The sequence below is a fragment of the Rhipicephalus sanguineus genome, chromosome 1 (genome assembly GCF_013339695.2).
Source record: "Rhipicephalus sanguineus isolate Rsan-2018 chromosome 1, BIME_Rsan_1.4, whole genome shotgun sequence".
Classification (NCBI taxonomy): domain Eukaryota; kingdom Metazoa; phylum Arthropoda; class Arachnida; order Ixodida; family Ixodidae; genus Rhipicephalus; species Rhipicephalus sanguineus.
This window is the reverse complement of record NC_051176.1, coordinates 75,584,995-75,706,890: the sequence shown is the minus strand read 5'-3', so window position 1 is coordinate 75,706,890 and position 121,896 is coordinate 75,584,995. Positions and strand designations below refer to the sequence as shown.

At 46.5% G+C, this 121,896-nt stretch overlaps 2 protein-coding genes across 2 annotated transcripts; one reads left to right on the top strand and one right to left on the bottom strand.

The window, feature by feature from the left end:
• Positions 1-403: 403 nt before the first annotated feature.
• LOC119400987 (uncharacterized) lies at positions 404-95,490 on the bottom strand. Its single transcript, XM_037667870.2, has 13 exons — positions 95,100-95,490; positions 74,597-74,667; positions 69,536-69,694; positions 64,150-64,234; positions 59,706-59,872; positions 55,621-55,953; positions 46,955-47,141; positions 36,894-37,048; positions 33,694-33,783; positions 27,831-27,935; positions 21,807-21,947; positions 9,604-9,685; positions 404-678 (listed from the first exon to the last, which is right to left on the bottom strand). The coding sequence occupies exons 2-13, from the start codon at positions 74,661-74,663 to the stop codon at positions 492-494; spliced, it is 1,758 nt and encodes a 585-aa protein (XP_037523798.2). The 5' UTR covers positions 74,664-74,667; positions 95,100-95,490; the 3' UTR covers positions 404-491.
• A 24,008-nt stretch (positions 95,491-119,498) lies between these two features.
• On the top strand, positions 119,499-120,436 carry LOC119400870 (uncharacterized). The gene is made up of 2 exons (XM_037667801.1): positions 119,499-119,648; positions 120,212-120,436. The coding sequence occupies exons 1-2, from the start codon at positions 119,499-119,501 to the stop codon at positions 120,434-120,436; spliced, it is 375 nt and encodes a 124-aa protein (XP_037523729.1).
• Positions 120,437-121,896: the final 1,460 nt, after the last annotated feature.

Below are 121,896 nucleotides of genomic sequence, written 5' to 3'. Positions count from 1 at the left end.
TGGAGAAAGAGCCGACACCCGCGCGGCGCAAAGTTTCACTTGCTGCCATGGCGGTACCGTTTATTCACGTTTTTTGCAATCTTCGAGTTGTCTCGGGATTTCAACACACCTGACCACGACGTTGTTTCTTGTCAGGACCGGAGCTAGCTGGCTGACCTCTGGCTGCCAGCGAGCGGTAATTTGTTCGGGCTGCCAGAGCCGCCACTATGATTTTTGATAAATAAAGTTTTTTTGCTCTTGTACCTCAATATGGGCTTGTGAGCCTCAATTTTTACCGGTATCAGATCGTACGTATTTCCGGATAGAACGTTTATTTTTCCTTTTTTTTCGAAAACTTATCAGCGAGGTTTTATTGTATAATACAAACATTTTATCTGAGGATGCTGAATCTTTCAGAGTGAATCTCTGAGCGAATGTCCAGCTTTTTAGTTCTTACATACCTCTCCTCTGTTCTTAAATTATATAAAAAGGCAATCTAGGGACGAAATTTTTCACGAGTACATACCACGAAAGAAAGAGCGTTGTCTAAACGCGCACCTTCCCTCCAGTGTATCAGAGCATGAGGTTTGCATGATAGTTTCCTCTGCTGATTGAAGCTGGTGCTGGACTGGGCTGACAATGAAGCAGCTGTCTCCTCCCAAGCCTACGGGCAAGACTATTGGTGGCAGCAACTCCGACCTGCAGGATGACAAAAGAAATACCCATTACATATGGTCGGTACATTTTAAATGCGAAGCATTTCTTAGCGAACCTCTGGCACTTTGAGCGTTTCTATCTACGTATCTATCTATCTATCTAGCCGCCTACGTCTGGGTGCTCTCATGATGACCTCCTTAACTTGGTGTAGACCAAAATTTGCATGGGAGGGTAAGAGGATTTCACGAATATGATTGCCGGGTCGTGACATGAATAACGTTAAAATCTTGCCGCGTACGTCGTCAAACCCTTTCCACTAGACACGTGTGGCACATACCCGTTTACCACGGGCCGCGGTGTACGGGTATGCGCCACAGGTGATTGACAGTTTAGGTCTACCCAGGAACGTCGAGAACAGACATTGGTAACTTAAATGCTAGAGCGTTAAGGAAAAACAACACCGGCAGAGTTGACTCAACGAATGGAAAGAATGAAAATTAGGATCCCAGCAGGAATCGAACCCAAGCACTCTGCGTGGCAATCAGGTATTCTACCACTGAGCCACGCCAGGTCTATAAACTGGTTTGGAAAAACAGCCTACGCAGGCGTAATATTGGTGCAACATCAATTGTGGTTGTGGTGCTGGCTATGTAATTTTACAAGAAAGCAATAAACACTACATGATACTGCTACGATGTGTACTCCTACGATACAGGCGTCATATGAGATTAACATCTGTAGTTCCAGTGTTGGCTCAGCTTTTATAGCAGTTTAATAAACATTCGTTTGTATTCCTATGATTCAGCAAGCTATATTGAAGCATTGCTCGACCCCGGAGGAATACATTAACGAAAGTTAAGTTACATATGATATCCACATCGCCGCGCCGTAAGCTGCACTTCGTCCACCAGAACGATGCAGTGTCCTCTTCATTTCTTACGAGGCTGAGCGATGGCTTCATGCTGACCGAGAATGATGCCAGATTGATTGACAGCCGCTTTGTAGACTAGGCTACGTAGGCTACATACGCCAAGGTAGTCTACGAATACGACAAACACCATCCACTGATGTTGGTCTATGTAGCACTATCCAGGCCTATCAGCATCGACGGCCTATACCTCACCAACGTGAAGGGTGACTTCAGATTCCGACATCTCGCCGGCTCTGTCGACAGACATTTTGTCGACGAAATGACCGAGGCATCCACGAATTCCAACAGCTCTACTATACGACATACTTCACTACACGTGGACCCCTCGTCACCACGATCACGACCGGATCCTATAGGAAGTCATGACCAGCTCCTGGTGCTCACTGATCACGGTGATGGTGCCCTTGTTCAAGAACTGTCAAGAACTTCTTGCACACATGCACTCGGGTTTGTGAAACGTGCATGCGTTCTCGGGACACGAATAACCACTACATATCAACTTACCGCTTCTGGTGTTGCTAATACCCACGTTGCCATTGGCAGCGTTACCCAACCGTAAACAGCTGGTTATGTAACACATATGCGGCTCTTCAACATATATATGTGTGCGTATAAAATTTATACATATCTTTAACGTCATTTTGTAACGTGTCGCTCAGTAAAAAAAAAAAAGATACGCCACAGTCACCTACCCGCCGCATGCTTCGCATAACATCGACTCCCACGGTACGTCGGATCTGCCGAATTTTTTTTAAAGAAATTCCACGTGAACAAAAACTAGAATGGAAATGGAGAACTCTGCCGGATGACTTTTATGCAAACATGTTTGAGAAATGACAAGGGAAAAATGAAATATTTTATCATAGTCTGTTTCTGATGTTTCACATGTCGATTCTGCAGTCGGCATAGAAGGTTTGACGTGACCCACCAATGTCGCTTTGAAGATGATAGATATGACGCCCCGTTTGTTCCGTTTGTTCCAGTCAGGTTTAATTTTTTTTTCTACAATTGCCTGCGCTTCTCCAACCCAAAAAGACAACCCTTTTCCTTACCCCCCTACCCGTCATGTGTAACAAATTGCACTGATCACACGTTCTTGGCCTATCATCACTGCGACTTCTGCATGAGCTATACATTGTCTCAGTAGCTCAGTTGCGTTAACTGTGGAGTAGAGCTGCAGTATATATTGTGAAATGGATAGCAGATCTCTTCAATATTTTTAAGAGCATGCCTAGCGGGAAGAGGTCAAAGGCAATGTAAACCATTGCAGGGGCATCAGCTCTCTGTCGTAGAAAATTACAAAAGATGTTGCCACTTGTCATAGTTAAAGAGAGCTGAATTGAATCCTAGTAACATATCTAGCGGAATAAGATATTACATTCTTGTTCAAGCACACAAATATGCAATCCCATTTCGTTTTATTCATATCAAAAAAATGGTGCATAGTACTTAACAGTAGAAAGTTTCACATTAAATTGTGCTGGAGCCATAACTTTTACTCAAAATATTCATGAGAAAACGTGGAAACTCGGAACACAACTTAATTATTAGTCACAGAAGACAGCTTTTATAATACAATTTATAACAATAAGCAACACAGTGAGAATGAACACGTTTCGTATTAACACCCTTTCAGATGCCCCCTGCTGGATTCTCTTCCAAGTACATGCCATACAGCATACTCTGTGCAGCTCAGTGCAATCCCTGCAAGGTCACCCAGCAGCCCTTTTAATACATGCCGAAAGGTCAGCTCTCTTTGGTGCACTGGTTCACAAAAACATAAACAATATACAAGCAGATGTATAGGTGTACAAAGAAAGTAATCATTTATGTAGCCGTCTCTCACAAAGAGCAAAGTAAACACTCTTTCAAACAATTCCCTTGTTTTTTTTTTGAACGAAAAAAATGCCAAAGCTTGCAGTAAGCCGCACATGGCTTGACACAGCAAAACTGGATGATTCTAAAAACCAATCTGGTTGCTTCTACGCAGGGGCGTAGCCAGAAATATTTTTCGGGGGGGGGGGAGGTTCAACCATACTTTATGTATGTTCGTGCGTGCGTTTGTATGTGTGCGTGTATATATGCGCAAGCAAAATTGAAAAATTTCGGGAGGGGTTTGAACCCCCCCCCCCTTGGCTACGCCCCTGCTTCTACGTTGTTTTTAGGCCTTGCTAGGTGATGAGGGTTGTTTCTATGTTTCTTCTAGGTCGTTGCTAGGCTTTAGCTAGGTGATGCTCGGTTGTTTCTATGTTCATTCTCAGCGCAGAGAGGTTGAAGTTAAACCAGAAGAGTCACAGACACGACACGGATGTCCATACTCCAGAGACGGAAACGCGCTCAAACCAAGCGCTCGCACCCCTTATAGATCAACGGGCAGGTCGTCGTTGGCGCTGGCGTTCCATCGCTTCGGGTTTTTCACGCAGCCGCCGTTGCTTTTCCCGTTCCCTAGAGCTGAGCTAAATGTTGCCTTCTTCCTTTTTCGTGGACCAGTGGTGAGTAGTGGGATTTAGCCAACTTCTTTGGCACATACCCGTTTATGATGATGATAGTTTGCTGATAGGCTGCACAAAGTTCTGTGACACATGCCCATACCCAAGTGTTGGGCTAACTGTTGCCTTCTTTTTTAGTGGACCAGTGGTGAGTAGTTGGATTTACCCAATTTCTGTACCACACACCGTTTTATGATGATGATAGTTTGGTGATGCGAAATACAAGGAACCGGTTGCAAAGCGGCTTCACCGTTAATATATTCCCTTCCGATTATTACCCTTTTGTACTCTTTCTTACCTAAAAAAACTAATGGTTTATGAATACTAAGGCAGCTGATGACATCCCTGCCAAACTTAGTTGTGTTTGGGGGCTCTTGCTTCTTTGCTCTCTAAGCTGCACAGTAATTAATACTGCTAGACACCTCACTGTGGAACGTGTCCGCAAATAAACGCTGCTCATGACCGAAGTATTCATATGGTGTGCTTGCAACCATCCGCACATAACATAACGATTTACGCTTAAACTTCTAGTGCCACCACTATAATGATTTTCATATATGCATAATATTATTTACATTAACTGTGTAAGCTTGTTACATGAATTAAACTAACTTTAAGCAAGCAAAAAGTAGTAGAAATGTATTTTTAACCAGGTTGGCATGCACTGCTGTACAGTATATGTTGACTGCGAAGGAGCCCAGGAAAACGCTCCCTGCAGTTTGGCAACACCACTTGTCCAGAACAGCTACTCAGAGAACAGGGGTGCTATGCAGGATGGCCCGAGCCTCTCGGGCACACGAGTTTGCTCCGAGCTTGCATTACGGTGGTCATGACAGGAAGACAGTGCGGAGCACGCGATAGCAGCGTTGATAAAAACGGCTACAAGAACGAGAATGGCGTCACAAGCGCATATGCGGCATTTGCGGCGGTTTTCAAAGGAACACCGCGTGCGAACGCGTCAGCGCTGCCACTCAGTCAACATTTTGATAGTGCAGCGACGTCAGCGTGATTGTCGCGCTATCTTTTTTCCGACTGATCATCGCGCCTCCCACGGGCGTGTTCGTGGGTGTTTGTCCTCTTTCGAAAAATTCTTTCGTTCCACCTGCAGCATGGAAATTTCCACTCTCGAAGGCAACAAGGGCGCACGCGCAGCACTCTGGTGCAGCTCGTTTCGCTTCTCTGGAATATTACAGATAAATAAACGGACAGGTTACTGCTATACTACCCATTACACGTCTGAAGATTTTTCTGTAGTAGCGAATCGGTAGAAACAATGCCTCCACAAAAAAGTAAACAGTAAAAAAGTAAATAGTTCTCGCCGAAAATCCCACCAGGGGCGCTTGCTTCATAGCTGTGAGTGGTACGTCGTGAGAGCGGTGAAAGTGAATGCGAGACATCGTAGCCACGTGATGATATAACCTTTAGTTCTTCGTGCGTGTGTGCATAGTCTGTGCGATTAGGCTCATAGATGAATCGTGCCGCTCGCTGGCGTTACGTCGTGAGCACTGTTCCTAGGCAAGAGGAAACGCGGTGGGCGGACCCGCTCTTCGCCGCGGGCGTCTGTCAATCACATTGATTGATGCGCGAACTCGGGCACAAACTCGTTGGTTCTGAAAAGGCCCCAGTTCAACTCGTAACTGTTATAGTGCCGGTGTGCTTGTCAAGTGTTTTATGCGGTGGACGCTACTCAGCAGCTTCTTTGCATATAAAATAATTTGGCCAGCTTGCACTACTTGCGCGAAGGGTGGAGCCATCGGAGGAGCTTGTGATCACCCAGCTTCTTCCAGCTTATTACGTGGCTCGTCTACTCAGTATGCTTGGTCTGCTTCGGAGTAATGACCGTGTCAGTTCCGTTTTAATATTGGTGCTATTGATTAGGAAGGTCCTAACTAACATGATATTGAATGTCCGTTCTTAATTGTTAATGTTTTAATTACCACGACATTAATTACCCAGGTTTAACTCGCAAGGTCCTGAATAGAACGGATGTAATTAAAATAATTAGCACGATTCTAATTACCACGACTTCAGTGAGTAAGGTCTTCATTATTTTGGTTTTAAGTACACGCTCCTAATTAGCGTCATGTTAATTAGCACTAATTGTCGATGTTTTAATTGCAGTGGCTATAATGACTCAGGTTTATTTCGCAAGGTCCTGAATAGTACAGAGGTCGTTAGCAAAATTATAATGAGCACGACACTAATTAAGACGATCTCGGTTAGTACGGTCCTCATTATCTTGGTTTTAATTACACGCTCCTAATTAGCGTCGTGTTAGTTAGCATGATCTCAATTACCTTGTTCCTAGCTTTACACGACTTCATTAGCATGGTCTTAGTAAGACGTGGTTTAGTTAGCTCGGCCTTCGCATGATTTGGCCTAATCAGCTTCGTTATAGCACGTCCTGACTCAGCTAGGTATACCGCCCAGCCAATTAGCTAATCAGCCGGGCGCACGTGCTCTGGGAGCTAGCAGACGATGAAGAAGAGAACAACGAGGGCGCGCGCCGGCCGAGCAACGCGCTAGAATGTACAGGCCGACCATGGTGATTATACACGTGGCCTCGGCGATTAGCTCTAGCCGCCGTGTTATAAGGCGCTCGGTCGGAACTAATCTCAGAGGACACGGGGCTGATTATCCTAAAAGATACTTAGTGCAGACAATAAACGCTTGAAAATGAATTCAAACGGCCCGCGCACACATAAAAAATGTAGTTAGTACAGCTTTCTGCCACTTTTCTTGCATGGGTGCACTTCTGCACTCAGTGGAACGACAAACAAATGAAAAAAGTTTGACGACACCACCCAACCTTCTGACCGCCTTTGACGTGACGCCGCGTGCCATCGTAACCAATGGAACGGAGCGCGCGCTGAGGGATGGATTTCACCTTCTCGTACTATTAGCTCGTTCAAAAGGGGGTGTCACAAGAGCTCGGAAAGATCCCGAGTTTCGCCAAACTCGGGCCATCCTGCATAGCACCCCAGAGTGGATAAAAATTTCTTGTTTGCTTCAAAACGTAAGACAGAATGAAATGTTTACATCAATCTGGAGATGTTTTGTCTTCTTTAACAATTACTAGAGACCGGATTTCAGGCAAATTCCTATTTTGTTCCTTGCGCTCCTATCGTGCCACTTTGATATATGAGCATGAATTAGAGGTTAAGAAGTGCTTTTATAGTGTTTTTATAGTGCCTATAAATGCCTGTTTTTGGCGTTTGTGCCTAAATGCTTACAAATGTCTATAAATACCTATTTTCGAAATTGGCGCTTACATGAACTCTATTTAGCTTCAAGTTGCGCTCACGGGTGCAGTTTGAGACCGTTATTTATGTTACCGCGCAACACTGACTGTTTGGAACTATGGAGTTCAACCTAGTCCTCAAGATCAACCAACTCCCGGAAACAACCGCTAGAAGCAGTGAAGTGGGACACGCCGGCGCGCACTCGCCGCACTGACATGGCGCGAGCGGTTGACCAATGTGAGACCGCGGAGAGCCTTCAGTTGAAAGGAGAGGGAAGAGCAAAAAAACAAGAAAGAAAATGGGATGTGCACACGGCTTTTGTTTTGTTTCCAATTGACTTTGTCAGGTGTTCATTGCAGTAGCGTAGGCAGAAATGTTTCTTGGAGGGGGGGGGGGGTGGTTCAACCATACATTATATATGTTCGTGCGTTCGTTTGTATGTGGAGAAATTGGGGAGAAATTGGCTCCACGCGATTCGACCCGGCCAATAGGAGGAATCCCTGCCTACTGGTCCTCTAGGAATCTGGCTTTCTGCTCCTGCTCTGCCCTGCCCAATCATGTCGAAAAGACACCCGGGAGTGCGTTGATTCAACAGTGGACACTTGACACACACTTCAGAACACAGGAGAGACCGTGTTCTGCGAACCGCGCGGGACAAAGCACAATTGCACGGCTATGTTCAACTGTTGGCGCCTTTGTGCCATCTTAAGCAATAATAATTTTGTTTTCTTGTCGTAGACACAGGTCGCGCACGTCTTCGTTTGAAATTATTCGCATTTATGCGAAAGTTTATTGTGCCTATATTTTCGATATTGGAGGCCTAAAACGTTCTTTTGCCTGCCTATTTTTGGCGCCTAATACGAGCTTTTTTATAGCCTAAAAATCCGGCCTCTAATAATTACATATATTGTTTCGGGGAAGGGCAATTTTAAGGGCTCGTTTTTCTTTGCGACACACAACATTAATTAGAACTAACAGACAAGAAAGCTAAGGAAAGTATAGGAGATGTTAGTTTGTAGTACATATGATATAAACGTGAACAAAGTGAAGTGGACGAAAAGCTACCCTGGCGCGGGCAGGGATTGAACCTGCGACCTTCGAATAACGCGTTCGATGCTCTACCAACTGAGCTACAGCGGCGGTCATCCCCCCGTCCACTTTATGGGGTATATATGCGCATTTTCAACTTGGGAATGTTAGTCATCGCCGCTAGTAGCCATGACGGCGAGTGTTTGAACACTCCCTTTCCGCCTGCTGGCGTCACGAAGCACGCGATTTTTTAACGAGCTGTCAGCTACCCAATAATCCTTCGTATACTACCTTAAAGCAACCAGTCTGCCAGAACGAGGCCCTCCCTATGCATAAAGAGAATTTTTAAGGCTCATTCACACCGGCGACTAGCAACGGTCGCGCGACTAAGTTGGTCGCAAAGCGACTGGTCGCAAACGGTCGCAAATGGCCGTTTTGGTCGCAAAGCGACTGCTTTGGCTCAGTCGCTCGCTGCTCGATTTTTCAGTCGCGCGACTGCAGTCGCAAACCTCTGAACCAATCAGATGGGCAGGAACAGGACGTCAGCCTATTTTACGGGGCAACGGCAATGCGAGCTGTATACGAGCAGACGTGAATTCTGTATGGCGACGGTTACAGGTCGCACGCAGGTGTGAACACCGGTCGCTTTGAGTCGCTTTTTGACCGCCAGTCGCAAACGGTCGCGCGACCGTTGCTAGTCGTCGGTGTGAACCAGCCTTTAGGCTCGTTTTTCTTTGCTAGACACATCATTAATTAGAACTAATCTTGCTTTACATATACGCACCCTTAAATGGCTTTGCAGCCCCAGAGAACACTTCCAGAGAATGGCGTTCAGTGGTTCCTGCATATTCATTTTTCTTTTTGCCGTAAAACAACACTGACATTCCAAAAATGGTAAGCGAAGCTTTACCATATTTATATACACGGAAACGCTTGTGTCATTGTGCCGTCGATTTGCCTGCAAAACTGAGAAATCAGTTGCGTGTTAAAAACGTGACAGCCTGTTTTCCCGACGCATGTCACGCGATGAATTCTTCTCTATCTCTGCATAGATGCTGTGTTTTTGTTGGTCTTCTGAGCAAACCTTCTGTATATATTGCATATTCCAGCAATACAGTGGTTGTTAGTTCAGCGTCCTCTCTGTAGTTCTTTCACCGTCCCCATCTAGCGTTGTTTGTTCCCATGTTAATCATGTCTCAACCAGCCTAGCTAGGTGCACTCCTGCAGCGACATTTCGTGCTTGTGATGAAATGCGACAAAGGATCTCAGTACCTACATTTGTAATGCTTCCAGAACCTCAGGATGTGCAGCACTGTCCGACTGAAGATGTCCGTGCTTCCTGACGATGTCAGTCCAGCCTGAAAAAAATTGTTCACTTTGAATGGTTTTTCTGGAAAATCAAGTGGGCTGAATTTTTTTCGCAAATATCGTGGAAAATGAAAGATTTGGGGCAAGAGGAGGTACTGAATTTGTGTTCCGCCCCAAAGTACTGTTTGTTCTCACATATGATCCGCACAAAATATACGGGAAACTCGGAGCTAAAGTTGGGGTGCGGGTTATACGCAAATTTCAGCACGTCAGTTGGCTTCATGGTGATGCAAGGAAGCTGGCTTCAAGGTAATACGCAGGTATCATTTTAATTGTTATTTTTCTGCGACTTTAGGTGGGGGAGCGGCGAGGTGACGCGCAGGGGCAGATTATAGACGAGAAAATACAGTAAGGGCAGAGTTGGTGGATGAAGGCGTCGTAAAGTATGCAAGCGTCTTGGTTTACACATACCTATCTGTGGTGATTGCACTTTCGAAGGCAAAGTAATTTCCCAATGATTAAAGCTAATTGACATTTCCTTACATTCTTTTAAGGTAAGCATCACATAAAGTAGGGCCCTTAGATACTTTTCTTCTCGTCGTGAAACTCACGCCGGAGTTTCACACAGGGACAAAAGCCCCCGCCAGAGGTGCCGTCGTGAGTACCAGGTGGGCTTGTCAGCCTGATTTTTTACCGGATTCAGGTCGAATGTTTTCCCGGATAGTACGTTATAGCGCCTAATCTGTAGTGCTAGTAAGGGCAGCCGTGTTTTCGCGTAGCTGTTTTCCATGAAAACTATGTTAGTTAGCAAACTGTGTTTGCTAACTGGCATAGCAGTGATGAGTGTTGCCCAAGTATAATAGCATGCCCGTTGTTTACTAGCGCAAGTCATTAATCGTTAGCAATGGTTCAACCAAGAGTGGCCACCAAGTGACGCAATTTCGCTTGCACTCATACATATACCGAGACTTCTTGATCCCAGTGTAGCTGTTTAAAGTCGTGCTGAAAATGTGAAGTACACCACGAATATGTCTAGCTGACCTGCAGATTAACGCCGCTTACACAATATGTTATGGTGGACCCTGTCGCCAACTGGCGGCCCACAATGCTTATTCTCCTGCTAACTACCAATTTATTCCGAGGCATCACGAGGCTGGTAATGTGAATTTCGATTTCGCGTGAGGAGCAAGCAAATCTGAACCTGAAGTCATCTAGGCACTAATTGCAGAAGCAGCTGTCAACTACACATGTTCTGTAGAAAATATACGAATCTAGGCAATGGTTACGGTTTCCAAGGGAAATATCTTGCATTTACGCTGACCAGTTTTATAAAACTGACAGCTTCATACCCGCACGACTGTCGTTTTTATGTGTACATTCATATTTAGTGGCGCAGTGAACATCAGTTCAAGGTTGGCGTTCTAATGTCTCCTGCATCAAAATGTTTCTCACATGTGCGAGCGTATTTCAATTCAAACAAAACTTGACAGTATAATATTGAAGGATGGCTCTCCTCCACATGTCGTATAGCTCCGCGTCGCCTGGTAAAAAAATTAATCAGGCCTTTTTGTTGAAGCCCCTATATCCGGAGCGGCAGTCTCGCACTGATCAACTGTTAGGCATCGCTGCTATGGAAAATTACTAAACGTCGATGCCACCACGTCTAGACTTGGTGCGGTGAAACAAGTACAAGGATGCACAACAACACGCCACGCTGACGCTGCACTAATGGCGAACACACCTTGGGTAGCCGTAGCCGCCTTTCTTGTTGCCCAAATAAACGGATGGATGCTATCAGCGTCCACTTTATAATGTCCATAGCGTTAATTATAGAGCATATTGCAGCGTATAAAATAGCGACTGTAACGTGTAGAACACGTATAGCATAGCCTTCTGCGACGCAGTGCCGCAGCGCAAGAACCACAGGCGCTATATGACGCTGTCCCATAGAGTTGCACAAGAGTATCATGACAACAAGGAAAGTATTGAAGGGCATTGCTTAAAATTAATCGACATTTCCCAATGGCTGGCAGGCGTTGTTTAAAAAAGTGATTTATTAGCATTTGGTGGAATGGGAATGCGTTAGTAGAAGTTTTCTGTGAATATGGGGGACCATATTTTCTAGAGCATAGAGCAGAGTGGCAATAAAAAATTATTTCAAGTCTACATTATCATTATTTCATAAGACGTTTTACATAAACAAGAACACTATATGCCTTCAGAAGTACCAATGAAGTAACCAAGGCAAATGACAGGACCTTCTGTGATGATGTGTGCTAAATTAATCACCTTCCAGCATATATAGAACTGCACTTCTGCTACGGCGGAAAAGTCCACTGCAGTGCAAGCGGGCAGTGCCGCAGCGCCCCCCTCGCACTGCAGCTGTACGAGCGAAGGCCACAGACATTCATTGCATGGGGTGCCACCTAGGAGGCTGCGGTCGGCACATTATCTAGTGTAACCTAGGCACTACAGTCATAGAGAAAGGGAAGAGCCAAGAGTGGCCACAAAGCGATAGGCATCACGAAAGTATATCCACGTACTCTCCATACGGCTTCCTGGCATTACCTGTCTCCATCGATAGACGGTGCATGTGCCACAAGTAAAGACAAAAAAAGAGGCGGCAAAAAATAATTGTTACGTCCGTTTGTTTGTATTTTTAAGATCCTTGTCTGCTAAATGCTAAGGCATTTCCTTACAACTGAAGTTGTACATTCATGCACAAACGTTCTGCGAGTTCGCCTGCACTGCCGCCCAGCCAGCCAGACCAGCTATCGAAGGAAAGCTGTTTGCACGCGTGAGTGGCGGAGGCATAGGTTTATGCGTGATCGTTCGTAGTAGTAGTCTTGAGCGTTTTGCTTGGTGTCACAGTGGTGATCTTGAACACAGCACTGTGTTTTTGTCTGCTGCAGTTGATGGCAGCAAGGTGAGAAATGTACTTTTGTGTGCCTCGGTGTACTTGTAGTGGTGGGTTCCTGTTGTGTGCCACGTAGTTAGGCCTAGGGCACGTCGATTGCTCTAACCTCGCGATACTTAACAATCAGGCTCGTCGTCGAAAACTTGAGAAAGGTTTGTGACGCTTTTCATGACCCCAGCAACATATACCTTCTCTCAGAACTCGCATTATAGTTGGCTGCGGTACGGTGAAAACAAGTGGACAAGCTTATGAAAAATGCAACGACCATTAAACAATTTGGTTTATGGGGTTTAACATCCCAAAGGGACTCAGACTATATTTCACTTATGTTATATGTCACCAGTGAAGGGCTCCAGCTAATTTCGACAATATGGGGCTCTTTACCGACAACTGAAATTGCATATTTCACGGGCCTATAGAATTTCGCCTCAATTGAAACGTGACCGCCGCGGTAAGAATTGAACCCGTGGCTTTCAGGTCAGCCACCGACCACCGTAACCACAGTGCCACCACGGCACCAAGCATTTGATGTGATTGAGCGATGCACTCAATCGTTTTGAACCCAGCTATTGCTTATGCTTTTAAAACGCCTGGCGAAAGATAACCGACACACGTGTGAGAACAAGTACCTTCCACCTAGAAAAAAAAACCACTTCTGCGCAACGGATTTCTACCTGCGGCATTTATTCAGCGCAGTCTTAGTGTGGGAGGGCAGCAAGATCCCGGAGGCAGCCAGAGGAATATGGTCAAGCTTCAGGCAACGACTGCCCGCTGTCCCGGCGAGCGTCAGCACGCCACGCCCAAGCAGGCTCTTCGCTGTCCGTTTCTTCGTGGCAGCCACAAGCGCCAGCGCCCCCCCCCCCCCGCCCCCCTCGTATCCTCTTCACCTACGATGACAGGGGTGGGCATGCGTCACAGGGGTGAGTTTGGCTTCCCAGTAGTGATGGATGCCGGCGCCGTTACCCACTAGCGCTCAACCAGGCGGGGCACATACCGCCAACGCGACCCAACCCACGACGGTGGTCTATTGATTATGGTGCTGGACTGCTGACCCGAAGGTCGCGGGATCGAATCCCGGCCGCGGTGGCCGCATTTTCGATGGAGGCAATAATGCTTGGGAACCGTGTACTTTGATTTAGGTGCATGTTAAAGAACCCGAGGAGATCGAAATTTCCGGAACATTACCGCCAACGCGCACACTCGGAGCACTCCGTCGCCTACTCCACTTCGGCTGTGGCTTCCTCGGCGTCATCCTTGTCGTCTTCATCAACAACACTTCGTTTGTTGTTGGTGTCCATATCTGAAAGTGTAACGTAAAGACACTCGAAAGCTACAGCGGCATTGTATTTGCCAGTAACCAACGCCTACGCATCTAAAAAGTCCGCAAGGGCAGACATGAAGCCTCCCATGGGCTATGACGTTAGGACAGCCACATGAAGCCATGTCAAGGGAGAACGAACGCGGTCATTGTACAAACAGGCTGAGCAAGGAAGTTGCGAGAAAACGATCAGTGCCATCTGTCGCATAAATCATTAAACAACGAAACCAATCAGCATAGTGTTCCTGCGAGAGCATTTCCAGGTACAGTACACCACTGCCGCCCCAAGCGCCATTCGCCTGCGGAGTCCGTTGACGGTTCCAGCTTTCACGGACGGAGAGTTGAAGTACTGACGAATAGGTCTTCTGTACAGCATCCATCTCTTGAGCCAGGGGTGGGGTATCCTGTGGGTCCAGGACAGCCCGGCTGACATGCTCGCAGGCAGCGGCATCAGTTCCTTCATTTTCCTGTAGACCCTCGTGTCCTGGCGTCCATATTATGCAGCTGTATAAGAGTGGAGTGCTTCGCCGTTTTTTGATGTTAAGTGCATCGGCTGAGATGCGGCCCTTCACATAATTCCTGCAAGCTGCTTGCGAGTCCGTGAAGATCACCGCGGCATCTGTACACGTGGTTGTGGCGACAGCGATTGCCGCTTCTTCCGCTGCTTCTGAGTTGCGTGCCTTGACCGTGGCCGACGCTAACCCTCGGCCTCGAGAGCCTACGACACTGACAGCGTACGTGTTTCTACGCGGATACTTGGCCGCGTCGGTGTAGCGGGCGTCCGGATCATGCTTGAACTTTCGTTTAATAGCGTAAGTTCTAGCCTTTCGCCTACTTTTGTGGAATGTCGGATGCATGTTGCGCGAGATAGGCGCGATGGACAGGGACTCTTTAACGTCCAGCGGGATGTCTTTTTTTCCGGTCCGCATCGGCGATGTATGTCTCCCTGTAGTTGAGGTACCGGAGCACCGACCTCCCGGTGGGAGTGAACTTGAGTCGTTCCAGCTGGCTGTTCTTGCGAGCTTCGGCAAGCTCTTGCCACGTGTTGTGGACGCCTATTTTAAGAAGACGTGTAGTAGAAGCCATGGGGGGTAGTCCCAGGGTGACTTTGTTGCCTTTCGTATCATAATATTCAGTTTTAAATGCGAAGCATTTCTTAGCGAACCTTTGGCACTTTGAGCGTTTCTATCTATCTATCTATCTATCTATCTATCTATCTATCTATCTATCTATCTATCTATCTATCTATCTATCTATCTATCTATCTATCTATCTATCTATCTATCTATCTATCTATCTATCTATCTATCTATCTATCTATCTATCTATCTATCTATCTATCTATCTATCTATCTAGCCGCGTACGTCTGGGGGCTCTCATGATCGCCTCCCTAACTTGGTGTAGACCAAAATTGGCATGGGAGTGTAAGAGGACTTGACGAATATGACTGTCGGGTCATCACATGAATAACGTGAAAATCCTGTCGCGTACGTCGTCAAACCCTTTCCTCCAGACACGTGTGACACATACCCGTTTACGACGGACGGCGGTGCACGGGTATGCGTCACAGGTGATTGACAGTTTATACCTAACCCGGAACGGGGAGAACAGACATTAAAAGCGAGAGTGTTAATAAAAACCGACATCGGCAGCGTTGACCCGACGAATGGAAATAATGAAAATTAGGATCCCAGCAGGAATGAAACCCAAGCATTCTGCGTGGCAATGAGGTATTCTACCACACAGCCACGCCAGGTCTATAAACTGGTTTGCAAAAACAGCCTATGCAGGCGTAATTTGGGTGCAACGCCAGTTGTGGTTGTGGTGCTTGCTATCTAATTTTACAAGAAAGCAATAAGCACTATGTGTGCACTCCTACGATACAGGCATCATATCAGATTAACATCTGCGGTTCCAGTGTTGGCTCTGCTTTTACAGCAGTCTAATAAACATTACGTTTGTATTCCTATGGTTCAGCAGGCTATATTGAAGCATTGCTCGACCCCGGAGGAATACATTAACGAAAGTTACATATGATATCCACATCAGCGCACCGTAAAGTGCACTTCGTCCGCCAGAACGACGCAGTGTCCTCTTCATTTCTTACGAGGCTGGGCAATGGCCTCATGCTGACCGATGATGATGCCAGATCGATTGACAGCCGTTTTGTATACTAGGCTACGTAGGCCACATACGCCCAAGTAGTCTACGAATACTACAAGCGCCATACACTGACGTTGGTCTACGTAGCACTATCCAGGCCTACCAGCCACGATGGCCTATACTTCACTAACGCGAATGGGGATTTCAGATTCCGACATGTCGCCGGCTCTATCGACAGACAATTTGTCGACGAAATGACCGAGGCGTGCACGATTTACAACAGCTGTACTATACCTCATACTTCACTACACATGGACCCCTCGTCACCGCGATCACGACCTGATCCGATGACAAGTCATGACCAGCGGCTGGTGCTCACTGATTACAGGGATGATGACCTTGTTCAAGAACTATCAAGGACTTCTTCCACACATGCACACGGGTTCGTGAAACGTTCGTGCATTCTCCATCATAAGGGACAAGTATAAGCACTACATATCATGTTACCGCTTCTGGTGTTGGTATAATACCCACGTGGCCGTCGGCATCGTTACTCAACTGTAAAGAACTGGTTATACAACACATATGCTGCTCTTCAACATACATGTGTGCGTATAAAACTTAAACAAACCTTTAGCGTCATTTTGTAACGTTTCGCTCAGTAAAAAAAATTGGGGGACCCTTAAGCTTCGCCTTTAAAGGCCAACTCCGGCGATTTTTCGAGGTCGATGGATCTCAATGAAATTCGCTCGGTACGTTCCTTTGCACGTTTCCGTCATTTATGCCAAATTACAGGCTTGAGACATGTGCAGATTGTTTGCAAATGAATTTTAAAGATTGTCTGCAAACGCCCTCCTGGCTTCCCACAATTATTGGCAACATTGCGTCTGTGACGTCTGTATTGGTAAGGCAGCGGAAGTGACGCAGCCGAGGGCACCGCTAACTTCGGCGCTTCGGCCGCTACAGCGAGCGTCTGCTGTGCACAAGGCGACAGACAGCGTTGGTTTGGCCGGCGCTTCGCTGGTCGTCCCGACTGTCACAGTTTTCATACTCCGCGCCGGCGTGACCGGCCTGCCTTGCACGACTTCCGGTTCGTTCGTAACAACGTCTACGTCATACGTAGACAGTACACTTGGTTGGGTTTCGGTTTCGGTGTTGCGCTTTTTTGCTTATTTAAAATTATTCTCCAATTTGCCGAGTATTTCTGCTATCGGGCCCGTAACAGGAGCGTCTCAGGAACATAAAAGCACCATTACTTTGACATGGCCAAAAAATCGCCGGAGTTGGCCTTTAAGAGTTGAACGCCATAGCGAAATCCAGCCCCCAGTGCGCACTTCAACCACGAAGTGCATACTTATTAATGTGTATTGTTACACACACGCGCGCACGCGCGCGAATTGTACAGGCTTTCGATCTAAAGCAAGAGTCGCATGGCCTCCAAGATATACGCCGCGCGCCCGCCCTCTCGGATGCCATGAAAAGTCGAGACATATTCTCACAATGCCTCACAGATGGCAGCACATTATCTAGCGTTTGCTGCGTTGGCTTGATATGTTGTCCGCTAGATGGACATAGTTGTCCGTTTTTAGAGCTGTCTGAAAGTTCGTGTGTGTATTTAGCGGCGATGGTTGCACTATCCCGGCCTTTTTCGACGTAGTTTGATGGCCTCGCGAGTGCGCCTACAAATCCCCGTATGGGCTCGTTTTCGTCGTGACACCTGCCGAACAAAATGCGTTGAGACTCCTTTCACTACATGAGATTTATGTAGTGTTTTTTTCCGAAGCAGCTGCAAGTAACATCGTGGCTTTGTTCAATAAAGAAAAAAAAAAACATCGTGGCTTTGTGGTAAGACACCTGCCTGCCACGCGAACGGCCCGGGTTCGATTCTCATTGGGACCGAAGATTATATCGTTTATTTTATTTGCTACTTTCTCGATTTCTCGCTCACGGATGATTTTTCGCTCACAACCAACGGTGCCGACGCCGACACCGCAATTTCGGCGACACGAGCTCTCTAACGCTATCGCGTTAAAATTACGCCACAATCACCTTCCCGCCGCATGCTTCGCATAACATCGCTCGCACGCTACGTGGGATCTGCCGAATTTTTGTATTTCCGCGGTTTTTAACCCATATATGTCCAAACTCAGAAAAAATGACAAAACAAATATTTTTATTACAAAAAGTGTACTAGCCTCAAAAGAAAGCACAACTTTTTTATTTACTGCCACGTAAACGCAACGCTGTTTTTCAAGCCGTCTTATAAATATGGGATGCTGGGCATTAGAGGTGCTTGGTGCGGGTGTGGTAAGCCTTGAAACATTTCACGTGCACACCGACATTGCACTTCCTCCTCTCCATCACGTATTTCATACAAAGCATGCGTTTGCCCGGAGAAATCGGTCGGCATTTCACGTGCACTTCTTCCTCTCCACGACGTCTTTCACACAAAGCACGCGCTTGCCCGGAGAAAGCGGTCGGCACGTGGCAGCATGAAAAACAAGCAATGTATAGGCTTGCACACGTTGAGAATGAGGCCTGCTTGATGTGCTGTAGGTGGCGCTAGTCATCAGCTAAAGAAATAGCGATGTTAGAGTGCATCAAAGAAGCGTCCTATATGTTGGACAGTGTTCATATATGGGTTAAAGTGAGGTACAGCGTGCCGTACGTGATGCGGCTGGTGAGCACAGCTTGCATTATTCGTAGGGTGTCGTGTTCGTTGAACCCATTTCATTGGTTTGCGATCCTCTTGACTAGGTGCGTGAGTTGCGAGAGTGTCCATTGGGCTCTCGGTAGGGTGGCCACTCCCGATCCATCCTTGTGCATGTGGAGTCCAAGCACTCGTAGCGTGTCAACTATTGGAAATATTGTCCTAATTAGGGTGACACTAGGGTCGGGCTCGTTGTATATGGGTGGCCTGCCTCTAGATCTTGTTTGAGGACAAAGTGCTCGGACTTCTCAGGGGCACAGTAGATGCCGCAGTTTCGGAGATACCTTTCGATGGTATCTACGGCATCTTGTAAGCAGCTCTCTTGTCTTCCGATGTTCGAAAACCTGGTCCAGAGCGTGATGCCATCAGCTTGCATCGCGTGCCGCACATCTGGCATTTTATCGAGAACTTTTGGCCGTTTGATCATGGCCACCTTGAACAGTAACGATGAGATTACAGATCCCTGCTGCCTGGCTCTTTTTGGTAATTGGAAGCTTTTTCTGTGGATGTTCTAGATGCCCACAGTTGCCATACGGTCCGTCAGAAAGTTTCTGACATACGTGTTGGTCCTAGCGCCGCAGCCGGCTGAAATGAAACAGCAGCCATCTGAAATGACAGGCTGAAATGAAAGCTATGTCTTTGTACTACTTGTATCTCCGGGCAATTTGCAGGTTTCCGTCTAGTTTGTTTTTAAATGGCCCGTTTTTGTCCTGAAGAACAAGGCGTCATTTCGGTAGGTTCCTTAGGTTCTCATTGTTTAAAGTTTACATGCCCCAAAATTTAAAGTTTTGTAGTTGCGATGTGTGGTACAGCTCCCAGAATATGCCTTTCTACGGTTTAGAATTTCTTTCTCTACGATGTTTATTGCCGAAAAATGAGCTTCTCCCATTGAAAACGGGGGAGCTTCAAGAAGTGGCCTCTGGAAGCGCTGATTATCCAGCATTCCTGAAAGCTGGATCTGTCCGCGCATGGGCGTGGCGTGCAGCCTTGTCAAAATAAAATTAGGGTCCCCACTAGCGTGAAGGGACGTTTTAACGCGATAGCGTTAGAGCACACGCTCGAAGAATAACTCGTCTGTGTCAGAACAGGAAAAAAAAAATCACCACTTTACTGGTTGATTTCGGCAAAAACTTCGTTAAATCGTGCTTGGTACTAAGTTATTTGTGTTAATTAAGCTTAATCGCAACATTGATTCCTACAGATGCCTGCCGGGGAATGTAAATTTCTTCGTTAGATAGGGACATTCCTAAATTCGAGTTGCGTAAGATCGAGGTTTAACTGCAGAAGACTTTCTAATTTCATGTGCAGTACGACTTTGTTGTAGGGAGCAGAACAATGGCGCTGCCATCACTTGACGTATGATTGGATGCTCGTGACTGGCAGCATGAAAGTTGTTAGCTGAGTAACCAGCGGTACCTGCCAACGAGTTAGAGAAATACCAGGAGCGTCTGACTGGCGAGGCTACAAAGGGGCTTCACGTAAAGACGTGCGTTCGGAAAACTTGTCCTATCTACTTTTTCTATTTATGAATGGTTGACAATGTCGAAATAAAGGTGTTTAGGCACCCTTGCACTCCCTGCTGTGAAAGCCCAACGTTTAGCGTAATGAACAGCTTGCGAGAAGGGCTGTTCGTATCGCTCTCACTTCTCAGTATTGCTGAAAGGGACTAACTTTTTTACTGGCTTCTCAGATCAAAACATTTCAATTTTAATTTCAATTTATTTCCATAAGAATGCAGGACATTCTGCTGACAAAGTATCGACGCGATTTCAAAATCAATCCCTGCAGCTTTAAACAATACCGAAGGGGAAGTTTTCGTTGCACCGTAAAAACTGGGTCGAAAGAAATCGTTTGTCAGTCCCCTTAAATGTAAAAGTGACACTTGTTTAAGATTTACATCTTTCAGCTCACACCAACCAGTAGAGCTGAGCATAGCAACAAGTGTGTACTTTGGTGGCACTACAGTACAGGAGGAGTGCTTGCGTTCATGAAGTAATGACTGTGTGGCTTAGTTCTTGTTTTCCTTAACGCGAGAAATAAGTAGTTCTTCAGTGGACAAGGAGTTTTCATTCTTTTTTACGGATTTTCACTGCAACTTTTAATAGGGCTTGTGGATAGTGCTAGCAATCCTGCATATTTTGACAATAAAAGAAAATTGCCTCCACGAAGCCATAGAAAAATTAAAACCACAGATTGCGCTGGCAGGTAGTGGTGGCAAAAAAAGACGCAAAAACGCAGCCCGGCTGTAGTAGCACACCCTTAATTTCAGACCGCACAGCCCCGAAACCGAAAGTTGCACAGTGTGCAATCTAAGTGCTTGTGCTACAGAGCATATTTTAGAAATTGAAGCCGAGACTTGGTTCCATGGCTATATGGCAGTGTCCTCTCTTTCAGTTTCTTCCCTTTCTTCAGGCAATAGTTGCAAGTTCCCACCGCGGGATGGCGCGACGTGCCGGCGCGCGTGCTCGCACTTAAAGTAAGCCGCGTGTTCGAAGAAAAGAGACGAATGTGCTCACGGCCATGACGCGCCCTGACGAACGGACGTATCTTCTTGCACCCTTGTTATCCCCCCCCCCCCTCCACCCGGGCAGCTTTCAGTGCACTTGCTGGTACGCAAGGAGAGAGAAACCGCTTAAAGCGCGCAACAAATCGATGTAACTTTGCTCGTACACGACAGATTCTAAAAAGAATTCGTGCAGTCGATTCGTGAGGCAATAAGCTCTTTAACTGAAGTCATTTGATGATTACTTAGAAAAATGTTGCACGCGGCCCCTTCAGGACGGAGGATATGTATTATTGATCACAAGGAGGAGAAATGGCAGCGGCTCGTCGCCTCCTCCCTCGAACAAATGTTCTGTCCACGACTGCCCAGCTGATCAATACTGCTAGAGCCGTTCATTATACGACATTGCATGCAATCATTCACTGTACTTAACCCTCCCCTCGTCCATATTTACATGACGCGATGAACAAAAAGATTCACAGAGAGGAGAGAGAAAACGGATCAAAATAAAACACAGAACAGAGTGGAGAGTGAACCATGTGGCGTACTATGCGAGAGTCAGAGGAGAGGAGTTATCGGATGGAATGGTGGGAAAAAAGAGAGAACCAATGTTGCTCACTTCCTGGACCAGCACTGGCGAGGTAGCCACCCATGTTCTTGCACTGCTGCGAGACCTCTAACCAGGTGCCATTCACATTCTTCGGCACACAGTGATGCGGACTGCACAGCAGGTGGTGTGTATCCGTGTGCACGTCGAACACTGCATTGACAAAAGAGTCAGTTTCAACGCAAGGGCGAGGCAATGAATGCGATAGCATCAAATTGTAGTGTTATAAGAAGTGAGGTTGGCAGCTAACTGTTTTGTATCCGATCTCACGTAACTACAAAACGGTGGTGTAAGAGAATACGGCCGCTCCAGGGAGAGCTGCTCTGCCCGCATAGTCATTTCGCGTTGAGAGCGCAGCACGTAGAAGGGCATACCAGCCGCCCGCTGTTATGGCTGTCGAGACAGAGCGCGCGCCAGCGATCGTGACCGCGCCCTTAGGTTCGAAGTTCAAAGTCGCTGCTCGCGCGACCCCCCCCCCCCCCCCGCGTCTTTTCATGCTCGTTAAAGATGGGTGGGTCGTTTCCTGTCTGCTTCGACGGCAGGCCTCGCGAGCAGAGTGATGTTATCACATGCACCCTACGAGGGACGGAAATGGGGCAGCTCGTTTGATCTCTGCTTCGGCCGCGTTCGTCGCCCCCGCTCGCTCGTTTTTACTCGCGGTAGAAGATACGATGCGCGGGGGAATCTTATCAATTTGGAGATCGTCTAGTCTGCCATGTAAATCCGTCTAGTCTGTCCATGTAAGTGCTATCACAACTAAAAAAAACACAGTTCAATTGCGCTCAAGCCATACAGCAGTATTTTTCTCACTGCCGCATTTCTTAGCATTATATTCCAAAAGGGCCATTATTCAGTCTGCAAACTCCCTGGCTAACTGCGTGGAGAATGATGCAAAACTAAAGTTAGAGCAGAGTAAAATATACAATGAACTGTTTTTGTTCATTGTTTGGTTTTTACATTTCAAGACCACGATATGTTTATCAGGGACATCGCAGTGAAGGGCTATGGAAATCTCGGCTACCTGGGGTGCACCTAAACCTAGGTGCATGAGCCTCTGGAAATTCACCTCCACCGAAATGCGGCCGCTGCAGTCGCGATTCGATACCGCGACCTACGGCTCGGCAGTCGAGCTCCATAAACCCTAAGTCACTGCGGTGGGTGAGTGAAATGCATAGAACGATCAATGTGTCTTGGGTAATTATTATTAATAGGGTTTAACAGTGCAACGGCTACAATGTCCATAGAGCGCCACGGCAAAGTAAAATGGATACGCATTGGCGTAATTAATGACTATGGCCAAGTTAAACGGTGCTGTAAGAGGGCCTAGAATCCTGAGAAGTAAACGTTTATAATATCAATATAAAGAATAAAATTAAGATAATGACATGAAATGTGTGGAACGAATTGCAAACGTACTTGTAAGAAGCGCCTACTATGGCTATAGGTACTATTGCTGCGTAAGTTTTTAAAAACGCTGTGGCATAAGTTATTTGCAGTCTTAGTGTATACAGTCAATTTACTTTTCGGGAGATGGTAGTGAGGATGTCATGAGCAGTGATGCTACTGTACCTCCACCCCCAAGAGTTTGCGGAACGCGAAATTTCCGAGAAAGCTATATTCCCGCTTTGTCTGACAACATAGCCTCCAGATAAATGCTCAAGCCTGTAGTAGTGCCTGCGACCTATACAGCTACCCGCTGGGTTAGAAGCGCCGTACACTAACAGAGCAGAAATTCGCATTTTCCGTGGAGCCCACGATCCGGAAACATTTGTGTGCGGTGTACATTACAAGTAAAAGAAAGCGGTGGCGTGTAGGACCACAGTAAGCCAAGGGCAACAAACGTATCCAGTAGCTTCGCACTAGGTGGCCCTACCGTTGTAGGGACTGATAAGCCACCGATACCACCAACGTGCAAGCTAGCCTTACCCTTAGCCTTGAGGGCCGGGCGGATACGTATGCATACATAATAGAAGTTGTAGTAAATGAACGTCAGTTAAGAAGTGTCATAGCTTGTTAAAAGAAAACATAGGGCTGTATGATAGGAAGAGTGATAAATGAAGTAGAATGTACCTTTTAAAAACATCGGGGAAGTGGCCTTTCCTCTCCATCTCCATTTGGGCGCATTCGGTTAGAACATCTAAAGCAGACTGGTTCCCTCCGCTTCTTTCACACGTAGGTGCGCTTTAGTGGTGAAGAGATGAGAAAGAGTGCCGCAGGTATGTCCTATTCGGAAGCGGCTTAAAACAACTTCTTTGTATCTATCACCGCATGGGAAAACTAAGTTTTTATCCGAGGTTGCAGTGTATGAAGCTTGTTGTTGATTTCAAGATCCCATTCCGTCTGCGACATTCCACGCCGGTCGTGGCGGACAAGTGCTTTCAGATCTTAGTATGGCACACTAATCTCGGCGGGGCTGCTTCTTTGTGCGGCTGCTGCTGCACAAGCGTCTGCTTTTTCGTTCCCATCAATTCCAACGTGACCCACCACCAAGCAAACTACAATATCGCAAGCGATTCTAAATGCCGTAATTAAGCGCTTTTAGAGGTCATTGAGCACTGCGTTTTTATGTGGTTTGCCAGTGTTTAACGTGCGCACAACGCTCAGTGAATCTGTAAATACGACTGATTTCTTAATATTTCGTCCGACAATGTGTTTTATGATAGTGAAAATAGCATACGCCTCTGCGATAAAAATACTAGAATGCGTAATGAGTCGTGGTGAAGAAGCAAAATCGGGCCCAATGGCAGCTGCTGCTACCGAGTGTCTAGTCTTCGATATGTCTGTAGGATTGGTGATATTTCAATAGGAGGGACAGAAAATGCTGTTCTATGCCTGCACTATGATGGTGGCGTTTATCTATATGTCAGAAAGACATATCGAATTTTATGTGGCTTTTCTCCCATGGTGGCAGCCACTCGAAAGAAGGAGCTTTAGCAACTTGGAGCAATATTTCTGCTTCAACAGTCATCGCGGTACAGGTTAGGAAAAGCGGCTTTGTGTGAGACAGTCGTTCTTCAAAAAGCTTTAGAGAAGAAGTTTCTGCCATGCGTTTTGTACATGGGTGTGTGGGGAGTGAACATAGCTAGAGCGTGTACATTAGGCTGCAGTATTCCCATTCATGTTCCATGGGCCACTGGTTTGCATAACGTACAAGCTCCTGACAGGACTAGTGCAGCAGGCGCCAGTAGCGAGACAGATACCTAAGTGATAAACCGGGTCCAGAGTCTTAACTGTTGTTTCTGAGGCCGACTGATACACTAAATAGCCATAGTCCAGCCGGCTTTAAACAAGGCTATTAAAGAGAGACATCAGACATTTTTTGTGAATTCCCCATGATTAATGTCACATCTTCAGCAAATTCATTGTTTTCAAGCATTTTAAGTTGAGTGCTTAGGTATGAGGAATAAAAGACAACCGACTACCCAAAATTATACCTAGAAATTTGTGTTGATCCTTGAGTGTAAGAGGACAGCTATGGATTGTGATAGAAGGCGAAGGCTACAGAGCCCATGATTTATGAAACAACACACATGTAGTTTTGTCAATGTTAAGTGCGCAACCGTTTTCCTCTGCCCTCTTAGAAAGCCGGTTAACGCCAAGTTGAACTTGCCGTTCGCAGATTCATGTTACAGGAACGAAAGCTTATCTCGATATCGTCTACATAAACTGAGAAGGATATTCTAGGTGGGAGTGCAGTTTGTAGGGAATTCACTTTTCCTATAAAAAGCGTACAGCTGAGCAAGCACTCCTCCCTGACAGACTCCCTTTTCTTGCACGTATATTTTGGACAGTGCAGTACCAACGCCCACTCGAAATTTTCTGTCACACAAGTAGCCGTGTAAAATGTTGTGCAAGCTACCGCATTTACCATAGCTGTAGAAGTCCCGCAATATACCGTAACATCAGGTGGTGTCGTATGCTTTTTCCAAATCAAAGAACATAGAAAGGCAATACTACTGGTGCACAAATGCTTCTCGAATATTTGACTGTAGCGAAAGGACGAAGAAGGGAACAGAACCCGGCCGTCTGGTTATATCGAAGGATTGGAACAACTGAACGGGCCAGCGCCCGTGGCTGTTGCTCTTGCTCCACGCCCCTTCGTCCTCTTTATTCGCAACAGCTCGTGCCCCACGCCCCTTCCTTCTCTGTTATTTGCAACAAACTCTAGCTATACTAAGTCGTCTGTCGTACATCGGCTTGCACGAAAACCAGACGCCCCTGCGGGGTTTTCGGGTAAAAAAAACCTGATTGATCATTTACATTGCGCACAGTTTTCGTGCCACTTTTTACATTCCATATTCTACGCCAACAAATATACATAGTATTTGTTGGTGGTAAATATGAAAACTGCGCCCTCCCGTTAGCAAAACATTTCAATCAAGCAAAGATAAATGTTAGCAACACATTTTCCATCCCTTGACTTTGCTTTGTCAGCCGTCTTTTCAGTTCAAACTGAAGTAATCTGCAGGACGATTGCATGCCAAGCTTTTTATGTAGATATGCTGTGCAGAAGAAATTCTCTTAGTGATTGTTTACTATGTAAAAGCCATAGTTATTTTCATTTTCTTATAGAATATACGAGGTCACATTTTTCTCCCAAGAAAAAGAAGGAATATGGGTGCTTTGAGCCCTTACTTTCTTGATGTTCAATTGTTTGCTTCACCCTTATTATTTTATTTCAATCCCACAGTTATCAAGCATATCTACTGCACATGCATCGCATGTATACCTTCTACACATCCCTCATTGTCTTCATTATCCACAAATTTACTTTGTCTACCGACACGTCTGTGCTTCATGCTATTCAAGATTCGAAGAATGCCGTACAGTACAATTCTCCCACGTGCAGGTTTACGTAAATGCTGATGGCAAACCCTGTGAAGCGTAGATTTCAGAGTGCTTAAGCCTGTGGCTTTGATCATTTGGGAGGTAGTGCAAGATTTTCACTCTTCTACACCTACACGTCAAAGATTTAGTGATTCGCTATGTAATTAGTATATTGCAGTAACACTTTATTTATGCTCGCTAGTGTAGAGAATATTAACCCAGACATAGCACCTCACATATCTGTCTCATCTCTTTCATTCTTGCGCTACTTGCGACACTTCAGCTGAACCTCATGGTTTTAATACTATGAACATCCCTACGGCCCTATGTATACAAAGTACTGCATCAAAGAACGAGGCACATTCGCCAAATTCTTCCAGTTTCGGTAATACCTACCGCAAAAGAGTTCATCTACACACACAGGCACGCACTACAAATAATGATGTTATTTACTTGAACATGCATGCTACCATATACGTAAAAATTGGCCCGAGTTTTATGCTTATGTGGCAGGTAAAGCTGGAATTGCAAAATAAAATTTCTTTGCGAGAAGTGAATTTCTATCTAATGAGAGTTTACAACCCAACAGCCCAAAAATACTTTCAAAAATCGTGATGTGGGTGATTGCAAAGTCTTGCCACCATAAGACATTCGATACACTCCTCGGTTGGCTTTCAACAAGCGCGAAGAGCATGAACTTCTGCCATTAATAAACGGTTTTATTACATAGGTCCAGCTCTATCAGCAATTGAAGGATTTACATAACAACAGTAGTGTCTGTTGTTAGTCCTAACATTGGCAAAAGAAACGGATAACATTAATACAGCACAAAATACTTTCCACGCTATAACGCTGAAACTAGAAGATTAAAAATGAAATAAACTAACATGTTATGTTGTTACTTCGCGAAACCAATAGAAAGGAAGAATGGGTTTCGGATTGAACTAGGTGCTCCTAGGACTGTTGTTCTGCTCCAGCCAGGCATGTAAATTAAACCCACAACCTTAAGGGCAAAATAAAAGCCTGGATACATAAGATACGCAACAATGTCTCATTATGTTATGCACATGTGCACTTCAGAAATGTGCTTTTGCTAGTTTTGCAAGGATTTTATTTGTATACCTAGTGGTAGTACCTGTATGCCTAGTGGTGAAGCTGTCAAACATCCCATGCCCCAAAAATGCCACATCAGCGCTCAGGAAATCTTACCTCGAGAATCTGTTCCCGCCTTGCACGTCGACTCGTTGAATGCACCCCAAGTCGGCTTCGACTCGAAATTAATATCGCAAGACCGAGAAACAAGTTTGTTGGATTCTGTAAGCATACAGTAAATGGCAAGGGCAGTATGAAGCTTCATAACAACTCATCATGGTATAATAGGCAATGTTGTGCATATGTTCAAGAGTTAGCGTATCTTTCCTAATTATAAAGACGAGCCGTACTTTCGTATTAATGAGCAGGAAAACCAATTACGCATAAGAAGTGATGCCCGCAGCCCATAAATAACACCCCACCATCTCTTGTGCTCCGCAATGAACAGTGCTATGAAATGACAACAGAAAGAATGATCTGTTAATGTTCTGCAACCAAGCTATCGCATTGAAAAAGAAAATACGAAAAAAAAACACTTGTTTATTTTCATCGTTTGTTATCAACTACCAGTTGCAATAAAAAGCTGCCAAAACCTGCTTTTGTCTTACAGGTTATTTATATCACTAAAATATTTTGAAGTGACCTACCAGAAGGTTTGTATGTAACTGCATTATTTTTTTCTTTGATGATCATGACCAATTAGTAATTGTATTATGAATGAGTCGTACTTTATCTATATTACCTTGGTTTTTAACTACGTTTCGGTAAAGGGACACTGAAGGCTAATAAATATTTGTGTCACAGTGAATGGTATATATTTGAGAATGCCTAAAACGCCAATACCATCAACAGCAGTGCTCTACTAATCGAGAAATTAACGTAAATGTTGGACATGATATGCGCCACCAGTGGGACATTTTGGAATGAGCCCGATGACGTCAAGAGTCCGGAGTACAATTAATCAACAGTACTCAATCTATTTATAATAAACAAATAACATTCCGAACATTACAAGACGTAAAAAATGCTGCTTGGGCGTTTCTGTTTCCTTCATAGAAAAAAAAAAACTTGGCGTTACGAAGAGAACGGCGCGGGTGGTTTAAAAGCTCCGTTTTCACGGTGCTGCTCGCCGCTTGCGCGGTAACGTCTCAGTGCTAATTTCGTGGTAGCGTACTGTTGGGTGTGTTTTGCACGCTCATGAACGTTACCGGATGTTGCCGGATGTCGCCGGATGCCTGAATGGTGTGCGCCACTTGAGCAACAGCAGCTGCAGCAAAGAAACCGACTTGACATTCCAATGGGTGCCACAAATAAATCCCTACGCCGAAGGGGCCGAGCGCCGTGCCTCTGCCACAGTGTGCTAAACAACCAAGAAATCTGCGTGTGTGCTCACTGCATTTTCGTGCAGAGGATTACGAGATCAACCGCAACATGGGTAAAGCTTGTAATGTGCCCTTCAGAGCCGACACCGCTGCGTCGCGTGCCAGGCAGTAAAAGCGGGCAACGTTGGGCGAGGCAAACGCTACGTCAGGAGACCCTATCCAGGCGGGAGACTTGAAGTGCACTAACGCTGTGCGGACCATTAAAACTGGTTTTCTTTCAAAATAAGCATTTCCTTGGCACGAAACAAGCACTACGAGGTTTCTGGAACGTTATGTCAGCGATCAGCGCCCACTTAACAATTGCCTTTAGTGTCCCTTTAAGTTCGTTTCTGTGACCTACCTGTTAACGTACCGGAAAATTAGATTTTGGCTATGGATTCAAATATTACACCTACATTTTCTTATCGGGTGTTAATGAAGTCCATTATTTATTTATTGAAAACCTGGTAGAGAGTGCATTACGCAAGTAATTATATAAAATGAAAAACTATACACTGAGAGATGACCATTGATTTCTTCTATAAGAATGTGATATAGCCAGACACCCATATTGCATCGAAAACTACAACGGCGTATCGTGTTTCAGGGTGCAGGTGCTTAATTATCTTCTACACGATATGATCACCACCTGGTGCTGACTTGTTGCAGGAATTAAGAGGGGCCTCAAGGGACTGCCTACCGTTCTTCGCCGCCTTTCTGTTTTGTGTCGCAATCGAAAGCGTACCGTCTGAAGTGGCCAAGCGTGCACCGGTTTCTCTCGGAAGCAAGAAGAAATGTTTAAAACAGAATTTTTCAATAAACTCTACCTCTTCATGAAATGATGTAGGGACGCCCGCAACACTGGTTGCTGCAAGCGATGACAATTGTTGTGGCGGTGAAGGTAAAAAATTCAAACCACATACGGTTCTTGCAGGATTAATCCATTTTTCTTTAACGACAGACCGATTACCGTAATAGTCGTTTAGTGAATGCAATCGGTGAAGTAAAGCACTATTACCATAGTGTTCCGAGTTTCATTTATTCGACGCGAAAAAAAAAATATGGCAGCTTCGCACTAGTGGCGCCAAGCCTGAAGGAAGAGCGCAGCTGGGTGGCCTTTCTTGATTCTCTTTATTTTTTCTTTCTCTCTGCTTCACTTTTTTGTATGTGTTTTTTTCTATTTCTTTCTTTCTCTATCTCTATTTATTTGTTTCTCTTTCTCTCTTGCTTTCTGTTTCTCTCTTGCTCTCTGTTTTTTTCTATCTCTTTCTTTCTCTGTCTGTTTTCTCTCTTTTTATGTTTTTGTGTCTTTATTCCCTTTATTTCTTTCTATAAAACTTGCTGCTGGGCGAGTTGGTTGATATTTGGAAGGAAAAAATATTGATGCGCACACACATAAAAACACGGACTCAGGAGACTCGGACGAGCGCAAACTCGTCCCAGTCTCCTGAGTCCGTGTTTTTATGTGTGTGCGCATCAATATTTTTTCCTTCTAATTATTTCTTTCTATTTCTCTCTTTCTCTTTTTTTCCATATACAGGACGTCCTGTCGACCGGTGTACATGGCTTGTAAGCCTCTGCCCTGGCTTTACGTCTGCTTTTGTAGCGGAGGCATCTTTACACCTCCCAAGTTACCGAAATTACAAAAAGAAGTGAGGATATGCTCGCATATCATGAAATCGTAGCACACTACAGGCTGAATCGGGAAGTATGTACCCAGGTGCGGACAGATCACTCAGTAAGAAAGACGAGGTTATGTGGCCAAATTTGCAGATGGCGGTTTTTCCAAACTCCGTACTTTACAGCAAGTCGCACCCAGTAGCTTTCCGATCTGAGTGCAAATTTTGTGATGAGGCAGCGAATTTGGTTCACATGGTGTCGACATGTCCGAGTCAGAACGACGGTTTCTATACTCTAGAATCCTGGAAGGCCCTGCTCCGCAGCCCGAACCCCAACGTCCAGCGGGACATCATCAGTCAAGCCCTTGCTGCTGCCGTGTCTCAAGGGATTCCGGCCGACGGCTAGGGGCGACGGGCAATGCCTGTCGTGATTTACTGATTTTTTAAAATAAAGTTTTCTCTCTCTCTCTATTTTTCTATCTCTTTCTTTCTCTCTCTATTTTTCACAGGTTCGTTTTCGTTTGACAGTCGCACCTGCTGTGCACGGTAGTGGGGCTTGCCCAGTTCCTGTGGCGCTAACCCACCTGAGGAGTTTTGCACGACGGAGCACAAGTTGATGACACTTAAAGAGCTTTACTCTAAGGAGAATGAAGCGAGTTTCAGCCGGTTCATGAAGAGAGCATGTGCCGGTTCATGATGATGGTAATTTTTTTTTTTTTTTTACGACGGAGCACAAGTTACCGACAGCTTAGACAGCTTCGATGTTAAAGCCACCACAGTCGAGCGGAAAAACTTGGTGTGTTGCAGCAACACTGGTATACCGGCGTCGTGAAACGAACAATAGTGGTTCCACCCACGCCAAATGTGCAAATAAAACGAACATGCCTGGCCAAATGGCCTGACAAGTACGTGCTTCACAGAATAAGAGAAGTTTCCTGCTGTTTTCTAGTTGCGTTTAAGCGGTTTAGGTGTTTTGTATTGTATATACAACATGACAGCGAACCCGGACACCTTTTGAATGCAAAATATTCACTGTAGAACTACATGGGGTAACCGTGTTTCAAATTGACTTCAGCGCCGATGAATAGCAGTATTCTACGAACGAGAACTCACAGACAAGGTTCGCCCAGGACGGCCTATTTTCCCTCTTTGACTGCGCATAGTCGGGCGGTGTCGGGTGCCAACAAGCTCGCATGGCTCGTGTTTCTCCGCCGTCGAACTCGAAGGCGGCGCCGGCCGCGCCATCGAGCGCAACCTTTCAACGCGTGAACAAGAAGGAAAGTCTACCCTCTGACGCGGAGGAAAGCTACGACAAGTGCATGAAATACAGTTTTTCGGTTATACATATTTTTTAAGCAAGATAGGTCTACCTGCGAGGGTTATTTCCTTCTACCAATAGGTTGAACCAAATTGCTGTTGGGTGACGCTAGCGGTCATTCTTTCACGTTTTTCAGAACCGAATATAAAGTATAATTCATTTTTTATGGAAGAAAAGCATGCTCATTGCCGCCAATGTGGCAAACAATTTTTTCATTTTCACCACAATCTAAGAAATGTTTCCGAACATTAGACAGCCCCTTTAAGTTAAGCTAAATTGACAATTTCAGCCTTTATCTCTTGCACACTTTTGTTCAAGCGGCTGTCACTCTGCACGTTCTCTGAACCTTAGGAACTTGTGTGAGTAGTACGCTGCACTAGAGATATATACAAATCGTTTGCCCAATCCTCCAAGCTTTCACCTCTGGTGTTTAGCCTTCGACACGCTATGTACAAAATTGTGTACACCACTTGTTTTTCTTAGTTGTATTGACTAGCCGCTAAGAAAGAGCCCGATACATTGTGCTTTGGATGATTTGAACTTCCTGCATAATAAATTTGCCTTCATTTAACTTCATTTTGCAGTGTACTGTTGCATACGATTACTTTGCTGAAGGCACTACCACCTCCGACGAGTTTCGACGTGCCACTTTCCGCGAACCAAGTCTAAAGCGTAAGTTGTTTTTGCTCAAAAGTGACATAACCGAAGACGAATTTGCACTATACTTCTTGCCTGAGATTTGATTCTATTTATGCGAAAAGAAGGCACAAATTACTTGAGAATGAATACATATTTAATTAGAATTTAATTGGAATAATTTCTATAGCACACATTAATGAGCGTATTATGAGATTATGTTTGTTGCAATAGAATATCAAGTGCCTTGAAATAATGTTGTATCGATTTGACGCATTTACAGACGGTGTCTTATAGGTGGTCTCTGCAAGGGTTATTAAGGTAAAGGGAGAAAATGTCAGCGTGGCGTCGCAACACATTTCCTGTTACACGCTAACTACTGGTAAGTCATATCAGGCACAGTTACAGTGCACTCAATGGACTATGGTTTTGGTGAGTTGCGCCTGGTGTTGCTGAAACGCCCTAAGCTCAGGTTGAGCGATGCACTTACTGGTGAAAAGACGTAAGACATGCAACTTTGTTCTGTAGCCTTTATGAGCGAAACAAGTATAGAGCATAGTCGTTTTTACACACTGAACACTGTAGTCATTAAACGAGAACAGCTTTCCTTGTAATCACCACACAGGTCTTTATTAAACTTGATTATCACTGCTTTTGAGATCTGAAGAACTTTTTTCCCTTATTGACTAAATGCCCCACACAAAACTTGGAATAGCTCTGGAACACAATTGCTGTCGTGCCACACTTTGCTAGCCTTTGCGAGATGACTTCAGCCAAGGTATTTGCATGTTTGATGTGATGCAGTTTGCAGCAGTTGCGAGTGACGCTCTTTTCTGTTGCTTCTTTCTGCTGGTGGTGCTTAAGCATCTAGGTATTTTCTCGATGTGCTTTAACAGTTGCATTAATCATTTCACAACCGTATAGCCGCAATGGTCTGTGATGGCTTGGTGATAGAAAACCTGCCAGTCATGCCTGTATTTAATGACATGAAGATCCTGAGTGTAAAAAAAGCAGAGCCTAAGTGTAAACAAAGAAAAAAAACTCACCAGTCAGGCATTGTGGTGTGGATTCTATGAATCCGACGTGGCCTTCAGAGTGGAAAGCGAAAGTTCCTTGTTGCAGGGAGTCGCAGTGCACTGCATAGACAGACAGAGCAATGAATCATAACTTTGAAGTAGTGTAACCTCTAGTCAAGCCCCAAATTATTGCGAGAAGATATAAATGATATACTTATAATACATGTACCACCACTGATCTACCAAGGCCATCGTAGTGCACAAGACGAGCACCAGCTGCTCTTGATGGCACTCTTGATGACTTTGTCACCATCGTAGTCATTGTAAAGATAAAAGCACACTATTGCCAGGTATAGTTTTCCAAAATTTACACATGGTAGCTGTTTCTTTGCCAGAATACCTCGTCTGAACGCACGATGTGCCATACCTTTCCTCCTCTAATTACTGGTTTTGAGATCAGTGTATGTCACCAAATGGTTAAGCGTGTCTGAATCGAACCACAAGAGAGCCCTGTATTGTCGGCCGCAAAAGCTTGCGGGATCTGCAGCGAGTGGCGGAGTGACGGAAAACTGCATTGCTGCCTCACCTACCATGACGCGGCAGGTGTTGAGGTCATCGGCCACAGCCTCCGCGATTAGATCCGGTAACGGCACGTTGTCTAAACGCGCCGTCGCTAATCGCCGAGGCCGATAGCTTCAATACCCGCCACGTCACGGTAGAGACGCAGCAGTTTTCCGTCGCTCCGCCACGCGCTGCAGACAGTACGTATTAAATGCGAAGCATTTCTTAGCGAACCTCAGGCACTTTGGGCGTTTCTATCTACGTATCTATCTATCTATCTATCTATCTATCTATCTATCTAGCCGCCTACGTCTGGGCGCTCTCCTGGTCGTCTCCATAACTTGTAATATACCAAAATTGGCACAGCAGGGGATCAGTGTATGACGAACACCATTCACTGGTCATGACATAAATAACGCAAAATACCTGTCGCATACGTCATGAAACCCTTTCTCTCAGTCACGTGTGGCACATACCCGCATACCAGAGTTCATGTTATGCGGGTGTGTGCCACAGGTGATACAAAATCCCAACCAACACAGTAACCGCGAACACACACGTTGACACGCAAGGAAAGTGATATTATTAATAATTGTTGGGGTTTTATGTCCCAAAACCACAATATGATTGTGAGAGACGCCGTAGCAAAGGGCTCTGGAAATTTTGACCATCTGGTATTCTTTTACGTGCACCGAGATCGCACAGTACACGGGCATCTAGCATATTGCCTCCTTCGAACTGCCACCGCCGCGGATGGGATCGAACCCACGACCTTTGGGTCAGCAGCCGAGCACCGTAACCGCTACACCACCGCGGCGGACGCAAACAAAGTGAGGAAGCTGAAGACATAACAGCCCTGGAAGACGCTCAACTACCATGCACTCGTTCACGATGTCCACAACGTGGACCATGTTGATTACGCAAAAAACGGGGTCAATGCTACCTACAATAAACCTGCCGAGAGAACCAGGCCTCTATCATTACCAGTGACTTCAAAATTGATTTATCAAGACCCAACCACGCCTGGTCTTTATACTGTGTGAAAGACGGCTTGAATGTGGACAGGGCATCGAGAAACCTCGTTGCCACGTCCAGGACAGGAGGCATCATAGATCATTTCATCGTAAGAGGCACCCAGAATATCCACCAGCTGCACTATACCTCGCACTTCACTACACTTAGACGCATCGTAGCCGCGATCACAAATGGATCCGATTAACAAGTCCGGTCCAGCTGCTGGTGTTCACTGATCACGGTGATGATGACCTTGTTCAAAACTGTCAAGAATCCCTTCTACACATACACACGGGTTCGTGAAGCGTGCGTGCGTGTCCGTCATAACGGAGAAGTATACCCATAACTGTAACTGTGACTATAAAGCACGTGCAGTGCGTCTGCGCGTGCCACTCGGCTGTGTATATATCTAGGGAAACTTTTCTGAATGAAGCTTAGTTGCGAGTAACGCCTGTCCTGTGCATCTCTGTTCCTTCTTTGTCCTGTTCGAATTCGCGCTATCCAGTATTGAAGATTATAAGCACTACATATCAGCTTACCGCGTCCGGTGTTGTTAACACCCATGTTGGCATCGTTACGCAACAGTAAACAACTGGTTATATAAGACATACACTCTTCAACATATGAGTGTGCGTATACCACTTCCACATTTGTGTAGCGTCATTCCGTACCGTTTCGCTCAATGTGAAAAAATACGCCAGTCACCATCACGCGCATGCTTCGCATAACATCGATTCCCACGGAACGTGGGGTCTGCCGAATTTTTGACGCTATCGACAGATGCTGAGGTTTGAGAGTAAGTCTTTCTGTTCGGTGTGAAACGATACACAGGCAAGTCTGCTCTACAGCATGCACAACATAGGCTGACTTCACTACCGCTTCAGACACTGAAGTTAACAGAAATACTGGTCTCACCAGTTTCTGAGTACTTGTTAACCTATTGCCCTGAGAGCTACAAGACCAATATTTTTCATAATAATTTTTGCTTCAACTTCAGAAATGAAGAAGCGGCACACTACCAGACATTTTCAGTATTTTCGGTATTCGTGCCTTAACGAAAACAAATTGACTGTGGCAAAAGGGCTATCCTGCCCTACTGAACGCGTTCCGTATGCCAGTACCATAATTCCGTATGGTTTCCGTATATTTTCCATATATTTTCCGTACATTTCCGTAAGAATCATACGGAAACATACGGAATTATGGTACTGACTTACGGAACGTTTTCAGTAGGGTGAATATGAGACTGAATATCCAATACGTGTCAGCTTTGAAAGGCTGACATTAGACTGACAGTGTGTAAACAACCAATTAAATAATATTTCATCAATTAACTTTGCCATGTTTTGTATAGAGTACTGACTGCCAAGTGTAAAATAAAAGTTCACCAATGCTCTAGCAATGTGAATATAGTTGCAATTTCAAAGCATGCCGTGAGAGCTGCTGCATCTGCAAAATACAGTTGTACAAATAATAATTTCAAGACTTTTAACATGCTTAGAAGCGTAACCTCAAATTACACCAGGAAAACAACATAAATTACCCGGAACACTGATGAGGTGCTGCAAATAAAATAATCAGTGACAATGACAACAAACACTATTGATATTAACAAGATAGATGGCTTATTTGACGAAAAATAAAGTATCACTTACCGACGTCGGTAATATTGTTAATTACAAGCAAGTCCCTGATAGCGATGCTGTCATTGAAGACGGTCTGCTCTCTAGTCTCGCCGTCTGCGAGCGAAGCAAGTTCTGCTCGTTGATAGTAAACAAATATGCTGATATTTATGCGGTTCATGTCATCTCTGTAAGGAAAAAAAAGTATCCAAGAAAGCCGATTGTAACAAAGCAAGATAACTTTTGGCAGTTTTTAGCAGATAAGTATTTCACACCTGCTTGCTTGTGAAATGAAATCTTTATTTCTCTTTCACAAAATACAGAAAGAGAGTGGACGTGAGGGTAAAAGCCACATGCAGTGGCTTAAGAAAACACCATTACCGCCAATATTACAGTATGGCGAGAAAAATGCGTAGCTTTGACAGCACACAGAAACACTGAAAACATCAAAACCTATTCCGAATTTTGCAAATGTGCAGAGTAAAAATGCATACAATTGAGATCCATACAAACTGAGAACGAAATGTACAAAACTGAGAACAGTCTTAGTGCACTTCTTAACACTTGCCATTAACACTTTGTGATTGAACATAATAAATAACAAAACATACAAAAACAGAATGAAGCACCACCCATCAATGCAGTAGCACTAAACACTAACTTATTTTCGATCTTTCTTCCAGCGAGATGTCATTCTCTGCAAGTGTGTTAAGGTAACAGGGAAGGTTATATAGGCGTTCGATTGCATCGGTACACAGTAAAGCAAAACGGTGTAGACCAAGCAGTGCAACAACGTACATTGTACATGGGTACATGACTCTGACGGTTTTATAGCGTCCCCATATCTGCGTTGCTTGTGCTAAGCGCATTCTTGTGCACACAAATTAACCTGAAGGCATAACACTTGAATGATAAAATCAGAATAACAGTTTTCTGTTTGGGCATGCCCTGCTGTAGCCTGTCCTAGTGCCACCCAGCGCGCTGAAAGACACTGGGAATACTCTACAGTGTGGCCCAGTGTCTTGCATCGCACTGGGAGGCACTGGCTACGCTGTACAGTGTCTGCCCGCGCACTGGGAAGACGGTGGCACTACGGAAAATACTAGTCGCGCTCGGAGGACGTTTGTATAAGATTTGATATTGGATCGGGAGTATTCGAAAGAAAAATTGATCGAATATTTGCTAAACATTATTCTATTCTATCCCCTACACATATCTAGCTTTAGCTTAAGTTAGGCGATGGACGTACGTATACGCTAAACACCTTCATTAGTCGAGCGAGCGCGCGTGCGCTTTCACTGAAGTGTGCGATCGAGTGTCCTGAATGTAGTTCATATAACTGCATCGAAATAACTTATCATTCGCCAGATATTATGACATTAGTATTAGCCTGATAATCAACATCATCCGACTCTAGCAGTCAGTCCTTCCATATGGGCTCGTACCGCTGAAAGCCGCACGTCTCCAGCGGTAACCCGCTGTAACGCTCAATCTCGGCGTTTTTAGCTTCTGATTTGTGTAGTTGAAGATGAAAATATGACCTTGCTTGAGTCAGTTATGATCGAAAGTACATTTGAACGGTTATTGGATTCTTGGTAATTGAATATCCACATTCTTCACAGCGATCGTGCCGCACAGAGTACAGCTCTAAGCCTAATGGTCGGAACTACTGCGGCTGTATAGTACGCGGAACGACAACAAGGGCAGAAAATATATCCAAACGGGTGAAGAAAACTAAAGTGTTCTGTGAGCAGTTCAGATGCACATTGTTTTCTGTATAGGTATGACTAACAGCTATAGCAAGTTTGCGTGATTGCCGCAACATGTTTGCGGTTATGTCAATATGTATTGCGGCAAAACGTGTCAGGTAGACGTTCTGATCCTAGGCAGCACATAAACTAATTAAGTATCTTCTGTTAGGTTGTCGCGGGCACGAAGAGACCTGCGACAACGAAGCGATCTGCGTTTCTAAACGGGGAAGACGAAAATACTGGCTACCGGGATTAGCTTTAACTTGATAAAAAAAAAGACACCTACTATCGTCTTGCAAGCATGGTGTAGCGGTAAGGTGTCAGCCTCAGACTTTCAGGTGCATCGAGGTGGTGGGTTCGACTTCTGCTCACGCGTTTTTTTTCTTCAAATTTCTTTTTTTTTTGTCGCAGTGCTCGTGCTTCAGTTACGATCTCGCATGTTCACAACTTTTAAAAACCATTTAAAAGCCCGATTTATGCACGTAACGGGTGCTCCAGTGTGCAGCGTGCCTGGTGCAGCATGCCAGCGTCCCAGTACCCAGCGCCACACTGGTCCAATAATCATGTATGACACTGGGACAGCGCCAGTGGGTTTTCCAGTAGGGAAGTATTCAAGAAGGCGCTGTTCAGCTTGGATGCGGGCAGAAGAAGGCTAGCAAAAAATGGATGGTAGTAACTGCTGCCAGCTTTGACGACATTCAAGACCCTTGTTGCCATGGCGTCGCATCAGTAGTTGTTGTGTGACCAGCGTTCGCGCCAACAGGCCCACATGCTCGAACGCAGCCCTAACTTTGAGAAACGCCTCTAGCATTCCAATGAGTGACACGACATGCGCTGTAGCTGAACCGGTGCATACCGAAGAGTTAAGTTGCAGAACAGCAACGTTACGTTTGGTGTTGGTGTTTTTCTTGAAAGGTGTCAAGCGGTTAGTCGGGATCATGCTGTTTCACAGGAAGTTCATTTCCAAACCGCTAGAAACGAGTGGGAAACGAACTGCTGACGTATATGTGAACTTCCCCATTTAGATCTGCAACCATGCTTTTAATATCACAGACAAAAGTTACCTGAAATGCTTGCGCACCCAGCCAACCAGATACTTTTGTGCTCACGTACTGCGGCCCGCTCCTGCATTTGTGACTTGCAAGGCAGTTTGCAAACCCTTGCCCCATTATATACCGCCGTGTTGCCATAATCGACAGTACGTAGCTGGAGAATATGGTCTCACCGCGAAAAAGGAAATTACCTATCAAGGCGAGCACATTGAAGAGTTGGATGCCACCACATGCCATGACATGACAAGAACTTTATTTCTGTACTGAGAAACTGAGATCTAGAGAGCTAGAGGCACCCCAAGATAAAGTTGGTGGCTCCGCCCGCGATGGGACCGGAAGTCCGCCACGATGCCGTGGGCCCCTCTGGATGGCCTGGAATTGAGTGTGAAGATTGCTGATCCTCAGGGGTTCCTCCCATTGCTCCTTCGCGATGAGTGGAGAGGCGTTAAGGGTTGGGCACAGCCAGAGCATGTGGTCAAAATAGTATGAGTCATGGCCAAATTGGGGCACCATAGTGTACTAGATTTTCAGAAGCCCCACAATGATAATTGTGGTGATGAAGATTATTGTTAGAGTGAGGGAAACACCTGATGCCCATGGTACCCAGGGCGCGTCTGGTGAACATGTCGAGGTGGCCGCGTACAAGGTGTTTGTTGACGTTCTCTTGTACAGCGTCCCGAAATCCACCCCCATGATCGAGCAAATATCACATGACACAGCTTTTGCCCTTGGCTGGGGAATTTCCAGAGTATGGAGCAAGCATTCAACATTTCAGGAAGCCATTGGTTGATCAACAGTCAGTTTGTGAATGCAGACGACGGTGTTGTGACCACGGGATAGCTTGAAAAAACATGGCTGATCCCTCTGTGACAGGAATCGGTATAACACGAAAGTGAAACGTGTCTTCACATACGTAGTTGAGCGTTTGTTGTGCATTCTTTCGCCCCAAGCGCAAAGGAATGAATGCTACAGCAACAAATTGTAATGTCACGCGAAGAACGGCAAGCAGCTCGAAATTTGCAACGCACTGCTCAAGCCGAAAAGGGTGCACGGAACGAACACACACAGGATGAGCGCGAATTAACTGTCACAGTTGTAACTTATTTCTGTGTGAGCAGCGCACTCCTTTCGCAAAAGCGGCCGCTGAAGTGAGCGAACTGACCTTCGTGCTCTCAACGCAGACTTGCGGGCGAGCAACCACACCCTGTAGAGGCGCGCGCTCATCCGCGTGGGGCGACGACCTTTAAAGCGCGCTTTTCGAGTCCTTCGCGCCATCTCTTTAAGCGCGAAGGGCTCGAAGGGCATAACGAAAACATGCTGATGTACCACCAATCTCTTAGTACCGCCACCGGCAAATGGTGTGTATAAATAGCTCGCCGTTAGCATGGCGAAGAACGTGTGGCCGAATCGTTTCGCGCCCCGCGCTGCGGAGCGAGGGGTCGTAAGTTCGACTCCTGGTGACGGAACTTTTTCTTTGCCAACTACTGGTCTTTATATTTTACAACGTCATATCCGTGACGGAAATACATCAGTGAGCCGTGGTGGACCCCGGCATAAAACACTTTCGTGTTAAAACTATGGCGTTGTAAACCAGGACCCAAGTGAAAAGGGCCGAATAATGAGGATCCTTTGGTTACCTGCTCCAAAGTGTTGGCTGCACTCAGCCTAGTCCAGTGATTCTGTTTGAGTGTGGATGGCTAGAACTTCAGCTGTTAAGGCTCCTTGGATTATTAGTGGAAATGTGTGCTGTTGCAAGCAAAACAAAATACTAAGGCTGAAGGTAATACACTATTTCGAGCCAAAGTAAGGCATTCACTGAACGCAAGCTGTTTTCTTGGCTCTTACAGACAGTATGTGCTTTTACATCATCCAATTCTTTATAGTTTGTTTAGCTAGTTATGCCCTACATCAAAGTAGTGGGTATTTTTTGTAAGTCTGATATAAGCAGGCTAAACTGTACTATTTTTCTAGCGGGAAGAGGCGTTGACAACTGTAACATTTGTCTTCCAACAATATTACGTGGCCGTACCAACAAATTTTCATGAAGTCAGGCACAGTTGAATCACCTTATAAGCGACATGTTTCAGGAAGCTAATTAATTGCTGGGGTTTAACGTCCCAAAATGATGACGTGATTATGAGGGACGCCGTAGTGGAGGGCTCTGGAAATTTACACCACCTGGGGTTCTTTAACGTGCACCTAAATCTAAGCACACGGGCCTCAGCCATTTCCGCCTCCATCGAAAATGCGGCCGCCGCGGCCGGGATTCGACCCCGCGGTTCCAGGAAGCAGTTTTCCCCTCTTATATGATGGGTCTCTTATAAGCAGCAACCATTTTTTTTTATTTTATAATTAAACGTTGTATTGATGCAGCACTCTACAACACATAGCACTAATGAAGATCCTGTTGCAAAATGTTTATAATAGTGTACAATTTTTGATGTTGGGTTATTTGCTTCGTGGACCACTATATAAAGGAAACAATCCAGTTTTCTTTACCATAGCCTTCTTGCACTACTTGGCTATGGTCTCGATTTCATGGAAGCTGGTATGATCGCTTGTTTGCGCTAGTGAAGGTGCTGCTGTTATCTATTGTACATCGTCCCCTTTATCTGGCCTTTAAAAAATAAAATAAAAAGAAAAGCATCACACATGCTTGCGCATTCCACAACGGAAATGTATTAACGTTGACATTGAACTGACTAGTGATACCAACTAGAGTCGCCACCAAGGTAGCCCTAATTATGAAATTCGATGCCCAGACCATCCTAGCTTTGAAGGACGCCCTCGGTATTCCAACTTCCGAAAAAATGGACATGGGCCACTTGCGTGACCATTTTGCATGCCACCAAGAGAGACCGGTCCCACAGTTCGGTCATACATGTTCAGAGCTGCGGAAAACGTCCCATCTTCACACGTGTACTTCGGTGCTTGGCAGAAACATGTGAAAATTTTGTCACGCTCAATTCGCCCCTACTGCACCGCCCATTCAGAAGCTCCAAACTTGTGTCCCGCCATGCAGTAGTCAGTTCTTTTGGCATGCAGAATAGCGGCCCTCTTGAACACTGTTCTTTTTTTGGGCTTGGAACGCTCATGACAATGAAGGATGATGATCAGGCACAAAAATAGTTCACCGGCATCCAAAAAAGACGTCAAAGACGACACCAAAAAAAAGCTATTTCATAAGCTTCCAGTCGCCCCGAGCAAATTGCCGCCATTGGCCATCAGGAGTACCACCACTGCTGACTGGAACGGCAGCTCGTCCACCATCGAACGACACTCCTCCTATAGTCGTGTGTGCCATATGTGAGCTCTATGGAGCATGCATAAGAAGTTACAAATAAAAGAGGAAATCTCTTCCAAACAAGCGCGCGGAATAATTATATGTCATTGGTACAACCTGAAAAAAATATCTGGTGTTGTAACCATCCCATAGCGGGCCCAACTCTTCATTTGCCTCGTCCTTACTGGTTGCATACAGGCTTTTGGTTTTAATTGTAAGTCAACCCTCAAACCTGTTTTTTTTTCAATTCTAGGTGACATAGACCGGCCTATAATTGAATATAAATACGGCACTCCTATACAGTGCGTTCATTAACCGATTACCTTCTGCACCATAGGTAGCGCAGTTACTTGCGTAATGATCATACTTTTTATTCGAAAAAATTGACGTTAGGGGTGCCATCATTTCACGAGGTAAACTTTCCGTGAAAAAAAAAAAATTCAGCACCAAGAACGTAAAGCAGTTGTGCCTCCCAATTCTTACCATAGCTATTATGAAGGTAACTACAAATTTAAGTTCAAGAAGGCTTACCTTTGCAATAAACGCACGCATTATGTATGTGCTATATGAATTGCACATCGCCCTTTTATTTTTATCTCATTCGATAACTGACCATTCACTTGTACTCAGAGTTTTATTCCTCGCTGCTGCCTCCGCAAAATTTGTTGTCGGGGCCCGCAGTGCCATCGTAGCCGGAGGCATTATTGCAGTCCCACAGAAAGTCAATTCTTATGCAAGAAAAACCGTGCCGATTTACCTGCTGTATTTTAGTCACTCCTGATCAGCACAAAGCGTTTTTGAGCAGCTGCGTGCCGTAACATCTCAAAGAGGCCCTGCAACCTTTTAAGAGGCCCTTTCCATCATTGCGTGTGGTACTGCGGAATGCGGCGATGTCGCAGTGAAAGTAGGAATGCTAAAACAAAGTAGCTATAGCTTTGACCGAACTACAGCTATGCCACCGTAGAGATAGTTGGACTATAACTAACCTGCAAATAAACAACAATCTGTTGCAACAACGATTTGCGGACTTTGCTGACACCAGATTCGCCACAGCAGTGAAACAAAGGGATGTCATGCTCGTGCATGCCAACAACACGCCACGTCTGCTATGGAAGCTTGCAAGGGTCATCGAAGCGTACACAGCGCCAATGGTCTCATCCCTTACTGCAAAATCATGTAATTGCAAGGAGGTCTTACGATGAGGCCGACACAAAGAGTCTATCCGCTCGAACTGCATTCCTAACCTTTGCGTGGCCATGAATGTTCTTTATTTGCACATACCGGGCTGGGTCAATGAATCGAGAAGAGAGAAGAGCGCGAGAGAACGAGAGGAGGGGACAACCTGAACTGAAGGCACAGCGGTTCCAAGCTCAGCTCAACAAATGTATGCTTTACATTCTGCCTCTGGGACGGAGTTGAGTCTGCTCGCAGTGTCTGGAACGCCATCACCACCTTTTGCTTGGACTACCGCAAAACACGATGGCGATTTTTGGCACCGAAAGTGACATTTCGTCATATCACTGTGATGCCAGTGCCTGTGCATTCTGATTAGCTTGACAAGGGAAGTCGCACGTAACATTCGTGTCGTTCCAACTTTGGCACAAAACTGTGCAGTAAAAATTTTAAAACCCTCTTTCCATCTCATTAAATACAAAAGGATTTGGGTTTTGAAATGTCATTCTTTGAAAACCATTGCAACGCGACGCTAGGTGCACTGCGCAACGACTACCAGGAGGCGAAACTTTCGGTATGTCAGAAGCAACCAGTGACATCATTGGCAGAGCGAAATGTGGAAGGGAAGCTTTTTTTTTCCTCATCGTCTGCTTGGGGTTTAAACTTTGAAGACTAATTACATCAGTTTCTGTGAAGCAAGTTTTATACTTCTTCGTTCCTTTCAATAATTAACACCACACGTATTCCAGTGCTGGAACCCGTGTGGTGGAAGTCTGATAATTCCCCTGAAATTTCTTAGAGTAATTTTCTATGTAGTAGCCATAAGCTACACAGTTTGATTAGCACACTGAGGTCCCACATATCGGTGTGAAACGGCCTTGAGGATTGCCAGCCAACTTGGCGCATTACACACTACTCACTAATCTTGCCGATCATGTCAAGGCAGTGAAAACAGACTGACTGTGCTGCAGCCCCTAAACGCCCTCCGCCCACCCTTCCGCTGATGCGCCCCCTGCATTGGCGTAGCCAGGAGGTGGCACACCGCACCCATGCCCCCGAAAAAGTTCTGCGGACGCCCTTGAGCGACACTACAATCAATGAGGACGTTGGCTCCCGCACCTAGCAAGGGATCACTTTCGGATATATTGGCCAGGGATTACTACAGACTGGACTTGTGCCTCGGCACGTTGCGTTAGCATGGTTGGCAGAATGCGAAACTACCGTTGCCTGTAGACAACCAAACGGCTCGTAAATCTGAATGTGCAGTCGAGCCGATATGAAGGCTATCGCGCAAGCGTCGACCGGCCTAGCGTCCCTGGGCCCTAGCGGCACAGTTCGGAACAGTGAAAATCAACATTACGCATTCCTGTCGCCTTCATTGGCTGTTGCACGCTACAACAATCGCCCTTGCGACGAACTCTACATCCTTTTTCTATATTTGAAGCTTTTCATTCGTTGTAATCAAGTGTATCCTTCGATGGATCTTATCTCCGCGGACGGTAACAAATTTGCTGGGAAAGATATGGTAAAGCTGGTGCTTAGCACTGCTTCGATTGAACGTCTTGCTAAGTTGAACAAAATATACCACGTTGTCATAAAAAAAATAAAATGACAATTTGCTTTCCTCAGGCGAGGAGTGATCGCAGCTTAAGGAACAGCAAAAAGAGTAAGCGAAGCTTGCCTGATGCCTCCCTCTCATTGAAAAAGTATTCTGGAACATGGCCCAGTTGTAGTTCTTGGTCGACGCTCGCGCGATAACCTTCAAGTCGCGCTCGACTGTACCTCCGAAAGCAAGACTATTGTTGTACTCTAGACATATACACCGGCACACCCAGTCAAGATCTTGCTCACAGATAAAGCCGCAGAGGGAAGAAAGGCGTCAGCCATAGTATTTTAAGGCTACGTGATCCCGATGTCACCAACAGTTGGAGGCATTAAACACAGAAATAAACCTACGCAGCACACTTGTACGAAAACGGACAAACACAGTAGGGGTAAAGGGAAGACGCAAGGCATGCGCAAGGACAAGAAGCGCAAAGGCAATGCGGTACCTCTGATGATGATACGAGCCCACGGCAATGGCACAGCTTTGGGCAACCGACACAGATCTCGAAGGTCTTACTTTTGCAAACGGCTAAACGCTACTAACTGATTCTGCTAAAATCAGTTCTAAAATGCATCATAGGTACCATCTTCGAATATCAAATACAGTTATTGAAGGTCATGCTTTTATTCACGGGAACCTGAAAAACATCGCGGGCGATGTGAGCCAGGTTTGGAGTGCTATCATTATGCGGGAAAGAAAACAAACAAATTTTGACGAAGAGATTGAGCGGAGCGATCATTACGCGAGTGCAATCATGCGATGAAATACGGTTATGATCGTAATGAACAGTGTGCCGTTATGTATAAACTGACTTTTAGTTTGTTCGGCCTGCAAGCATTTGGTAGGAACAGCCACTGGATCAAAATGGGAAGTGGTAGAAGCTGCATGGGTCAGCGACTGTGGTACTAAGTCCTGAGGCCAAGGAGAAGAGTTCAAATGCTAGCTAGAGCCCCCTTACGCCCTATTGGGATGAAAATCAGCAACACACCTGTACCATATTTAAGAAAACGTTAAGAAATCCTAGGCTTGACGGCAGCCTGCCAGCCATCTAGCCCTCCAATATGGCACAGTTTGCAAGGTAATTTGGTTTTTGATGCAAAATCAGCTAATCAATAATCACATTTTCGTGTAAGAACAGCGAGGTGAACACTTGATGGAAAATACCCGTACGTTTTAACGAAACGTTGCTTCTTCAGTTTAAAAAAACAAAGATAGGTGAAGTAACTTACATTGTTAGTCCAGAATAGCTCAAACTGGCTGCCTCCTGCTGAGGCATAAGTATCTCAATGTCCTGCTGGCGATTCAAAGCCATTTGTATGCCTCTTGCGAAGTAAGCAAAACTACTGCCAACGAATTGTATAGGTCCAGGATCGACAGTGGCAGGTAAATGCCCAGTTAAACGATAGGTGTCGTAGTCTGGAACAAAGAAAGACAAGGAATAAATGTAGAAGTGTCGTATAAGAACTTTGTACATTCTCTGCGTCGAAACGTGAAGGCAATGATGCTACCCAGGTTGTACATGGTTTGCTACCCTACACTGAAGGAGGAGGAACCAGGTAGAAAAAAAGTAAAATGCACTAAATTTTAAGCAAATGAGCTCTCACAGCAAATCCTGTGTCGTTTAACAATGCATTAACTTCAGGAAAAATAGGACGGTAGTTCTTCATTGCATATAGAGCTAGCACCTCAGAAGTTTATAAGGACTACCTTTGCAGCTTTCAAGATGTCCTGCACACAACCTCCTGGGTTGTCGCACGATTCTGCCGGAATCACAGTTCATTGACTCCCTCCTCCAATGAGCAGTAAGGTTATGCATCACTTCCAATGCAGGAGTCAGGGAGACCACTTTGCGATAATGGCAATGACCCCTACTGGTGTAGCCAGCCAAGTGCTCTAGCAAAAGAAACTTTGATACGCACCATTACCACGGCAAGAGTTCAAGCCATTATGGAGTGGCCTGAAAGGGTAGAAGAGGCCTAGTTCAAGTAGTTCCTCCACCCACCCTCTGTCCCATTGCCCCCTTCCCGTAAACCAGGGACAAGTAAAGTTTTGCTTTCATTCATTCGTGCAACCGCTTCAGGGTGTTCAACGAGACAATTTTGGCAGCAGCGAATATGACCGCTCACAGGGAAGTTACCTTTACGCCAACAAAAAATATAGTGGCAGGCATGACTCTCGCGTAAAGAGCAGCATATCACCATATCTTGACACTCCACCAGATTATTCAGAAGGTCCACGAGTTAAGTCAAACGATTACAGGTAGTCTACCGAGATGTCAGCAGTTAGGTCCAAATGCTGACATAAAAGCATCGTGTTTGCACGGCTGTTGTGACAAGTGCTTCCGCTGTCAGCCCATTGGCCACTGGACCCTTCAGTCGCAACAAAATATACCGCCAGACAGCTCAAAGTGCATACCGATGAAAATAGGCAACTGCCAAAGAAAAGTTCTCATGACTCACCTAAAGCACATACATAAATGCATTTTTTTATAGTATAGCGAGTTGGGCGAGTTAGAAAATACTGATGACGGCCAGCGCAAACGGAACACGGACCAGAAAAAGAAAGGATGACACAGGCGCTATCTAACTGAATTTTTTCTTAGAAAAAAACACCAAAAACATCAATGCATTTGTTAATTCAAGTTCTTCAAGTCTTTAATGCTGTTTTCATAAAAATCAGTAATAAAAGAAAAGTGATTCGTTTATGAAAAAATAGTTCAAAATTTTGATTTATTTGCAAGAAACACAGAAACATTTTTGCGTTGAATGGCTCGTGTCAACCCTTAAATTTTTTTCTAACGCTCATGCACACATTTTTGCAATCCACTGCCTGTATGGGCCTGCACAAAAAGCTCACAGACGGTTTTACTATTTACAAACACATGACCTAATCGGCTTCCGTTCTTGTACACCGAGACTCTGGAGTTTCGTGAGAAGCGGAGAGCCACCTGTCGGAGCGAAAAGGAACAAATTGGGTAGTGCAAATCAGACTCCCTCGCAAAGTTTACTGTGGAACTAGGTGCAACTAGCGAGGGCGAAATAACGATTTAACTTAACATTGCGTGTGTTTTGAGCAGTTAACACCCAAAAAGAGAGCTATCAATTTGTCTCTGCTAGTCGGGCGCACCACCGAACCGCCATGAAGTGTTTGTTGGATCACTCGCCAAAATAATGGCGAAAACGTGACAGCTCCGCGCGCTATGAAGAAACGCCGTAATCAACGCTACTTTTGCATTGTGAATTGCCGCGGATGTAATGGACAAAATAACAACGTCCAGTCTTACGCATTTCCATAGCTGTCGTATAAAGCAGGAAAGCGAGAGCGCAGGATGCACCCCGTTGAACGTGTTGGGTAATATAATTACTCACTTCCTCCCCAGCTGGTCGCATAAAAAAGTGTAATAATATGGCTCTGCTGTTATTGTTTTGTGTAGCCCTGACCGGGAACCGTGGAAACATTGACTATGAAGCTCAGCAGAGTCTCTGACCGCGGTGCGCACCGTGTAACACAAAATCACCAGCTAGAGGCAGACTCAAGACACGCGCGATAAACTTCACGCACACCACTACCTCCAATAATCTTAATGATAGTCACCACACAGCATCGCGCACGTACGTTTTGAAGGATCAATGTTCCGATTTTATCAAGAAAATGCTAACACATAATAGTTGTGGGTGTTTAACGTCCCAAACCCACGATATGATTATGGGAGACGCCGTAGTGGAGGGCTACGAAAAATCTCGACCACCTGGCGTTCTTTAACGTGTACCTAAATCTAAGCACACTGGCCACAAGCTTTTTTGTCTCCATCGAAAATGCGGCCGCCACGGACGGGATTCGATCCCGCGACCTGCGGTTCAGCAGTCGAGCACCCTAACCACTTGACTATCGTGGCGGGGTGCAAATGCGAACACGTGCATCATCAAGTAAATCGCAAAGGGTTGGTCGTCACCACATTCAGGTTTGTTTTGCCTTCGCTTGTACCCCGCGAAAGCGGAGACGCACGTACATTTCCAGGATTTGAGGACATTTGTATGTGGCACCATCTCTCGGCGGTAGCAACGGCGTCCTGCCATAACTAAATGGTAAAGAGGCGAAAAAAAATCATCTCTCTTGAAAGAAACTAGCTATCAAAATACCTCCGGGTTCTATATAGCAGAGACCTAGTGGAACATTTTGTAAAAATTGCAGTATCGCACTTCAAGACGAGTGGCTTCCAAGGACAATTGAATACCGCCCATTAGAAACACATGGGGCCCCATTGTAAAATATTCAACACCCGGGAAGCCACGCGGTTTGATGTGCAACACTGTAATTTTAACAGAATGTTCAAAGAAGTCTTGGCTGTAGAGAACCGGGAGTCGTGTTTGATAACTTGCTCTTTTCGTCAGATATGATTTTTTTTCCTATTTCCCATTCAGTTACGGCAGGCCACCACTGTCACAGACAAGAGATGGCGCTACGTGCACATGACCCCAATTCCTGGTGATTTCCCCAATTGCAGTATATAAAAACGTAAAACAACCTTCAACAGAAAAATCGAGGATGCGCAATAAAACAGTCCAACGCACAGGAAACGAGAGCTGAAGGGAGCATTCAACTTAAAAGACGCAAATCGCCGTGGCCATTCATCCCTGATCAAGCGAGTTTTGTACCACTGATCGTAAGATACATAACGAACGGAATATAAGGCGCCAACTAGACAAACAAAAGAACGGACACGGACGGGCGCCTAGGACAACTGATTCTTTATTGAAAAAAAAGAGGTAAGATACATAGCTAACTGCATGGCAGTCAGGTATTCTACCACACATCCACAGCAGGTCTATGGAAACACCCTATGCAGGCGTAACGTCGGTGCAACGTCAATTATGACTGCGGTGCTGGCTATCTAATTTGATAACAAAGCAATAAACGCTACATATGTACTCATACGAAACAGGCGTCATGTAGGGTTAGCGTATGTGGTTCCAGTGTTGGCTCCGCTTTTATAGCAGTCTAATAAACACTACATTTGTATTCTTGATTCAGCAAGCTATATTCACGCATTGCTCGACCCCGGAGGAATATGCTAACGAACGTAACGTATGATATACACAGCATCGCACCGTAAAGTGCACTTCGTTTCAATACTACTGACGTACCTGCTCTAACGTGAGTGCGACGTTATGTCCGACCATAAGTTATGCTTTAAACGCTAGTGTAGTCGACGTGCCTGGTAAGCTCACGATGTGCACACAACTACTACACATACAAAACACGTCGAGCCACCTCGTAACGCTTAGCTCAAAGCAAAAAAGAAAGCAGCATAGAGCTACTCGCTGACGGCTTCGCATGAAACCGATTCCCACAAGGCGTAGGATATGCCGAATTGTTTTTGTATTTCGCGGGCATCTGTAGGATTTAAAAGGTTAATCAGCACCGAAACGTACACAGCAGACAAAGACGCGACGAGGACGAGTTCAGGGTTCCAACTGTTGTTCATTACCGCAACACTAAAATATCTATATTACACACGTGATCACAGCTATTGATCTGTCAATGCAAGAGAGCGATAAAAGCAAACTTATCCCTGAACTGTAGCCAATATACGAAAGAACACCACCCGCTGGCGAATTTAAGTGTGAATATCATACGTAACTTTCGTTAATGTATTCCTCCGGGGTCGAGCAATGCTACAAAAGAGCTTGCTGAATCATAGGAATAAGAATGTAATGTTTCTTAGACTGCTATAAAAGCGGAGCCAACACTGGAACCACAGACGTTAATCTGATATGATGCCTGTATGCTCGAAGTACATATGTTGTGTTTATTGCTTTATTGCAAAATTAGATAGCCAGCGCCACAAACACAATTGACGTTGCACCTACATTATGTCTGCATAGGCCGTTTTTCCAAACTAATTTACAGACGTGGCGTAGCTCTGTGGTAGAATACCTGATTGCCTCGCGGAATGCTTGGGTTCGATTCCTGCTGTAATCCTAATTGTTATTCTTTGCATTTATCGAGTCAAAGCTGTCGATGTCGGGTTTCTTAACGCTCTCTCACTTAAATTACCAATGTCTGTTCTCGCCTTTCCTGGGTAGATATAAACTGTCAATCACCTGTGGCGCATACCCGTACAACAAGACATGTGGTAAACGGTTATGTGCCACACGTGTCTGGAGGAAAGGGTATGACGGTGAGCGCGACGGGATTTTCATGTTATTCATGTCATGACCCGACAGTCATATTCGTCAAATCCTCTTACCCTTCCATGCCAAGTTTCGTCTACAGCACATTAAGGAAGCGATCATGAGAGCACCCAGACCTAGGCGGCTAGATAGATAGATAGATAGATAGATAGATAGATAGATAGAAACGCTCAAAGTACCAAAGGTTCGCTAAGAAATGCTTCGCATTAAAAAAAAAAAAAAAAAACGCGTGATATGCCCGCTTGCGCGCCGTGATTGCGGTGCTCCATAGGCTTCCCAAGCAACGCTTAGCGGCGCTGCTGCTCTTGACAGGCAGCGCCATCTCTGGCAGAAAAAAAGAAACTGGGGTGTCAGTAGCGAGCGTTTTCCGTTCTCTCCACCGCGTTGCCGCTCGCTTCCGTGCACGTGCAGAGCTCTCGCGGTGCACTTGCGGCGTCTCACAATGTACCGCGTGCAGTGCGGCTTCAAAAGGATCTTCAAGCTTGACTGGCACTTCCGAAAAGCGAACTTGATAAAAGGAGAAAGGCTCGTCAATCACCTTAACGGTGAAGAGCAGACGATCGACGACAACGACGCCCGACTCAAAGCGAAATGCATTTCCCAAGTCGCGATTACACCGTGTAGGACGTATACCTCGAGGTAAGTCTCATTCTGTCATGTTAAAGATGAATAATGGTTCACATGCACCCCGAAATGAAGCCGTACACGCTATCGATGTTCTGCGGTGTGAACTACGAATCATATGATTGTTGTTTTGATATGGCATGCTTTACAGTAGCAGCCGTGTACTTTCGTGAACAAACGTTTAAGCGTGCGAAAAAAAGAAATTGTACGGCCATGGCCATAGGCGTGCGCACAGGGGGGGGGGGGGGGCAGGGGGGGCGGCCGCCTCCCCTAATCACCTAAAAGGGGGGGGGGGCGCAAAATCTGCCCCGTACGTTGACCCTTCTAGTGTACCTAAGAGGGGGGGGGGGGCGCAAAATCTGCCCCATACATTGACTTAGTAGGGCGGGGGGCGCTGCGATGAACCTTTGCCCCCCCCTGATGGGGAACCCTGCGCACGCCTATGCCCATGGCCCTGTTTCCTGAGAAGGTTAGAGTCAAGTCCTCCGTGCCGCTGGAGAATCACCCGCCGATTAAGACGCGAGGCAGCTAGCTGAGCTTTAACCGCTGTGAAGCAAGATGAACTGCTCGCCTCGTTTTTTCGGCTCTCGTGTCATGCTTGCAGTCTCTTTTTATGATATCGACTTGACAGGCGTATAAAACCTGCTGCGCGAACGCGGCTACAAAATCGCACGAAGTCAGAAGGTGACAGAAGGGGACTTCAAGGTTGCAATTGCAAAGCATGTATTAAGTGCCAGTTGTATTTAGCGGCTTAAATATATATCACACTAATAAAGTGAAAAAAAATCACAGCATATCCACGGAGTGAATGATGATGAGTGGGCGAAGCTGCGGAGGTTCATCGGTAAACCGTGAATCTTCCGTGAATTCTGCCCAGTACATCATCACCGACGTGAGATCGGGCGCGTTTATACTAAAGGTTCGATGAGTTATGACGACTTGCAGCTCACTTTAATTTTACATATACGCTGTGAATTTTCATTGTTTAGAAAACCATTGCTTTAGAAAAATCTGGCGTCTTTCGTTAAGCAGCTGGCGTCTTTTCGTTTTGCTTTAGAAACATCTGGCGTTCTTTCGTTCTGCTTTTACAAAACATCTGGCGTCTTTCGTTAGTTTATTTCATCAATCAACGGCGTTTTGAACAAAATTTTTATGGTTTAATCACGCACAGGAGAAATCACACCAGGCAGTACCTTGGAGGTAAACAATGGCTGCTAATGGAAATGAGAGACAGAAGAAGTCGGCTTTTAGCTAACACTTACACTTCTACTAACGTTTCCTACTGGAACATGCCAATGGCTGCTAATGGGGAATGATAGACAGAAGAATTCGGCTTTTAGTTAACGCGCACGCTGCGAATTTTTTATTGTTCAACAACGCACAGGAAAAATCTCCCACCGGCACCACCTTGGAGGTCAAAGCGTAAGACTTGTTACGGACTACGACTACTACTGCTACTACTACTACGACGACGACGACTACGAGGGACGAACGGGTGCCGCCTTAAGGAGCTTCGCCCCTAAAACAAAGCAAACCTGCAGAACGATGTCAAAGCTTGCTGAAAATGCACGGACGTCCGTTCCGGCGTGATAAAGCAGCCTTTCCGACGCGTGAATTGCAGGCGCCGAACTTCTGACAATGTGTCGAGTTCAGTTGAATTCAACCAACCGCGCAACGCTAACGGTATAACGCGAGTGTGAACGTTCAACAACGACGGGTATGTCTCACGAACACGGGGAATCAAAACACAAAGTTGTTTCACCTACAACCGTAACTGGACTTTCACAATGCGAGAAGACAGCGTGTAATCATTACCGTAGTCGCTGCGTGCATGCGCCGCGTTACTTACCGATTCAGGTAGTCGAAACGAACGAAAGCGATGAACTCAGACAACGAAAATAGAAGGCGAGACAGCGCTGTCAGCTATCCACGCTTGCCGCCTGTATTTCTCGTGCGACACGAAACAATACAGTTTCACACGTAAATCGCGTGCCTTGGTGTTGTCTGCACTGTTGTGGCTGGCCGCTAAACCGCAATACTTCGGACCACGCTTGCGCTTCCGCGGGGTGGCTTCTGCCATCGCGGAAATGCGCAGCTTCGCACAGCAAGCCTCTCGATTCAACGTACCCAGCTGACGGCCCCACAGTTACCCGCACCGAGAGAAGAACGCGAGCGCACGTGCGCTACCGCTACCGCGCGAAGGTTCAGAGTTTTCCGACAGAGCCGCAGCGCGGCTGGCGCGGCGCTGTCGTCGCGCCGCAAACTTGAGCTTGGGTTCCCTATGGCGTTCCGTCTCCATCGGATGCATCGGAGGGGAAGCCTGGACCTCGCGGCGGCTGCCCGGAAGTGGGCGGTACGTTTCGCCAAGCAGGCGAGCACAGCAGCGCAGAGATCGTCGCAAGGCTGTGAGTTGGAGCTCGATGCGGCCGCGAGATGACAATGTTCAACGGGGAGGGCGTTGAGCAGGATCGTGTTCATCACCGGCTGTGCGGTGACGCCATTGAGCTCTAAGGACGGCATCGAGCTGACTGAACCATGCTCGACTGCAGCGCGGCTTGAACGGCTTCACTGGCCGGAAAAGTCGCGGAAGCATTGCAGCGGGCCGCTCGGCGGAAGGCGTGTTCTTCCATCGTCTTCCATGCCCGTCGTTTAGCGTGACGGCAATCAACGACGTCGTCAAACACACTTCCCTTACTGTTTACGAGATGTGTTGCATACTCTAACCCTAATCAGTGCCTTCCAACGGGCAGCTCTCGGCTTCTGGCTTAGCTGAAATAACCAGTATCTTAATTCAGAAAATAATACAAGCAAGTGCAATATTTGGAAGCCGGGGTCAAGGCGTATGAAGTCGAAAGTTGACAAGTTGAAGGTAAATTGTGGCGCGCTCTGTAGACCTTCATTTCTTCCAACCGTAAGAGACCATCGTCTAGCGCTACTTCGTTTAATGAACCTGACGCAACAATGTCTTTAAAGTCATGCCTAAATGCAACAGCGCTGGAAGCCTTAGTTCGCAGTTCGTGCGAACACACAGAAGAGAGTTTACAAGCAGGAAAAGTGAGCGCACACTTTCGACCCACCTTCGAGCACCACGGTGATGACATTCGACCAGACGGTGCGGCCCGATGGCAGCGCCTTCAGTCCGCATCTGTATCTACCCTGGCTGGACGGGCTGCTGTGTATGTATGCATTAAGCTCGCTCGCTTTCTCTGGCTGCAGAGATGGGTACGTGTTGTCGAGGAAGATGCCATTCTTGGTCCACACGTGAGCGTACGCGTAGTTGCCCAGCCACTCCTCTTTCAACAACATACCGTTGCGCGACTTGGCACGGCACGTGAGCCTGAGATCGGGCAGGTTCCCGCTCAGGAGAATCGGTGACTGGTCAGACCTCAGCTCCACGCTCAGTGCGCCATCTGTGGAGGCAGAAGGTAAAGTTGGGAGAACATCGTTGTTAATCACCTATGGTAGCTTGGAATTTTTTATCGCCTAAACAGCATCAGAATTTCAGCTAGGAATGCTTGCATGCGAGCTCAGGAATTCTAAATTTCTTTCACAGCATTTCAATACCCCAAGTATTTGCACTGTAAAATTAAAATAATAAAAAAGCCCAATGGGGCTTCGTCTACCATTATTAACAGGGAAGCTGTTAACACTGGCAGTAAGATGTCCGTTAACAAGAAACCCCTGCTGCGCCGTTGCGATACCAACTGCAACAGCTGCGCGTCGCCTGGGCTAAATATAGCCAAGCCGCCGCCGCGCCGAGGAGCAGCCGCCGCCGAGCCGTCGCCATAGCAACCGCCACAGTTATTTACGTCGTGGCTCAGGGTCAGCGATTTCGACACATTCAGAGTGGCAAGCTTTGCGCGTATTCCGCATCCGCCTGTCGCCGTCTCTTGGCAGCCGCTTTTTCGGCCAAGCACGCTCGATCTAATCGCCGCCGGCGTTGTGGTTCCCGTGCTGCAGCACGACGAGCTGAGGATCAACCAGCTTCGCTACGCCACGCTTTGCGCTAAACGAGCTCAGTGATGGCCGACGAACCCGTCTTTTATTTTATGGCGATTCGCTAAACACTCAGTATTCCAAAAATGCGGATTTCTCTTTGCGTACCTCCATGGGTGAATGATGATGATAACATAAACCTTTTTTTCCCGAAACAGTGTTGCCGAGCACGTAAGCTCGGGGTCACCCGAGGTGACAGGATCACACAAAGTTTTTAGAAGCGCCCACCCTCCTTGGAATTGTTACGCACAATGTGTTTTTATAAAGCATAAATGGCGTCATGCTGAGGGCTATTGCCAGATGGCTACACATCAGGCACAAATCGAGATTTATGTCCCCTAAACGACCCATCTGCACTGATGATTTCCGGTTATGTATCTCGCGAAACCTCGACAACATGCTGAAAGAGTATAAGAAGAAAAAAGGCGCAGTTTTGTCGCAAGGGCGACGCAATCAATGTGACTGTATCAAATAGGAATGTTATACGAAGTAAGGCTAGTAGCTGACTCAACCAAACACAGGTATAACTAAAGGTGGTGGCTTGGGCACGCTGGTACGACATACCTCACATAAAACCAGCGCAAAAAGACGGAGGACCAGTAAGACAATAACACAGGGGGCAGCGGACTTACAACAAGGTTTCTTTGCCACAACCGCGCAATATATGATGTATGGCTTTGCCTTTTATCATTTTGATCGTTCCTTCTTTTTTTTTGTTATATACTGCGCTAATATATGTTGCGCGGTTGTGAAAAATAAACCTAGTTGTAAGTCTGCGCTGCCATCTGTGTCTTGCTTCTACTGGTTCTTTGTCTTTTTGCGCTCATTTCATGTGAAGCTGGTGCGACGAAACGCGACCGTTACTAAGAGTAGAGTGACCTTCGGGTTGTTTATGGCTTGAACCCTAAATATATGACGAGAACACGACACGTACGAAGATATGAACCCTCTGTTGACCCCCTCTAAAGATACGGCGCGCGTGACCGCGGGCGACGACGTCCGGCTGTGAAAGCACGCACTTACTGCCGGAGCCACGCAGCCCCTACTCTGGCACCCCTCCATGCGCGTTTCGCGGGACGGAGATGGTCGGCACGTTTCCTCTCTGCTTGAGCCGCGATCGTCGTCAGCCCTCGCTCGCTTTCACTCGCACATAGACCACGATGCGTGAGGCGATGCTATCGATGTTATGGCGGGATCAAGTGCTCACTGTGCCAGTGAGCGCTTGATAGCGTTCTGCTCTGTCGATTCGAAGTTCTAGACCCGTATTTCTAATAAAGTTATTGCCAGCTAATCCTGACTTTATGCATACTATTATCTATTACTATTCTTCCATAACGAAGATGTCGGGCTTTGGCCGGTACACTTTCCTAGTGGTTGGTGAACTATCGCCATCATTCGAGTCGGGGTTGTCTGTTCACTTATACCAAGAGAGACAAAGCAGCCCGGGTCTTCACAGCGTGTAAACAATCTCGCTGCTTTAGCTCAGAGGCATAAGTTTAGTAACCTTAGATTAGGCCCACTCTTTAAAAGCGCTATCACGAGAAGTTTACAATCGAAAGGTGTGCGTGCGGTCTTCCCACTTAAGGCCAAAATTCGCAATGCTTTCAGTTCATAATTGTTTCTTGCTATTGGCCAGCCGCCTTCGCTAATATTACAATGTATGTCAAACACCAGTCTTCACGAAAATATTCTTTTACAAACAATCATCGAGTGGGACATTTTTATTGCGATATATCAATTATATGGACACTTGAGGCAAATTTGTGCCGTTGCCGCCATGTTCCGCACAAGGACCGAATCGATAATATCGCCCCCGCGCGTCTCATGTTCTATGCGCACGTGAGAGCTTGGGACGGCTGCTCGAGCAGAGATGAAACGTGCCGGCCTGCTCCGTCTGGCGGCGGAGCATGATGGGGTGCCGGTGGGGGAGCTGCCTCGCTCGGACAGCAACTGCGAATTTTCATCGAACGGTCGCGCGCGCTATCTGTACAGAGATCAGTAGATGGCTCATAGCTTTCTACGCGCTGTGCTCTCAGCGCTTACTTCGCGTTGAAGCGACAGACAGCACGAAAACCGGTTCGTTCCCTTGAGAAGCCGTATTTCCTTAAGACATCGTTTTGTAGAGTTACGCCAGACCCGATCCTAAAGGAGTTAGCCCCTAGCCTTACATCGTATAACATTCAAATTTGCTGCTGCCGAATTCATTGCTTCACCTTCGCGGCGAAACTGTGACATTTTTTTTTTGTTGCGGGGCGCTGTATTCTCCCCAAACATGTGATCTTTTTTTACGAGAGAAGAAAGCCCGATATATTGATAGAATCGTAGCTCAAAAATATGCTATCATTAATGCTTGCATTCAGTTAGAGTGTACTAGGACAGGGGAGTGCGCGGAACGAGCTTCTAAAAGTGAAGCCCAAACAGGGTCAATCCGCTTGCAGCGCTGCGATCGGTAGTCTGCAATGTGTCGTCGTTTAAGAGGTGCGCGAGGCTCTGCCGGAATGGTGCAGGGGTAGAATGCCCGCTTCCCGCTCAAAAGGCCCGGGTGCGAATCGCAGCTGCAGATGGTGGGTTTTTATTTTCAGTGTCGTTTTTTATAGCTGTATTGGTTTTCCTTTGTCTCTTAAAACTAGCTTCAGTTGCCACGTGTTGGTTCAAAAAGTAACGCAAAATGAGAAATAAAATAGAAGAAATTTGACAGCGAGCGCAGTTATTTGCAGTGCCACCGCCCGGGATTGAACAAAAGCGTAGAGTATGGCCTCCGAGTATTTCGCGAATACGATACTCGAAACAAAATTTTACGTTTTACGTTACTTTTTCTAGCAATACATAGCAACAGAAGCTAGTTTTAAGAAAAAAAGTAAAAAAAAAAACCAACACAATTATAAAAGGTGACACTAAGAATAAAAACCCACCATCTACATCTGCGATTCGAACCCGGGCCTTTTCAGTGAGAAGCGGGCCTTCTACCCCTGCACCACTTTGGCGGAGCCGCGCGGAACTCTTAAACGACGACACATTGCGGACTACCGATCGCAGCGCCGCAGGTGGATTGACCCTGTTTGGGCTTCACTTTCTGTACATTAGTGCTGCGGCCGTTCTCAGCACTCCCCTATTCTAGTACTCTCTAATTCAGTATCATTTTATTAAAGATGCAGAACGAACTCACCTGACACGTTGCGTGGCCGCAGCAGGTTGTCCTGAATACAGAGGAACTGGTGTTTGTCGTCGCACGGTCTCGTCTCAATTGAGCCGACAGAAGTGTTAAGGACGGCACAGCCGTGGTGAAAGCTGTAGGAAGTGATCTCGTTTCCGTATGCCGAGTTATACTTTTGCCTGCGCAAGGATTGGTGATCGAATGGTCAACAGCGCTACTACTGTGCAGCGAAATCACGAAACTAGTGCGGCAAGAAACTCAGTTTAAGTTATTCTCAAATAGCCCTGATTATGCAATGAAGCAATTCATTAGTTGCTGGCGGGTATGCTCACAGGGATACATTTCTAATATGGCTAGCGACGTACATCAAGTCAGGCTTCGTACTTGTTGGATTCATTGATTCCACACTCGCGCGCGCGCGCGCGCACGCGCACACACACACACACACACACACACACACACACACACACACACACACACACACACACACACACACACACACACACACACACACACACACACACACACACACACACACACACGCACACATTCTTGGCGCGTTTGTGTCAGGGCGACGAGTAATGAATTCGCGTTACAATGTGAGCTTGCTTGGCGGTACCAATGGGAAGTATGGACGCCCGAGAGCAGCCTATGGCGTCGTTGGCACAATGTGCTAGAGGGCCGTCTGCACAACTAGCATACACATGCTGAAAGAAACAATGCACATTGCATAGACTTGTTTGTCTGGGTATACGTGTTGTGCAGACGGCCCTCTAGCACTGTGTGCCAACGACGCCATAGGCTGCTCTCGGGCGTCCATACTTCCCATTGGGCCCGCCAAGCAAGCTCACATTGTAACGAGAATTCATTACTCGTCGCCCTGACACCAACGCGACAAGACTTTCGACCACTCACGCGCCACTGACATATATCTCGCATCTTGCCGCTGCCTGTGACGAGTGTCAGCTGCAAGGGCGACCACGTGCTTTGCGGCAAAGCGCCAACAAAAAGAAATGCAGGACGCGTTCGGAGGGCCAAATTCAAAAATTATTTTCTTTCTTAAAACAAAAAATGATTTGATTAGACTTTCTTCATTACTTAACGATGTGGTCTACTATCAAACGCCGCATGATGAGGAATTTTACTTGGACCGCATCAGTACGAAAAATAGGGTAAAACATGCGACAAATCGCACATTTTCTCTAATTTCACAATTTTTTTCGGGAAGATTTGAAGTCTATTTGGCCCCTAAACATTTTTGCACTAAAATAAACTTTCTTGAAAATCTTACTATTATTGAGATTGGTTAGGGAGAGAGCTCCAGATAGCTCAAGAAAAAATCACGAACTTTGAAGATTTGTGTAGTTTTTGAAGATACGTATATAGCTGGTAGTGAAACACAAACTTTTCGGAATTGATGAATAGCACAACTAAACAGAACATCTGCGATAGCGCAAGCGCGGTTTCGAAGTTCAGCACACAAAAATACATTTCATGCACATTTTTCTATTAGGCACAGTTTTACAAATACAAGCGAACTTCGAGGGGGCGCCACGATCGTCAAAATTTTTTTCCAGCAAAAACGTTTAGGCACAATGCTCTATGTGGCACAGGAAAAAGGCACAAATTTTATCAGCGAAATCTGCGATGCGCGAGCGCCACGTCTGGGTCACTTGGCATGGAATTACCCATATAATTTAAACACTCTCATCAGGGCAATCGGCGAATATCGTGACCGCCTGCAGGGCTCCTTGTGGGTTCTCTTCCGGATGCCGAGCGAGCGTTGTAGTCGTCTAGGTTTCGAAATCTTCACGAGGTGGTACAAGCGACGCAGCGATGGAGTGCTGTCGACTGATCTTCACCAGCTCTTTCACCTGCCCACATAAGCCGAAGAAGAGGGGCATAGTTGTATTCTACCCTTACCAGAATCCTGTCACCGCAGTCACGTATCAATTCTGCTACTACATACAGGGATATTTAAGAGAATTTCAGCGCTACCCAGCCCTGTACTGCTGTTTGCTTTTGCGAGCTGTGCCCGTATGTACTTACAAAAAGAAAAAAAAAATGAACTGGCCTGCGCGGAACGAGCAGCACAGTCACAGCGTAAACTGGAAGAGCAGCCTTCATAGAGCCCGCTGTGAACTGTCTTAGTGCGCCTACCGCAAGTATAGCTGCTTGGTACCCACTTCACAATAAATCATCACATTTTACGAAGTAACGACGCACCCATACGTGTTCCTAAGGGAATATGCTCACCTGCGTAGCTGAGCGTTTTTTTGCTGCTGTGGTGGATGATGATGAGAAAGATGTATGAAGAATGATGGCTGACCCCCCTTGTAATGGGTGGGAAGCTTTTAACCACCGCTCGTTACGCAGTTCACATGGTGTGGCACCAGGCGTGACACGACTCTTCTGCGACGCAATATTGCACCTGTTAACGCGTTTCCTCGCCATACATGACGCCTATATATGGTTTTTAGTTACTAGATAAGATTCAAGCACTGGCGTCGCTCTGTGGTAGAGCACTTTCTTGCCACGCAGAAAGCCTGGGTTCGAATCCCCCGAGGACGATGAACGCGACAGCGTTAAAGAGGTCGTTTCGTAGAAATTTCGTTGTCGGCGGCAGCGTCTTTGATTGTGAGCGAAAAGTCAGCTTTGTCCGGGAGCAGAAATTCGAGGTAGATACAAATAAAGATAGGAGCCGGAAGGTGTCCGCACTTTGGCTCTCCTTGCGGCACGGTTTAGGTCTCCACCGAGAAGCGACGGCAGGCTAGCAATTAGGAAGGCGATACGAACACGGTCCGACTACGCTATCGCGTTTTGCGCGGCAGAAGCATAGAACCGCACCAGGCGTCAAACATGTGAATTGTGCAACGAGTTGGTGGTCTAAAGGCACATCGATAAAAAAGCGCTCAGCCATAATTAATCAACATCGTCAGCAGAAACATCATCAAGAAAGCGTGCAGCTGATAGCTGCGCGTGTAGCCTTACGGACGCGTAGTGGGTACGTTGCCAATTCGGAAAAGGAAGAATTATATGGCGTAGTGTGCACTTCGCAGCAGTACGTGCAGTAAGCATTCAAGGATACTTTGAACGGCATATGTTACGCACACAGACGTTCCTTTCTTTGAGGAGACGTTGAGGTGCCAACCGAGAAACGAAGACAGGCTAGCGATTGAGAAGGCACTGCGAACGGAGCCCGGTACACTATCGCCTTCTACTCTTCAAGGCGAAGCTCAAGCATCCTCCAAAATTTTTTTTTAACAGCGGAGCTGTTGTAGCCGACCTTTAATTCGTGCAGGGCGAACGGAAAACTATCGTCGTCATGTTCCGGCACGCGATCTCTCTGACCACCTCTTCATGTTCTGCTTTTCTCCCAGAACACGTGCGCCAATTTGAGCGGCGTGTGATGCAGCAACACAGATTTGCGAGAGAAGGAGTACAGAGTGGAAGAGAGTGTATTGGCAAGGCGGGATTTCAATCCGCGTACCCGCGATCTGAAGGCGAGTGTCGTAACCACTCGGCTATCCGGACAGGGTAGAAAAGTATAACATAGCCTTGTATTGTGTAGTATAGCAAGGGGGTAGGAAAGGGAAATGAGGCTGAGGAGGAGATATGTGAGGGTGAGGAGGGAAATGAGGATGGGAGAGAGTAAAGCACAAAAAGAAAGAGAGAAACAGAGAGAACGAAATGGAAGAAAGACAGAGAGAGAAAGAAATAAAGACGAACAGAGAAAGAAATAGAAAGAAAGAGGAAGCCAGAAATAGAGACAGAGAGAGGAAAAAAGGCAAGAAAGGGAAAAAAAGATAGAAAGAGAGAGAAAGAGAAATAAATACATCAAAAGGATAGATTGATGGGCTAGTTGGTAGTGCATAATTCTGAACGGTAGCGTAATGAAGCACACGGACGGCGAGTGTGTCCCGTCTTGTTCTGTCGCCGTCCGTGTGCTTCTTTGCGCTACCTTTCAGAATAAATAAATGCATAAACAGAAAAAGAAAGAGGATAAAAAGAGGCAAGAAAAAAGAAAAAAAAACAGAGATGAGAGAAAAAGAAAGAAAGAGAGGAAGAAAGAGAAACAGAGAAGGTCACCCAGCTCCGCACTTCCTTCAGGCTTGGTGCCACTAGTGCGAAGCTGCCTTAAACTTTTCTTTTTCTCATTGCGCGCGATAGCTGCGATGAACAATGGAAGGGTGGCGACGCCGGACAACTATGGCATCAAAATCGGCTGTTGTTGTGACCTCATAACAGCTTACGCTGTAGAACAAACTGGAGAGTGAAATGTCGGTTGCATATCGTGGCAATTGTTCTGACGCTGTTACACAAGTACTCGTGCTTTATATGCTGGTGTATACATTTCGGCAAATACTAGTTCAGCTCATAAAGTTCAGTGAGTTCAGTGGCTTATCGATGCGTCATATATAATTGAAAAGTAGAATGCGATAAGAAACACACGTACCTGAAAAGTTGAGGAACGGGGTCTAGCCAGTGGAAGAACCCCTGTATCATCCGCATGTTCAGCCATACGTATGACGAACCAAGGCCTGGACCATGCAAAATAAGCGACTCGGATCATGTATATACAGGAAAGAGGCACGATCGTAACAAATTCTGCGAATAACGTTATATTGGTAGCTTTTGCCTTTGAAAGAGAAACAAGAAATGGCTAACTATATGCATTTAATGAATGAGCTTGCGACGTTCCTACTGTTCCCAATACATGTCACAGCTGCGTGGTTCATTTATGAAGCTGTTTCCCTCTCAACATTAAGCTTAGGGTATGTAAGGAAAGAAAACCGGCGGCATGATTTTTAATTGCCTACTCTGTTCAGCTGCAGTTTTCGGTCTCGAGGAATTTAACAGTACCTACCCTGCATGTTAACCTTGAAAAAGACCAATTCAGCTGAGAAAGAAAACAACAGCGCATGAAAGCTAATTGAGCACTTCCTCGGCTCATTAACACAGGTTGGCGGCTTTTATGGGCGAAGCACCTTAGGACCTCGGCGTGTCGGCGTGCATCGTGCATCGTCGTCTGCTGTCGCGGCGTGCATCGTCGTCTGCTCTTGGGACGGTCCATTTGCTTGAGCACAAAAGAGGGCGCCACCGCCTCAGCGCTCGCCTTGTGGCGAGAGAAAGCGAACGGCGCGCGTTGAAGGCGGAAGCCGTGGAAGCGCTCTTTCTGCTCTGAACGCTGAACTTCCAGCTCGCAAAGAACAAGAACGCGTCTTCGCCCGCGATAGACAACTCCGACGCAGGCAGCGTCTGCTAGCGAGTTTCTTCATAGAAAAAACCGACTGCTCGCGCTACACAACTGCTCACCGGCCACCCCGTATATATAGGCACTTGATCTTTACCTGCAATGTAGTGCCGGTGGGAGATTTCTCTTGTGCGCAATTGAACATGTTCAATGCGTGCATGTTCACTAAAACATGTTCAAGCGTGCATGTTCACTAAAAGCGGACTGCGGGTCTCCGAGTCTAATCTTTCTCCTGTCTCTCAATGTCCATTAGCAGTGATATTGCTGAGGAAAACACCGGCGCACACTGCATGCTCCGTCCCTTCACAGGTTTGACGTTGGTGGAGCTGAAACACCCTTCCCTACCTGCTCCGCCCCTCCCCAATTTTTTTACAGCTGCACACCGCAAACTACCGATAGAGTTTTGTTGCATACCATGTGGTGATTAACGGCTTTCACTTTTCACGGTGATACATTCCTTATCATATTCTCCCTCTGAACGTCGTTTTCCCGTGCAAGCTGAGCTCGCCCTCAATCGGAGCGTCACCGATGTAGTGTGAGCGCCCGCAGCCTCGACCAGCTGCCGCTGCGGATCCTCTGGTCAAGCGAGACAAAGCTTGCTGCATCATGCAACCTGGCTGCGCATTTCTTCTTTTCAAGCGAAGATTATAATTCACAGAATACGGTGAATTCATGCGCAGATAAATAGTACAGCTTGCACTAAGTCAAGCTAGGCTAGGTCACAGCAGAGCTGGTGCGCACGTTTCAGCTTCCCTTGTTAACCATGTGCACATAATGTTCGGGCGGTGATTGAGCGCGCGCCGGTTCATGATGATGATACTGTTCGAATTACGACACATGCCAAAGCTCCGCCATAACAGATCTGCTGTGAAACTCCTACAACACGTACGTGCCACTGAAATTGGGCAAATCCCACTACTCACCAAGCTGGTCCACTAAAAATTAACAAGAAAACACACGCACCGCAAACACCGATTAAGATTTCAGTACAGACGTAACCAATAAGTGCGGGAGACTTAAACGAACCGTCGGGATTAAACCAGTCAAACATCGGGGCCGCACGTTTCAGCTTTTCTTGTTAACCAACTGTACAGAGCGCTTCGGCGGTGATTGAGGATAATTTTTTATCTACGAGGACACGGCAAACCTCGGCCATAAAAGCTCTCCTAGAAGAACCCGCGGTACCGGCGAGTGTACCAAAATGCGGCACTCGGAGGTGCGCCGGTCAAATGCGTATTTGTATGAGCCGTTCTCCAATAATTGACGCTGTCTTAATTATGGGCTTGTTTAATACGGCAATCCGATATTTTATAGAGGACAGTTGTCATTTCACGTTTCCGCATTTTATTGTTGCCTTGATATGAACACATGAGCACTCGTTGTTACGTGTAGCACCTGAAGTGTTGCGCTGCTAAGCAAGTAAATGAAGGTCCAATTCCCGGCATGGAGGAAGGAAAAAGTTGGGAGAGAGCATTGGGCTATGCGATAGAAAGAAAGAAAGAAAGAAAGAAAGAAAGAAAGAAAGAAAGAAAGAAAGAAAGAAAGAAAGAAAGAAAGAAAGAAAGAAAGAAAGAAAGAAAGAAAGAAAGAAAGAAAGAAAGAAAGAAAGGGAAAGGAACGTCTGTGCGCGTAACATTGGCTGTTCAAAGTATCCTAGAATGCCTACTGTTGCGAAATGCACATACGCCGCATAATTCTTGCTTTTCCGAATGGAAACCTACCCACTATGCGTCCGTAAGGCAACACACCCACCAGCGCAGCTGCATGCTTCCCTGATGCTGTTTCTGCTTACGATGTTGAATAATTATGGTTAAGTACTTTGTAATCAATGGGCCTTTCGACAGCCAAACCATTGCGCATTTCGCATGTTTTGACGCCTGGTGCGGTTCTACGCTTCTGCAACGCAAAATGCGACAGCGTCATCGGACGGTGTTCGTATAGTCTTCAGAATTGCTAGCCTACCTTCGCTTCTCGGTGGAGACCTAAACCGTGTCACAAGGAAAGCTAAAGTGCTGACGCCATCCGGCTGCTACCTTTATTTTCATCTGTCTCGAATTTTCGCTCACGGTCAACGCTGATTTACCGCTCACAACCAAATACACTGTCGCCGCCGACACCGATACCGGCATTCCGCCAAAGCGAGCTCTTTAACGATATCGCGTTAATAACCTGCATCCGATTAGTTGCACAACAGCAGTGTCGAGACCGCTAGACTGAGTTGGTAATATTTGGCGCATTGTAACTTGTTAGGAACTCAAATGATGCAACAATTTTTTCAGAGATAATGATAGACAGCGTTCTTGGCTTTAATCGTGGAGACAAAGAAAATATTGAAATGACTTTTTAAAATTCACGGGAAAGTGTGTTTGGCGGCCAAACTTCGTAATATTTTGTTGGCTAACGAGATTTTTTTTAAGCAGAACTAACTTAAGAGTCTCGTTGGGTTCAAAACCTGCGCCGAACGTAAATTTCATAAAAGTCGGGATTGGTAAACAGACCTCGTGTTCTTTCTTATCCGCACACACCCATAAGCTCGAATGTAAAGGTGAACCGGTACGGTTGGTTTACATGGCTAACGTCCCAAAGCGACTGAGTCTATGAGACACGTCGTAGTGGAAGCGGCACTCTCTTATTATTGAACCTCATTAATGATCGCTTGTTACGCCATGCGATTGCCCTGGTAAGTACACAACACATTGGCATCTTCACACAACAACGTATACATGGAGGCATGAACGAACCATAAGCGAGAACACACACAAACACGCACCTTAGAATATCAAGGCTTCTAGGTGACACATACTCTGACGGCATCTTGAGGGCTATATATACCCTTATTTCGAGGTTGCACACATTGTACCGGTGAGCAGCCACGAACATTGACATATATACCGATGTTTTGAACCCAGATTTTTATACCTCACTACGTGCATATACGTGTACCATGACGAAGCTCAAAACTGGCATTCTAACATAATCAAGAAAAATGGTTTTCCTAAATTTTTCATAGGACTGTCACAATTACGACATAACATACTACGTCCAATAGGGGTGGTAATGTGTACCAACCCTGAGACGCTGAGTAATAATGACTCGTTTAGCTCTCATATATTTCTGTTGTTGTAAAACGTTAGCGACACATAGTAAAGTGGACTTGAGAGAGTAAATGCCACAGTTGCTAACTTTTGACGGCCCCGCCTTTTTTTTAGGGACACATCATGGTGCGAGACTGCGGATTTATTTTCAACGCATGTGGTTTTTCAAGAGCACCTAAACCTAACTACACTGGTGTTTTTGCATTTAGCCTCCATCTAAATGCGGCAGCCGTGGCCGGAAATTGAACCCGCGTCCTCACGCTTACCACTGCAACATTACATCTGCTGGGCTACCACGGAGAGTGCGGGGCAAGCGCAAGATGAAACAGGTTCCATGGAGTTCGGGAACAGAAAACGCTCACATAGTTCCCAGAGCGATTATGCCGCATTCTCCATGAAAAATTAGGCGTAAGTATGCCTCGAGTAATATGAAAACCCCTTACTATTACGATGTCATTGCTTAGTCATTCGAGTGAAACCACAATAAGTTTTGTTTGTTTCTTGGGCGAAAAAAGAAACGGGAAAATTGGCACGAGGCAGGTCATTAAAATAAACTCCTGTCTGTATTCAAAGCTCTGTCTACGTCTTTTTTGGAACACGAAAGTGTTTTATGCCGGGATCCACCAAGACTTCACTGACGTATTACCGTCACGGATATGACGTTGTAAAATGTACACTAACAGATGACAAAAAGTTATATCGCTGGGAATCGAACAAACGACCCCTCGCTTCACAGCGCGCGGCACTAAACCACTCGACCGTACGTTCTTCAGCCCACTAACGGCGAGCTATTTATATACACCATTTACCGCTGTTGGTACTCAGAGCTCGGTGGCAGTTCAGCGTGTTCTCTTTATCACCAGCGAGATGGCGCGCTTTAAAGGCCGTCGCCCCGCTCATTGCGATGCCCGCGTGCCTCCCACCAGTACTTTGCCCACAGGGTGCGGTTCCCCGTGCGCGCATTCTTATCTCATGGTGGGGGCAGTTTGTACGTCTTGTGCGTTCACCGCAAATGTTTTGCTGAAGTTACAGAGCGGGCGAAGGCCACTTCGCTCGCTACAGCGCCCGCGTTTGCGAAAAGAGCCCGCTGTTCAAACACTAAAAAAAGGTATCAATTTTGAGAGCTGTATATAGTTGGCGCTCGTCCTGAGTATACTTCTGCGTTCGTTTCGTGCGTCCTTCTTTGTGTCTGACGGTGCTATAGCTGCCAAACACCAATAGGCATTGTACAAGCTCTCATATATCAATGCACAATAAACGCTAAAGTACCTCTGTGAAGACAAGTCTCTTTTTCGTACTATGCCGATTCCTTTGAAGGAGGGATCAGCCATGTTCTTTTTCCAACCTTTTGGGTGTATACATCGGTCAAACCGTATGAACTATTTTGCGCTCGATACCTTCTTTTTGTTACATATATGGACACTTTCTCTTTATGAGCATTGCTTGGACATATTCGCAAGGCGTTTCATTTTCCTGAGGTCAACTGTTCTCACCATGTCGCTGCAGCGTTGCTTGCACATGAGAAACGTCATAGGTGGTATGCAGGCTGAGCAGGTACTTGTCAGGGCCACAGAAAGCGCGAGCGTCGTCGAAGGTCAGAAGCTCGCCAACAGTAACCGTGAACCGATCATCCTCGTGACCATGGTCTCCCCCTAGAGGATGTGATGAAGAACTGTGCTTTAGGATGTGCAGCATGAACACAGAGCCATTCTAAATACTCTTGCTGTGTTTATTAATGCCCTTTCCAGAGACAGAGAGAAAGCTATTCATTGCTTGCCCGTCATTATTCGACAGATCGGAACCGCATCTCGTATACCATGGTGACGACTTATTCATAGAGTCTCACGGTCATCTGGCCTTTAGGCCCACTGCTACTCTGATCAAATGATAGCGGGTGACATGATTTGCATTTGCTCAGGGCCCGATATATCAGCAGTGAACCTGTTCAGGCGTTCTCACGATACTCCGGGACGCCGGACAGGCGGCTGCTTGCTGGCAGAATGCGCCGGTGGAAAAATACAGCCCTGGTCTGCGTGTGCGCAGTCCCCATAGCAAGCAAGCATCGCTTCCTAGTGAATCTCGATTGGCTTTAGTAATTAATTGCGGGGATTCCCCGTGCCAAAACCCCAATAGGAATATGAAACATGCCGTAGTAGAGGGCACCCGAAATTGCGACCACTTGGTGTTGGTTAGCGTGCGCCTAAATCTAAGTACACAGGCCTCTATACCATTTCGCCTCCATCGAAATGCGACCGCGGCGGCCAGGATTGCACCCGCGAGTTTCTGGCCACAGCGGGCTTCGTAACCACTATGCCACCGCGACGGCTCTCTAGATTGACGTGCCTCAGGCCAAAACGCTAGAGCGTTAGGCGGCCATGAATCAATTCTTTCCATGTAATGTTATTTTTCTTATTAGCTCTCGCAGACGTTTTAATTAATCTGTACTCACATGTCTACCAGCCTGTCACGGTCCCACAATGGGCTAATAGTATTATTATTCATATAATGTCAACGGGGCAACACTTTTTTTTTCTTATTCCTCGAAAGTTTTCAGTGCCATTGTAATCATTCGCACTAATGCACCTTAATATAACATTCTGCAAGATTGACCCATTTATCGCCAGTCCATCATAATTCGCACCTGAAGAAGGCATTTAAAAATTGCCTGGCTCAAGTTCCTTCTTTAAATGTATATCTTGTTGTTCGACTGCGCCCGTGCAACTGAAATACCTCTAATGGCTGGCTTCACGGTCATTCGCCAGCAGTAGAAGAGTGAAAGTAACTGAAGCTGAGGCAGCCAACCATAACAATACGACGGCCTTCACTGAGGCAGAATGCTGATGTTGCAAGAAAAGAGTTCAGAGCCGAAGGAATCACACAACTTCGCCATTTTCTTTCCTTCTTTGAGATGCGAACAACGTTACTTCGCCAACTGCAACATTGACCATTGTTGCTTCCGATATACGTCTAAGCATAAACACCACCACCACAGTGGAAGGGACGTATGTGATGCCCCTGAGCTGGCCACCACTACTGCGCATATTCATATTGTCACGGGGTCTTGACGTTGACGAAGGCAGCAGTCCTCGTGTCCAAGATGAAACTATTTGGCCGGACTTGTGGCCGGGAAACGGGAAACGGAGACTCAAACTTATGCAAGCAATGCCTGCTGCACAAGCAAGACACGCTATACAAGCAATGCACTCTGTCATCGGCGTCCAGACCCAAACACGGTCGCCGGACAGGTGTTCCACTAAGCGTCGTCGAAGATTGTAACGGCGGCTTGCGGATATCTGGTGATTCTTGATGCGTAGGCGGGCGAGTTGTCGGGATTGTTCGGAGCGCTGAAGGCAGAGCGCAGCGTCAGATTGTCCTCATCACTGACGGTCGGCAGCATGGCGTCGAGCGTCGTCGAGGGGCACCTTCCGTAAACTAGCTTTACCGGCATCATGTCATGTGCGTTGTCGCTTGCACTGCCGTGTTGTAAGCGAATGTTATGTACAGAAGGATGGTGTCCCATGTCTTGTGTTCGACGTCGACGTACATGGCCAGCATGTCGGCGATGGTCTTATTTAGACGTTCGCTTATGCCATTGGTCTGTGCGTGGTAGGCTATGGTATGGCGGTGGCTTGTCTGGCTGTATTCCAAGATCGGCTGGGTTAGGTCAGTAGCAAAGGCCGTACCTCTGTCGGTGATGAGGACCTCTGGGGCGCCATGGCGGAGGGTAATGTTCTCAACGAAGAACTTGGCTACCTCGACGGCACTTTCTTTAGACAGGGCCCTGATTTCGGCGTAGCGGGTAAGGTAGTCCGTGGCTACGACGATTCACTTGTTACCGGACGTCGACATAGGAAATGGCCCCAGCAAGTCCATCCAGGTCTGCTGGAAGGGTCTACGAGGTGCATCGATCGGCTTAAGAAATTTCGTTGGCCTTATCGGCGGTGTCTTGCGTCGCTGACAGTCCCTGTGTGCCCTCAAGTAGCTAGCGACGTCAGCGGTAAGGCGTGGCCAATAGTATTCTTCTTGTATCCTCGCGAGTGTGCGGTAAAAACCGAGGTGGCCAGCCGTCGGGTCGTCGTGCACGGCCTGCAGAATTTCTGGTCGCAGTGCTGAAGGCACAGCCAAGGTAGTTGGCTCGGGCCGGCGAGTACTTTGCGAGGACGTCGTTTTGCAAGAAAAATGGCGCCAATCCTCGCCTGAATAACTTTTGGTACAACAGTGTTCTTGCACTCAAAGCACTCTACCATAGGCTTCTTAGTTATGGGTCGCGTCGCTGTTGTTCGACGAAGTCGACGGCACTTCTGGGTCCCAAGCAACTGTCCTCGTCGAGATCGTCATACGGTGGCGGATCATCTGGTGTGCGGGACAGGCAGTCGGCGCCAGAGTGCTCATGCCCGGACTTGTAAACGACGGTAAAGTCGAATTCTTCAAGTCTCAGACGCCATCGTGCGAGGCGACCTGAAGGGCCTTTCAGGTTATCTAGCCAACACAAGGTGTCGTGGTCGCTCACAACTATGAAGGGCCTGCCTTGAGGTAGGGGCAAAACTGTGATGTAGCCCAGATAATGGCAAGGCACTTCTTTTCTGTTGTGAAATAGTTCGCTTCCGCCTTGGAAAGCGACCGGCTATCATAGATGATAACTCTTTTCAGTCCGTCAGTCCTCTGCACAAGGACTGCGCCGAGTCCTACGTTGCTTGCGTCGGTGTGGACTTCCATATCGGCGTATTCGTCGAAATGAGCAAGTATCAGAGGCGTTTGCAGGCGCCATTTCAGTTCTTTAAATACTTCGACTTGCGCCATTTCCCACTTGAATTCGACTTTGGTCTTGGTGAGTCTAGTAAGTGGCTCCGCGACGCGTGCAACGTTTTTGACAAACCGCCTGTAATAGGCACACAGGCCGAGAAATCGACGCGCAACCTTCTTGTCGGTGGGAGCGGGAATGTAACGATGACGGCTGCCTTCTGCGGGTCAGGGTGGCCTCCATAGTAGCTGATGGCGTGTCCTAGGAAGAGGAGCTCTTTGTAGGCGAATCGGCACTTGTCCGGTTTGAGTGTTACGCCAGAGAACGTGATTGCCTGAAGCACTCTTCCAAGCCGTCGGAGGTGTTCGTCAAAGTTGGGAGCGAAGGCGCCGACGTCATCCAGGTCGACTAGGAAAGTCTACCACTTTAATCCAGCCAGCACTGTGACCATAACACGCTGGACCGTCGCAGGTGCCGAGCAAAGGCCAAATGGCATGACGTTGAAATTAAACAAGCTGCCTGGTGTTATAAAGTCTGTCTTCTCGCGGGCTCTCTTGTCGACTTCAATTTGCCAATAGCCCGCCTTGAAGTCCATCGAAGAAAACTGAGTGCTTTGCGTTACAAAGTCGATCCAAGGCGTCGTCTATCCGTGGGAGGACGTGTAAGGCCTTGTTCGTGATCTTGTTCAGGCGACGGTAATCAACACAGAAACGCAAAGTTCCAACCTTCTTCACCAAGACTACTGGTGATGCCCACGGACTCTTCGATGGTTGTATGGTGTAATCCTGCAGCATTTCGTCGACTTGTCGCTTTATAGCTTCCAGTTCTCGCGTTGAAACCCGGTAGGGACTCTGACTGAGTGGCCGAGCATTTTCTTCCGTTATGATACGGTACTTAGCAATGGGTGGTTGACGAACCTTTGATGACCACGAGAAACAGTCCTTGTACTGCTACAGAAGTCATCGGACCTTCTGCTGTTGGCGCGCGAGAAGACTTGGATTGAAGTCGAAGGATGGTTGGTTTCCGTTTTCGTTTGGGAGCTGGACACAGATTTCCAGCAGCGCTTCGGTCCTCTCCTTGCGAACGACGCTCATAAACGTGGCGAGGCAATATTCACTGTCAATGAGACAAAATAGAGCTCACCAAAGCGTGGGTAACAACTGCAGTGTTTCAAAGCAATGCCCCGTACATGCATCTCTATGATGTTCCTAAGGGAATGAGCTCATGGATATAAGATAAACCGAAAGCCTTGGCCCCTCCCCTCCTCTTTTTTCTTTATTCACACCATGTTTTTCGGCGGTAGTCCTACCTGCCATATTTTGTCACCGTATACTCAGGAGGTGCTCAGATTTTGGCGATCGTGTGTGAAGGAAGGTGCCGTGGCTGTATGTATGCAGGTGCCTGCCGCAAACATGCTAGTCTGGCAGCTTCAAGTAGCATAATAAGGCGGCAATAGGGCCAGTTGGTACGTCTTCATGCTTGTGATGCGCATCACCCTGTGTTTCTCGTTTTTTTCTGGTCTGTGTCTACCTGCAGCGCATCACAAGCGCGTAGCATGCTTCGAAGTGCTTCAAAAAGCACGTATATCCACAGTCGGAAATCGCAAAAAAGTATGACTGACGGAAACTTTCACAAATATTGATGACACCTCTATCCTGCTGTTTGACTATAATCTACTTGTCCCTTGCACTTTCTTCGCTGTGACGTGAAATTACGAACGCATGTACGCGTATAACTAGTATGTTTTGTAGGTGAATTACGTGTGACGTGTGACCTGTCGGTGCCACGCCTCCCATTGTGAACTAAAATATACCGGATCCTTGGCCGGAACAGCACACCATGCTGGCCAGAAGACAAAGGCAGGTCCCCCGAAAATGCATGATCCTGCGATGAAGATAAGAAAGAAGAAAGTAGCACGTTTACCCGAGAGATCAGATTGTGCGCCGCGGTTAACGTTAACAGTAGGCAGCAATGCGTGTAAAGGTTCCTGCTTCAAAACACACACACAACACACAACCCACACACACACAACACACAACCCACACACACACACACACACACACACACACACACACACACACACACACACACACACACACACACACACACACACACACACACACACACACACACACACACACACACACACACACACACACACACACACACCTACGAGTGTGGCTTTCGGACGCACCCGTGACGTTAGTACTCTCGTACATGCAGTGCTGAAGATTGGGCGGGTCGGCATTGCATTTCGATCTTGGCACGGCGCCGTAAGGGAACCGAAGAAAAACCCGCCGTGGTAGCTTGGCGCGTAAGGTGTCGCGCATCTAAGGCCGAGTGCGCGGGTGCCATTGCAAGAAATGCGGCCGTATTTCGCTGTGGGCGAAATGCAAAGTACACTTGTGTGCTTAGATTTTAGGTGCACGTTAGAGAATGCAAGGTGGTCGAAATTAATCCGGAGTTCCGACTAAGAAATGCCTCATAATCATATTGTGGTTTAAGCACGTAGAACTCCGGCATTAATTAAAAAGCCGAAAAAAGGATGACGGGCCAGGAAGGAGAAGGCGGGGCGCTTCTTGAGGCATCATTCACACAGCCTTTAAACGCTCCGTCGCGTCACCATCAAGTGAAAAAAAGAAGAAAAATTCATGCTGTTCATGACATTGCATGTCATGATTTTTATGTTATGAGCTGTCATTTATGTTCGTAATACGGTCATCGTGTGCAATACCAATTTTGGTATACATCCCACTAACGAAACGACCAGGAGAGCACAAAGTCGTGGCGGATAGATAGATAGATAGATAGATAGATAGATAGATAGATAGATAGATAGATAGATAGATAGATAGATAGATAGATAGATAGATAGATAGGCTCAAAGTCGCAGGAGTTCGCTAAGAAATGCTTCGCATTTGAAAAACGTACAGCAGGCGCGACAGATCAGTGTGAAAATAGGTGACGGCGGCGGTAACGTTGAGAGTAGCACGTTTTTATGCAGCGTTGACTGACTGATCCCACGGTCGCCTAAACCTAGAGAAACGAAATCAGTATTATGCAATAAATAAGTTCAATAACTTCTTGTCTATGTAATTAATGTTCGCGAACTAAGAATAAACAGTTTAGTAGTCTACCAGGAACACGACGTTTATGTTGTTGTAGCGCACCAAACGGACGGATATTCATCACCTCGGTTGCCATGCATGACAAGCACATACCTGCTTTCGTTAAGCTGAGCGGTTTTATGGTGCTGTTGTTGCTTTGCAAGCGGGGAGAGTGACGACAGCACGAAGCTCGGCGACGAAGAAATATGTCGTTGTGAAACACGTGCAGGCATCGCACTGTGTGAAGCCATGTGATTAAGAACAAAGCAAAGACTGAAAGATGCCACAGCTAGAGACCCAGAACTGCAGCAGGTCATAAAAAACACACTAACGAATTGTCTGCGGTGGAAGGTGTGCGGATGAAAGGCACCAAAGTTGTAATTCCTTCCAAGCTTAGAAAAGAAATGCTCTGTCAGTTGTACCGGGGGCATCTGGGCATGGCCAAGTGCATATCACGAGCACGCACTCTCATGTACTGGCCGAGGATGGCATCTGACATAATATAAACGGTTGAACAGTGTGAGACCTGCGAAATACAATCATACAAACAACCCGCTGAGCCCCTGATATTACCGGACACACCACATCAACCCTGGTACAGGGTAGGAGCGGACCTGTGCGAATATGCTGGCAACCATTACCTAGTCGTGTACGATGCATACTCCCACTATCCGGAGGTTGAGGAGTTGCATGGGACCACGACAAGGGAAGTCATAAATAAACTCTCGCGGGTATTTGCACGTTATGGCATTCCACACGAGCTCTGCACTGATGGTGGTCCCCAGTTTACAGCCAAGGAATATAAAAACTTTGCAGTGATGTTTGACATTGAGCACATCATCTCTAGCCCCTATTATCCGAAATCTAATGGACTCGCGGAAAAAGGGGTACAAATCATCAAGAGGCTCCTCAAGAAGGCAGGGTCAAAGGAGGAGTTTTGGCTTGGCCTCCTTAACTACCATGCAGCTCCACTGGAAGACGGGGTCTCACCATCCCAGTATCTAATGGGTCGACACAGGAGAACACCACTCACACACCTTTGCTTGGATTCACCACGGCAGCTATCAAACCATCGAAAACACAAGCAAAATATGAACACAGGACAGCAGCTCCCGCCGCTCCACCCTGGAGACACTGTTCGTATTTGGTCTGGAAACAAATGGGGCACGAAAGCTAAGGTTTTGGACCTTGTGGGCCCCAGATCGTACAGAGTGATAACAGAGCATGGAAGCAAATTCAGACGGAACCGCCAAGACTTACGGAAAACAAAATACTCTAGCAACTCAGCACCACAGCAGCTTCACCCTACTGTAGTTAGCAACGAGGGTGAGGGGAGTCATTCAGGACTGCAGAGCAACCGATGCAAAACGGGCATTCATGAGCGTTGACCTTCCCTTAGTGACCGCAAGACCAACAGCAGCAGCAAGGGAACTATGTGCTCCCCCTAGACAACTAGAAGCACCCACAGCATCATCGCCCATACTGGGAGCAAGGGCTGCCAAAGAATGCCTTCCTCCCGCACCAGCGGGAGTGTCGGGGGAAGGTGAGCCTAGAGCGTCCTCCAGCCAACAAACCACCGCGCAGCCAGCTGTGCAGGCCTCAAGAGGTTCAGCAGAGACTGCTATAGAACACCGTTATAATACATCGCCGCGGCGGTCATCAAGAATCAGAAGACCTCCCCACCGATTGGGCTACCAGAATTAACAAGTCTCCTCTTGCACCTTATGAAGGACTTACTGTGTAATCAGCTCGTAATTTTAAAGAAAAGAGGATGTATCGGTTACCGCTAAGATCGTCTATGTACGCCACCCACTCTAGCAACGCGCTCGAGCACTTCCGGTGCGCAAGTAATAAACATCACTTCTTCCATGGCCACTTTACGTGTCGGTCTCGTTTCATACAATGGGGAACACAGAAATATGTTTCATGTTTACTACATCCTATAATAGATAATATATGTTATACTGAAGCGGATAAACATTGAAGTGTGATTAAAGAACCAAAAAGAGGCGACCTCGTTGTTTGTTTTTCTTTTTCTTTTTAAACCACACCATCGATGCTGGTGAATATAGACCAGAATTTATAGCGCTAGCAGGCGGCCGCCATGTTAGGCCGACCGAGGCACCTCAGTGCGAGCATTTGCTTGGGGGCTGCTGAAACATGCTGGCGCACAACACGGTGCACCCCGTTTGTGGCTCACAGTAGCGGGCGATGGTAGATTCGCAAGCGCTGCAGCCGCTCATCTTCTCTGAATGTCGGAATGTGCATCTTCTTTCATGTGACTAGATTTTCGAACGGTGGAATTGTGCCAGAGAGCTTGTCAAACTTCGCGAAAAAGTTCAGAAACATCATCTGTAGATTTGAATAGTTGCAACACCGTGCAGTTGACCACTCTTTTTCTTAGAACTGTATCATATCAAGAAACGCCTTAAATATACGCACTTACCCATGTAAATGGCCAGAATAAATCGCGTGTGCTGAACCTTTCTTTTTGTTTTTCTGAAAGGCAGCAGCGACACTTATTTTCGTGCCGCGCTAGCGTCCGACTTTGTGCTGCACAATGGATGTTTCGTGCTCTCTCCCAAACTTCAACGGGATGAGTTTAATTAAGCAATTATGCCAGTTTTTAACGCAGAATGCTGTAGCTGAGAGTGCGTGCGGTTTCTAAGCGATATTTCTGCGTCAACATGGCCTGGCCTAGTGTCCGAAGTCTCTTGAAGCAACGCTAGACGCAGCTCGCATGCCGGCCCCCAACCTCATTGCTGTTAAAGAGCAGATTCTGCGAAAAAAAAAAACAAAAAAACGCGGTCACATGTGACCGCGTTTTTTTTTCGCAGAATCTGCACAGGTGCTTTGGATCGCGATCAAAACCGACGAAGATTATGCTTGAGTCCGATAGTGATTAAGTTCGTTCCTGACCGAGCTGCGCATACGCGTGCACTTTATCGCGTCATATGCCTCAATCAGGATATACTTAACTGCAATTAAAGGATAGCGCTTCCAATCACAAGATCCCAGTCACACGGACACTTTCGATCGCGATTGAGCCGGATCAGGATTTATCGTCTCGGCCTTCCTTTGCTGTCACAGTAAAACTTCGTTTTTATGAAACCACACGTAGACATGCCTCGCGGCTGTGAGGTTCAGAATACATATGTTCTATGGACATGAATTTGTAAAAGTGAAATAGTTCATAACATCGAGGTTACCTGAGCATTTTGAACAAATTTATAGCCAAGGTGGCCGCATTTTGGATGTGGACAACAAGTTTAAGCACCCGCGTGTTGAAATTTCCGTGCATGTGAATGTTATTAGAAGCTTGCATCTAGTCGCCTGCGGTGACGCCTGTAAGTTTTCAGACGAAATTGAGAAACATTTGTTAGTTGGCTTCGCAGTTTCAAAAAAAAATTACACCATCTCCCGCCGAAGGCGACCATGAGGCGATGCGAAGCCGGAGCACTTGCATGATCGCGTTCCGTTGGCGTTCGCTGGGCATGCTGCCGACCTCGCGTTGTGGAACGCGAAGGGGAACACTACGCGCGTCGTGTCTTCCCTCCAGCCTGGCCGTTAATTCTCACAGGGCACGCGGGGAACGCGGTCGATAGGCGCGCGAGAGAGAGGCAGCGTAGGAGAGGAGAGAGAGGGGGAGGGGACGCGCATGCGCTGACCCCCATCGCGCCGCTGCACAGGAGAGAATTTCGGCATGTCGAGCCCGCATTTCAGAGGAGCCAACCGAGGCAAGCGCTGGACTGAACGCGCGCAGCGATCTACCACATGAAGGAGAGGAGACTAGAGGATGATGATAGCGTATGCGTCGTGAGAGCAGAAGCGAGAACGCAGGAGATGCGCAAGCAGGTGCTGGTAGAAAATTGGAGAGAGTAACGCGCAGCTGTTGGAGAGAGGCAGGGAGGAGAGTTGCGCATGCGTAGTGTGAGCGCGGACTACTACGCCGCGTGCGCATTACCACGCCGTGTGACATACCCCCGAGCAAGAGATGCTTCGCATCTAAAATATGTGGTGAGGTGCATGGAGACTATATTTCTCATTAAGCAGAACAACACCAATGGCGATACGGAGAGAAACACAAAGTCCATCACGTTCTCCACGTCTCTATACGTATCGACCATTCAAAAGCCGAAAGGCCTAGGACATAAGTGGCATGTTCGCGGCTGGGAACTTACAAAATGAAAAAAAGAAACATTTTTTCAGGACGGCCCTGGCCATATTCAAAGAAGAAGAATTTGAAGAACAATGCAATACTGTACATATAATTCAAAAGGAACGAAAAAAAAAATGCGGTACATATACTTAAAGAAACAGAAAAAAAGGAGAGAAAGAGGAAAAACAAGAAGATAAGAAAATAAAAGGGAGATAATGTATGCTGCACAAATGCATACAAAGGACGGAGAAAAAAAAAAGCGAAGGAAAAATAGAATCAGGAAAAAAAGAAGAGAAAAAAACGTGATAATATTTAATTTAACAATTAGTCCCTATTAGGAACGTATCCTACTATTAAGTGTTCACAATTGAAATCAAGCGTCGAATGCAGAGAGCCTGGGCAGGGGTGAGGAAACCGTAAAACTAAAAAAAAAATATGTCAACACAGATGCACAACAGATGAAGACCCCAGTGGAAAGACTTCAAGGAGAGGACTCCATGAGGGGCAGGCAAGTGAAGGACTGAGAACAAGGAGATGAAGACAAGAAGAATCTGATTGTGAGTCAAGACGAAGACAAGACATAGTGTGTGAATTAGTTAAGCGTTACATATACATAACAAATTCCCTGATTTTGCCGTACCCGCTCCCTTGGCTGTCGTTTCGCTGGTGGTAGTACTCCCTCTTTCTTTTTCTTCTTTCCTTTTTTCTTTATCAAAATTTTCTTCGACATACCATGTCCTATTCTTTTTATTTAAATTCGGCAGCTCGCGATACTTCGGTGCAGCAGGCAGGGCTTAACTCTTTATTTTCTTTTAAGTAATTTTCAATTGCCCAACACCACTTTCCGTCTTTCTCATTTCAAAATTCGTCGTTGCCGTTCTAACAATTCAGTTTATTTTTTAATCCAGCAGGTGCTCGCGTTTCGCCCCATGCACTTGCCGTACAGCCGTTTGAATGGTAGAAAATATGGCCTCCTGTGCAAGAGCACCAGCTCACTTATTGCTTCTTGAAATGAAGGGCCTTGAAAACGCCGAGAATACACGCTGCACCAACACAAGCCGCTCGCGTTACCGTGAACTTCGCACGCCTGTAGCATCAGCCGCTTCCTTTTTCGCAGATTGTTCGGGCACCCAACAGCGGCATAGTGCCATCCGAACGAGTTCTTATATATTGCACTGCCGTTCCGAGTATGCGGCAAGCAAGCCGCTGATACCACTACTGTCTAACAGTTCAGAAAGCACTTACACAAGCGAGCACGCTACGCAAACACGGCGATTATCTCCCAGGCAGCGCCTGGTGTGGAGAGTAGCGGCGCAGTTGACACTCGGGCTACGAGGCTAAGAGAAATCTGGTCTATGTACGTAGGTTCTAAGTACATTATTGTATTGCATATCGATGGAAGCCCAGCTGGTATACTTCAAGAAGCTTCCGTTGTTTTTCACTTCGCTGTCAAAGTGAAGACACTGATAACTGTTTTACTATGCTTTCTTTACACTTACACTATTACATAGCGAAATAGAGGAACGCGTATGCCAAACATTTATTACCACTGCAATATGCCCAAAAATCAGACTGTTCTGCTGTTTCTAGCAGAAGTGACTCCGAGGATGATGTCAAATCGTGGAAATATAGTTCGGATCACAAAAAACAGCAGAAAGAGCCCGGATTGTAGTCAGGTGTTGATCAGTACGTTACGCTTTCTGGTACATCAATTTTTTACTCCGATTGAAATGTCGTGAGTACGTTGGTACTATTACATCTTTTATTTGAAGTGTCTAACAGTACGTGGTAAAAATTTGGTGACATAATCTTTAACCAGTAGAGAGTAATGGTCAGCCTTAGAAAGCTACCCAGCCGTGATCTCAGTGTATACTATTGCGTAGGTAAGCGATCTGTGTCCCAAGGAAAGTCGGCGCTTTGGGCATCTTTTTCATCGCGGAAGTGACAAAGAGAATTTTTGTTAACGAAATTGAGTGTGCGTGGTTGCAAATCCTGTAGAAGCAGTCTTATGCCAAAGATGATGGTTCTTGGGAGATGGTCACGGCCGCAGCGATGGTGAATTTCATTTGCCTGTTGATCTGTATGGGCATCGTTGAGCTACGACGACTACACCTCCCCAAAACAAGTACATTCAGAACACGTTCTACCGATTGACGAAGCAAAGAATGCGAAAAAGTGCTAAGACAAACTTGACGACTGGACAAATGACACTTGTAACGCCTATTTTGCCCAGTGGCACACCAACCTTACAAAAAGAATTTTTTTTTACATCTTAGAGGTTTCCGACTTGGTTCCACCTATTTCGATAATGCCATATATTGAAGTGTGAAGACTTTTTTGCAGCTTACAAGTTTAGAATATTTTTATTGTGTTCGGTGAAGCCATGCTTTAGGATGTTTTGATGCCGTAGTGAATGCTGCCTTTTGGTATCTCGTTTTTTCCTGTGCTGTTATTTAGCATAATTTGCTAAAATACCCATGACTCAATAGCAAATTTATTCCTCGTCAGAATTATGTTTACTGTATTGGTGTGTTTCAAACATTTATTGAGGGAAAAATATACCCGTGTAACCTGACGGAATAACGCTGTTTTTACTGGGCAGAGAAAAATATTTGTAACTCATACGCTTTTTGAGCTAGATCATTCAACCTTTCCTATAATATAGAAAGCTGTTGAGCAATTTTTTTATAGCTCGAATGATTTTTCGTTTTTTTCTGTCATGTTGGGGGCATAACATTGAAAATTTTCTGTGCACTGTTCAATAAACCTTGTTTTTCATTATGATTCTTGCATGTTATACCTTAATATGAATTTTTCGAAACAACACCATTAAACAGTAAAATCACTTAGCTTCATATTGATATAACATAATAGACTGTATCTTGTAGTGTCGGGCTAGTGTCGGGAGTCATCAAGCGCCATCTCTGACGCTCAACCGAAACAGCGAACGGCCTCGAAGATGCCACGGTTGCTATGCGCCGGACGGTACGGTATGTGGAGAGAGCGACGCGGCTCAGGTCTCAGGTGGCACGCGGGCTTCAAGTATCCGGGCGCGGGATCTACCCGGTGGCATGGGAAGCTCGGCACGCATCGCGGTACGACGCATATAGGGCGTCGCCCACTCATGTAGCGTTAGAGTTAATAAACCCGTTATAATTCAACTCTACAGCGCATCACTATAGAACATGGTGTCAGAAGTTTGAGCTACGATACCTCACGTCGCCAAGTGAGTGCTCATCAAAACCTCCAGCCATGACTGAATCAGGAACTCAAAGCGATCAGCGCATCCAACTCCAACCCCCTCAAGCCTTCATCTTCATCGCCGAGCAATGGAGTGCCTGGAAGCGAAGGTGGGAGCGTTTCCGAACCGCCAGTGGTCTTCATCACCAACCAGACACTGATCAAATCAACTCATTGATCTACATCATGGGTGACAAAGCTGAAGACGTCCTCACGGCACTTTGTCTGACAGCCGCAAACGCGAAGAAGTATGCCAAAGTCATCGAAGCCTTCGACAGTCACTTCGTCGTCAAGAAAACATCATCTATGAAAGAGCGCTCTTCAATCGCCGCATACAAGACGAAGGTGAACCAATGACAGACTTCATCACAGCTCTGCACACTTTAGCCGAGCGGTGCGACTACGGCGACTTAAAGGACGAATTAATCCGTGACAGGATTGTCGTCGGCGTGCGTGACCAGAAGTTGTCGACGAAACTTCAGCTTGAACAAGACCTCACACTGGAGAAAGCAGTACTTTGCGCAAAGCAGTTCGAAGAAGTCCTCAAGCAGCAACCGCATATTCATGCGGCCGGCTCCCCAGAAGGAACAGCTGCCATCGATCGCCTACATACAGCTAGCCAACCACGACGCGTCGACAGCAAGCGCTAACCAGTTGGGCAATCCCAGACTCGGCGTTCGTGCGACTGGTGTGGTAAACAAGAAACTCACTCCAGAAAAGAATGTCCCGCGTCAAAAGTGTACTGTAAGAAGTGCCGCAAAAAGGGACATTTTGCCACGGTATGCCGTTCATCGCGAGTGCTTCATCTCCAATCAGGCAAGTCTCCGGAAAATCCGAGCTTCCTGGGAGCAATCAGAAACGGTGGAACGACCCCGTGGAGAACGCAGCTGTACGTCAACGGACAGGAGGTGCAGTTTCGATTGGACACTGGTGCGGACGTATCAGCCCTGCCGGAGGATACATATCTCAACCTCAGCTCATCAGCGCCGCTGCGTGAGTCTGATAAATTCCTCATCGGTCCCTCTAACGAACAGTTAGACGTGCTGGGCATGATAGAAGCAACTGTGGTTTATAAGGGAGCAACCACCTCGGAGAGATTCTACGTTGCACGCAACCTCGGCGAGCCACTACTGGGCTTAGGCCTCATAGAGAAGCTCGACATATTAAGGCGGGTGAGCGATCTGTCAGTTAAACACAACTGCGACGCTCTACTCGAAAGATATTCGCAACTCTTCTCTGGCCTCGGTGAAATCGAGCATTCTTTCACCATCAGACTAAAGCCAAACGCAGTACATTTCGCCATAACCTCTCCGAGGCGCATTCCCATCCCGCTGCACGACGCTGTTGAGGCTGAGCTAAAGAAGCTGGAAAATCAGGGAGTGATAACAAAAGTCCAAGATCCGTCTCCTTGGTGCGCGCCAATAGTTGTCATACCCAAGAAGGATGGTGGCGTCAGGCTCTGCGTGGACTACACTATGCTCAACAAAGGGGTACTCAGAGAGCATCACCCCATTCCAAGCGTAGAACACACGTTAGGACTTCTCGGAGGAGCGAAGTATTTCTCGAAACTAGACGCGTACTCCGGATTTTACCAAATCAAGGTGGATCCAAAGTCATCTGAGCTAACCACCTTCATCACTCCTTTTGGGAGATATAAGTTTAACAGGATGCCCTTTGGAATCTCATCAGCTCCGGAGCATTACCAAAGGATGATGAGTCACGTACTCGAGGGCTTGAAAGGAGTCGTGTGCCACATAGACGACGTGCTAGTGTGGGGAGAGACCAAGCAGTCCCACGACGAGCGCCTTGCCCTGGTCCTCGAGCGGTTACTCAAGGCAGGTGTGTCGCTGAACAAACAGAAGTGCTCCTTCTACCAAAATAGCGTGAAGTTTCTGGGTCACATCATTGATCAAAACGGCGTGCGCCCAGGTGAGGGTATGATTGAAGCCATCGTTAAAATGAAGCCGCCAACCAACGTGACAGAGATCAAGCGCTTCCTCGGGATGACCAACTTCGTATCTCGGTTCATTCCGAATTTCGGTGACATCGCGCATCCGCTGACATAGCTTTTGCGCAAGTCCAACCATTTTGTCTGGGACGCCGCACAGCAGCAGGCTTTTCAAGAAATGAAAGAAGCCTTATTCACGACCCGTCCTTGCTCTCTATGACCCGAGGCAACGACTCATCGTCTCATCAGACGCCTCAAGCTACGGTCTGGGAGCAGTTCTGTTCCAAGAAGACCCCAGTGGCAATCGGCGGCCTGTAGCGTACGCTTCAAAAACGTTGACCTCAGCTGAAGCAGGCTACTCTCAAATTGAGAAAGAAGCTCTCGGAATAACGTGGGCATGTGAGAAATTCAGAGACTACCTCATCGGGCTTCATTTCAAGATAGAAACGGATCACAAGCCTTTGGTGCCCATCCTTTCCACTAAACCCATCGACAGCCTAACACCCAGACTTCAGCGTCTTCGTCTGCGCATGATGCGGTATGACTACGAGACCACGTTTATACCAGGCAAGCAGCTCATCACAGCCGATGCTCTCTCTCGTCAGCCACTCGCAACGCAGGACTCCGGAGACATCTCAGGCGAAGTATCAACCTACGCAAGTGTCGTAGTGGGCCTTTTGTCGTCGGAGGTGGCAAGCCTAGAGAAAGTTGCCATGGCGCAGAAGCGTGATCCGACATGTAAAGCTATAGAAGCCTTCACGAGAAACGGGTGGCCAGCGCACAAGAGCAAAACTCCGAAAGACTGCCGTGAGTACTGGCAATTCAAGCATGAACTCACAGTACACGACGGCGTCCTACTAATGGGCAATCAGCTTATCATTCCTCAATGCTTACGGAAGGCAACACTGAACGCCTTGCACGAGGGGCATGAGGGAGAAGTCAAGTGCTCGCGACTTGCCCGACAAACGTGCTGGTGGCCTGGGATCACAAGGGACATCAAAGACTTGATAGAAAAGTGTCCCAACTGCATAGAGCATCGACAACAAAGGAGCGAGCCGTTAATGCCGACGGCACTCCCGGACCGACCCTAGCAACGGCTCGGTGTCGATCTCTTCTACGCGAAAGGTTCCGCATATCTCTTAGTGGCTGACTGCTACTCGCGCTACTTCGAGATTGCGCTCCTCGAAGATGAGCGGCCTGCAACAAGCATACAGAAGATGAAATCAACCTTCGCGCGCCACGGCATTCCAGATACTGTTGTAACTGACAACGGGCCACAGTTTCATCCCTGCAATACATCCGAGTTTTCGAAATTCGCGAGAGAGTGGGGATTTAAACACGTGACATCAAGCCCGAAGTACCCACAGAGCAACGGATTCGCCGAGGCGGCAGTGAAGATCGCCAAACAGAAGATAGCCAAGGCAGCTGACCCCTACAAGGCTCTTCTGGCGTACCGTGCAACACCGCTAGAGAACGGCTATAGCCCAGCAGAGCTACTTTTCGGCCGGCGTGTTCGCACCACAGTTCCGATTTCTCCACACATGCTGAAGCCGACGCTCGCAGACAGCCAACGACTTCACAAGACCGAGCAAGGAATCAAGCAGCGCCAGGAAAAGAACTACAATCGTCGCCGCGGTGTCCGTCGTTTACCAGTCCTGAATCCAGAGCAGCAAGTGTGGATAAAAGACCTCAAACGCAGAGGTGCCGTCCTGAGACAGGCTGACTCGCCACGCTCATACTGGATCCAATGCGAAACGGGCACTGTCCGCCGCAACAGGAGACCCCTCGTAAAAGACAGCGCAGGTATGGCGCTAGAAAATCATCCGGCATCGCTGGACATGCCATCTCGTCTGTCGGATCGGGCACTAGGCATGAAGCAACCGGGAACCACGCAGTCAACACTGGCCGCGCCATCACCACCATCACCCTACGTCACCGCGCATGGGAGAACTGTGCGCCCTCCTGCACGGTTCCGTAACTGAAGGGGGGAGATGTAGTGTCGGGCTAGTGTCGGGAGTCATCAAGCGCCATCTCTGACGCTCAACCGAAACAGCGAACGGCCTCGATGATGCCACGGTTGCTATGCGCCGGACGGTACGGTATGTGGAGAGAGCGACGCGGCTCAGGTCTCAGGTGGCACGCGGGCTTCAAGTATCCGGGCGCGGGATCTACCCGGTGGCATGGGAAGCTCGGCACGCATCGCGGTACGACGCATATAGGGCGTCGCCCAGTCATGTAGCGTTAGAGTTAATAAACCAGTTATAATTCAACTCTACAGCGCATCACTATAGAACATATCTCTCATATTATACATAACACAAAATATAATTACTAAAACATACAAAATGTGGCCAATTATCCCACGGCCACGAAAGAGTTAAGCTCTGGAAATGCATCAGAGTTCAGTATCCCAGCTAGCCCAGGAAACTGCTTTATCCACTTCTCCGCGATCGGCCTACCGGTTGCACTGCTTCCGCGATCGGCCCACATTTGAGCGATCGACGACGTCAATGCATGACGTCATCATGCGACGTCATGCAGTCGCGGCATCGCGTGATCACGTTGACGTCATCACGACGCCACAAATTTGGGCGATGTGTGACGTCTTGATGACGCCCCATGATGACGTCATTGCTTCCTCGGAGAAGTTCACGCGGCTTTTTCCTGCTCGCGTGCGGACGCCACAAATTGAGCGAGTGTTCCTCTAACAGCTCTGTTGCAAAAACCAAAACAGACGAAAAGTACGTATACGGAGACGCGCACACCCGCACAATGCACATGTATGAACACGAACATAGGCACACACACAAAAAATCCCAAACAGAAGTACGCCTCAGGTAAAAACATACACATGAACACGCAAATACACAGTACGCAAACACATGTGCACACGCGATGGGAAACACGCAGGGCTTAAAGTGAGAGGGGGGGGGCAGGGGGGCCCAGTTCCCCCTCCGTTTTTTAAGGAGGTGCTGGGCCCCTCCTTGGAGGTCAACTGTTTCTTTGTGGCCCCCGTTTAACAAGCGCTGAATTTGATTTTTTTGCCAGTATTGATTTGTGCGGGAAGCTATAACTCTCCAATTTTCCGAATAATGATTTAATTGCTATCACTCGGTTTATGTGGTACGAACAAAACAGGAAACCGAATATCGTCGCACTTCTGCATGAATTTGCACGAGACACTGCACACAACGGGTTACCACCATGTTCGACTAAGCGTCTTGGAACAGCATACTGTTTCACGAGGCACCCGAGCGTGAAGCTACCTGCTCGTGAATCAGTAAAGATTCACCTTGTTGTCTGTAGGTTACCACTCCATATTCATTCGTTTATTTCTGCATTACGAGTATGGTGTAATGCTAAGTACGCCGGCATTTTGCTTACCTTTCTAGGCAGGTAAGTGTGGAAATGAAATATAGCGTTATCGTGGGACTAAGCAGCGTCCTGCTGGACCTGATAAAACTTTTTTGCATTGATTCATTCATTCATTCATTCATTCATTCATTCATTCATTCATTCATTCATTCATTCATTATCGTGCTGTGGGTTCTCAATGAAGCGAGCCAACTAATGAATGCTCTGCATTGCAGCGATAGTGGTTTGAGCTGACATATCTTCAACCCTTTGCATGCCAAGTTTTTTTTTTTTTTTAAATCGCATCCAAAATACAAATTTCTTTTCATGCGTGATGGGATCAGCCCAGTGAATAAATGCCATAAATGCACTCGGATTAACATATTTGTATAACATTAATACGCAGTTGCTCAATTGTAGAAACAGCTGGCTTCACTGGTGCGAGTTGCGACGAAGCGAACTTTCACGCAGAATCACTCGTTATATATATATATATATATATATATATATATATATATATATATATATATATATATATATATATATATATATATATATATATAGGCCGCCGTCTTGACGGGCCCCCTCTCGTATGAAGGGAGACATTAAGCCCTGGAAACACGTCTGCAGAAATGTTCACGCATGTATGTATGTACATTCCCGTGGGCGCGAAGACAGACACGGATGCACAAAGGTTTCTTAGTAGGAGAATTCAACAAGCGGCTCATGCATCTTTGGAGTTCACGATTTTTTTGCGTTTGATTAGGCATCGAAGGCTTTCGCCTTAGTAAATTCAGTTGGAAGTGTCACCTGTGTCGTCGTCATCGAGTCAGCGTCTTCTTCTGTATGCTTCCTTCTAGAGGCAAATATGCCTTCACAAACACACCATCTAGGCCAACTATAGGCTCCTCAAGCAAGCACAAAGGTGAGTAGAGCTACGGCTCTTGCATTGCAAATATTTCCGCACGAAGGGCTAAATGCACACACAGAGTTCTGCTCAGTAGTACGTGAGAGGTTAATAATTTCATTCTTAAAGTGCGCTTTCAACAAAGAAGAAAAAGTCGTTCCGTAGAAACACTAGATATTTGCAAGTGAATGAATATTCACACGTAACCTTAGTTGATGTGTTACGATACGCCGATAAGGTGTGAATGAGAATTGGGGTGCGATTCTTTTAAAACGCGGCAGTGTCGGGGTATCAGACATGTGAAATCTGTCACGTTGGCAATAGCCGGTAAAAATTATTACAGAGGGCAATGGCGTAGCGAGGAGGGAGGTTGCGGTGCGGGGGCTTCAACCTTCCCCCACTTCGCGAAAAATTTTTTCAATTTTGCATGTGTGTAAACGCGCACACATATAAGCACACGCACGAACATACATAAAGCAAGGTTGAACCCCCGTCCCACCAAAAACAATTTCTGGCTCCGCCCCTGGAAGAGAGAACCAACTTCTGGACTTGAGAACATGCACACCAGTGAGCAAAAGTATACGGACCACGGTAGCGCGTGCCATAATGGGCGTCTGTGCAGTGTAGTGGCGAGCCATCGCTATGGAGAGCACTGCTCGCCACTAGACGGCGCGAACTCCCATTATGGCACGCACTCCGGCAGTCAGTATTATTTTGTTTGCGGGTACACTTCTGCAACATTACGGACATGGTAAATATGCACACAGCACCAGAAGCTTTTGCGAAAAAAAGCGTCTGCTAATTTTTAATATATAATAATTGTTTTGGTTTCACGTCCCAAAAGCACCATATCGTTATGAAAGACGCGGCATAGTGGAGGCTCCGGGAGTTTTGTCCGCCTGGTGTTCTCTTACGTGCACCTAAATTTAAGTACATGGGCCTCAAGCAGCCTCCACCGAAAGCGTGGTCGCCGCGGCCGGGATTCGATACCGCGACCTTGGGATTAGCAGTCGAGCACCATAATCACTAGACCACCTCGGTGGGTTGCAACACTTCAAAAACTGCTATTTTCTGCAGAATGGAAGTAATATTTGACTATAGCATTCATGTGCAGCATTGTCCTAGAGAATACAAGCGCGCTTTCTTAGAGCATTCAAATAGTTTACACTGCCGCAAACAAAGCGACTTTGACAGAAAGGAGAATGTAATTCTTTAACTATGGGAATATGCGATGTAAAAAAGCTTACACTAAGTAGGACGGATTTCTTATAACATAAAGCTAAATAAACAATTTCTGTCTTTTTAGCCCCTTCCAAATGCATCTCCAATCAATAAATAGCTCAGTTTCGGGTGAGCCCAACGAATAAGGCCAAATAAATATTTCAGTATTGATGTATACTCACAGGTGTCTAGCACGCATTGCCAATGAGCAATCTCAGCCATACATGCGAAAGCCATAGCCATACATACGAAAGCCATGCATGCCTCATCAAACGCGAAAATTGACCGGCGTCCCGCGTCGGCATCCCCCGTCGGCGGCGTCGACACGAGTGATGCAAAAAATAATCACGTGATGACGTCACCTCATGACGTCACAGGTCGCAAAACTTTGTGAGGTCATAATGACGTCAGTGGGACATCACATAGTGTGATGTCACGTGGTGACGTGATCACATGACATATTGCTTGGTCAAAGGTGGGCCGATCCCGGAGGCAGTGCAAAGCGAGGGGAGGTGCAGAAAGCTTACAATGCCTCCGATCCTGGAGGCATTGCAAAACCACGTTATACCTGCAGAAAACTTCTGGAGGGGTGCGCCGGAGGGTCAACACATTGACTTGAAAAAAAGAATGGAGAAGATGATGTCTATCGCCTTCGAGTCGACTGGGGCGGATGCATAAGGGACCCTGTCAGTTTTTAACGCTACAGCGTTAAAGAGCTCGTTTCGCAGAAATTCTATCGTCGGCGTCGGCGTCGTTGGTTGTGGGCGAAAAATCATGTCCGTGACCGAAAAATCGACAAAGATGCAAATAAAATAAATAACCAAAAACAAGCGCAGTAAGACCTGCGTAGGAAGCAGGTGTTCCACCACAGAGTCTAGCTATTGACTGAAACTGCTTCGGAAGAAAACACTACATAAATGTCATGTAGTGGAAGGAGTCTCCTTAACGCATGCAATATTGCGTGGCAGAAGCGTAGAATCGCGCAAGGCGTCAAAACATGTGAATTGCGCAACGAGTGGGTGTTTTAAAGGGCCACCCATTACAAAGCGCTCAGATCATCAGCGGCAAAAGCATCAACAAAAGTGAGCAGCTGCGTTAGTTCGCGTGTTACCTTACGGACGCGTAGTGGGCCCTTCGCCGATTCGCAAGATGAAGAATTATGGCGTAGTGGGCACTTAACAACTGTATTCGCAGTAGGCATTCTACGATAGTTTGAAACTGCCAATGTTACGCGCACAGCTGTTCTTTTCCTTACGGGAGAACTGAGGCATGCACCGAGAACCGAAGCTAGGCTAGCACTTGAGAAGAAGATGCGCACGGGGCCCGATTACGCTATCGCGTTCTACTCTTGAAGGCGAAATTCAAGCGTCCTCCAAGTATTGTGATCTCTCTTGTACTAGGAGGCAAACGTAAGCCATCAAAATCGCGGTTAGGAAATGTCAGTTTTCCAAACATGAAAAAAAAAAACCAGTTGGCATATCCACAGAAAAAGACAACGAACCAAAGAAGAAACTGCATTAACATTCGTCATTCAGCTTAATGACGGGTGAAAGATTAAAGGTGACTCAGAAAAAAAAAACACTGAAATGTCTACATCACAGTGAACTGACTAAAGCATAAATAACACCACCGAGAAAAAGTCAGGGCATGACTCAGTGAAACTGAAGGCTTGCTTACGCATATCCCTACGCTTTTGCCGTTAAACGACAAGAAAAAACCGTTAACGAGAACGGTTAAAATAGGCATAGATCTCGTTTAATCACACAGTAATAAACGTCTACGTTTTCTGTTTAATAGTACAAGATAGATAGATAGATAGATAGATAGATAGATAGATAGATAGATAGATAGATAGATAGATAGATAGATAGATAGATAGATAGATAGATAGATAGATAGATAGATAGATAGATAGATAGATACTGTTATTAGCGAAAGAGAGGACCGAAGGTCAATGATGAGGAGATTTGGGAGGGGGAGTAAGCACACACTAAATCACGCGCGCCAAGCCGCTGCTAACTCCAAAGTGGGCTTGTGAGAAGCTCATGAGGGTTCTCGAATAAGTCCTTTTCTGTTCATGGTAAAATTTATTGCGCGGACAGTTGTCAGGGACGCAAAGACCAACTCGTCCAACTGTCAGTTTTACTGAATGTCCTTTTGTACCGCTTCGAAATCAGGGCTTAGAAAAGTGGCGTTGTTCCTTCAAGAAAAGTGTCGTCACGGGCGAAGCTCTGGAAGTGACGGGTGGGCCTGACGAACACTCGACGGCTGTGCCAAACGCTGTCGTGGCCGTAGCCGAAAGGACGGACAGATGGATGGACAGGGCAAAGCCTTTCAATCTTGTACAAGCGTTGTCCCGTGTAGTGATTCGAGGACGCGAATAATACGCGTCTAGCGCCCGCGTGGACGACACGATGTGCAGCTTTTGATGTAGAAAGCCTGCCCTTCAGTTTGATCATAAACCCCACCTCACAAGCTCGTCACCATGATACAAAAAAAAGAAAGACTTACCGCTTTAGCACCGCTATTTTTGAATATTCAGTTCGATTATTTGCACCGCAAATGTATACCACTGGAAATTCTATAGCAGACCTTTATATGCACTAGGCCATCGAAAGAAATAATGCCTGAAATATATTTTAACTAGGCATAGAGTATACCGTTAACACGGCTGTTAATTTGCTTCAGACGCTAAACGCAGGATTTCAGTCGAAATTTTTTTTCGTTTGTTTGTCTGTTTTAACGACTCATGGTGAAAGTGTAGAATTTAAACAACTGTGAACCGGAAATTTGCCCTATCCATACGAGCGCGCGAAGAGCTTCGACAACCGCAGGTTAATTCGAGGTAATGAGGAAAAGCGTTTTAGTGTTTTTCTTAATATGTTACCGATCGATCGCGCACACCAATTTTCTGTGCGGCTACGCAAATTGGGCCAGTGTGGAATCGCAACTGATAGTTAGGACGGTTATGGTTTTGGCGCATCCTGGGAGAGGGGCCGAAATAGTGGCTTACTGCACTTCGTAAAAAAAAGAAACAATTATCAGACGTTGGGCAAAGTGAAAAGACAGGTGAAAAGCACAACGGAATTTCATCGTCGTAGGTCTCGGCAAATAAAAAAAAAGGAAAGAGGTGTAGTGTAAAATGCAAATTGTAACACTGTTCTGCAAACAATAATATCAGTAAAACGAATCATAAATACGAAGAAATATTTCTCGTGCACAATCATCATTGAGTAGCACACACACACGCGCACACACACACACGCACGCACACATACACACGCACAACCAGACACACACAAGCGTGCATCAATATAACCGCGCGCGCGCGCTCGCATCCGTTGCAGGAACATAGTAACAATTGCGCATTCCAGTCTCAATAGAAGCTTACCACATAGCAGAATGTATTCCAGCAAGATTTCCAAAAACAAAAGAACAACGACAACACTAACATCGGTAATAGGTAAAAAAAAAACATAGGTAAAAAGCGCAACAGACTTCAACGTATGTACGAGTATAATCACCAAATGCGAATTTCGGGCCCTCCTCACGGGGTGCCCGCGCGCAAGCATGCATCAAAGCAGGCTTGCACGTGGGCGCGTCATAATGTCGTAGCCAGATGCGCCTTCATATGTCCCGTTGAAAGCGTGAACGTACTATCGGCGTCAAATGCAACCCGTACAGCGGCAAGCATTCGCAATGGTATATAGTGCGTGCCGTCCAGTTATCATGACAGGCGCGCGTATCAGGTTTGACAGCACTTCGCATAAGCGCGCCTGTCCATGATGATAACTGGACGGCACGCACTACACCATGTTCGGGTTTCATTTGACGCCGATAGTACTTCCCAAGCAAAACATAAATAACTAACTAAATAAATAAATAAATAAATAAACACGTTAAGGCAGCTTCTAGGGTGCTAAGTCTGAAGGAAGTGCGGCGCACGGAGGCCTTCTTTGTTTCTCTTAGGTTTTCTCTTTCTTTCCGCCTCTCTTTCTTTCTTTTTTTCTCTTTATTTCTATTTATTTCTTCCCCTATTTATCTATATATTTTTCTTCCTATTTTCCGTGTTTTACCCATTTTTCGCTTGTTTTTTATACATGCTTTCGCCTGCGTTACGCCAAGCAATGACAGCATACGACAGCCCGGACGCCCTAAGTGCTCCGCACTTTTCAACATCAGGGCTCTCGAAAAACAAGAGGAAGAACACATCTCCATGGGGCGAGCGCGCGCTCAACATGCTACAGATGGTTATGCTATTCGTGGTTTACCCTGCGTTAGGCCAAGCGAAGACAACATACGATGACAGCATACGAGAAGCCGGGCCCCTAAAGTGCTCCGCACTTAAAAACAGCGTTCCTGCGCCGGGCGCGAACTCACCGTCTTTCGTTTTCCAGTCTGGCCGAGCCAGCCGCAACGACGAAGAGCCAAGATTCGCCGCCGATCGGGGCACTCGTATACGCAGCGTTCGATTCACAAGGCGTGCGGATCACTACGCAGTGTAGCGCACCGTTCGGCGTCGGCCGTGAGTTCCTCGGTTGGAACACCGTGGCTTCGCGGAGGCCCGCCGCTCTTTGTCTCTGGGCGCGGGAAAGGATGTGCGGGGTTCCGGCCGGTTGAAGAACGGACACATAGGCATAGGCAGGGCGACAGTTGTAAGCGGAAGCAAAACGGCATCAGGCCGGAGACAGTCTTCCCCTCGTTTCTGACGCCTTTGACATCCGCCGACGGCCGAGCAGGCGCACGTCAGCGCCTCTCGAATTACACGAAAGCCAGCCATTCCTCCTCGTCGTCAAGGCCACCTTTATACGTGACGCCGCCATGCGCTACGTGAGAGCCGACGCTGAGCTTGATATAAATGGAAGGAATGTTCGACTATGACTATTTATTGCGCAACAAGCTAGCTGTGATTGGCCAGGAATTGCATCACTTGCGCCCGCTTCCCACACTCTTTCGTTAGACGTTCAGGACACACTGGCGCAATGTTATGTCGGTAACCGGACGCTTGTTTCCGCTCCTTTCGCAGTGACAAATAATGTAAGCTTCTTTTTTTATAAACTGAACCATCCGATGTTGTTCTTGTATATGCAAACTTACTGTATGTTGTTTTTCTTCGACGTTCCCGCTTCTTTTCGGCTCTGTTGTGTAACCCGCTTCCGGTGGAAGTACCGTTTGAGATATAAAGGGTAACTAAAGTATCTGTCTTATCATTTGCGCAGAAGTGACGGCAACTTACTAAGACTACTGCGTAGCGTGGCGTGCCGCCAGGCTTGTTCCGTGCGCTTGTACCACCGTCCGCGAGTTTTCTGTTTTTTTTTTTTTTGCGGGTGCATCTGTATATTGCTCACACGGGGACGTGTTGAAGCAATCACCGCAGCAAACATCAGTACAACATAAAGTCAGCAACGCACTTGCATTTGGCAGCGCATTGCAGCAGCTCTAAATACCAGCCACATAATTAGAACAGGCCAAAACACTGTACCGGCAGGACCGACTTCACGAGTGTTGGATGATGACAATTTCGGTGTCATTACAGCTGACAGCCAGCATTAGCAAACATTAGTCTACACTAGCAAACATTTAAAATTATTTAGCCAACAAAAGATAATTGAACAGTAGCCGAGATTAACAGTCAATTAGCTATATTTAGCCAACTTTAGCCAGTGTTAACGTCTCCTAGTTTTTCACATTCCTCTCTCGCGAGAGCTACAACTTTGAGGCGGTCTGTTGGATCGCTCCGGCTACCGGATCGGCGCATGAGTTTTTTGTAAGAAATCGGACGTCATCACCCGCTAAGACCTCCAATTGAATTAAATTCTGAATTAAATCTTTTGGCATCTTGTTTTGTATCCTTTTTACGTGTTGCTGTTTCATGTAGGGCAAAAACATTGTTCCATGAGGCATTATGTAATTTATGTCAGCAAGAGGTCAGCGACACGAAAAACTTCGTCGCTCATGGCTTACGCCGTTTTTTTTTAATTGAAATCATGAATAGGAGAGGTTGGGCCATTATGATGGCACCGCCTACTCCTCGCTTAGAAGAGAAAATATGTAGAAAAAGAAAAGATAAGGGCACAAAATGCGATACAGTCGAACATAAAATGTGCAGATGCAGTACAATCGAACACCACATGAAAGTTGAAACAGCTAAACAAGGAAATTAGCTTTGCGCGTAACAACGTTTTTTCTACCACACTTACAACTTTCGAGACACATGAACCCAGCAAATTTTGGCGCTATCTGTCCAAGACTGAAAACTGTGTCGCGCAGTTAGAAATCGATAATGTAATTCAGGACGATACTTCCACTATCGCGAAAAGTGTCCAACGAATATTTTCAGTTTGTTTTCACTCGTACTTCAGGACCTCCGGAACACGTCGAAACGCTAGTCCACGATTCGACACTAGCGCCTGTAGAATTTTAAGAGCAGGGAATTCTAAACCTTCTCTTGCAAAAGGACGTAAAAAAGTCACCTGGACCCGACAATATTTCAAATATGTTTCTTAGACGCTACGCAGAGCAAGCGACTCCTTTCATTCATGAAATTATCACAGCATCCTTTAAAACTGCTAGCATTCCAGCGAATGGCTACGTGCAAAGATAATCCCCATCACAAAGGCGGGAGCAAACTAAACGTAAACAATTACAGATCCGGATCACTAACCAGCTGCTGTTGTAGGCATATGGACCACATTATTAACAAAGCAATTATGAGATATCTTGTAAGACAACTTGCTATACAATAAACAACATGGCTCCCGCAAGTGTCTTTCGACAATAACACAGCTTTTGGAAACCGTTCACGACTTTGCTGCAGTAATTAATTCGAGACTACAAGAGGACGCTATATTCATAGACTTTTCAAAAGCGGTTGAGAGGCTAACCCACTAGACGTTAACAAGCAAGTTTAGGAATATTGGAATAGACGACAAAGTAGTATCCTGGATAAGCGCGTACCTTTATAACCGTACACAATTCCTTAAAGCAAACGGTGCTGAATCAGAATGTTTGTAAGTTTTTTCGGGACCCGAAGGGTCCGCGTTAGGTCCTACCTTATTCTCAATATACGTGAATGACATGCACCTTGAAGTTGAACCAGACGTCACACTAAGATTATTTACAGATGACAGCATCATATACAAAACAGTACGAACAGAGGCGGATCAGGTTAAAGTAAACTTATATTTGCTCAGTATTGCCAAGTGGTGCGAAAAATGGCGAATGCAAATAAACGTAACTAAGACAGCGTGAACGTCAATAACACGGAAGAAAAGCCACTACTGTTCACTTACAACCTCATGGGATCAAATATTGCGCGGACAGAATCGTACAAATATTCAGGGGTGACGCTAACAAGTACAAATGGGACACGCACATTAGTAACAGGGGTCAAAAAGCTTTCAAACAACTCGGGTTGCTGCGCATAAAACTTGCAACAGCACCCCCGAATGTTAAACTATCATGCTATAAATTTCTGGTACACCCCATTCTCAAATACGGCAGTGTAGTATCTGATCCCTACCAAGTGTATCTTATTAACAATAATAATATAATAATATCTGGGGTTTAACGTCCCCAAACCACGATATGATTATGAGAGACGCCCTAGTGGAGGGCTCCGGTAATTTCGACCGCCTGGGGTTCTTTAACGTGCACCCAAATCTAAGTACACGGTCCTCAGACATTTTCGCCTATCTTATTAACAAGGTAGAGGCAATTAAAAACAAGGCGCTTCGTTTTATTTATTCTAGATATTATAAGACTGACAATGTGACGTTACTGCGCAATCGCGCTGCGATACAGACGCTTCAAACCCGCCGGCGCGTTGCCTCTTTGAAATTGATGCACTTGTTATATCACGATAAGCTTGTTGTTAATAAGAACGACTACCTCAACGAACTCTGTCAGCGCTCTTCCAGACTCAATCATACAAAAGTGTATAACCTAGGCCATATATAACACTCTGTGACACTTACAAGTGCTCTTTCTTCCCACTGCTATAGAAAAATGGAACGCTCTGCCACATGGTTGCATGAACGTGGGATCCCTGGAGGCGTTCACCGCTACAATCGAGTAATTTCTTTTTGCGTAACCCGTCGAAATTGCTAGATTTCTACATTTCTCCATTCACTCTTACACTGAGAGATGTGTGTGTGCACATAACACAGAGTTATGTAAAAATTAATCTCTGTTGTTCTTTTCGAACTATGTAGATAACTTTGTCGATAAAACACTCTGCTGGAGCATGACAACTATTCTTTTGTCATTCTGTTGCGAAATTGACCTATGTATTCATTGTTCACTCCTGTATGGGACTGTTTAGGCTCACAGTATCCAATAAATAAATAAGCAAAATAAGTTGATATGCACACAAGTAGTGGAGCACAAGATCAAATTGGTAGTATGAGTTCGCATGTAGACGTCCAAACTCAGATATTCTCTATGGCTTTACATACGCACAAAGACACACTAAGATAAATAATTACACATAACATCAATTACACGATCACAACATTATACAGCCGCTTTCGGTATGACGAGGAAGGCAACATCGTGTACGTTAATATTTCTATAAAATACTTTATTCTTCAAGAAACTTCTTGAAGGCGACAAGCGTTCTTTTCTGAAGACCCGTGGTTGGCACCGTGAATGGTCTTCTATCTAAAAAGAACAAACTTGCTCGTAATACCTCTCGTGGTGAATCATATTTTTGGCACTCGACAGGGGTGCGCAGGCAGAAATTTTTTCGGGGGGGGGGGGGGGGGGGGGGGTGCACCTCCTTGATCTCTAGTGGGGCCGGGCAGGCATATGTGGTCGTGTGTCATTTTCTGCTCGGTATGCTATGGTAAAAAAAATTAGGCGGCAGGAAGGCACGCGCCGGTGCGCCCCCCCCCCCCTCCCTGGCTACGCCAGTGGCACTCGAGGAGTATGATGCACATCTTCGTCTGGGTGGCTGCAAGAGCACTCAGGACTAGGCACACGCTTTGTCGTCCATAGGAGGGGTCGTGTAAATGCTGCACCAAGCCGCAGGCGGTGCACTAATGTTTTGAATTCCCTATTTTCGCTCAAATCCGATGGAATCTTGTCGTCCTTGCTTATTTCACCATTCCTGTTTAGTACACTGCCAAAAGCCATCCAGCAAACTTGCTCTGTACAATGCTCTTAAATGGAATGGAAAAACTTTATTACTGTCCTCCAAAAAGCGCGCGAACGCGTTTAGGGCTCCCACGTTCGGACTGAAAGGTCTAGCCTGACAGCTGTATCGCGGGCTTACTGGACGGCCCATTTCTGATAAGCTATAGGCAGGAGCTACGCAAGGCAGCGTCCCACCTTGCCGACGTAGCATCGGGATTAGAATCGTTATAAATAGTTTTGCACTCCTAGAGCATGTGTCTAAGCGAACCCGTAGTGAGTTTGCAGTGGTCGCATATATCATCAAAGTAGCTTTTTCGGCATGTGACGTGTAGTACATGTGCGGATTTGGGTAAGACTCCGTTTGTAATAGCCTTAGAGTGGAGCGCTTGAGGCATGCTAAGCTTAGGCAGCACCTCCTCTGTCTTTCTGTGCCTGGGCGAAGGAGCGGAGCGCAATGGGAACCGACCGTCGGCGTTAGTGCGGCTTTTAGCCGCCGGGCGCCGCCACCGTAGTAGACCAGCCGTCGCGTCGTCGCTCGCGGAAACGAATGCCGTGGCTGCATTCGAAGCTGCTATATGGTTCAGTTTTCGGCTGTATTCGCGTTATTTAAAGTATAAAGAAAACTTGTAAACTGGAATCATGAAGCACTTGTCGTTCTGGGCAACCAGCCCATTTCGAAGGCATGTGTCTTTCGCGGCTATTTGATCGAGACGCTCGCGCGTCGTCTGCTAGCCCGATTCCAGAGAGCGCATGCCAGTGATGCGCGGAAAATTGTTTTGTCACCGTTACGTTCGCTTGACTGAGAGTCGGTTATTGACTGTCTGAAAGTCGATTTTCGAAAGCAGCATTTGGCAAGAGCTAATACCGAAAGCTTGGGCGCCTAAAGTTCCCCGATGCGTGCTACCGTCTACTGGTGTAGGACACTATATGCAAGCCACGAGTTCATGCGCTAAATAGCATGAAATGTCACTAAGCTGCTTCCAGTGACAATGTCGGTTGTTTCGCCGGTAGCGAATGTAGTGTCCACGGGCTTCGCTTCTTCAGCTTCGGGACCTAATGTCAGCGCTGCATGCACACGGTCGCGAGGCAGTGTTGCTACTAGTACTACATGCATTGGTTGACTGTTCGGACGCAACACGGTCACGTTTAGGGATACTTGCCATGCTGGTTCAGTTGTTACCTTGGGCTGCAAACGTGAAGGGTAGTCTGCAAAGAGTGACGCTACTGCATCCTTCGTAAGCAGCCGCTTCTTATAGTCTATGAAATCTTCGCGTCGTAAACGACGGCTGCATATTCTAGTGCAGTTTGAAGATGTATTAGGAGACCAATTAACCCGCCTAATTACTGCAAGCCACCTCTACCGAACACCATCGGCAGCTGGCGTTTCATGAAACGAGAGCCGAACAGTGTATTAAGGCGAAAGCCTTATATGCCTCATCAAACGCGAAAATTGACCGTCGGCGGCGTCAGCGTGAGTGATGCAAAAAATAATTACGTGATGACGTCATCATATGACGTCACAGATCATAAAATTTTGTGACATCGTCGTGACGTCACATAACGTGACGTCGTTATATTACATCTTCGCTTGGTCAAAATGGGCCGATCACGGAGGCAGTGCATGCCTCCGCTGATGTGCAGAAAGCTTGCACTGCCTTCGATCCTTGAGGCTGTAAGAAAACCACGTTAGGCGCAGAAATATCTCGGAGGGAGGCAGGAAATGTTCAATACATTGACTAGAAGAAAAGAAGAAAATGGCTTTCGCCTTTCAGTTGTCTTAGGTGAATGCATAAGGGACCCTGTGAGATTTCTTTTCTTTATCAATAAAGGGAAATTAAAAAAAAAAGACAATCGTGATTTCTTTCAGTTTCATTTGCAGAGTGGAACATAACAGTATGACATACTAAGGCAATGGGCCGGTTGCAATAGAGTGAAATAGAAAATAAAGCGCGAATACTATCAAACTCGATTGCAAGTATCGAACCGGCAGCGCGGCCTGACAGTCTGCCTGCGGAATACTTAAAGCGGGGACGGAAAGACACGCGAACATGCGGCATCTGCATTCTTTGCAGTTTCGCATCTATTTTCAAGTGGTTATAGCCTGGATGATTGATGAGAACAAGACTTCATCCATGACACAATAAAAGATCATCTAGCATCTTTTTATTGCCACCACGGTTAGAGCGTGATGAAAACAGCGCGCCGCTATGTTCGCGTTTCTTTCCATCCCCCTGTACCTGTGAAAGCCTGCTAGAAGCACAAATGCAATTATACTCGGATGCAAACACGAATTCGTGAGCTTCGTGATACGCGCGGCCGTTCAGCGCCAGCTTCCCGTAGTCTACTTGCACAGCGCCACCACGCGGCAGCGGCGAACGGACGCGGAGCGCGCGCTCGACGGCCCGAGGAGAGCGTTGGCCCAGGCACTGAAAAATAGAGGAGGCGCTGGCTTAGGGCTAGGCGGCGGGAAGACCCGACGCGAGAGGTAGAAGTGCTTGATGATTTTTTATAGGCGGATGTGACGTCCCTGTTTCGACGGCCTGAAATCGGCCAGTATCTGCGCGGTATTGTTAGCGGATTCATTGAGGTTGACGAGGCAGCCAGGGATCTGCCCAATGTGAGCAGAGAACCAAATGCCGATGTGATAACTAAATTCCTTAGGACTGTTTTGGAGAATGCGTAGGGCCTGCAGGGCAATTCTGCCATTTAGCCAATGACCTGACTGCAGATCTAAGGTTACTAAAAATCACTTCCACATTGTCGTTGACTATAGCAAGTGCAGTCGCAACCTGCTCGGCAGCGAGCGCGTCCTTGGTGTAGATCGAGGTACAGTTAGTCAGTTCACCTTCGTGGTTAATAACAAGCCGCTACTATCCTCAGAAATTACCAACACGACAGCAAAACCTGTTTCGTAGACGCCGCTTTGTATTGAGGAGATCTCAAATGCTCCTAAATGCCTATGGTATTACTCACGTTTCAGACACAGGTGATGTAATCAAGCATGCTGTTACTCCGTCACGAATGCACTAGCAGTGTTAGTATACCGGGCATGCAGTTCTCTAACGTTGTACATTACCAGTGGCTATTACCAGGTCGGTAATTTTTATGGAATGTCTAGAAATCCTTGAGCCGAAGTTATGTGCCCCGCGCGCTCGCTCGGGATCTAATTGCTCTTACGCAACAACTGCATCCTGCAACAGAATAATTTGAAACGGCCCTCAATTTTGTTTATGGCGTCATCCTCGAAACTCCATTAAGGCTTTCTATACCTTACGTATCCGAGAGAAACAGATATGCCGGTGGTATAGTCATAGGCGCGCGCACGTTGTGGGAAGGGCAGGGGGGTGGTTGCCGCCCCCCCCTCCTAGTCACCTAGGAGAGGGGGGGGGAGAAAAGCCTGCCCCATACATTGACTAAATAGGGAGGGGAGGGGGCGCTGCGATGACACTTTGCCCCCTCCCCCTCGCTCTGAAAGGGAACCCTGCGCACGCCTATTGGTACAGTGGTTACGGTGCTCGGCTGCTGACCCGAAAGACACGGGTTCGATTCTGGCTGCGGCGGTCGCATTTTGGCGGATGCGAAATACTGTAGGCCCGCGTACTTATATTTAGGTGTACGTTATAACAACCTCTTCTGGGGTTCTGGTGGTTGAAATGTCCAGAGTCCTCTACTACGACGAGCCTCATAATCATATCATGGTTTTGGCGCGTAAGACCCTAGAAATTATTACTTATGTATAGAAACACATATGAGGCAACTTCGAATATACTGAATTCTCGAACAGAAAACTAATCGAATAGCAGGTAACTATTGCAGATCTCAAATGGTGGAAAGCAAGAGAGGTGCAAACCAAAGCCAAAAATTGTTTTAAAAGCTGACATTTCTGCCACCTGATCAGAGCGTTGTTCTAAATGAAATGTGTAAGCAGGGGAAGCAGGAACGCTAACGTTACGTTGTGATTGAATACAGGACGCACATGGTGCGTGCATAGATCGGGTTAAGACTACGGGCGTTTCGATTCGAAGGGCCCTGCAGTTGTCTGGATGAGATGCGAACACCAGGTGAAGGCACTGCCTAAAGTTTCGACAGGGAGTACACGTGTTCTCACCCAAGCTATCTCCACCTGCTTTAAGTTTTACTGTCACTTTGATCAATGCCTGCTTTGTTTTTCTCCCATTGTTCTACCCGATCAAACAAAACTTCGTCAGGCTCTAGAGTTTGGAAAATTTCAAATAATCTCGCACACAGGCATAAAAATTGGGCTATGGTTTGTACTGGCACACACATACACCAATTTAACTGGAGTAAAATTATTCTTTTGTGTTACCTGACTATGAACGCGGCACCGCGAAGCTTGCTCGGGATTCAAGCACTCTGCGATATGCACAGCTGTAAATATTCGTTTTCATGGTACGGTACCACGGTGCTTCATGAAAGGGCCAAATCGTCATGAAAGGCAAAAATTGCCAAACAAGCTCTTTGTTGAATGCAACTGCAAGACAATTTGTACGTATTTCTCAGAGAGAAAGCTTCCAAGTTGACAAAAAAAAGAAAAGATGTCGCTTGGTGACTTCACTATGTTACGTCATACCATGACAGTCATGGTGACTTCGTGGTCACCGAGAGTCGTAAAGTGTGCTTGCTGGTAGATCATTAAGAAGCAACTCGTTTCCGCGCGAGCTCGACACAAGGACACGAGAAGGCACAGAGAAGGCACACAAACAGCGTTACTAGTAACAACAATATTAATTGTTTCTGAGATCCGACCACCATAATACACCAGACACACAACAGTGAACAAAGATCACGTAGTGGCAACACGAAACATTCGCGAGGGAGCCCCGCCTTACGTAACTTCGTCGTGGATGTTTCGTGTTGCCACCACGTGATTTTTGTTCACTGCTGCGTGCGTTGTATATATATATGGTGGTCGGATGTCAGAAAAAATAAAGGTTGTTGCTAGTAGCGCTCCGTGTGTGTATGTTCTTTGTGCCTTCTTGTCTCCTTGTGTCGCGTTCGCGCGGCAACCAGTTGTTTTATGGTCACGTCATAAAGACGTCAAATGATGACGTCATGATGGGACATCATCGCTCGGACGAGGTCACGTGGGTTTATGGCGAGAATTGCGCGAGTACTCACGAGACCTCGTGAGACCTTAAGGCACCGCAATGTCTCGCGCAAGTCTCGCGGACGGGATGGCGAACATAGTCACTTAAGGCTTTCGTCTTATAAGTCATTCACGAGTAGTAGTCAACTGGGGAGCTTTCACTGTTTTGAGGCCCTATTCAGTGTCCCTGTGCTTTGAACGTGATTCGTGCTCACGCTGCAATATTCAAGCCTCCCGTTTAGCTGAGGTGATAGAAGGACCGCCACCGAAAGGCTCCGGTCCCGGGTTCGTATCACGGACCGGGAAGAACCTTCACGTTGTCAGCTTTGTTTTTCAAAAAGCTACGTGGGCTTGCTCCTTGTAGCTTCATGATGCAAACTGAACGACCCTTAATGAACGTCCTTCCACTTTGCGGACTATCAACCATGCTGATTTGCCGAGATATATGTCCATGATGATTCTTCTTAGTTGTTTATATAGGCATATCCTGTAAAGAATCTAATTAGTAAGCTCAATATTGACCTAAAGTTGGCAAACTCACTCATGAGTCGACTCCCTCAGACTCACTCAGACTCAGATCGAGCCGTGAGTCTGAGTGAGCCCGGGTGAATAATATTTGGGTGAGCTTGAGTCCGAGCGAGTCCGGTTGTGAAACATTTCAGTGAGTCTTAGTCCGAGTGAGTCCGGTTGAGGAAAATTTCGGTAAGTCTGAGTCCGAGTGAGCACTAAGCGCAAAATATATTTCTTGAGTGAGTCGGAGTGAGCTCCGCACTTTTTTGCTGACCTATGGCTCTATCTAGACAAGCTCAGCAACAATATCAGCCTTATGTCCGGCTCACATTTATAGTCCCGTCTTCTCACGCGTACTTCAAAGCCCAAGAGTTCATACGCGAGCTCAATATTTATTGATCAGAGGCGTGAGTTAGGGAAGGGGGAGGGGGCGGACAGGTGACACATCCCACAAACTCTTTTACAGGTAGTTCTTGATAAAAATATCTCGCGTGAGCCATATCTTTCAATTTAAAATGTCCTTACTGGTTGCGCTCACTGATAACTAATATTTGAAATTACGAGATCAAAGTCGCAAAGTAGAGCACCAATTATGCGAGATATTGGCGTTGACAACATGGTTGAAAAAGCTAATGATGCGCTAACGGACTCATGAGTCTACTCACTCGGACTACACTCAGACTCAGATAGATCCGTAAGTGTGAGTTTGAGTGAGTCCGAGTGAGTAATATTTTGGTGAGTTTGAGACCGAGTGAGTCCGGCTGAGAAAAAGTTTAGTGAGTCTGAGTCCGAATGAGTCCGGTTGAGGAAAATTCTGGTGAGTCTGAGTCCGAGTGAGCTCTAAGGACAAAATATATTTCATGAGTGAGTCTGAGTCAGCTCCACATTTTTTTTGCCGACCTATGATACCGACACATTTTAATGAGCGAACTGATAGCTTATTTTTCTTTTTGCAAATTATTACCGCCTCGGCAGACAATTCATCAGCAGCGACGTGATTCCTGTTAAGTTGTCTAAATGCTGGACGTAGGCAGGTAGGTGGCGAACTTTATTCGGGTCCGGAAGAATGTTCACCCCGTTTATTTAAGCGCAAGGCTTAAAAATTACAAAAAAAAAAGCTGCCGATCATTAACAGGTCTGACTATCAGTCACATGTGGTGAACTATTATTTAGGGACCTGGAATTTATGATAACCCATCTGGAACTTTTTCCAAACTACTTGCAATATGACACCGCTGCTTTGGAGTTTCCAATGTATTTATAGACAGCCCTAGTGAACTCGGTAGGACGCAAGCGGCGGAAGTTGAAGGTTCAGAACTAATATAACTTGACAGAAACCAACAAAGAAGCTTAATCACAGGCGTGTGTACAAATATGCGTGACAATATCATGTCGAAGAATGACATTTTATGATAGTTTGGACTAACAATAAAAAGCGGTGAACACATTTCTCCAAAGAATCTAACTTATAAGCACTTTCTTCACGCCATCGTCGCAAAGCTTATGACACTAACGTGGGAGAGTATGTAAGGTAGAATACAAGACCTTGGAAAAAACAAGGACCTTGCTTCAGAATACAAGAAGTGAGCAGGCATTGCAAGAAGGGAAACTGCGAGCTGCATTTATGCAGCAACACAGATGCCTGCCCGTCTGCAATAGGCTCCCCAAGCATTGCTTAGTGGCGCTGGTACTCTTGACAGGCAGCGCCATCTCTGGCTGAAAAACAGAAACTGGGGGGCAAACAACGCGCGCTTTCTCTTCTCTCCAATGCGCTGCCGCTCGCTTTCGTGCACGTGCAGAGCTCTCGCGGCGCACCTGCGGCGCCTCACAATGTACCGCTTGCAGTGCGGCTTCAAAAAGATTTTCAAGCTTTACTGGCAATTCCGAAAAGCGAACTTGATAAAAGGAGAAATGTTCGTCAATCACATTTACGGTGAAGGGCAGACGATCGATGCCAACGACGCCCGACTCAAAGCGAAATGGATTTCCCAAGTCCCGATTACACTGTGTAGGACGAATACCTCGAGGTAAGTCGCATTCTGTCATGTTAAAGATGCGTAATGGTCTATATGCACTACGAAATGAAATCGTGCACGTTCTCGATGTTCTGCGGTGCGAATTACGAATCATATGATTGTTGTTTTGATATGGCATGCTTGCAGTAGCAGCCGTGCACTTTCGTGAACAAATGTTTGCGGCGTGCGAAAAAAGGAAATTATACGGCCATGGCACTGTTTCCTGAGAAGGTTAGGGTCGAGTCCTCCGTGCCGCTGGAGAATCACCCGCCGATTAACACGCGAGGCAGCTAGCTGAGCTTTAATCACTGTGAAGCAAGATGAACTGCTCGCCTCGCTTTTTCGGCTCTCGCGTCATGCTTGCACTTTCTTTTTGTGAGGATATCGACTTGACAGACGTATTAAACCTGCTGCGCGAACGCGGCTAGAGAATCGCACAAAGTCAGAAGGTAGTTACGTCAAGGTTGCAATTACAAAGTATGTATTAAGTACCAGGAATATTTAGCGGCCTAAACATCACCCTAATCAAGTGACAAAAACAAAGCAAACCAGCAGAACGATGTGAAAGTTTTCTGAAAATGCACAGACGTCCGTTCCGGCGTGATAAAGCAGCCTTCCCGACGCGTAAATTGCAGGCGCCGAACTTTTGACAATGTGCCGAGTTCAGTTCAATTCAACCAACCGCGCAACGCAACGGTAGAACGCGAGTGTGAACGTTCAGCAACGACGGGTACGTCTCACGAACACGGGGAATCAAAGCCGAAAATTGTTTCATCTACAACCGTAACTGCACTTTACAATGCGAGAAGACAGCGAGTAACCATTACTGTAGTCGTTGCGTACATGGGCCGCGTTTCGTACCGATTCAGGTCGAAACGAAAGAAAGCGATGAACTGAGACAGCCAAAATAGAAGGTGAGACAGCGCTGTCAGCAAGGACATACTTGATTCTCCCTACTGCGGTGATCCACGCTTGTCGCCTTTATTTCTCGTGCGGCATGCCCGGGAACCGATACAGTTTCACACGTGAATCGCGTGCCTTGGTGTTGTCTGCACTATTGTGGCAGGTATACTTCGGACCTCGCTTCCGATTCCGCGGGGTCGCTTCTGCCAACGCGGAAATGCAGCTTCTCACAGCAAGCCTCTCGGTTTTGCGTGCCAAGCTGTCGGCATGGAGCCCCAGTTCCCCGCACCGACTGAGCAACGCGCGCGCGCGCGTGTTGCCGCTGCCGACAAACAGGCTGAGTCGGCTGCGCTGCCCCCAGTTTCGCGAGAGCTTCTCTCCAGAAAAACTTTTGTTGGGCCTAGCATAGCATTTAGGAAGAGAAGTTCAGCGAAAATGAAGAGGGACCACAAAGAATAGAATAGACAAGCACTCCTCGATTCACTGCAGATCCGCAGCGCGGCGCTGTCGTCGCGCCGTAAACTTGAGCTTGGGTTCATATAGTGCACAACGGTACATCTCAATTTCACCATCTAGTACAGGGGAAATGTGTGTTTAAAGCTTGATACGTATTTACTTTGTTCGAACGTGTTTAAATGGACTTCTCTCTCTCTCCCTCTCACACACACGCACGCAGACACACACACACACACACACACACACACACACACACACACACACACACACACACACACACACACACACACACATACACACATACATACATACATACATACATACATACATACATACATACATACATACATACATACATACATACATAGACAAACAGAGATGTTACATTGCTATACACCGCAACGTAGACAGATACAGGTGAGGGTGGTAGTTCCCGTTCTCGCATATGTCTTGGATCTTTGCATAATTTCTCGGGGTAGACGTATGGTGGCGTAATGCATGCGATTCATTTTAGTGGTACGTAATCTGGACTTGAAAAAAAGGTAAAAACTGATCACTATTACAGATTGGTGTAGTGATATGAAGACTTACCATTAAGTGCACATAACGCTATACCGGATGGCGGACGACGCATCCGTCGAAGCAGTCGGCGCTGATGCTGAAAGACTCTGGGAAACCCGTGCAGCAGCTCCTTCGGCCGCCTTTGTTTTCGCTTTGAACCGATCGCGGCTTAAAAATAGCAGCTCGTGCGATGCTGCGCCCAGCAATGTTATGAGCTTCGATAAACAGCCGAGCCTTCTCGGAATGCTGCGGCCACACTCGGAAGAGTGGTTTCGCTATTGGTGGCAACGGGCACGTTTTTATCATTGGGATATCATGACCTCTTGCCAAGTTCTTCGTGCCAACAGTGTTCCTTACATAACAAAGACCTCCCTCCCCTACCACTACGGGAAAAAAAGACTATTTCAAAAAGGTAGTAAACACTTTTTAACTGCAAGTAAATAGACAGTAAAAACAGCAGCGGTCACAAGCTTTCTTGGAAAATTACTAACTAGATGCTGCCTGTTTACTACCTACATTAATATGCAGTTAGAAGCTGCAACGGTTACTGGCTCTCGCGAGTCGTTACTAAATTATTCAACGTTTTAAAGTTCGTCATGGTTGATCTGGCCCAATTCGCTTTCCTGTAATTTCTCTTTATTGAAATGTGCAGTTGGCGGTGATTGACTGTCGATAAAGTATATTTGTTTTTGAACAGGTTCTTGAATTTTCACAAGTCTTGCTGAAACTAAGTTGGCTCTATGTAGGTGTTAGTAATAATGACATTCCCGTGAGCCAACAGGAATTCTACTCTGTAATAACTCTACAGCGGTACTTATGTCGAAAAGGAAATGTTACTTATGTCTACGTCAGGTTCGCGACCTCGGGGGGGGGGGGGGGGAGGCAGTGACATCACTGGTACAATGAAAAAATAAGTCTTGTATTAATTCAGTCTCGCACTAATTCTGCCTCTCTTGTAATAATTAAAAGTCGATAGAAGACTCACAGAACTGACAGAATAACCGATTATGGAAACTCGGCGACAAACACAGCAGATCAGGCAGCACAGTACTATGTCCCGAAATATAAGATAGAAAAATCGCCTAAAATTGTGCAACATTCTGCACATCAGTGCCACCCTGCTACATTAGGGTAGCAAAGTATAGTAACTAAACATTTTAAACTGTATACAGTAACCTTAGAGTTAATAAGCCCAGCCAGTTACTACCTCGACGTACCCTTGCTATCTTTTTACAATACACCCGGAGTGGTAGCTTAGAAGGCAAAATCTGGCAATGCTGACTTCGAGGACGTGTGTTCGAATTCTGGCCACGGTGTCCGGGTTTCGAACATGCGAAATTAATTGGCCGATCCAATAGCGACAGCATCGACGGATAGACCAATAATTTCGGTTCACAGAAAACAGCAATTGGATATAGCATAGGGAATTCAGAATTGGAATAGATATGGAAACAAACACAAAATGGACAAAACTTGTGCTCCTAAAATCGATGGACAACCCAGCGCGGTCAAACAGGAAAACCAGAAGTAATGATCACAGGGTTAGGGTGCATTATCCCCCCCACCCCCATTAAAGTTATATCTACACAGGACTGGTCTGGCGGTATTTGCCCCTGTTTGAATTCTGCGGGAAAATACACACCATAGATCATTATTTATTCACGATGTTGCCGATATGTAATGATCAGAAAAAGACTTCTTCAAACTCCGCTTCCTAAAGTAGGGTTAAACTTATAATCAGAAATTGAACTGACCTTCTGTGCTTTCTAGCGTGATGCCATTGCCTCAGGGATGTCTTTGATGCCGTTTGTACTTTTATTCAAGAAACGAAACGTATATGATTTTTTTGAGCTTGCCAAAGCAAGCTCGCACGAGCGTGGGAGCTTGCTTCGGCACACGCGTGAACAAAGGGGTGGGCTTGATTAGAAAAAAAAACAGCGCAAAAAACCACAGGACACACAGGAAGGAAACGTACACAGCGCTGTGCACCTCAATGGGCACCTCAATCAGGCGGCGGACTATCCCTATGCCTCCAATAGGACGAACTCTCGCATCCTGATACGATGCGGCAGCGCCGCTTCCACCAATGGCACCTGCCGGGTATCCAACTAGAAATACTTCACAAACACAACATATGTTTCATGACGCCACTGGTGAGGTCAGCAAATAGAGAGAAAGGGGGCGAAACCAAGAGGAGGGAGATTGCCGCGGAAGCTCTCCTTGCCCACTTCTCATGCAAGCGGAATGTGTTCGTGCTCTCTTGCATGTCCGCTGGCCGCTCGGGCGACGCGGCCATTCGTTTAGTTAACCATTTTTTTTTAAATTTTGTTCGTGTGTTGTGAAGTGGACAAGCTAAAGCTGACCGATTTCACAATAAGACAAAGTTGATCAACTCAAGTAAACTATTAAACTTTTTTCTTAATCACACGTTTCGTACTAAAAACAGAGACACACACGTGGTGTGAAAGTGTCAATCTGCAAAAGCAGCTTTAATTCACAGCTTAAGTATGCACATAATGAGCAAACATTGAACCCAGAATGTCCGAACCAATGCTAAAATTACTAACAATCACGAGCAGGCCACGTCGTAGTTGACTCGATGACGTGTGTTTTGACGGCGCGCATATTTTTCTTACAGCACGTTGAGTACCAAACAACACAGACGTTCCGGGGAAGAGGGAGGCGTGAAGCGATGAGAAATCGTTGAATACGTAATGCCGCTGGAGCCAATGTTTTGGAAAGTTGACTTGCCTTCGTCAAGGTAGCAGCATTGCCTTGACAAAGAAAAGCCCACTTGTCAAAACCTTGGCTCCAGAGACATTCCCTGTTAAACAATTTCTGAAAGCATCAGTGAGTTCATTACATGTATTTCAGGGACAGTATTAGAAGTAAAGGCCCACGAAGTTTCAAGCTGGCTACATGCATTTCCATGAACACGGAGCCTATCATTGCTTCATATCATTTGAACTACATGCCAAAACTAAACGATGAACAAACTGTGTAGCCGAACCAACGCGCATTCAAGTCTTTCATTAAACGTATTTTGCCGACAGCAGGTAGGCTGCCGTCATGACGAATTAGTCTAGCAGCGACACTGGGCCTCTGTCAGTCCAGTCAGGCTTGCAGAGAACTGGGTTTACTCATGTACTCATGCAAAATAAATGCCTGCTCAAATAATGAACCCAAATACTTGTGCTCTGCCGTTGTCACAAGGAAACCTGAAAATCCTACGCGGAACTGGAAATCCCTCCGTTAACACACCACAGAGCCGCAAACATGTGATGCCCCGATTTAGCCATCTTCGTCCATTGCATGGTTGTCCTGCTCGACGTGGCTCACTGCGGCTTCCGTTCGCTGCACGCCACATCAAATGTCTTATCTTTGCCGTATTCATACTTGGCACGCCAAACGAGCGAGATAACCGAGTGTGATCCAACTTGTAATATCGCTGAGCGAATAGCAAGGGTGAGCGTTGGGAAGCGCTACGAACGCAAGTCAATCATTTGCCGCGCTTCGCACAATTTAAAATTCACAAAATAAGAAATAAAAAGGACAAATAAACAAAGCAAGAGTTTTTTGCGGTTCAGTCAAATTTATTTATTTGTAAAAACTCGTGAAAGACAATAAATGGGAACATCCACATCAACCAGATGTGGATGACCGTATGGATGGTCGATTAAAATTTTTAAACGATTAATCGTAAATCACTAACCGATTTAGCCTTTAATCGATTAAGTGCTTTCGGTGGAAATTTTTAACCGATTAATCGATTAATCGACATTTTTTATGGGTGCTTTAAAACCGATATCTCTTTGTTTGAGAGGCATCGTTCGTGCTTGATATGGACCAAAATCTTTTTATCATACGCGCTGACGATCGAAAATTCCCGCTTTCGAAAGTATCAACGACGGGCCTCTTGTGTCCAGTGTGCCAAAATTCCCACTTTCGCACACTGGACACAAGGGGCCCGTCGTCGAGAGATGGCTGTTGGCTAAATAGCGAGATACTGATAACTTACCTGAAGAGGCGCATTGGTGTCGTCAGGATAGGGTTCTTCAATACTGTCGGGTTCGTCGTTACCACCTTTCTTTGGGAGATGGCTCTTTGGCACGTGAATAGAGTGGGCGTGCAGCTGGTGATATCTTACAGTCTCCGTCGCTGGCTTCTAGATGTGCTTGCCACAGTCATTTATTGCACCGTGCAGTCTTCGTTTTCTCATCTTCAGCGAACAACGACCACACTGCGCTCCTCTTCCGATTGCCCGGCATTATGACATCCCAAAGGTAGCAGTATAACCACCAATGTGTAATAATTACACAATACAACACGCAAGCAACACAAGCCCAACGTATACTCAGGCGACGCTCAACCATCTTAAGGGAGAGGAGGTGAAGGCAGTAGCCACTGTAAACCTTGAGCCGGAGCGAAGCGGGCAAGTTCATTTCTGCCTCGATGGGGTGGAAACGCCTTCGGTCCGGGCTTGAAGCATTGGAGAGTGCTTGAAGTTCAGGGCGAGTTCATATCTTTCTCTATGGGGTATGGCCGCCGCCAGCTCCGGGCTCGTTCTGCTAGCGCAGAAATATGCGCTGTATTGAAAGCAGTGAAAGAGAGGCGATGTGCACGGCATCTGCGTCACAGGATAGCGCGCCTCGAAGTCATGCGCTCCGGTCAAGGGGGGAGGTTGGCAGTGGGAGTGGGGGGTGCCGTAATCGATTAATCGAATAGCTTTAATCGATTAATTCGATTAATCGAAAGGCGGAAATCTATGACGATTAATCGATTAATTGTGGACCTTTAATCGATTAATACGCGATTAATCGTTCATCGATTTTACCATCCCTAGATGACCGGCAACCGCTATGAGCGCGCATGTTGCTTGAAACCGAAACTGGCGCTCAGTTTCTGGGCCCTGCCTCATTGGCGGACGTACCAACAATAAATATCTCCACCCTCCAAGGAGCGGCGAACGAGGAGGAGCATCAAGGCACCCTGCCCCTGCAGCGATGGTACAGATCTGCAGCGAGCGCCGGCGTGTGCACATTTATGACAGTGCGACCTTTATATTTTTCTGAGATAGGAATCGGCATTTTTTTGTTGCATTCATTTTCTGTCTCTCTATTTTTGGTACGAACATATTAGTGTTATTTTTCCTGTATTCAGATTCGTATATCATAAGGTAATTCCGCCTGCTCAAAAAATGTATCTCAAGGCAAGTCTTCTTGGAAATTTAAAAAAAAAAGTGCAATAACCATAAAATAGGCGTTACTAACCGCGCATATTGGAACTTTCACGGAGCTATAAGGGTGATACGCCAGGTAACTATTTAAAAACATTGTCACTTGTCACAAAAAGAAAACAGAAGTTATAATAATTGCCGCGATTTTGCGTGCCAAATAAAGATACGACTATGAGGCTCGCCTTTGAAGGCTCGCAAAATTTCGACCACGTGGGGTTCCCAACGTGCAGATAAATCTCGGGTCTCTAGTACTTTTTCTCAATCGAATTAAGACCGCCCTGGCCGGCATCGCACCGGCCTCTTTCGGACGGCTAGAACGGTTGCCTCTCTAGGACTATTAATAATTGACGTGCATTCTATATAAAATACATTGTAGATTCCCTATTTCTGGGAAACTGCAGCTCGTAGATCACAGAAGATAAAGCAGTAGTCGATACATTTGGCTTTGCTATTACAGGAACCTTATAGGAGAAAACGTCAGAAAGTTAAGCTGGTAAGTATTCATCATAAAAGATGGCAAGGCGTACAAAGACGGACACAAAAGTAGAGAACAAGACAACACAAACGTGTTTCTGTTTTGTTATCGTGTGTCCGTGTTTGCACGTCTTCGCTTCTATAATGATGAATCCTTCAGCATCTATTCAAAATTCCTGTCACTTTTCTGTATGGTTCTGACGAACAGAAACAGGCAATGCACTATTATGTCAGATTTATTAATTGATCAAAATGTGTGTTTTTCTTGTCGCAAAAGCATTTAAAAAAAAGGACGTGAAGTTGATCCACCAAAAACGTCGAAAAAGGAAAGTAAAACACCAAATGTAAAAACACGGTTGATACATCCGCATCATTTCTTGCGGCGGAACAGTCTATGCGACCGTGCTTCAAAAGGCTGAGCCGGCGGTAATGCCACAGCTTCACAATGGCGATGCCCTTGGCGAATCACACGACGCTTGTGGGGCGGCTACTGCGTGCGATTCTCCGGCGTCGAGCAGCCACCGCAGCTCGCGAAAGGGCAGCATGGCATCCGGTGGAAACTCTGCAAAAGTGAAACGAGCAGCCATGATCGAAAACTTGTTTTCATAGGAAGGAAATATCACAGGAACTGTGTACTGTAGAAACAAAATTAAGGAGTAGATTGATTGTGACTCGTGAAATACTCTTGCAGATGTCTACAAAATTATTCCGAGTGAACCGATGGCTATACTTGCGGACAACTTTTCTTGGAAATGAAGGAAAGGCTACGGGGGCGGAGCTACTGCACATGTACTGCTCCGCGAAGTAGTCCGGTTCGGCGCGCGTTTCGAATTTATTTTTGGTTTGTGAACCTTCCGTACCTCTTGTGCCGGCCATTTGATTATTCGAGCGGCTTTCACAGGCTTACACAGCCATTTGTTAGTGAAATTCGTCACAAGCTCCCTCGGCCTGTCGTCGGAAAAGCTGGAGGGTGACGAGCGCTCACCTGAAGACGAAGACGCCATTTTGACTGAGAGGTGCACGTAAAAGGTGCGACGTTTTCACAGGTGCAAAAACGCGAAATGACACCGCATAAAGCAAAACAAATATAAATATCTCCTTGGTGCGCGCTGACCCTCTCTTCAAACAGCGCCCCGTAGAAAATAAAGTAATGTTGTTTTTTTTTATTCTCACGCAGAAAACACGGACGCAATTGTGGGACTATAATCTTCAGCGGTAGCACACGCGTAGTTCGGCTCTCTAGCCTTCCCTTTATTGCCAAGAAAAGTTGTCCGCGAGTATAGTCAGAAGCGAAAATATGGGCGTGTACGCATAATGTACATCAAGCCGTAATATATCACTCTTGATGATCGCAACAAGTCCAACACTTCATGCTTACTAATATATTCCGTGATGAACAATAAGCGTTATAGAAGATAGAGTTAGACAACCCACGCTACGAAATACAGATACTTCTACCAACACATGTAGCAATAAGTGCGGCGGTTCGCTAAATTTTGCATCTGCTTTTGCAATGCTTTCTCGTGAAATATCTTCAAGTATACTTCAGAAACGATCATCCCACACTAAATGACGGAGAGGTATGTATGATCAGCTAAACATAAATCGACGTTGATCAGCTATGATCAGGTAAAGATAAATGGACGTTTATATTATCGACTGGTAATGATTTCATAATAGCAGTTTATAACACGCCGTAAAATGACAATCTACAGATAATGAAAATTTCGCACAGAACACTATATATTTGAAAGAATAACAAAGTAAATGAGCACTTAAAAAGTCATTACACTTCTACAGTTTATGTGAAGCAGTGTTACGACCAGATAATAGTAACGAAGGTAAATCTTGAAAGAAACAATGTTTCCCATGATGTATTGTGCGATTGCGTTCCTGGATTTATTTTGATTCAGTGGCTGCTGTTCTAAGTACTCAAGAAAAAAAAAGCAATTCACCTGGAAAATCGTCAGTGCTCCTCCGATGCGGAACCTTTCGTTTCTGAGCCCCAAATGGGCCCGTAGATGGGAGCTGCTAGGAAATCATAGATGGGAGCCGATGCCGCTGCTGCGGCGGCCGCTGATCTCGGATAGCAGTCAGACAAGACGTCAAGGTGGTCCTTGCGCTGGAAGACTTGGCGAGACCAGCTGTAGCATTTGCGGCACGCAGGCAAACGAAGGGAAGGCCGGTTTCTCGATGCCCGCGGCGTAGGTTCATCCCAATGTCGTCGAATGAAAAGTGACGGCGGCTGCTGGACGAGGAAGATTCGCCACTCACGCCTTGGGTGACGTCCAATTATGTGGGCACGCGTGAAGTCCATCGGAGAAGACGAGGGAGCCATTAACGCTTGACTGGCCGTGGCGTCTCCTGCATCATGGAACGAAGAAATTCGCTTCGTCTTTACCTTTTACTCGCAACCAATGCTCGCGCACGGGAGAAATATTTCAGCTAGCGAAATGTTTCACCTCATCTAGAGATGAAATACTCCTTCTCATCTAGATGAATATTTCGAAATAGATATGCTTTTTTATACCATCGTCGTCTCATGGCTAACAGTAGCATTCCATTGTAGATGATAATCGTTTTGTACGTTGCTTCATCAATGGTGAGGAAAGAGAAAGAAGGTCCTACTTAGAAACAGTCTAGGCAGGAATAAAAATAGTGTTCGTTTTAAGCAGTAAAAAATCACAAAGCACGGCGGCTGCAGTATCAAACTATGCAGCAAACCTTAGTTCATCGCTGCTTTGATCATACGGTCATCCACATGGACGACGCTAAGGACTCATTTGCCTTGGAATTTATTTACGAAGACATTCCAAACTCTACTTTCATAGCCCCGCGCACCTGAATGCTTGATTACCTTAGAAGTATTCGTGAAATATGAGAGATGGTATTCGGAAACTCACCATGTGTGGTATTCTGTAAGAGTCAGCTAAGTTGACTATCCGTTTCAGCGCGTGACCTCATGGTGATTCGACAGAACTGGAAAGCCGGTGGTGATGACTGCCACTGGTCCACTGTCTCTCAAATGTCATTCAATCAACGCGCGCTGAAAGAGAACGTTTGATTTAGGGGACATTGAATAACACTCCTCCCACGTATGTTTTCGTTTCGCGTGCCTTTGAAATTTTTCATATTAGAAATCAAGAAGAATTACGTTATTATATGTTCACGGCGACATTCCTCTGTCATGCATCGAGGCAGTTAAAAAAAAAACTAAGATCAATTGTGTTTTAAACGTGCCATAGCCCTGATCTCCTTTCGAGGACCAGCTCGTATCAGTTTTCGCCCACTAGCATTTTCTAACTTCTGCATACCTAAAACTACGTCATCGCAATTGTATTTCGCCATTATGTAATTGCAGCCGGTGAGACCGTCATCAAAATCGCTATCAAAGCACCAGCGCAAAGGCATAGCCACTCGGCTATGTATCATGTTTAGGGTAAAGTTTTGCAGTTAATTCATTTAACTGCTGTTAATTAGCTGACGATTGGCCTGATGTGTATTGATGACGTGAAAATGGCAGGGAGTTTGTATTGACTCATGAGCTATAATAGTATACGTTGCTGGGCTAGTTGGTTCATAATCTTCAAAATTATAAAGCTTAGTTGCGAGTAGCACCTGTCCTGTACATCTGTGTTCCTTTGCAGTCCTTGTCGATTTCGCGCTATCCAATTTCGAAGACTCATGAGCTATATTTCGATTCTCAGTGATAAACAAAAAAATGAAAATCGCAGACATTCACCCTTTCTGAGTAATAACTTGAAGACCCCCAGAAGCTTCGCGATAATATGAAACAACCTTGTTGACGAGCGGACGAATCGGTGGGCATCTTTATAACTGCCATTTTGGAGGGGAGTGTCACGTGCATAGTGTTGTTGACGAATCTGTGGGCATGTTTACCTGTCGTTCTGAAGGGGAGTATCACGCGCATAGTGTTGTTGACGAATGTGCTTGCATGTTTCACAACCCTTCTGAAACGGAGTATCACGTATATGGAGTTGTTTACGAATCTGTGCGCATGTTTAACTGTCATTATGAAGGGGTGTATCACGTGCGCACTGTTGGTGCCGAATGTGCTTGAATGAAGAAAAAAAATTGAAAATCGCAGTTATTCACCCTTTCTAAGTAATAACTTGAAGACCTCCAGAAGCTTCGCGATAATATGAAACTAACTGTAAAGAAGAACAGTGGCCTCAGCGGCATTGCTCTGCGCCTCAGCGGCATTACCATCGGCATGAGCTCGTGGTTGCTGCGCTTGGCCGAACACTGCTGACCGCTGCTTGTTCTTGCCATATTCTTTGCTAATAAACCTCTTAGCAAGTGGTGGAGGCTGCTCGGTTTCGATCGCCCTGGAACTTCGGAATCGCACTCTACCCCCCATCATGCCCAACGACGCAAGTGCCGCTCATCCAAGTCCTCCAACGGCACCGCCCACTCTACTTAGCGCCGGTTCCTTGCGTCTGCGAGATCCCCCGATCTTCTCGGGCACTGACGACAAGGACGTGGACGATTGGATATCCACATATGAGCGCGTGAGTGCTCACAACAAATGGGACGACGACTTCAAGTTGAGCTACGTTTCTTTTTATCTGTCGGACGTGGCCAAACTGTGGTTCATAAACCACGAAGCTGACCTTCCTACGTGGTCGGTTTTCAAGAACAGCTTCACCCAGGTTTTCGGTCGGCCCGAGGTACGAAAACTCCGCGCAGAACAACGCTTGCACACTCGATCCCAACAGCTTGGCAAGAATTTCACCAGCTACATCGAGGACATCCTTGACCTTTGCAAGCGGGTGAACGCGTCGATGTCCGAAGAGGAAAAATAAAACATATTATGAAGGGCATTGAGGACGACGCTTAACAAATGTTACTGTCGAAGAGTCCCCGCTCTGTCGTCGAACTGACAGAATTATGCCAGAGCTACGACGAGTTAGGACGGCAACGTCTTCACACCAGACGTCCTTCGGCGCCTGAGGACTCTCTCGCCAGTCTTGGCATCGAAGACGACCACGCTCCTCTGCTGTCGAAGATTCAGGAGTTCATAGGCGCCGAGGTCGCTCGTCAACTCTCTTTGATGTCTTGCGTCCCACACCAGCCACGCAGTTCGGCACCTACGCTCCGCGACTTCATCCAAGACCAGGTCGCGCAAGCTATTCCGCCAGCCCGTGAACCGCCGCCAGTCACTGCACCACTCAAGTATGCAGAGGCCGTTGCCCGACCTCTTCACCAGACGCTCCAGCCCCCGCCTATGTATCAACCACCGACCTTTTCACCACCGTCTATGCCGATGCCACACCGGCCGCCTTTTCCGACCCCCTAGCCGCAGCTAGAAGTCTACTCCAACCAATGGCGGACCTACGATGACCATCCCATCTGTTTCGCTTGTGGCGGTGTTGGCCACGTGGCGCGTTATTGCCGTCGTCGCACAGCTTCTCCTCCAAACATTCGACGAATGCCGTCTTTCGCTCCTCAGTTTTCTCTGCGCCTTCAAGCAATCCGTCTTCCTCGTTTGGCCCTGATCGCTCATGCGCACCTACCCGACGCTCGCCATCTCCACGTCGTCGCTCACTTTCTCCGATGCGTCGCCGTACCGGACCCACCGAGCAGGAAAACTGATGGCCGCAGTTCCCGAGGCAGGAACTGCGTCCCCGTCGCCATGCACAAGTCCTCGCCCCTCTCCAGCCAACGTAATTGAAGTGTCTGTCGATGGTACCGTCGTCATGGCACTTGTCGACACAGGAGCCGCTGTATCCGTAATTTCCGCCCAGCTGTGCCGCGAACTCCGAAAAGTTCTGACGCCATTATCCGACCTGCCGCTTCGAACGGCGAACGCGCAAAGCATAACACCTCTCGCGGCCTGCACCTCACGAGTCGTCATCCAAGGACTTGTGTATACCGTCGAATTTGTTGTGCTGCCCTCGTGTTCCCATGACGTTATATTAGGCTGGGACTTCCCTGCGAATAATAACGCAGTCATTGACTGCTGTCGCGCCGAACTCGAGCTTTCTGCACTTCCAGACGTTGATGCTGTCGAAACCCCCCTTCCGTGTTATAAACTGTCCGTATCCGACGACACGACCATTCCTCCGTGTTCTTCCATGCTTGTGCCTGTGTCCTGCGCCGCTCTTTCAGATGACGATGCTCTCTTTACGCCCTCTGACCTCTTCATTCACCGCAAATGTTCTCCACTGCCCGTCGCTCTCCTTATTCTCCACAGTGGCGTCACGAAGACGCTCGTTCACAACACACTGGCGTGGCCCTTACATTTGTTCCATGGTGAATGCCTCGGTCGCGTACAGCCGATCGGCACCGTTTATATTTTTCACGCTCCGGCTACTTCACTTTCTACGGACATCAGCGCACTCACTTCTGACCCTGCCGTTGATCACCTAATCACCCTACTGCAGAAGTTCCGCGCTTTTTTTGACAGCCATGCTTCTGGTCCCGGTCGCACATCGACCATTTCTCACACGATTGACACAGGAGGCCATGCGCCTCTGCGGCAACGTCCCTATCGAGTCTCGGCGTCGGAGCGCCGTGTTATTGACGATCAGGTTGCTGACATGCTCCAGCGAGGTATTCTGCAACCTTCCAACAGTCCTTGGGCGTCACCGGTCGTTCTTGTTAAGAAGAAGGATGGTTCTATTCGCTTCTGTGTCGACTACCGACGTTTAAACAAGATCACCCGGCAGGACGTTTATCCGTTACCGCGAATCGACGACGCCCTCGACTGTCTGCAGGGAGCGGAATACTTTTCTTCGCTGGATTTACGATCTGGAT

Excerpts from the sequence above, each read along its gene's own strand:
- LOC119400987 (XM_037667870.2), bottom strand. The coding sequence starts at position 74,663 with ATGCATTTTCGGGGGACCTGCCTTTGTCTTCTGGCCAGCATGGTGTGC. Across the intron at positions 69,695-74,596 it reads CTGTTCCGGCCAAGGATCCG|GGGGAGACCATGGTCACGAG; the intron begins GTATATTTTAGT and ends CACATCCTCTAG. Across the intron at positions 33,784-36,893 it reads TAACAATATTACCGACGTCG|TGCACTGCGACTCCCTGCAA; the intron begins GTAAGTGATACT and ends CTGTCTATGCAG.
- LOC119400870 (XM_037667801.1), top strand. The coding sequence starts at position 119,499 with ATGCCCAACGACGCAAGTGCCGCTCATCCAAGTCCTCCAACGGCACCG. Across the intron at positions 119,649-120,211 it reads GGATATCCACATATGAGCGC|CCACGCAGTTCGGCACCTAC; the intron begins GTGAGTGCTCAC and ends GTCCCACACCAG.